Source organism: Octopus sinensis, linkage group LG8 (assembly GCF_006345805.1).
Source record: "Octopus sinensis linkage group LG8, ASM634580v1, whole genome shotgun sequence".
Lineage (NCBI taxonomy): Eukaryota > Metazoa > Mollusca > Cephalopoda > Octopoda > Octopodidae > Octopus > Octopus sinensis.
The window spans coordinates 25,464,808-25,568,005 of NC_043004.1; the positions used below are offsets into that span (position 1 = coordinate 25,464,808).

The 103,198-nt window shown below is 36.9% G+C and overlaps 5 protein-coding genes and 1 long non-coding RNA gene across 8 annotated transcripts in view; 3 read left to right on the top strand and 3 right to left on the bottom strand.

Annotated features, from left to right (window-relative positions):
• Window positions 1–8,040: 8,040 nt before the first annotated feature.
• LOC118764510 lies at window positions 8,041–13,209 on the bottom strand. Its single transcript, XR_005000320.1, has 2 exons — window positions 12,987–13,209; window positions 8,041–8,359 (listed from the first exon to the last, which is right to left on the bottom strand). It is a non-coding gene; the product is annotated as an uncharacterized LOC118764510 (long non-coding RNA).
• Window positions 13,210–19,951: 6,742 nt separating this feature from the next.
• Window positions 19,952–24,009, top strand: LOC115215237 (zinc finger protein 2-like). Its single transcript, XM_029784475.2, has one exon. It carries the CDS (start codon window positions 20,118–20,120, stop codon window positions 22,125–22,127), a length of 2,010 nt encoding a protein of 669 aa, XP_029640335.1. The 5' UTR covers window positions 19,952–20,117; the 3' UTR covers window positions 22,128–24,009.
• A 17,234-nt stretch (window positions 24,010–41,243) lies between these two features.
• LOC115214772 (zinc finger protein 62 homolog) lies at window positions 41,244–55,215 on the bottom strand. 3 transcript variants are annotated; one of them, XM_036505287.1, is made up of 4 exons: window positions 54,645–55,215; window positions 52,181–52,386; window positions 43,207–43,966; window positions 41,244–42,870 (listed from the first exon to the last, which is right to left on the bottom strand). In XM_036505287.1, exons 3-4 carry the CDS (start codon window positions 43,623–43,625, stop codon window positions 41,532–41,534), a joined length of 1,758 nt encoding a protein of 585 aa, XP_036361180.1. In that variant the 5' UTR covers window positions 43,626–43,966; window positions 52,181–52,386; window positions 54,645–55,215; the 3' UTR covers window positions 41,244–41,531. The 3 variants fall into 3 exon arrangements, with proteins under 3 accessions (XP_036361180.1, XP_036361179.1, XP_029639662.1); XM_036505286.1 differs by having other exon boundaries at window positions 41,244–43,966; XM_029783802.2 differs by lacking the exon at window positions 52,181–52,386 and having other exon boundaries at window positions 41,244–43,966.
• An 11,777-nt stretch (window positions 55,216–66,992) lies between these two features.
• LOC115215036 (N-terminal Xaa-Pro-Lys N-methyltransferase 1-B) lies at window positions 66,993–73,458 on the bottom strand. Its single transcript, XM_029784169.2, has 2 exons — window positions 73,236–73,458; window positions 66,993–67,560 (listed from the first exon to the last, which is right to left on the bottom strand). Exons 1-2 carry the CDS (start codon window positions 73,386–73,388, stop codon window positions 67,051–67,053), a joined length of 663 nt encoding a protein of 220 aa, XP_029640029.1. The 5' UTR covers window positions 73,389–73,458; the 3' UTR covers window positions 66,993–67,050.
• Window positions 73,459–78,247: 4,789 nt separating this feature from the next.
• On the top strand, window positions 78,248–78,982 carry LOC115214773 (general transcription factor II-I repeat domain-containing protein 2-like). The gene has a single exon (XM_029783803.1). It carries the CDS (start codon window positions 78,248–78,250, stop codon window positions 78,980–78,982), a length of 735 nt encoding a protein of 244 aa, XP_029639663.1.
• A 20,104-nt stretch (window positions 78,983–99,086) lies between these two features.
• The window catches only part of LOC118764511, a 66,040-nt gene continuing 61,928 nt past the window's right edge, over window positions 99,087–103,198 (top strand). The window contains exon 1 of the transcript XR_005000322.1: window positions 99,087–99,205. The gene's annotated coding sequence lies outside the window, so the exon portion shown is untranslated. The remainder of the gene's footprint in view (window positions 99,206–103,198) is intronic.

Here is a 103,198-nt window from a genome sequence, read left to right on the forward strand (position 1 = left end):
TTAGCTCCAAGAGGCTATCGCCTCTAGCTAGCTATGTGACACGCAGACCTGTGTCCATTATAACCTTCAAAAAGGGGAGGTCAGCAGCTTCCACTTGCTGGTTTGGCATCTACAGACTAGTTTCGGGGTAGTTGCCCCTTATCAATGTAGAGTAGCCAAACCCAGCAGGCATCGCTGCTGACTGTCTGTTCGAGGGATTATTTACCTAAATTCAGTGGAATACATCCACTAGTACTGGATATTGATAGTTATCACCAAGCTAACATGGCAGTCCACTCTCACGACTCCTTTCCACACCAATTTATTGCTCTGTTCCCTCAAACCTTCTACCTATACTTGCCCCTTATAGTGTTGGTTGCTCAACCGACCCTATTACCTTTCAATACTATCCCCTCCTTTTTTTCAACAACCCCTGCCAATAATTCCTTTCCTGTTTCCTGACCTATTCCTCCATCTCTTACCATGCCTTCACCTAGACATTAGAGCTCAACAGTCTTCTGGTTCATTGTATCTTGTCAAACAGTTCAACCTATGCTAGCATGAAAGCCATATGCTAAATGATGATGATAATAGTCAATTTTTAGACAAGACTGAGGGTCCTGACTTCCTGGGACCCTTCTTCAAAAGTGCTTCAGGAACATCTAAAATTCACCATGCTTCAGTCTTCTGTTACCAAAAGACTGGTTCGATGAAATAACCAAGAAATCCAAATCTTGTTAATTAAGAGACCATCCCACCGGATCCACTTTTAAGAAAGCAGTCTTCTGCCTTATGTACAGCAGAGGTTTTGAAAGATTTAGAAAATGTTGTGGACTAACTTTATTGGTTACTACAGAAGATTTTTATTGGTTACTACAGAAGGTAGTGTATAACTCTTGGCACAAAATTCAGAGCCCCTTGTGCAATGCAGATGAACAGATGATAAAGTGCTCACTTTAACCCTTTAGTATACAGATTAACCTGTCAAATGTAATGCTTATTTGTTCACATTATTTGGAATTATTCAGGTTCAAGAGGGGTGTCAACAATATTTACTTGTAATTTTGTTAATTTTTTATATACAGATTTGAATTTTTGCCAGTGAATTTTAGCTGAGCTTGCTGATTGAATTTGACATTTATGGGCAGGTAAATTCAATTAACAGGTGTAAAAGCAATAACATTATGGATAAACACTAAAATTGAAATTCTAAATGCACCTTACCTGTTTGATTTGTTACTAAAATTATTCCAGATAGCAAATGACAAAAATTTTGCCACTTTTTAAGATGAGGTACATTCATTTGAATTAATTAAAATACAGGTATAATCAGTACAAGATTTTATTCTTTCTCTATATTTCATTCAAATATTTTCATTGAAAATAAAGTACAAAACTCTTTTACTGGTCAATATACCACTGGCTGTGTACTCTTTCAATTTAATGAATACATTTACATAACAGATTGCATCTAATAAAAAAAAAGCATATTAACAGGTGAGGCAAAGGTAAATACAGATGTGTAATATACTGAAAATTAATACGTATTTCTTACTTTCACATATTATTTGTAATAAAATGAAAGGAATAGTATTACTATCAAACAACAAAATATAGTTATGCCATATTTCTATCGTGAAACTGTTCAAAGCATCCTTTACACAAAGGTACTTTGCAAAATCAACACATATATGATGTTTCGACCTGATATCCTCTCGCAGTTTTTCTGCAGTGAACACAGTCTGCAATCTTTTTTTCCTTCCAATTATTTTTTACACCTTATGGAAGTCAATATTTTCTGTTGACATCCACCTCAGTTAATTTTACTTTTCTCCCAGTTCTGTGCTTTCTGGAAGAACAGCCCTCATGTAACTGAGACGTAATGTCAACCTAAAATTTCAAATGGTCGCAGAGGTACCTTGTGGCTTTTTACATAAATAATATATGAATTAACTATAGTTAGACATAATGCTGGAGATATATGGATCAACATAACTTATATATCAGGACTCCAGCAGTTCCACAGTTGAAGAAACTGCTTGATACCAAACAATGTTTATAGTAAAAAAAGCTCACTATGGCAGTACCAGTTGGCTGCCATAGTGGATTGGGTTGTCCACAAATTGAAATTATGAATTGAGCATATTTGTTTCCTCCGTGATAGTTTCAAAAAAAAAAAACTTTGCAGTAAAAATAAAAATAAATAGTCCAATGGTTGAGTATTGGGAGGTAGACTGTATTGTGGACTAGTCTTTTCTGTGAAATTGAAAATTATGGTTGATGTCGTAATCTTCAACCATGTTGTAATGTTTGCAATATCATTTTATAATCAAAATCTTCCTCGGCAACACAGATTCATAAATGTCAATATGATTCGTAAAACCTTCAAAGTTGGAATACTACTAGTGGATGCCATATCGTTAAAAACTAAGATATACACTTCTCTTCAAATGCTGAAAAGACCAGCAAGTCTCAAAAATTTCCCTATTTTTATTTGAATAAAGGCAGGAAGAGCCTTATCTTGCATTATCTCAAAGCTATGAGAATTCAATAATGTGATATGATTATTTTTTTAGCGATTTCATAAAGGAATCAGATATGGCCGGATTTAGCCAGTTCAAACAAATAAAGGGAGAATAATTTTTGGCCAGTTTTGGGGTCTAAACTTGTGGTTAGAACATTTTCAGTCTCCTGATGGCCTCACTATATCTGATTCCACTTATGCCCAGTTTTTCTTTCAACATATTTGTACTTTGTCATATAAGCACAATGATGTTGCAAATCCAGCAGAGCATACTTGGTTTGTTTCTGCATTTAAGGCCTACATCTCACTACCATGTAGTATTGTTGTTCATATATAAGTAACATAGTTCGATTTTTTTTATTACCAGAGGTAAAAGCTTTCTGAACTTTCTCCTGCCTGTTCTTACCAAAGCAACTATACTTTCAGAACATCTTGTATCACTGCAGATTAAGTCACCTATCATTTAGTTCTAGAGATCTTCCCAGGCATGAGTGAATCTGTTTCCACTATACTCTTGCACATCTGCTATCTACAAAATCTTTCTCTACATGAATTGAATATTTCTGTCTTCCTCTTCATTATGAAAGGATTGTCAAGAATTGGGATTTGTTTTGTCTTGGTTAAGGCATTATTTATTAAGTCTTTCTTTTACGTCCCGAGTTCAAATTCTGCCAAGGTTGACTTTGCCTTTCATCTTTCAGGATCGATAAATAAAGTACCAGTTGCGTACTGGGGATCGATCCAATCAACTGGGACCCCTCCCCCAAAATTTCAGGCCTTGTACCTATAATAGAAAGAATTATTTATTAAGTCTTTCTGATATTTTTGTCTCAAGAGGAATATTTTAAAATCTTCCAGATGTCATTACCTAGTTCAACCTATAACTACTGCACATATAAAATTGTGTATTCTATATATAAAATGGTAAGAGAATAACTTAAGAGTAAACCAACTTTATTCAATTTTCTCCATTATAAAGAATATTTTTAAAGAGTTAATAGATCTGAACAAAGGATTCTGAGTGTCACCTCCATAAAGATGACAAGAGATTGAAAAAATGTAATGATATCATGCAAGCCATGCATGTCCAACCTTTACCAGCTTGCGGAATGGGCACTAAAACATTGATGATGATTTACAAGGTTTTTCTATAACCCATTTTGCTTATGTCCTAAGTTGAAGATTACACTACACTGATAAATTAATATTCAGTTTAGCCCTCAAGTCATGAAGGAATCATATTATAAAGAAACGATAAAATTATATAAAACTACAACAACCAACCTATTCATTTGAAGGGAGATATATATATATATAACAAAACAATTGAAACAAAAATATATGTAACATGAAAGAATATAGGGAAACTGAGGTAGAAAAAAAAAACATCTTTAGACAGAAGCTAATTTTGTTAATAAACTAAGGAAAGTAATGAACTGGCAGAATCACTAGACCATAGAAAAAATGCTTTGTTCTTCATTTCTGTTCAAATTCCACAAAAGTCAACTTTGCTCTTTATCCTTTCAATAAAATACCAGTCCAAGAAGTGGGATTGATGATGTCAACTAATTTCCTCCTCTTGAGTATAAACCAGAAATGATTAACATACATGGGTTAAAAAATAAGTTGGCTATGAAATAGATATTACTTTATAGAAATGGCAGTTGCTGGCTACCCCATCCCTAATTCACTCTGTCTCACTCCCAGTACATAGTAAATCATCTCATTGGGAACAATGACTTAAAGCTGAATGATTCAAACAAATCCCAGGATAAAACATCACATTTTATTAAAATATTGTTGAATCATTGACTACATTACAAATAAATAAACAAACCATAAAATCTCAGATAAAAAGAAACAATAAAAGAGTTGTTTTAGTTTCCTAGTTTGAACAAATGTAATGTATTGACAGGATTATTTTTAATAGAAAGACTTGAATGCTTATATTTATTTCTTTATTGCCCACAGGGGGCTAAACACAGAGGGAACAAACAAGGACAGACAAACAGATTAAGTCGAGTATATTGACCCCAGTGCGTAACTGGTACTTAATTTATCGACTCCGAAAGGATGAAAGGCAAAGTCGACCTCAGCAGATTTTGAACTCAGAACGTAATGGCAGACGAAATACCGCTAAGCATTTCATCAGGCGTGCTAACGATTCTGCCAGCTCGCCGCCTTGAATGCTTATATTATGAAACAAAACTATTTAGTGATGTCAATAGAAAATTCAAAGTGGCATGTCACTTATCTGTTTTCGAATGGGATTTGCTAAGATGCTATCTATGTACTCAAACAGAATTTCTGTAATGTCCTCAGCATAAGGAAACACAAAACAGTAAAAACTAGTGGGTTCCCCCCCCCCACCTTTAAAAGAAATGTATTGTGGTTGTGCATCTTGTGGGATTTTAATGACTTGGTTGAAGTAGTGGCAAATGGTTTTCTCTGTAGGAATTAGACAAAAGCAGTATCTCCCTGTATTACATTATATATTTCTTTAGATGAAATTTTATCATAATTATTAGTAGCAGCCTGTAAATCAATAACATTCAAGTATGAATTGTCATCACAGAACACAGAAGAGTCAGCACCGTTATCAGATGAAATTTCTTTAACAAACAAGATCATCTTTTGCAATGTTGGACTGAGATTCTTCTCTTCAGTTTCCTCATACATTTTTATTGGTTTCAAAATGAGTGTGGTACTCGTTTTTTTTTTCTTTCTCTGTTGCCTTTTGCTTTCCTTCGAGTTGCTTTAAGAAAGAGATTGATCTGTTCTGACAAGATAATGATGGTAGACCTACCACAAAACCAATGTAAAATGACTGGGCACAGCAATCATCATCATCATCATCATCATCGTTTAACGTCCGTTCTCCATGCTAGCATGGGTTGGACGGTTCGACCGGGGATCTGGGAAGCCAGAAGGCTGCACCAGGCTCCAGTCTTATCTGGCAGTGTTTCTACAGCTGGATGCCCTTCCTAACGCCAACCATTCCGTGAGTGTAGTGGGTGCTTTTTACGTGCCACCTGCACAGGTGCGAGGCGAGGCTGGCAACGGCCACGGTCGGATTGGTGTATTTTATGTGCCACCGGCACGGAAGACAGACGAGGCGGAGCTGGCATCGGCCACGAGTCGGATAGTGCTTTTTACACCACGAGTCGGATAGTGCTTTTTACGTACCACCAGACCAGGGATCCTGGCTGGTTCAATTCGATTTTGATTTCGCTTGCCCCAACATGTCTTCGCAATCAAGGGGGTTGGCATGGGTGTATTTTACGTGCCACCGGCACGGAAGCCAGTGGAGGCGGCGCTGGCATCGGCCACGAGTCGGATAGTGCTTTTTACGTACCAATATATGAATAATTCTGTAGATTTTGTTGATGCTTGTAGCTTGACAAACTTGTAGCCTCAGGAGTCCTTAACGAAGTCACTTCTCACTTCATGAACAATAAAAACCTACCAACTGGTTAATGTTCCATGATGCTGGGTATTTTCTGTCATTTCTATAGGCAAACTCTTAGAAAAGCTTTCTTCCTTTCATTTAAAGATGTACATATCTATGTATTTATACTCCTTCATGAGTCCAATATTAATATAAACTCATTCAGAGTATTTTATTAATACACCTGATTCCATTATCAACAATAGAGTTTCTAATTTTCTTTTCCAACATACAGTGTCAAAAACCACTTTTTGTCAAAAACTAAAATTTTTTTTAAAATGTATTTTCCAACATGAAGATTAAAATTTGAAACCAATTTACAACTGAGAAAATTATAATGCTCCAAAAATAAGTTACAGTAGCTTCTTATTCTATATTCTAATTCTATAATTAAACAGTACAACTAAACCTCTGACTTTTAACTTTAAACCCATATTAGAGGGAGAATTCTAAAGCCTGATACCAGAAATCACCACTTTTCTCTTCCTCTGTATATTACCATTGAGAATGAGAATCTTATGTCCCTCTAACGAGCAAACACAGTGATTGCTGTTTGAACAAGAAATAATTCCATAACAATCTTAATTTCACCTTATACAGCACTTCATTTTTTTTTTAATTCTGAAAAGTTGTAACTCTGTAATAATGAAAGGAAGAGTACCTCTAAATAATATTTTTCACTTCAATTTGTGTCCTTCAGCTTGCACAATATACATCAATGCTCAACTAAGCAGAGCTTTCACAAAATAAGTTGGCAGATGTGTCAATAGGAATGGCAGTCAACCTGTTTCCTTTGTAAAATAATTTTTCTTTGTAAGGTCCAGAATATATAAGATATTGTACATATTTATATACATATATTCTATTATGGCATGATGAAATATTTTCTTTCATAGTTTGTGTATACATTTGTAACACAATAACTGTAATATTAATGCTGTCCCTCAATATTACAGTACATTTCTCAGTTATTTACCCACAATGTCAAATAAATAAACACTAGCTTTTAGTTCTTTATGAAAATATGTCAAACAGGACATACATGAGAATTCTGAGAGTACAGTGTTATCAAAAATGGTAAGTTATCTCATTAATGTAGACCTAGCTGTAATCATAAAAAATAGTGTTGGCAGGCTGTTATCACATTATTGCATCTTTGTGTGAAAACATCTATAACTTCTTTAATTAAAACAGATTTTCTTATGACATTGAAATAGCTACTTTTTTGTCCATACACAAGCATGTTTAGTTAAGTGACTATTTTGAGAGAATGATCTACCACAAATATTACAGTGATATGGTTTTTCTCCTGTATGAATACGTTTGTGTTTAGTTACATCACTGTTTTGAAGAAATGATTTACCACAGACATCACATTGATATGGTTTCTCTCCTGTATGAATACGTTTGTGAGTCATTAAAGTACTATTTACAGCAAATGATTTGCCACAGATATCACAGTGATATGGTCTCTCACCTGTATGAACACGTATGTGAGTAGTTAACTCATCATTTCGATAAAATGATTTACCACAGACATTACAATGATATGGCTTCTCACCTGTATGAATGCGTTTGTGAACAGTTAACTCATTTCGAGAGAATGACTTACAACAGATATAACACTGATATGGTTTTTCTCCAGTATGAATGCGTTTGTGAGTAGTAAGATTACCTTTCTGAGAGAATGACTTTTTACAGATATCACAGTGATATGGTGCCTCTCCTGTATGAATACGTTTGTGTGTAGTTACATCACTACTTCCAGAGAAGGATTTACCACAGACATCACACTGATATGGTTTTTCTCCTGTATGAATACGTTTGTGAGTAGTCAGGTTACATTTTAGAGAGAATGATTTACCACAGATATCACAGTGATGTGGTTTATCTCCTGAATGAATACGTTTGTGGGTAGTTAGGTTACCTCTTTGAGAGAATGATTTATCACAAATATCACAGTGATATGATGATTTTCCCAACTCATTCGGCATCTCTTCAGGAAACAAAATCAATTTCTAAGTTACACAGAGTATTCACTTGTCCATAATTTTTTTTGTCTCATTACAATAAATAATTAATTTTCTTGTTTTTTTAACGGTTGTATTTACTTTTCTATAGTTACATCATATGTGACCTGTGTCAATACCTGAAGATGCTGCAAACTTCTTTGTAAATTTATCCAAGTTAAATTGCAATCAAAATCATCTTGTACTCATTCCAAGCAGTAGAGAATTGATGACAATAATTGCAGTTCAAACAAAATATTTCACAGTAATTCTACCATAGATTTATATAACTTGGGTTATATTTGTTATACACAGCATCTTCCTTCAGTTTGTAAAAGATGATAAATATGGACGATAATGTATCCCATGTAAAATGTTGTAATAATGCCATCTGATATTCTGAAATAAATGAGAAATAGTGTAAGATATAGAAGATACTTAAAATGTAGAGATTCGACGAAATATTTTACTATATTCATATATAAACATTAACTGAATTCAATATATCCCACTCTTCTCATGATGAACAAGAAAGATTGAAAAGTAAGGAGACAAATATATAAATAATATATAAAATATATAAAAATATATAAAAGTAAAACATAGTGGAAAGTGTAGAATTATTAAAGTAAACAATAACAATGAGTAGAATGAAAATAAACAGACCAAATGAAAAGAAATAGAATGCTTCTACTGCAGTTGCCTTACTACAAAGATAGCATCACTAGTGCTTCTCCCTGGCACAAAACCAAATTGCATCTCATCTAGGTTAACTCTCTTCCATAGTTGAACAATGACCCTTTCTCTAACTTTCATCACCTGGTCCAGCAATACACCTCTGTAATTACTTCTGTCCAAGGCTCCCTTTACTTTCATAGCAGTTGACAACAATACTGCTACAACAGTTGTTGGATATGACCTTCTCCTGGATAACCTGATTAATTATGTGGGCAACTAAACGACATCCCACTCCACAAGATACTTTAAGCATCTCAGCAGTAATTTCTGATAGGTAAGGGACCTTCTTCTGGCCCATCAGTAATTATTGCTTACAAGAGAAGGAAAGGGTGAGAGTATGTTGAGATGATATATATATATATATATATCCCAACATACACAAACATCCATACAGACATATACATATATACAGACAAATGTACATACAAATATATATACATACACACACTATATATAGATAGATAGATATGAAAATTACATATAGAAATATTCCATTGACATTCAATAATTTATTTATATTACAATTTTACATTAAATGCTATGAATATAATATAAATAATTATAAAAACCATAAAAGGCCAACAAATTGTTTCGACATATATATTTTTTCTAATCACAGTTCAAATTATATATAAGTCACTTTTACAATCCGGCCATCCTTCCCAGACCGTGTTTGGTTTCTTTCTTTCCCTGATGAGATGATTGCATTGTTTTACATCATTTTATACTTTCTGGAATAATACCAATGTTTTCTTCGAAACATATGTCGGAAGTAAAAAAATCTGAATAGCACCTGCGTTTAACTCCATTCATTTATTTATTTATTTATTTCTCTCTCTTTCTCTCTATCTCTCTCTATCTCTGTATATATATATATAATTTGTTTGTTGGGTTTTTTTCCATTTCTGATTTATATTTATGTGTGTGTGTGTGGTGTGTGTGTGTGTGTGTGTGTATATATTTCTTTACTACCACAAGAGGCTAAAGACAGAGGACAAACAAAGGGATTAAGTCAATTACATCAACCCCATTGTGTAACTGGTACTTATTTAATCGACCCCGAAAGGATGAAAGGCAAAGTCGACCTCGGCGGAATTTGAACTCAGAATGCAGCAGCAGACGAAATACCGCTTAGCATTTCGCCTGGTGTGCTAACGTTTCTGCCAGCTCGCCGCCTTAATATATATATGTATTAATATATATGTATATATATGTATGTGTGTGTGTATATATATATATATGTGTGTGTGTATATATATATATATATGTGTGTGTGTGTGTGTGTGTGTGTGTGTGTGTGTATAATGGCTTCTGTAGAACCACTGAGCAGATAGAAAGAAAAATGAATTCTCCCAATACTATGCCCTTATTAGATCACACATTGATACTCTTAATGTCATCATGGAAAACTACTGTGGCAAGGCTGATAAGGATAGGGAAAGCAAAGTAAAAATCAAAAGTCTCTTTGATCCAGTGGTTCCTCAAAAGAATGGATCCCCCACCCCTGTGAACAACCAGGATAGGGAAGCAAAGGAAGCAACAACCAGAAGGCCTTCTGTGCCAGTGGTCCTACAAAGGAATGGAGTCCTCACCCCATTGGACAACCAGAGGAATGCAAGTGCTACCACCAGAAAAGAAGGAAAGAACATGAGCACAAACAGGGGAGAAAAAAGAAAAGGAAAAAAATGAAATAACTAAAACTGAAACCCCAAACCACAAAACAAAAAACAGAAAACTCAAATAGGGAGGCTCTGATGGAATCCAAAACCCTAGAGCAGAGAAGAAATTTGGAGTGAACTCAAGGACCTGCAAAGCAAATCTTGGCATGGGAAGATGGTACAAACTGCCAGTTTGTTCACCCAAGATACTGCCAAAACTAGAAGGGCCTTAAGGAGAAATACTTCCATGAGGAAAGGCACCAATTTCCTCCACAGAAAATACATACAAATGCAGTGTGCTCTTCAGATGTTATGTGCAAGGCAACAGCTGAGCAAGAGTCTTTTTTGTGCATGGTGCAAAAGTTTGTGCAGCAGTTGACCTGGCTACATCAAGTGCAAACAAGGAACCTTGCCCGCCACAATCAACAGACACGAGATGGCTTCCCCTAATGTCTGCACAGTTGTCATGCCAATATTTTTACTAAATATTGGGGGCCTGTTGCATCACAATAAAAGCAAAATTTTTTTCCTGAGAGACCTTGCTGCATGCAATCAAGCCCTATGCATAGCACTTGTGGAAACTCATCTGATATAGAGGATGCTGAAGTACACATACCAAAATATACCATACTGCAAACAGACAGAAGAGAAAGGAGCCATGGTGGAGTTGCTGTATACATCCGTGAAGACCTCACACCCCAGGTCATATAGTCATACTGAAATTCAATATGTGACACTCTAATTGTATACATAAGACAAAACAATATAATCATATGCAATGCATATCACCCACCAGATGCTCCAAACCACATAAGCAAGTTTGAAGTTGCAATGTTTTCTCTCTCTCTCTCTCACTGCAATGTTTACAGATGGGCTGAATTGTAATCTCTAAGTTGCTTTGAGGGGAAGGTAAAAACTTCACAAATTTGGCCTCCCTCTGCTGTTGGACTACCGTGATGTTTGTTTAAAAGAGAGAAATTATGACATAAAATAAAGAAAGCAATATTTACTAAGCAAATGAGCACTATTATACAAAGATAAGATATAAAATTCATTAGAATTGGAAATCAAATGTGAAAATATCAAGGGGCTAGTGTTATTAACGAACTTTTCCTGATAGATGGTGTAAATAACCATTCCCCCACCTTTTTTTTTTTTTTTTTTTGCATTGTTTGATAATTGTGATTTGCTCTCACGAAAACGAATTGCTAGAACATTTAATTCAAAATACCAGTATTTTAAAGAAAGCTACCAGGGAAAAGATTCGATAGTTGAGGGGTAAGGGGCACATAGTTCTGTAGTTTTGCCGACTTGGATCTTTTTGGTTTGAACGGCAGTTTTCTAGCGGTGTCATATGAAATTGTCACCCATAATTATGACCCTAGTATCGATCTATTGCATTTCAATCTCTTTTAGGGTTAGGGTATCTTTTTTTCTTCACAAATGTAAATAAACCCAATCTGTTTCTTAAATGAGGGACATATTCATACGGCACAGAATGTTTTTTTTACCTCAATAGACGTCAGTAATTGGTTGAAATTGCAGAATTTTCTCAATAAAGCCAAGAGAAAAAGATGTTTTATAAACACATTCTACCAGTATACGAAGTTTAACATTTTTTAGTTACCTAGAAATTATGTTAAAAACTGCCGTTCAAACCGAAAAGATCCGCCGACTTTTGCCCAGATTTCAACGAGCGATATCTTAAATAAATCCAAAATAAAACAACGCTGGAAATATGTAGGAAATGATTCTCAGAAAGACACAGCAGACATTTATTACAGCAACATTGAAAGAAACTTGTCTTGGAAGCTTCTAAAACAAAATAATAAAAAATGTGCAAAAGAGTAAGGCCAGTATTAGAAAATATATCTTTTGTGCCAAATAGCCAACTGCCAATAAAGGTTTTCTATCGATTTGGAGTGAGGGTAAGGACACAAATCATTGAAAACTGGTTCTAATTTAATCTGTTAAAATTATTTAGTGGTATTCTTTCGAAGTTAGAATTTAAGTTAATGTAATGAAGTTGTGATAATATTTTGCAAACGTCCCAGTCAGCCCTGGGACTGACCTCAAATCTAAATACGGCCAAAAACTGTCATTTCTGAAAATATTTATAATTTAAGCATCAGAAATTAAGATTCTTCAAAAATATTTCACAAATTAATTGGCGGATTTTATTTACAAAAATAATTTTTCAAGAGATTTCGACGAATTTTTCGATGAAACATACAACTTAATGGGCTTTGACGTAACATGTTTGGATAATTGTAATCTATAATGTTTTAAAAAATTTATATGTGAAAAATAATTCGAAAATGTCAAAAGACGAAAAATTACAGAAAATGTCAAAAGGCGAAAAATTACAGAAAGGAGGCGAAAACAAAAAAAGAATGATTTCAATTTTTTTTTTTTTTTCCGAATCATAAACTTAAATGTTTCAAACAGTTTTGTCGAATTAATTTCCGACTTTATTTTACAAGAATCTCTTCCGAGTCAGTGGAAACACAAACACAAAAAAAAAAAAAGAAAAGAAAAGAAAGAAAGAAATTATTTTCCTTTCGTGATTTTCAGTCTGGGATGTTAGGGAAAGCACAAAATTAGTAAATTCTGTTTTAAGTTATACTGACCATTTCTTATGTCCAATGTTTTTAATGGTTAGGCCATTAAATTAAAATGACGAGGTGAGGAATAATTATCGCTGCAAATTTTCATGCGTTGTTCGTATAAAATAAACATTCTCAATAATATTTCGACATTGTAGACAAACACGTTATCAGAGTTCTCTAATAAGAAAATTATTTGGCAACCAAAGATCATTACCAATTTCAATACTTTTGTAAATTTTATTCGTAAAAATATGAATTACTACCGGTAAGGGGAGGTAACTCGAGCTACGATATTTTTCCATTTCCGGGTCATTTTTGGCATTTTGTTTTTCCTCACATACATGTCTGTAATTAAGTTCTCCTATAAGTAATTTGGGCGATCCTTCGGTATAGGTACACACGTGACTTTGTTTACATTTCTGAAGATAACAGGAACCCGGCAATCTTTCGTCTCTAGTAGACCTTTCCGTCGATTTCCGTAAAAATTTTTTTTTTTTACATATGGGCTTGCGGGAACATTTGAAGTAATGAGAGCGAAAGAGACTAAGAGAAAGCGATTGTATGACGAGGGAAGTTCTTTTGAAGTTACCGTCCAGGGGAAGCATTGATGTACATGTGTGTACGTGTGCGTGTGTGTTTGATGGGGTGTGGGAGACAGTATGTTGTGTAAGTGAAGTGCTTCTGTTAGTGTGTGTGAAAGAAAGAGATAACTGAAATTTTTTACTCGGTGTATGTGTATATGTATGTATATTACTTCAAAAGTTCCCGCAAGCCCATATGTAAAAAAAAAAAAAAATTACGGAAATCGACGGAAAGGTCTACTAGAGACGAAAGATTGCCAGGAACCCTTGGTTAATATAGGGCGTTACGATTATCAGAAAATAAAAAAAAAAATGTGTGTAATAGGTGTAAAACAACTTCCTATGAACGAATATGAAAAAAAAAATTCGCGCACGCGAAAGGGGGGTGGGGGAGAGGCCTCGGAAAATTCACATCGGGAAGTTCCGAAAGCGTCTGAGGGACTGTGTACAAAAATACGGAGTTTATGATTCATGTGTGAGTGTGTGTTCTTGATACTCGTTTAGAACAAGTAGTTTTACACCAATTACACTATTTTTTCTTAGTTTAAAGGCCGTGGACTGAAGATGTGAAATTTCCGAAGCCTCTCCCCCACCCCCCTTTCGCGAGCGCGCATTTTTTTCATGATAGTCGTTTAGAGCAATTTTTTTTACACCTATTACGCTGTTTTTGTTTTCGTTTTTGTGCCCGGTTCAGACGCTTTCGGAAGTTCCCGATATAAATTTTCCGAGGCCTCTCCCCCACCCCTCTTTCGCGAGAGCGCATTTTTTTTGTCATATTCGTTTAGAGCAAGTTGTTTTACACATATTACACTATTTTTTTTTTGTTTTGGTGCCCGGGTCAGCTCCTCAGACGCTTTCGGAACTTTCCGATGTGAATTTTCCGAGGCATTTCCCCCACCCCCCTTTCGCGTGCGCGAATTTTTTTTTTCATATTCGTTCATAGGAAGTTGTTTTACACCTATTACACACATTTTTTTTTTGATTTTCTGATAATCGTAACGCCCTATATTAACCGAACCCTTTTCTCCCACCCCTAACCTCCCATATATAAAAAAAAAATACTTTCTTGAAATGTATCCGGTACTTATACCGAAGTTACGCCGTAATTTGTAGTCTACAGCAATAGAGGCACCAATCCCTAAATTCTTCCTTACGAGACATAATAGTTGTCAATTCTTTCACCCACAGCACTATGAGTAAACAACGATACACTGGAGTTGCTATGACAACAATGCCTCTAACTTTGTTAATTTTCCAAAAAAATTGGCAGTCCTTTGTTTTAACTCGGTGGCGTGCGCGCGCTACATTACGGCGTTCGGTAAATTCCGTAAAAAAACTTTTATTTATTTATTTTGTGGGAGGATATGTTCATTTCGTTGGATGTCAGCAAAAAGTGAAAGAGAGAAAATGGAAAGAGACATGCGTATGTGTTACTGGGGGTGCGAGACAGAAAGTGTGTTGTGTGTATATGAGAGAGAAAGAGAGAGAGAGACAGCGTACATTGTTTTTACTTATTTTGGATCTTTTCGGTTTGAACGGCAATTTTTTTTTATAATTTCCACGTAACTAAACACTTTTAAACTTCGTATACTGGTAGAATGTGTTTATAAAACCTTTTTCTTTTGGCTTTATTGAGAAAATTCTATGGTTTGTAAGATATTTGTTGTTTTTTTCTGCAATTTGAACCAATCAATGACGTCTATTGAAGGTGAAAACATTCTGTGCCGTATTAATATGTGGCGATGCTTCGGTATATGTACACACGTGACTTTGTTTACATTTCTGAAGATAACAGAAACCCTTTTCTCCCGCCCCTAACCCTAACGCCCCATATATTAAAAAAAAACCACTTTTTTTAAATGTATCCGGTACTTACACCGGTACATATACCGAAGGTTCGCCGAATATGTCCCTCGTTTAAGAAACAGATTGGGTTTATTTACATTTCTGAAGAAAAAAGATACCCTTCACCCCACCCCTAACTAATCCTAACCCTAAAACAGATTGAAATGCAATAGATCGATACTAGGGTTATAATTACGGGTGACAATTTCATATGACACCGCTAGAAAAAACTGCCGTTCAAACCGAAGAGTTTCGAGTGATGTGGTTTGAGGGAGAGAGTGATAGCGTAAATTTTATTTACTTTTTCTAGCATCTTTTTTTAGTAAGCGTGTTTGACTGAGAGAGAGAAAGAGAGAGGTGTATTGTCAGAAAGAGAGGTATGTCTTGCTCTGTGTGTATGTGTGTGTGTGTGTGTGTGTGTGTGTGAGAGTGAGAAAGGAGGGGAGAGTGATAACGTAAATTTTTTTTTATTTAGTTAGTTTTTCTCGCATCTTTTACGTTTCACTCTCTCCCTCTCCCTCCCTCTCACTCACACACACGCGGAGCAAGACACACCACTCTCTCAGTCAAACAAAAGATCTAAAAACACTAAAAAAAGATGCGAGAAAAAGTAAATAAATAAAATTTACGCTATCACTCTCACTCTCAGTCAATCACTCACTCAAAAAAGATCCGAGAAATATACTCTGTTACTTGTTTCAGTCATTTGACTGCGGCCATGCTGGAGCACCGCCTTTACTCGAGCAAATCGACCCCGGGACTTATTCTTGGTAAGCCCAGTACTTATTCTATCGGTCTCTTTTGCCGAACCGCTAAGTTACGGGGACGTAAACACACCAGCATCGGTTGTCAAGCAATGCTAGGGGGACAAACACACACACACACACATATATATATATATACATATATACGACAGTTTCCGTCTACCAAATCCACTCACAAGGCATTGGTCGGCCCGGGGCTATAGCAGAAGACACTTGCCCAAGATGCCACGCAGTGGGACTGAACCCATAACCATGTGGTTGGTTAGCAAGCTACTTACCACACAGCCACTCCTGGTACGTTGACACTCTCTTCCTCCCTCACACACACCTCCCCGCTCTCTCTCTCTCACACACACTAACACAGACAACACACTTTCTGTCTCGCACCCCCCACCAACACAAACACACGTCCCTGTCCATTTTCTCTCTCTTTCACTTTATGCTGACATCAAAGGAAATGTACACATCCTGTCACGAAAATAAATAAATTTTACGGAATTTACATCATCATCATCATCATTGTTCGACCGTGGTCGAGACAATGGAATTTACCATGCTACGCCAGACTTCACGGTCCATCATGGCATTACGGAGGTCCTGTTGCTGGATGCCTGTATCCCTGGAGATTACATCAGGGTAGGAGAGTGTGCGCCCTCTGGTATTGCGAGTAGATGGCTTCCAGAGGAGAAGAGTAGAAATTACCTCTCTGTACCTTAGCTGATGGATCAGCTATTCCAGTTTGGCATTTCTGCGAGTCATATCGAAGGATAGCCAAAAAATTCGTTACCAGTATTCGAAACTCCATCAAAATACATGATTTGAAAATTTTCAGATTAAAATTTGTGGTTAGAAGAAAACAAAAATGGTTTTGAATAAAATACAATTTCAGAAGAAATGATATAATTCAAGGTTCTCTATAAACTTTCGGATCTTCAGTCCAGGACATGAGCTCCTCCCTCCGGTCCTCTAGCTTCTTTAAGAAGCTCTGTATTGCCCCACCCTTATGGTAGAAGATAACAAAATCATCTCTCCTCGCTCTGGGAGGGGTCACAGTTTCCTCTATCGGCAGCACACCTCCCACCGACGAGGTTTCAGGGCATGCCGCAGTGTACCATCAACCGTCGGCAATGTCCCGTTCTTTATATTTTTATTTTTTATTTTTCTCCCCTTTGCTACGTGGGGTGTAGTACCTCTGCTTTATCCGGAGGATGTTCCTTCCCCCCCCCCGCAGCTTTAGGGTCATTCGGTGGGCAACCATTGTTGCCTACCTTTCTTTTTTCTCCTTTTTTCGAGGAGGTCTCCACCTCCTCGACTGCCTCCATCTCTCCCTCCAATGGGGGGGGGGGCTGCTACTTTTATTAACTGCTCCAGGACTTTACCTTGGTCCTGGGGACAGTTCTTTTTAATGTGACCTGGTTTCAGGCACAGGCGACACTTGGTGGCGGGGGCGCCCCTCAAGAATCAACGGATACATAGAACCGGCCATTCTAAAAAAATCTGGGAAAACCAGCTTATTGGCTGATTGGGTCCACAGGGTCAAAATCGCTTTTGACCCCACCCAATCAGCTGCAGGCTGAATTTTAACATTTAGGAGCCTGGCTCCGCTGCCACCCAGACCCCGGCAGATAGTGTCTTCGATCCACTCGGGTTCTATCCTGGGTGGTAGCCCACAGACCCAAGCTCTTGTTAATTTCTTCCCACAATATGTGGGAAGAAACAGAATATTTTGCCCTTCTAAGGGCTACTCGCGATATTGCGAGCCTCCTCAGAGGTGTCAAATAGCAACCACACCGTTGCATACTTGACACTCCTGGCAATAAACTTAATAGTTGGCAAAATATCTGCCAACTCTTTTTCAAGCTACTTACCACACATCCATTCCTGCGCCTATATTTATTGATGTTTTTCAGTATTTTTCTTTCCATAAACACATTTATGCTATAAAAGAAAAATTTGAAAATATATGATTTTTTTTCAACCCCACTCCCCACCGTCGATTGTTTCTGCCCCCCCCCCACCTCATAACTTTTAGGAAAATGGATATCTTTTATTGAAATTTATATAAATCCGTTTCAAGCAGCATAGATTACGATTATAAAGAAATTTGTGGGGAAAATGTTTTCCAAAGGGGTGAGGAATTTTTTTCTCTCATAACTTATAGGAAAATGGATATCTTTTACTGAAATTTTATATAAATACCTTTCAAACAGCATAGAATACGATTATAAAGAAATTTGAGTTAATGTTTACTTTAACTCTCGGTCACAAAAAAAAAAAAAGAACAGGTGCAATAGGTGTAAAAAGAAATGTGTATTAAAGGAATATGAAAGAAAAAATTTGCACTGAGGAGTAGGGAGAGGACTTTCGGAAAAGAAAGACTTCCTCCCCTCAGAAAAAAGTGGGGTGGGAGGTACAAAAGGAAGTCTTGCCAAATACCTTTCAAATGGCATAGATTACGACTATAAAGAAATTTGTGAGGAAATTGGATCTTTACCTTTTGACCTACAGATTTTAAAAATAATTTTTTGCAACTAAACACTTTCAAACTTCGGACAGTGGTAGAATGTGTCATATATAACATCTTTTACTCTTAGTATTTTTGAGAAAAACTTATATTTACGAAGTTATTTCGCGTTAACGTTGTCCTATTTCGGTAATTTCAACCAATCAATGACGTGTATTCAGCTGAATAAAATTATTGCTGTTGTTTGTCAACAAGAACTTCCGGCGGTGCATATTTCGTTTGTGACTGTTATTTATGACAACTCTAACCCTAAAGCCTTAAATCTAAAACCAGTACAAACGCACAAGCGATGTCATAAATAACAGTGACAAGCGAAAAATACACCGCCGATAGTTGTTGTTGACAAACAACGGCAGTAATTTTATTCAGCTGAGGACTACTTTGACGTGAAATAACTTTGTAAATATAAGTTTTTCTCAAAAATGCTAAGAGTAAAAGATGTTTTATATGACACATTCTACTAATGTCCAAAGTTTGAAAGTGTTTAGTAACAAAAAATTATTTTTTAAATCTGTAGGTCAAAAGGTAAAGATCCAACAAATATATAAACAAAAAATTGTGCAAACGAACGGAGGGTGGGTGGGGAGAGAAGTTTCTGAAAATTCCCACGATCCAATTTTTTTCCCCTCATAACTTCCAGGAAAACATTTTCCCCACAAATTTCTTTATAATTACAATCTATGCCGTTTGAAAGGTGTTTCTGTAAAATTTCATCAAAAGCTAGTCACTTTCCTTAAAGTTATGAAGGAAAAAATCGGATCGTGTGAATTTTCCGAAATCCTCTCCCCCACCCTTTCGGGAAACATTTTTCCCAGAAATTTCTTTATAATCGTAATCTGTGCCATTTGAACGGTATTTCTATAAAATTTCATCAATATATATTCATTTTCCTTAAAAGTTATGAGGAAAAATCGGATCTTGGGAATTTTCCGACAGTCCTCTCCCCACCCACACCCCGTTCGTTTGCGCAACTTTTTTTTATATTCGTTTTCTACACATTTTTTACACCTAAGTATGCTGGCTTTTTTTTTGTCGTGATCGGATCTTAAACTGTATATTGACCGCTGTTTCCTCAATCGAAGGATCACGCTGACGTTTCCTCAGTAACATAACAGTTTATTTTGTCGGATGATGTTTTTGTTTGACCAACGTTTGATTAAATTGTAAATTGATATTACGGACAGCATTTCTGAATGTGTTAAATTGTTAGGAACTCTTCTGTATGTCACCGGTGTGATTCAAAAGAAGTTAAAAATTATCAGTAACACCGTTTACTTCGTGTGTTTGTTGCCAAAATTTGAAACTAGTATTATTATAATTATTTATAGTCATTTATTTTAATCATATCATGTAAACGGAGGTCCATAATATCCAAGCCAAAATCTGAATCATAAAACATAGTAACAGACATTTCTCAGTTTTTAAGAATTCTTCAAGAATGGAAGGCATTAATGAGTTGGACACTTCTAACACAACTGTTTTTAACAATGTAGACGCAATTACACAGACAGTCAGTGGTGAGAAACTTTTACCTAGTGAAACATTTACTAAACAAACATCAGTAAACAGAAACGTTGCTAAATATCGCTGTGAGGTTTGTAAGAAAACATTCCCTTCAGAACATGAAATGTTCGCTCACAAAAAAATACATAATAAGGAAAAACCATTCCACTGTGAAATATGCGGGAAATATTTTGTATCTAACAGAAATTTAACCAAACACACCAGAATACACACTGGAGAAAAACTGTTTCACTGTGAAATCTGTGGGAAACCTTTCGTTAATAATTCGAATCTTGTTATCCACATACGTAGTCACACTGGAGAAAAACCGTATAGTTGCGATATATGCGGGAAATCTTTTGTCAATAATAGTAATTTAAAAGGACACAAAAAAATACACACTGGCGAAAAACTTTTTCAGTGCGATTTGTGTGCGAAATCTTTCATTGATAATTGGAAACTTATTATCCACAAACGTAGTCACACAGGAGAAAAACCGTTTCACTGTGAAATCTGTGGGAAATCTTTCTCTCAGAATTCTCACCTTGTTATCCACATACGTAGCCACACTGGAGAAAAACCCTTCCATTGTGATATTTGTGGTAAATCAACGGTCTCTAACAGTAGTTTGGCAAGTCACAAAAGGATACACGCTGGAATAAAGCCATATCGTTGTGAAATATGCGGGAAATCTTTCACCGATAATTTAAATCTTGTTATACACAAACGTAGACATACAGGAGAAAAACCGTTTCACTGTGAAATATGTAAGAAATCATTCTCTCAAAATTCTCATCTTGTCATTCATATTCGTTGTCATACAGGAGAAAAACCTTATCAGTGTGATGTGTGTGGGAAATCTTTGGTGTCTAACAGTAGTTTAATAAATCACAAAAGGACACACAGTGGAGAGAAACCATTTCGTTGTGAAATGTGTGGCAAGTGTTTCAGTGATAATTTGAATCTTGTTATACACAAACGTAGACATACTGGGGAAAAACCATTTAGTTGTGAAATGTGCGGGAAATCTTTCATTGAAAGTTCCAAGCTTACAATCCATAAACGAAGACACACAGGAGAAAAACCATATAGTTGTGAAATATGTGGAAAATCTTTCGTGAATAAAAGTGATTTAAAAAGTCATGAACGAATCCACAGTGGAGAAAAGCCCTATCACTGTGAAATATGCGAAAAATCATTTTCTGTTAATTCTAGTCTAGCAGTTCACAGAAGAATCCACAGTGGGGAAAAACCTTATCAGTGTGAAATATGTAGTAAATGCTTTGTCTATAAAAGTAACTTGACAAGACACAAACGAATCCACAGTGGAGAAAATCCATTCCATTGTGATATTTGTGGGAAATCTTTTATTGAAAAATTTAAGCTTACAGTCCACAAACGTAGGCACACTGGAAAACAACCATACTGCTGTGAAATATGTGATGAATCATTTGTGAATAATAGTGATTTAAAAAGCCACGCACGAATCCACACTGGCGAACAACTCTTCCGCTGTGAAATATGTGGGGAATCATTTCATTTGAATTCTTTACTTGTATTCCACAAACAAAAGAACTGTAAAGAGAAACCTTACCTCAGTGAAAATTACAGGCAATCTTTTCTTAAAAATGAGGATTTAAAATATCATGAGCAAATACACCCAGAAGAAAAGTGTTATCTTTGTGAAATGTGTGGCAAATCCTTCTCTCGGAATTCTGATCTATTAAGCCACAAACGTAGGCACACAGGAGAAAAACCTTGTCATTGTGAAATGTGTGAGAAATCTTTTGTTAATAATAGTGATTTAAACAGGCACAAACGAATCCACAGCGGAGAGAAACCATACAACTGCAAAATCTGTGGTAAATCCTTTATCACTTACACTCTCTTAAAAAGGCACCAACAAATACACACAAGAGGGAAATCTTTTAAGTATGAAACATGAGAAATCGTTCCTTTGTAAATCTAAATTTATAGTCCATCAATATACCCACATTGGCAAACATTGGTCACAGTGAATTATGTCAGAAATCATTGTCTTCAAATTATAATGTTTTTGTGTACACATGTATGCTCTGAAAAACACCCTTTGACTTAAATATTTATGAATTGTGATCTTCAAAAAGTTGCTAAATGAATAAACACTCGGCATAGAACTATATTAGTTTAGAATATGTGAGGAGTCCTTTAGGAATAAGTAAGTCTACATTTTTAATCCAGAGTTGAATACAGACTGGAGACAAAAATTATCATTGTGAAATATTTTTAGTCTTGTAATCGACTAATATATCCACAAATACACCCTGAAAGAAGATCTATTCACTGTTATTTATCATTAAAGTTTCATATTAATCATGACTGGGAAAATAAAGGAGGAAAACTTTACAGATGTAAAATTTGTGGAAAATGATTCTCATTCAAAGAACATGTTGTTAAACATAAATACATATAGAGATGGAAAATATTGAGAAGAATTTGTTGGCAACATTCTCTTGAATAGTAAAACCAACTAATTACTGAGAGATTTGTGTAAAATCTTGTCACTGAAATTTGTGACAAAAGATTTGTTTTCTTATGGAAATTAAAATCTCATAACTATTTATGAGATTTATCCATTTGTTGAATGGAGTATTCTGGAAAAGGGGAATATTTTTTTAACATTAATTACCAGTGAAAACACTAATAAAATCATTATCATCATTCAACGTCCATTTTCCATATTGGCATAGATTGGATGATTTAACTGTAGCTGGTAAAGCCCGGAGCTGCTCCAGGCTCCATTGCCTGTTCTGGCATGGATGCTTTTCCTGATGCCAACCACTCCATAGAGTTTACCTTGTGCTTTTAATGTGGCACCATCACTGGTATCAATTCTACTGTGAAAGACAGGTCTTAGGTACAGCATTGTGTCAATTATCTCAGTTGTTAGTCATCTCCTTTGTAAAGCTTAGTACTTGAGATCGGCCTTCAAAATATTGCTTCATAATATTGTCTCCATTCATAACTACAAACTTAAGGGAAGTGGCTCTTATATCTTGAAACACTGGATGTCAGAACATTTTAGTAGCTTGGTTTTAGTGATAATGGCCATATTGATTCAGGAGAATTCTGCAGATAGATGGATGTTTTGATATTTTCAGTATTTGCTGATTTATAATAACCTTCATTTGTGGATGCTGGTTGCATAGCAACACAATATTTGTTTATTTGCTACAGCTATTAAGTTCAACTCTACCAGCACCAATGCCAATTATTGTAAGTAAATATTGCTAAGACTGCAATATGACAGGTAAATACTAGGTTTGAGAGAGACTGTCAACTTTAAACCTTTGTAGATGAGAGGTTTCGTTTCTGTTGTAGTTTTGTGAGAAGCTACAAGTAGCTGCTGTACCCATTATAATATCACAGAGTATTTAAAATAAGGTTAATCTCAGTTGTAGTTTGGTAAGGAGCTGCTGTAACTGTTTTATTATCATACACAGTATCTCAAGTACAACCAATTTAGTCACTACACTGTATGATATGAGACTTGTTCTGCGTCAATGAAACTGATTGTAAGCAACACCAAGTACTTCTGATACTTCATTATGATGTACCATGAAATGGTTATAAAAAACACCCATGTATTTATGTTTTCCAATATTTTTCTCCTTATGAACACATTTACTGGAATGATGATGTGGTGGTCTATTGCTGGGATATAAGCAACAGCCACAAAAAAAATTATTTAAAACCTTAGCCTCACCCTGCATCAAGTGAGTCTATGTGTATGTGTGTAAGAAAAAACTTACAGAAAAGTATACTATTAAAATAAATTATCTTTTACATATGTTTGTATTTTTTTAACTCACTCTGTCACCTTACTGAAATTCTTTACACACATGCATACATACATTGACAAACACACACAGTGTGAGTGATATAATTTTGAAGAGTGGGAGAGTGAAAGAAATAGACAAATGTGAGAGAGAGAGAATGAGATCTTTACTGTCTTTGTCACAGATTTCAAAATTTTAAAATTAAGTGTAAGTTTTGAAATTTGGTATATTAATATACTTTTTCAGGATGGATGCGTGTTTTTAATTCATTTATTCCAGAAAAAATTTTTTTTTTTAATGTTACAGAGGTTAAAGTTTGATCATTTTTACCCAATCAGAAAATAGGATTTTTGTATGTGATAGCTGTGATAAAATGGAAGTAAACATTAGAAGATGTTTTAAAGAAAATGAAAGTTATGCTTGAGAGTTAATACATACACAAAGAGAGTGAGTGTCAAAGAGTGTACTAAATATAAAGAGATGGCTTGATGGTGATAGAGAGTGGGGATCTTTTCGGTTTGAGCAGCAGTTTTTTCTAGCGGTGTCATATGAAATTGTCACCCATAATTATGCCCCTAGTATCGATCTATTGCATTTCTATCTCTTTTAGGGTTAAGGGTGGGGGAAGGGTATCTTTTTTTCTTCACAAATGTAAATAAACCCAATCTGTTTCTTAAACGAGGGACATATTCATACAGCACAATGTTTTTTACCCCAATGGATGTCATTGCAGAAATTGAAGAAAAAAACATCAAATATCTTACAAACTATAGAATTTTCTCAATAAAGCCAAGAGAAAAAGATGTTTTATAAACACATTCTACCAGTATACGAAGTTTAAAATTTTTTAGTTACCTAGAAATTATGTTAAAAACTGCCGTTCAAACCGAAAAGATCCGAGAGTGGGAGAGTTGTGGTTCCAAAGTTGAGTTATTTCTCATAGAAAATTGTTTTTTTTTTATTATTATTTACGAACAACATTGTGGGAGAGTTAATACATACACAGAGTGTCAAAGAGTATAGTAAATATAGAGAGATAGTTTGATGGTGATAGAGAGTGGGAGAGTTGGGGTTCTAGAGTTATTTCTCATAGAAAATTTTTTTGTTATTTATGAACAACATTGTCTGTGGGATGCAGAATTCAAAAATCAAATTTGTTTTTCTCAAGGATTCACTGTTTCAGAGCCTTTTTACGTTAAACACTCATACATAACCACATACATTCACATTTATATATATATGTGAGTATATATCATCATCATCATCATTTAATGTCCATTGTCCATGCTAGCATGGGTTGGACTGTTTGAGCAGGGTTGGTAAGCTGAGGGGCTGCACTAAACTCCAGTCTGATTTGGCATGGTTTCTACAGCTTGATACCCTTTCTAATGTCAACCACTCTGAGAATGTAATGGGTGCTTTTGCATGACACCAGTATCTTCCATGACTATGATTTCACTTGTTGAAGGGTCTTCTTCTCAAGCAAAGCATATTGCCAAAAGTCTCAGTCATTTGCAATTGTCTCCATGAGGCCCAATGCTCGAAAGGTGCTTTTTATGTGCTACCAGCAGGGGTGCTAGCTATGTGACACTGGCATCGGCCACATTGCCTCTGTGAGACCCAACACTCAAAAGGTGCTTTTTACATGCCTCCGGCACAGGTATCAGTTACATGACACCAACAACAGCCACAACTATGATTTCATTTGGTTTGATGGGTCTTCTCAAGCATGACATATTGCCAAATATCACAGTCACTAGTCATTGCATCCATGAGGCCCAATGTTCGAAGATCATGCTTCACCACTTCATCTCATGTCTTCCTGGGTCTCCCTCTTCCACAGCTTCTCTCCACTGTTAGAGATCGGCACTTCTTCACACAGCTGTCCATATCTATGTTTATATATTGTATGTGAGTATATATATTTATATGTGTGTGTGTGTCTTTATATATAAGGTACTTTCAATTTCAACTGGATCAATCTCTTTGCACACAGACAGCCACTGTGATAAGCTATGCAGATGATACAAAAGTCTCACAGGTAATACAGCCCTGGAGATGTCTCACACTTACAACGAGATTTGGATGCAATATACAAATGGGCTGAAAGTAATAACATGAAACCTAATGCTGAAAAGTTCCAAGCATTGCGTTATCAACAGACAAAGCTAAATGCAACACAGACAAAATACACTGGACCAAAATCATATTCAGTGTGTGATCTGAACATTGACATGAGTAGTGATGTATCTTTTCATGCACATATTACTAGGTTGGCAATGAAATGTGGACAGCTGGCTGGCTGGATTTCTAGAACTTTCAGAACAGAAGTGCAGGAAACCATGATGGTTATCTGGAAGATGTTTGTCCTAAACTGTTTGGATTATTACTCCTAACTATGGTCACCACAGAATGTAATATTAATGGCAAAACTCAATGCTAGACAAAGAAGATTGTCTCAATGCAACAGATTAGCTACTAGGAAAGACTCAAAGGGTTAAGACTATTTTCTTATCTTGGAAGTGATATCACATCCGAAAAAAAGATATACCAAATCCACATAGCAAAAGCATGGATGAAAAGGGAATTATTCAGAATAATCATAGAATCAGTTCATCAGTATGGACTCCTACAAAAAAGCAAGTTTGATAGGAGCTACACATGTATAATGTGTGCTTTTGTCAACAAATTACGGAAACAACATCCAACAAAAGAAGAGCTTTATGAAAATATCACCAACATCAGTCATTTGAGACTGGAGGACAAGAAGTGCTGGTCACTGCTACTGAAGCAAAGATGAATTTGTGGATCTCAAGTCATGGACATTCTTATGTTGGAAGACCCAGAATGATGTAAATTAATCAACTCTCATGAGAGATGCTGAGTTACAAATAGAACACTAAAAAATATGGAAGCAGGAATGCTTGCAGGAAAAGAGTGGCTTTTGTCTGGGCGACCCAAAATGATAATGTATTATCATGTTTGTTCTAGACATCATATATACACTACCCTCTATACATTGCTGATATGTCACCAAGTTGTTTATTCCATTTATATATATGTGGAGGCGCAATGGCCCAGTGGTTAGGGCAGCGGACTCACGGTCGTAGGATCGTGGTTTCGATTCCCAGACCGGGTGTTGTGAGTGTTTATTGAGCAAAAGCACCTAAAGCTCCATGAGGCTCCGGTAGGGGGTGGTGGCGATCCCTGCTGTACTCTTTTGCCACAACTTTCTCTCATTCTTTCTTCTGTTGGCCTGCTCGCTTAGCCAGCGGGGTGGCGTCATTTGAAGGCTAAAACAATGCAAAGCGCATTGTGACCAGCGTTGTGTAGCAACATCAGATAGCCTGGTCAGTCACGGTGATATGTATATATGATAATGATGCTTTATGAAGACTACCCATTAATAAAAATAGTTACACTGACACTTGCAAATTCACCTGAACTATTACACTGTGAGGGGATTATGCTAAACAACAAAATTATTTCCTCTAATGATTTTGTATGGCATAGCATCTAAAAAGAATATATGAAAGATCTAGTTTATAAGAATTTGTACCAAATTTTTGCAGAGATTTGAAATTTTTTAACATTTTTTTGCAATTGTCTGATAATACAGACATAGACTTGCCAAAATGCATCAGTAAATTAAAATTGATATTTTTTTCACCATTGTTACAGTCATCTGAAATGGAACTGTCTTTGCTATTCGTCTTTAAAAAAGGACATAAAGCAACTGAAACTGCTCACAATATCAATGAAACGTTTGGTAAGGAAATGGCCAGTGAGTGGTCTGCTTGAAAATGGTTTAAACAATTTTGTAGTGCAGACCTGAGCCTTGAAGATTGTAAGCATAGTGGATGCTTATCTGTCATCGATGATGGTCAATTAAAGACCATTGAGAAGTGCCCCTAAGCTGGGGCTACCTGATGGAATGAAAGACTTTTGACAGAATAGAAAGGGGTATAGCATCACATGATGTGGAAGACAACTGGAGGATTCTACAGGACAACCTGCTGAGAGCTACTGACCAGATCTGTGGAAGACAACTGGAGGCTTCTATGGGAAAACCTGCTGAGGGCCACTGATCAGATCTGTGGATGGTGCCAAGTCCCCTCTTGACCCAAGGTAACGTGGTGGTGGAACAATGTTGTTGACAGGGCTATTAGAGGAAAGAAACAGGCTTGGAAGGACGGTGGTAGCAGGGAATTGTATCAGACTGCCAGAAGGGAAGCTAGGAGACAGGTTTATTTAGCCAGAGGGGAAGCAGATAAGAAAAAATTTGCCAATGTTCTGCACCATGGGAACCAAAGACTTGAGGTATTTCGTGTTGCAAGACAGTATGTGAGAGAGAATTGTGATGTCGTGGGAGAGGAATATGTCTGCATGGATTATGGTTCACTTGCACTAAATGAGGCTGCAAAGAGACAGGTTTGGAGATGCCACTATGAAAGGTTGCTCAACAAAGAGAATGACTGGGAGAAAGAGAGTCTGCCAAATGTTGACCCAACAGAGGGACCAATTATCTGAATTGACAGTACCTTGGTAGATAAAGCAATTAAGGGTATGAAGACAGGGAAAGCCCCCAGCCCATCAGGAATCACCGCAGAGATGCTCAAAATATCTGGTGGTGTCAGCTATAGCCTAGTTACCCGTATAGTTAACCAGGTGATACTTGAAGGAGTCATACCCAATGATTGGTGTAGCAGCATAATAGTCAACTGTTACAAAGATAAAGATGACACTTTAGAGACAAATAATTACAAAGGTATCAAGTTGTTGGATCAGGTAAGGAAGGTCACGGAGAGGGTCATAGCCCAGCTAATTAGGGAGAGAGTCAATTTAGATGAGATGCAGTTTGGATTTGTGCCAGGGAAAAGCATCACTCATGCTATGTTTCTGGTAAGACAGCTGCAGGAGAAATACCTAGCCAAAGATAAACCTCTGTACCTGGCTTTCATTGACATGGAGAAAGCCTTTGACAGGGTCCCCCAATCCCTTATCTGGTGGTCAATGAAGAAACTAGGGATTGATGAATGGTTAGCGAGAGCTGTGCAAACCATGTACAGGGATGCTGTCAGTATGGTGAGGGTTGGCAGCAAGTACACTAAAGAATTCAGGTTAGAGGTAGGGGTACACCAATGTTTAGTCCTCACCCCACTCCTATTTATCATAGTCCTCCAGGTAATAACAGAGGAATTCAAGACAGGATGCCCCTCAGAGCTCCTCTATGCTGATGACCTTGCTCTAATTGCTGAGTCACTATCAGAACTAGATAAGTTTTACATGTGGAAGCAAGGATTAGAATCAAAGGGCCTTAGAGTCAACCTAACTAAAATCAAATTTCTAATAAGTAGGCAGACAAACCACAAATCCCTTCAGGTAGATGGCCCTGCTTGATCTGTAGAAAAGGTGTAGATAGGAACTCCATAAGTTGTACCCAGTCTAAGCTATGGACACATAAGAAGTGCAGCAATATCAAAGGAAGGCTAACTGGGAAGATAGTTTTGGTATGTGGCAGATGCTCAGGAGCAATAAACACTGAAAATGTACAGAGAACAACTTCTGCCACATTCCAGGGAGAAAAACCAGAAGTAGTTGATAGCTTCCATTACCTAGGTGACCAAGTCAGTAGCGGGAGTGGGTGCTCTGAAAGTGTAGCTGCTAGAATAAGAATAACTTGGGCAAAGTTCAGAGAGCTCTTACCTCTACTGGTGACAAAGGGCCTCTCACTCAGAGTAAAAGGTAGAATTTATGACACATGTGTACAAAAAGCCATGCTACATGGCAGTGAAACATGGGCCATGACTGCTGAGGACATGTGTAAGCTTGCAAGGAATGAGGCCAGTATGCTCTGCTGGATGTGTAATGTCAGTGTGCATACTCATCAGAGTGTTAGTACCTTGAGAGAAAAGTTGGACCTAAGAAGCATCAGATGTGGTGTGCAAGAGAGACGACTGCACTGGTATGGTAATGTGGTGAGAATGGATGAGGATAGCTGTGTGAAAAAGTGTCACATCCTAGCAGTTGAGGAAGCACAACCTTAGAACATTAGGCCTCACCGAGGCAATGACTAGTGACTGAGACCTTTGGAAATATGCAGTGCTTGAGAAGGCCCAGCAAGCCAAGTGAGACCATAACCTGTGGCATATGCCAGTGGTGTAACCAGCCCACTTATGCGTACCTTTCCATCATTGGACACTAAACTCTGCTTGCAAAGACCTGTTGAGGCAAGTGAAATTGAAATCAAATTCGATGACAGCTTGACTGGCATCCATGCTAGTGGAATGCTAAGAGTACCATCCAAGCATGATCATTGCCAGGGCTACTGACTGGCTCCTGTGCCGGTAGCACATAAAAAGCACCATTTGAGCATGAGCATTACCAGTGTCACCTTACTGGCACGTGAAAGACAACATGTGAGCGAGGTTGTTGCCAGTGCCACTGGACTGGCTCTTGTGCAGGTGGCACATAAAAAACACCTTTTGAGCATGGCTGTTGCCAGTACCGCCTGACTGGCCCTCGTGCTGGTGGCATGTAAAAGCACCCACTACACTCTTGGAGTGGTTGGTGTTAGGAAGGGCATCCAGCTGTAGAAACCCTGCTAGATCAGATTAGAACCTGGTGCAGCCATCTGGCTCACCAGCCCTCAGTCAAACCATCCAACCCATGGAAAGCGGATGTTAAATGATGATGATGATGATAAGGATCCACATAAAACTACTTGAGAACTAGCAAAAGAACTTCAAGTTAGCCAGAAAAATGCCATCAACCATTTGCATGTGATCAGAAAATCAAAAAGTCTTGACAAATGGGTACCACATGATTTGAATGAAAATCAGAAAATGCACAGATATGAAATTTGTTTGTTGATTCTTCTCCATAACCAAACTAATCTATTTCTCAACCGTATGGTAATATGTGATGAAATGTGGATTCTGTACAATAAGAGAAAATGTTCTTTGCAGTAGTTGGACCAAAATGAAGCATCAAAAACCTTCCCTAAACCTGAACTCTCCAAAAAGAAGGTTATGGTGACTGGTGGTGTACTGCTGGACTCATCCATTATAACTTCTTAAAACCTGGAAAAACCATTACTGCAGAAACATATTGCCAAAATGAACAAAAATCTGCTAATCCTCCATCCCAGACTGGTCAACAGAAGATGGTCTATGATTCTTCATGACAATGCTCAATCACACATTTCACTAATGACGCTTCAGAAGTTGAGAGAACTTGGCTACAAAGTTCTTCCCCACCCAGCTTATTCACCAGACCTTTCTCCAGCTGACTACCATTTTTTCAAGCACCTTGATGGTTTCCTACTGGAAGTCTGTTCAAAGAATTCATCAGCTCCAGAACTCCAGGATTTTATGTTACCAGAATAAACAAACTTGTAACTTGTTGGCAAAAATCTGTTGATTGTAATGGTACTTACTTTGATGAATAAAATTTCTGCATTGTTGAAATATATTTTGATGAATTTCATGTTTCAAAACTAAATACTATTTAGGCTGGAATGACTGTCTTTGTCTTGAAGCAATTTGAAACAATTTCAAAGTGTTATCACAAATTGATCCCTGATGTCTAAGTTGTTGGAGAGTTTTTTGGGGTTTTTTTTTTACATGGAAGTCCCAGGCAAAGTGTGAAGCCACTTAGTGTAAGGGACTAAGAAGAAAGAGAAATTAAAACGAAAGGAATTAATTTACTTTAGATTTGAAAAAGTTCAGGTCACAACTAGGAGGAAAACAATGACATAGGGAGTTCCAAATCTGGTAGTCCAAGGGAAAAAAAACTACAACTGTAGAAATGCTTCCTTATTCATGAAAGCACAACAATATCTGAATAAAGACATTGAATTTTGAGACAGGCAAGATGACACAAAGTGATCTGGAACTAAAAAAGCTCATCAGAGCACTTCCTGTGGCAATAAAAATAGAAAATAATAAGACTGGAGATGTCATGTTGATGTGATAAGAGTTGCAGAGTTGAAACAAGAAGGACCAATCAAATTAGTTTCATTGCTGAACTCATTTGCAGAAATCCAAGAGACAAGATGGCACATCTCCCCAAATATAGCAACAAATATTCCATACAAGGACAAATTATGGATATGTAAAAATACAAAATGACCTTGGTTGTGAGGGAATCCTTTGACTTAAACAATGACCTTCCTTGTGGGAAGTAGATCTACCAATTGGCTGTAAGAGCCCCAAGAAAGATCAGGTGAGAAAATAAGACAAGCAATTCCAAAGAAGACCTTTTCCTTAAATGGTCTGCCCATCTCAAGTGATACCTCAGAACTATAATTCATGTAAATGAGAGGAAGATAGGGATTCTGCTTCCTACTGAAAGACATGAGTTTGCTCTTACCAAGGTTGAAAGTTACTCACCATTTCTCGCTCCCACTTCTTAGCCTGTTGATCCACCTCAAGATTAGCAACAAATTCCAGTTGTTTCAAGAGAGAGGGATTGCCAATAAAACCAGAATAAAGAGTAGTATCTTCAGCATAAACATTGATGTAAAGAAAGAACAGAGCCTTGAGGAATACTAGCATTGCTAGAATGTTCAGAGTGACAAGTACACAACAAGGGAATGACCTGATAAAGTCAAAGATCTTTCAACATGAGAGAACTTTTGGAGTTAACCAGCATGTCAAACCCTATCAATCAAAGGTTTTTGATATATCAAGAACTACAGCATAAATCCATAAATCAGTAGATGCAGTTTGTAATAACAGTCAGAAAAACAGTAGTAGAACAAGAGCCATGAAAGCCATACTGAACATCAACAAGGAGCCCCAAGCTTTCAAGAAACTCAACCAACCTGTTGGTTGTTCTCAGTTATATGGAGGTTTCTTCAAGTACTTTTTTCTATGTGCATGCATATGCAGTTGGAATCAACTCAATATGATATGATGATCTGAAGATATGCCCTTGAAAGAGTTGAATGCTTCAAAGTGTAAAGACCATCCTCGGTCATGAATGACCATGGGCTTGCACCTAGAAAGTTCCTCTCCAAGGCACAAGTCTAGGCATTGATAATGATGTAGATGATTTGAGCCTTAGGAAAGAAATATTTATATTCGCTGACTCCTAATTATGCATTCATATTGCCACCAAAACTCTGGGCATTGTGTTTTGTTATAGCATGAACTAGAGGTAATAGTTTATCATATCTTATTCATCTATGTTCATTAGGCTGTAGCATGAAATCATGGTGGTTTGCAGGTGCCCCTTGAAGGTAGCAATCATGATCTGGTGGGGAGATCTTTTTACAATATTGATCACTGCTGAAAGTGCATGGGGACTGAGTAGCATTCCTACACTTCCTATCATATGGTTTACTGAGTTCTTTCAAGAAGATGCAGTAACCAATGCCAATCCTATTTCCACTGCATGATACTTCAGGTCTAATTCTTCATGAAAGTGGAGATGACCTCAGCTTGATGAGTTCCAGTAATTGATATATTATGCCTAGTTAATGCTATGAGTTCCAGTAATTGATATATTATGCCCAGAGTATGAATATTGAAGGTTGACTTGTAGCATTTCAAGAGTAGATGCTTTGGATTTGTAGCATGTTTTTCAAGATCCAGAGGCAGACCCATCACTCTGGAGAGCACTCATTGTTTACCAGCATGATGAATGCAGTTTAAACATTGCGGTAGATTTAGTCATATTATTGAGAGCTGGGAATGTACATCTGCATTTGTCATCACTGCAGATGTGAGCAGTAGTTCTCTTACTGAACCAGTTGACTATATCTGGTTCCTTTACTCAACATTGAGTGATAAAAAAATCCCTTGCTTGGGTAATGGTGAAACAATGGCATGCAGCATGGTGGATGTGGTAACACAAGTCAAATAACAACACATAAGCTGTATACATAAGGCAGTGTATACAAGTTATATAGAACAAACAACATGAAAACACATCAGCTGGATATATAAGGTAGTATTTAATGACACAATGTGCTGACCAATCCAGAATTGAGCCCACAACTTTAAGGTGATGCATATATGATATCTAGAACAAACAACTTCTGTAATGCAGTACAGAAACTGCATTGCAATTTTCATAAAACTTTTATAAGACATTGCAACTTGTATAAAACTACAAAAAATGAATTGTTGCCTTCTAGTCTGCTATTTTAAAGATTGCTGTTATTGTACAAAAGGTAATTTTCAAAACATTCTTCATCCACTGACAAACATTGAAGACATTGCACATTTTAACATATACAGCTGTAAACAAAGAATGTGGAATTATTTAACCATATGAATATTTTAGAATTGCAGTGGGATTTCAGGAATTGCTTTTCAACTATAACTGCAGGTTAGACATTTCATTAAAGTGCCTTGTTTGGAAGAGGAGTTGGTGGAGACAATGTTAAACTAACTTTGATATTCTACTTTATGAAGTATGGAAAATCCCTTTTCTGAGTTGAACTCGTGCTATGTTAACTTTATCTTTCTGTGTGAAATCTATAGTAAAAATAAAAGTACTGGTGATATACTGCGGTGAGTTCAGTCTAACATACCATGTATAAGAGTGTCAATGTGACTAAACCAACAAATTTCATTATTTAAAGTCAGTTCTGTCATTTAAAAATTAGGTATATGAGTTATATTTTCAGTAAAAGAGACAGCAAATAGTTTATGAATTGTGTATTAACCACAGTATATTACTGATACTTTAACCCCAGTACAATGAAAAGCTCAGTTGGCCCTGGTAGGAAAATATTCAATATAATTCTCACTATTCCATACTAGATATGGTTTTATGATTATACCTGAAAATGGTCTGTCATGCACCAGTGGATGTTAGAAAGCCTCTCGTTCATTCATAGAATATAACATCTCATTATTATGAGGAATACAGCAATAACTAGGAAGCTGTCAAGATAAAAATGATTCAGATGCTTCCCAAAGAATAGACAACACATCCTAATTTTGTTTGTACCAAATGTCTGCAATTCCACTGGCACCAATGTGGGTGATTTAGTTCTCTCTTAATAAGAAATGCCAACAGTTTTCTTTTATCAAGAACATAGATTGTCTTTTTGAAATTCTTAGTCATTATCAGGTACCCAAAATCCTTGGTACAATATTTTAAAGAGAAAAATCCCATGTTAAATCTGTTTGAATTCAAAAAATATTCCTATCAGGAATGCACATAACCATTGTCCATTCTGAAAAGGAGTCAGTTCATCTCAATAACTGAATATCATTAACATGTATCCTGTAGTTCTAGCTTTTGGGATTTTGTAAATAAATTTTCTTTTCTGAGATTTTAAAAAAAGATTCTGCACACTTAGGTCAACTAAGGATGTAGTCCTCTACATCACATCGAATGTCCAGATCACTATGGTTCAACTTTTATATGATTATATGCTGCTGTTATGATTACATAACTACATGTCTATGACTATCTTATACTATAATTTAAAAAAAACTGCTTATTAATTAAAAGCAATTCTTGAAGCCTACACTGTCTAGAAAATACTTTAAAATTCTAATTTTAACATATTGTTATCAAAATGTGGCTTTCAAGGTTCTTTCATTATTGAAGATTTCAACTACAAACTTATCTGAATTTACTATGAGACAGTTAATGTTTCCTCTTTGTCTTTTTTTTTCTCATATACTTCATGTTGCTACTTTCCACAAATGTATCAGTAAAAACATCTGTGTCAGCCAAATTATGTTGATTCCAATATCCTTTCATATTTGTTGGATGTTTTTGAAGAATGAGAAAGCTGAAGAAGTACTTCAATTATACCAAATATAAACTTGTCCCATTTTCTTTCAACTAAACAATTTTATTGTCATGCACAGTGTTTTAAAAAAGAAAACCATTATAGCTTCCACAAAGCCATTTAAATTACACACAAAGAAATATTGCTAGTTTAACCAGGAGCAACCTTTAATTAGATAATGTACAAACATCAAAAATTTTCAAACAAAAATGAAGAAACACTCTCCTTTAAAACATATTAAAAATTTAATATCTTGTTAAATTAAGCAAATACTTTCCTGAGCTAATGGTTATACCAGTGTGGTGATTATTCTCCAGGGTAGAATTCGGAATCCACGTCGGTTGGTCACCAATTTATATGGTGGGAATATACATTCAGTACCAGGTGTTGATATGGTTGCGTGTGTATTATTACAAGAGTTCTTACAGAGAAGAAGAATAAATTTAAGAACTATATGTTTACTACATAAAAATATATTTTATTTATTGGCTGATGATGAAGCATAATCAAAATGTAGAATCTAGTTGAATGAAGTAATCTATGCAAGAAAGTTCAGGGATAGGAAATATAGAAATAACAGCTAAGTGGTGGTTTTCAATCATGAGGCGTAGAGAAATAGACGGACAAAGCAATAACATGGATGGTTCTAAGTCTAATCAACAAAGAAATGAAGAGCAGGGTTAGCAAGCTGGTTTTAATAACGGAATGCTAGACATTCTAGAAACTTCCAAGAGAAATGCTAGGCTTGTTGAATAATTAAGAAGCACGTCTCATGACACAGATGTTTCAAAAAACTTAGTAAAGGGAGGTTACTCTGCAATCTTTCTTGCAAGAGAGACCATTCAACTATTTAGCTACCGCCACACTAACTTCCTTCAAGTCATCAAAGACAAACTTAGAGTTTAAGTTCAGATCATCATGAGTTGCTACACCTGTACATATGTATATATATATATCATTCTGACAAATATTGTAGATTTTCTCCACTTATGGATTTTATATTGTGTATTGTCAAAAATCATGTGCCATATCGAATGGCACACCAACTACACATTTGGCTCATGTTATATCCTTGGATATTGTGATGTCTTACAGCTTAGAACAATGACATCTGCCAGTTCCTTGATCAGTGGATGTCTTGCTACATGCTTGACTAATGACATGTCTGTCATTTCTTAACCAGTGGATTCCTTACTATATAATTGGCCAAGGAATGTTACATCCGTATCCAGTAGCATGCCTGCTACATACTTGACCAATGGCTTGTCCATTACATCCTTGATGAATGACCTGTTTTCCACATCCTTGACCAATAGCAAGTCTGGTGCATCTTTTATCAACAGGATATCTGTTAAATCCTGGACCAATGACATGTCTGCTTCATCCCTGATCAATATGTATCTTAGATATTTTTGAATCTCATGTTTGCTACAAACTTGTGGAAACAAGTACCATTCCAATGAATACCTCTTGAATTTGCTACATTGGCACTAACTTGCTTTAAAAAAAGTATACTTCTTTTTTCAAAACGGTTTTCCTTATGTTTTGACACAGACTTAAACCTGCTCTGAAAAAAAACCAACAGGTTTTTTCAGAAATATATTTAGAAATTTTAGTATTATCATGTCTATGTATTCCACACATTATAGCTTATATGGTACAATAATTCATATCTACACTTGTATGTAATAACAGGATAGTCATTTTAATTGTTTCTTTGGTGAATCTAACCCTTTTAAGATACCTTAAGGTTTGTATTTACTCACAGTTAAGGTTGTTCATCATTTCTTTCCATCTCTGTAGAGATAGCTAAACTTAACTGTTTATATATCTACTATATAGGTTAAATATATCATGCTTTGATACTGTGTGGACTGAGATTCCCATTGGCAGGCCCCTGATATTAAATAAAGGTGTTAACACTTATAGTATGCAAATTAGCACCTCTAGTTTTCTGTGGCCATTGTAATTGTTGAGTATATAAATACTGGCTGCTTGTTCCTCTGGGATTGACCAAACTGATGTAGACACTTCTGATGAAAACCCAATATTTAAAAATTGATTAAAGTTGTTCATTTTTTAAATCTCTGGAGAAATTAGTTAAAATTAGCCCTGTTTATATATCTACTATATAGGTTATATATATATGTTTTGAAAATATTAAAACTTGACACATTTTATTACACAAATATAGTTGTTCTTACACTTGCCAAGCATGAAGAAACGGTAAAATACAGCAAATATATTTGAAATGATACATGTAACAGTAAATAGCACAGTGCTGTATTGAGGGATGATGTACCGCCCCCACCAATAAATTCTGCTTGTTTCCAACATTGGAAAATTTTAGAATAAACATAAAAGCAAGTTTGGTTCAGCAAGTGGTACTGTTTAAGGATGCAGTTTTCTCTTCCTTCATTCTACAAAATGATCGTTTCTGTTTTGTTCTCTTATAAAGCACCAAAATTAGTCTGCTGTCCTATTTCTATTTCACTGCTATCTTGGAGCAAACACTCTTCTTACTCTTCACCAACAGCCTCTAAATTGGCAAAGAACTAGTGGAGGAAATACACTTTAATATTTACATTATATCCACACTTCTAAAAGTGAAAAGTAATTTTTTTTCAGATATTCATAGTTTTTAGACTTCTCATTGTCCAATACAAAAAGTTTCTCTCAACTTCTGGTAATGCTACCCATGTATTTTTCTCAACAGGTTAAACTTATAATTAACACATTCTTCTTTAATGTTCTTAGGACCCCTCAAATATACTTGCCTTCAATTTCTTTTGATTTACAGCATAATATTTTCTGCCAAGATATTCTGTACTTTGAAATCTAGTCTCATATGAAGAGCTGTGAAAATGGTTTTTTTCTGGTTTTGCTAGGTGGTGGAGCTGTTCATGTTGTTTTCCAACACTAATATCTCTTCTTTCTGACTATTATTTTATCATTCAACTTGACTGTCCCATTAAAAAAACAACAACAAAAACTCTGATTGGGTAAGCTATATGGTAAGCCCCTTTCTAATATCTGCAAATCATCCAAATGTGAAGTAGTTGAAGTTTTCAGCTCCACTTTTGTTGTTACATCAATTTCTTTTAGATGTACCTTACAAAATCACTGTTTCATTACTCACCAAAACCAACATTCCTTTAGCATTTAAACTGGCCAAACTGAGCACAAATATTCTACATGTTCTATGTTAAAACATGCCAGATTTGACCTCTCACACCTACCCTACAAGGTCATTCTTAAAGTAAGCGATCACATTAATCAAAATCTCAAAACTACAAGATAATGCAAGATTACTTCTAAACAATGTGAATAAATAAGCACGACATTTGACAGAGTAACCTGTATGCTAAAGGAGTAAACTCTCCTTCGGAGTTTTCAGTGATAAGTCACCATTTGTCTGATTTATATCGACATTCCATTACATTTAACAAACCATTAACCTCATGACAGTAATGTCATCTATACTAAACAGATTTGCTCTTCCCAGGGCTGCAGTTTATTTTGATTAAGTCCAAGACATAATAAATATGCTGAGCATTTTGAAGATCTAAATTTGCCCTCAACCACTTTAATTCAAACTGGTTATGGTGCCCCTGTACTAGTTTCATACTCAATAACTGCCTTAGATGTGTAGCACTCAGTGTTACTGATGTAATTAAACCCATAAAATTTCAAGTACTTTATCAGAGTCAGGTTTTATGGCTGACAGTAAGTCTGAGTAAACTAGCTTTGATTAGGTCCTTCAGCTATGCCTAGAAATATCAACTCTGCAAAAATAGCAACCTTCAAAATGGCTTTGTTGGATCTCTCCTGGCCATTGATACCTTAAAGTTCATTCTCTTTCTTTTAGTCTATTGTCTTAGATTTATGTGCAAGCCTCGAAGACAGAGTGAGAAGGCCATGATTTTGCCTTGATTACATAATTTCACACCAAAATATAATATATGTTCTTCTAACAAAATCTCTAGCAAGTTGCCACTGCCATACTATTGCAGATGATTCACAAATGTAATAGAAGACATCCAGGCTGTGCATATGCTTCCTGTACCCAATAATATGAGCCATATTACAAGTTTAACTTAGTAATGACAGAATACAAAGATATGCAGTATCAACCATATTTTAAATGCAGTTTAGTAGCTGATGGTGCAATCATCTAATGCTAAAATAATGAATAATATGCTTGCAGTCATCAAAAATAATTTTGTACACAAAGCTACCTGAGAAACAGGCTCTGACACAGTCACATTTCATACTATGAGCTAAGTTGTTTATGGTTATCAAAAATATTTATAAGCAAGAGATAATGTGTATGATAATAAAATGACTACATCAGCTGGTTATTGGTCCTCACTAAATTACAACAAAGATGGACCCTTCTTCAGATACGGTGTACAATATAATGGCTACAGCAGCTGCTTGTAGCATCTCATAAACTACAACAGAAATTAACCTTTCTTCTCTCATCTACCATTGTAATTCACTTACTCTTGTAACTATGGATAATCAGGGATTGCTATTTTTATATGGTTTAAAGATAAGTCTCTCTCTCAAACCTAGTATTTACCTGTCATATTGCAGTCTTAGCAATATTTACTTACAATAATTGGCATTGGTGCTGGTAGAGTTGAACTTATTAGCTGCAGCAAATAAACAAAAATTATGTTGCTATGCAACCAGCATCCACAAATGGAGGTTATTATAAATTAGCAAATACTGAAAATATCAAAACATCCATCTATCTGCAGAATTCTACTGAATCAATATGACCACTATCACTAAAACCAAGCTACTAAAATGTTCTGACATCAAGTGTTTCAAGATATAGGAGCCACTTCCCTTAAGTTTGTAGTTATGAATGGAGACAATATTATGAAACAATATTTTATTTTAGTGTTTTCACTGGTGATTAATTTTTAAAAATTGATTCCTCACAGGTAAATAACATAAAATAACATCCAACAAACACTTTCTAGTTATAGAACTTTCATTTTTTGTTACTGTATTTCTGCTGAAATACACTAACTTAGTTTCAATTAACTTTGAAAATAATGAAGAATTTAGCAAAACGACTGACATTATTAAGCTGGTGTTTGGAACATAAATTAACATGAAATTTTAATAGAAGGTTTTAATATAGATCTCTTTAAATCAGGAAGTTTGGGATCTTTTCGGTTTGAACAGCAGTTTTTAACATAATTTCTAGTTAACTAAAAAATTTTGAACTTCATATACTGGTAGAATGTGTTTATAAGACATCTTTTTCTCTTGGCTTTATTGAGAAAATTCTATAGTTTGTAAGATATTTGTTGTTTTCTTTTTCTTCAATTTCTGCAATTTCAACCAATCAATTACGTCCATTGAGGTAAAAAACATTCTGTGCCGTATGAATATGTCCCTTGTTTAAGAAACAGATTGGGTTTATTTACATTTGTGAAGAAAAAAATATACCCTTCCCCCCACTCCTAACCCTAACTAACCCTAAAACAGATAGAAATGCAATAGATCGATACACGGGTCATAATTATGGGTGACAATTTCATATGACACCACTAGAAAAAACTGCCGTTCAAACCGAAAAGATCCGAAGTTTGTATTAGAGAACTGGGGAGAGTGTATGAAAAGGGGTTAGTGTTTTCTTGTGGATAACAAAACTCAAACACCAAAATAAAGAAATTCTGATATTTTTCAAGATAGATGTTGCCTTATACAACATAGTAAAACAAGTTTAGGGTTGCAAGAAAATGATTTCTTAAGTTTCACAGTTAATAAGATTCCTTCCAATGTGTTTTTGTTTGTGTCTTTTTAAATAATCGTTAGAGATAAATGATTTCTCACATAGTTCACAGCGAAATGGCTTTTCTCCAGTGTGACAACGTATATGGATAACAAGATTCGAATTATTCACAAAGGATTTCCCACAGATTTCACACTGGAATGGTTTCTCTCCAGTGTGGATTCTTCTGTGTGCTGCTAAATGACCGTTAGTGATAAAAGATTTTCCACACACATCACAGTGGAATGGTTTCTCTCCACTGTGGATCATTCTATGTGTTTTTAAGAGTCCATTAGTAATGAATGATTTCCCGCACATTTCACAGTTGAACGGTTTCTCTCCGCTGTGTGTTCTTTTGTGACTTGTCAAATAACTATTAGACACAAAAGATTTCGCACACACTTCACACTTGAACGGTTTCTCTCCACTGTGGATCCGTTTGTGACTTGTTAAGTAACTATTATCAACAAAAGATTTCCCGCATATTTCACACTGATAAGGTTTCTCTCCAGTGTGACTACGTTTGTGGATAACAAGATGAGAATTATTAATGAAAGATTTCCCACAGATTTCACAGTGGAATGGTTTTTCTCCACTGTGAATTCTTCTATGTCTGTTTAAATCACTATTATTCACAAAAGATTTCGCACATATTTCACAGCAGTATGGTTGTTCCCCAGTGTGTATACGTTGGTGAACTGTAAGCTTAGAATTAGAGACAAAGGATTCCTCACAAATTTCACAGTGGAAAGGTTTTTCTCCAGTATGTCTACGTATATGGATTGTAAGCTTAGAATTCTCAATGAAAGATTTGCCACAGATTTCACAGTGATAGGGTTTTTCTCCAGTGTGAATTCTCTTGTGAACAATAAGACCAGAATTAACACAGAAGGATTTCCCACAGATTTCACAATGGAATGGTTTTTCTCCAGAGTGTATTCTTTTGTGACTTGTTAAATAATTATTATCAACAAAAGATTTCCCACATATTCCACAGTGAAATGGGTTTTTTCCACTGTGTATTTGTTTATGTGTTTTTAAGAGACCATTAGTGATAAATGATTTCCGACATATTTCACAATGGAAGGGTTTTTCTCCCGTGTGCCTACGCTTGTGGATGACAAGATTCGAATTTTGAGTGAAAAATTTCCCACATATTTCACAGTGAAACAATTTTTCTCCAGTGTGTACTCTGATGTGTGCCGTTAACTTACTGTTTGTGATAAAAGACTTTCCACAGATTTCACAACGACACGGTTTCTCTCCACTGTGGATTCGTTTGTGCCTGTTTAAATCACTTTTATTCACAAAAGATTTCCCACATATTCCACAGTGAAATGGGTTTTTTCCACTGTGTATTTGTTTATGTGTTTTTAAGAGACCATTAGTGATAAATGATTTCCGACATATTTCACAATGGAAGGGTTTTTCTCCCGTGTGCCTACGCTTGTGGATGACAAGATTCGAATTTTGAGTGAAAAATTTCCCACATATTTCACAGTGAAACAATTTTTCTCCAGTGTGTACTCTGATGTGTGCCGTTAACTTACTGTTTGTGATAAAAGACTTTCCACAGATTTCACAACGACACGGTTTCTCTCCACTGTGGATTCGTTTGTGCCTGTTTAAATCACTTTTATTCACAAAAGATTTCCCACACACTTCACACTTGAACGGTTTCTCTCCACTGTGGATCCGTTTGTGACTTGTTAAATTACTCTTAGATACAAAATATTTCCCACACACATCACACTGATAAGGTTTTTCTCCAGTATGCATTCTTCTGTGACTTATTAAATTGCTGTTATATGCAAAAGACTTGCCACAAGCTTCACAATGATACGGCTTTTCCTTATTGTGTATTTCTTTATGACTGAACACTTCATGTTCCGAAGAGAATGTTTTCTTACAAATCTCACAGCAATATTCAGAAATATTTCTATTTACTGATGTCTTTTCGTTAAATGTTTCACTTGCTAAAGGTTTCTCACCACTGATTGTCTGTGTAATTGAGTCTACATTGTTAAAAACAGTTATGTTAGAAGTGTCCAACTCACTAATTTCCTCCATATTAATTCTTGAAGAATTCTTAGAAACTGAGAAATGTCTGCAACTATAATATATTGTGGTTCAGTTTCTCGCTTTGGATACCATGGTCCTATGTTTATGCGTGAGGGAAATATATAATGTACTGTTTACTTACCACTAAAATATTTGTTACTAACTGGATCCTCTCCCAGTGGCACACATACTGTAGGCAAAAACACTTCTATTTCTATGTTAATAAATGCAGATATGGTTAATGTATGTTATACAGGCTAAAACATAGAGAATCCATAAATAACTGGTAACCAACTTTCTGGTGGAAACAGTCTTCTATAACAAGTTGTAATGGTTCACTGCTAGCACAGCTGTAAAGTAAGAAAAGATAGAATGGCATAAGACTGAGGTTGGGTTAAGAAAATGTGAAGCATGTGTGTGTGTACATATGTATGTGCAAGTGTAATCATAATATATCGGGTTTGTTTACTGTCTATAGTAGAATGTGTAACAAAGCTGATAACCAAAAGGTTAATATTTAGTTTAACTCCAGGTCACCAAAACAAAAAACATCCAGTCTAATAGGGGTAAGAAAAAATGTGTAGAAAATGAATACGAAAATAAAAATTTGCACAAATGAAAGGGTGGATGGGGAGATGGCTTTCGGAAAATTCACACAATCTGATTTTTCCCTCATAACTTTCAGGAAAATGGATATCTGTTAATGAAATTCTATAAAAAAAATACCATTCAAATGGCATAGATGATGATTATAAAGAAATCTGTAGGGAAAATCTTTTCCGAAGGGGTGGGGAGAAGACTGTCAGAAAATTCACATGATCCAATATTTTCCCTAACTCGTAGGATCTAGTTTAGCACCCCAGTCACTAAATAAAAAAAGTCTAATAGGTGTAAAAAAATGTGTAGAAAACAAATATGAAAACAAAAAATTGCAGGTATACATATATATATATATATATATATATATATATACACAGGGTGGGGAAGCAAAATTTACAATGTTTTGAGGCAGGGATTGAAAGACAGTGTATGACCAATTAGTTTATTGAAAGTCATGAGAATTTATTTGCCACAAGAAAATTTACATAATAGAAAATGTTTTTATTCTATGTGTCCCCCTTCTTTCTCAATAACTGCCTTCACACGCTTCCTGAAACTTGCACGAGTGTTCCTCAAATATTTGGGAGACAACTTCTCCCATTCTTCTTTAAAAGTATCTTTAAGAGAGTCGACATTGCTGTGTGATGTTCTATTGGTAGCATGTTCTAAAACGCCCCAAATAGCAAAATCCAGAGGGCTAGAAGGCAGCCATAAACATGATTCCAAAAAATTGCTAAAGTTGGATTTGCAGAAATCTTGTATTTTTCAAGCTATGTGGGCTGAAGCACCATCCTGTGTCCATACATAATTGCCATCTGGGTAGTTTGCTTTAAGCCATGGCAATACCTGGTATCTCAGAGTCTTGTAGTAAATATTAACATTGATCTTTTCATCAGCTTTGTAGAATTTTATAAGCATTTTCTTTCCATCGGAAGCCACAACACCAAAAGCCATAACTTGAGCAGGATGTTTTGTTTTGAATGTCCCCTTAACTTCAGCTGTCGATTTTGCGATAAACCTGTCATTTCTGCGGTTCAGAACAGCATCGACAGTGAAGATCTTTTCAGATGAAAAGATCGTTACAATGGAGGACTTTTTCTTGAAACATGTAATAATTTTCTTGCACCTTTCCAATCTCTTTTCCTTCATAGCTGTTGTCAACAAGCGTTTTGGTGTTCTTGTGTAAGATTATAACCTCAAATCATATTTTATTGCATTTCTAATTGTCTTGTTGTCTACCTCAAGTTCAATTGCCATTTTTCTCATGGATTTGGTTGAATCCTTTAGGATTTGGGATTTGAGAGCTTTAATAAAAGCTTTGATACATTTTTTGTTGATTCTTCCACTTCCAGACTTCCTCATAATAGTTTTGCTCATAGTCATTCTATTCTTTACATTATAAACAGTCTTTATGGACACTCCAACTATTCTTGAAATCTCATTTGATGTGATGAGTGCATTCAGAAAATCACACAATCTTTGACTTTTGCTTTTTTGATTACTCATATGGGCAAAAGTTTCTGAAAAGGTAATGATAATAGTGTTAGGTATGATTATGACACCCATATATGTTAGGTTTCAAAACAATTGACTTAGTGCCTGCTGAGAAAAAACAACTTAACGTCCATTGTAAATTTTGCTTCCCCACCCTGCATATAATATAAATAATATATAAATATATGCATATATACATACATGTGTATACTGGCCCCAGACATCTCACTCTGGCTTGTCTCTGGATAATGTCAATAGGGTGGGGAGGGTCTATGAGGTGTCATGAAAGTCTTATTGGACCTAAAACTCTGCACAGGCATTGCTGACCTCTGCTTGATATGTGCTGCTTTTTTCTTCCTTATATATATATTTATCTTATTCTCAGTATATATCTTTATTTTTAGTATATATTTATTTCATTTTTATTTGGAAGTCCTGCGGTAATGGGATGATGGCAAAGCATGCAGACAAGAAGGCTTGGAAGCATGTAGTCAGCGACCTGGATGTAGCTGGTCCGTGCTGGATATAACGTCGTCTCCTTGTCACCCAAGACAGCAGTAAGATTCAGTTGCTACATGGGTGTCTGAACAGCTCCATTTGGAGAGGGCACTGCTCACCCAAAGGCCGGGGAGGTTCTAGAAAAGGTGAACCAAAAATTGCCTGTCTTTCTTTATCTGGTCAGTTTAGCGTGAGTAATGTTCCAGATGATGATTAGAGTGAAAGAGAGAAGTGGGTCAGTTGGCATTCCTTGGTGTCTGAATGTCCACAAGATATATGATGCTATGTTGAGGAAAGCACTTCAGACTTGTTTGTCCAGCATTGAAAATACTACAGTATGGAAAGATTTTTGAGACCAGGTTCTTCAATGTGCTACTGAAACACTGGGATATATTACTGCCAGATACAGAGACTGATCTGATGAAAATGATGGCAACTATTGGTTGTAAAGTGCCAAGCCCACAATGTATTGCTGCACAGAGGACTTTCAGCTGCGCAGAGAAATCTAACACTTGCCCACTATAGCAGTGTAAAATCACTCCTGCAGCAACACTTGGTGGGAGGACCTTGCTCATGATATTCAGGCTGTTGCTGATGCAAATGACAGCAAGAAGCTTTACCATCTTATGAAGCAAGTTTATGGGTCTAAGAGCTCTGCATCAGTTCCTTTGCTTTCAAAGGAGTCTTCTACTCTATTTGCTAAATCAAAAGAAATCACAGGTTGCTGGATTGAACACTCCTCTGAACTCTTAAACCATGAGTCAGTTGTGGATGAAACAGTGATTAATACTATGCAACTTATCATTGGCTCCTTAAATTCCATGCCTTTAATAGATGAGGTAATGAGAGCAAATGTAAACTGAATCTTGGTAGAGCACCTGGAAGGGATGGAATTTATGCTGAGGTCTTGCGATTTGGCAGTGATTACAGTCCCTTCATGAACATAGTGTAGACTGGAGGGATGGTGCAATGCCCAAGGACTGGAAGGATGCAATTATTCTTCCTCTCTATAGAGGAAAAGGAGCCAGAATAATGTGTGGTAACTAGAGGTATTGCTCTACTATCAACTGTTGACAAGGTCCTGGCAAATATTCTTCTTACCCGCCTGAATGGGTGTCTTGTAAATGATGTCCTATTTGAATCTCAATGTGGTTTCCAATCTGGTAGAGGGACAATGGATATGATTTTCACAACAAAACAGATGCCGGAGAAGTGCTATGAGCAGAATATGGATCTTGTCCAAGTATTCATTGATTTAATCTTTGATACTGTAAATAGGACCTTGCTATAGAAAATATTTGGCAAACTTGGATGTCTGGGTCACTTTGTATCTATAATTCATGATGGGAATGAGGCTTGGGTCAATGTTGGTGGTGGCATGGCAGGACCCATTCCTGTAGAGAATGGTATCAAGCAGGGTGACATCCTTGCCCCAACACTTTTTTCTTTGTACTTTGCTGCTGCTTTTACTCATGCTTTTGCTAAGGTTAGCTCTTTGGGAATATATGTCCGGTATTGATCTTCTAGCTGCCTCTTTAATCTGCACCGATTTGCTGCCAATTCAAAAGTTTTCCAGTCTCTTATTTGTGACCTCCTTTATGCAGATGTCTGTGACTTATAGTTCCTAATACAGTGGATGACATGCAAATACTTATGAATCATATTTCTGCTTCTTGCAAATCATTTGGACTCAGAATTAACCTGGAAAAGACTGTTGTAATATTCCAGCCTGCACCAGAAAATCCATAAGTGGAACCAGCTATCTTGGTTGAAGGAACAATACTGAAAGTGGTAGACAAGTTTGTCTACCTGGGCAGCACACTCAGTCGTTCTTGATCCCTGGATGATGAAATATCTTTCAGGCTGCAGAGAGCAACTGATTCCTACTGGTCTCTTCAGTCTCGCATCTGGTCCCAGCATGGTATCACAAGGCAAACAAAAATTGCTGTGTACTGTGCATGTGTACTGACATCACCCCTTTACTCATGGGAGACATGAACTCTTTACAAATGTCATATAAAGGTCCTTGAACGCTTTCATCAGAGATGTCTGAGACACATTCTGAATGTTGGCTGGACCTTAAAAACTCCAGACATACAAGTCCTAAGAAAAGCTGATATCTTGAGTATTGAGGCAATGGTGCACAAGCACCAGTTACGTTGGACTGGACACCTTATTAGAATGAAGGATAGCAGGATCCCTAAACAGATGCTATATGGGGAATTTGTTAGTGGAAAGAGACCCTGGTAGAAACCAAGGCTGTGATTTAAGGACTGTGTCAAGTCCTCATTAGAGGCTTGTGATATGCTGAAGACTGACTGGGAGAACAATGCCTGTTATTGCCACAGATGGAGGAAGCAGGTTAAGGAGGGGGTTGACACCTTTGAAATAGCATGTATTCTTCATGAAGAATTTAAGCATGCTGCTCAAAAGTGTACTGCTAGAGTAGTGAATAGGGAAAGCTTGGTTTGCAATGCTTGCAGTCTTGCATGCCTGTCAAGAGCAGGGCTCATTAACCACCAATAGAGCCACAAATGCAAAATATAAGTTAGTCCTAGAGCATACAATGTTCCTAAAGGTCAGCAAAGGTCTTCCTTGGTCACAAGTGGACGGCCATCATATGTATATATTTTCCCCCACACAAATTTCCTTATAATCGTGATCTATGCCATTTGAAAGATGTTTCAGTAAAATTTCATCAGAACACATCCATTTTTTCCCTCATATTAAGGGAAAAAATCGGATCGTATGAATTTTCTGAAATCCTCTTCTCACCCCTTTGGAAAACATTTTCCCCCAGAAATTTCAGTAATTTTTTTTACCATTTTATAATCAAAATCTATGCTGTTTGAACGGTATATATATCCATTTTCCTGAAAGTTATGAGGGAAAAATCGGATTGTGTGAATTTCCCAAAAGTCCTCTCCCCACCTCCACGTAAATTTTTGTTTTCATATTCATTTTCTACACATTATTTTAAACTTATTAGACAGTTTTTTTTTTGGTGCCCAGAGTTAAACTATATATTAACCAATCAAAATAATAAAAGCCAAATGAAAAGTCAAGAATGACGAGAGAAGTTCTTGGCTTATTTACCTGTCTGCTTAGTGACAAAATATTTTATCAGGACGTTGATAGAACACCAAGTTGCTCTACATAAATATGTACCTTAAACATGTACATTACAATATGTTATTCCCATATATTAATGCTCACCTGAGATAATTACTATAAATGATTACAAATTAGCCAAACTCAGAGTTGGCAGTATTGTTGATAATTTTTCCCTTACTTTAACTCGGTCTTTTTTTTAGGACTAGAAGGATAATCCATCATACTTCTGCAACACCTGTATTTTTCTGAGATATCTTTAGTTAATCATCAAGACTGGTGTGTCTTTCAAACATTACACCTACTGTCTGATGTACAGTGTGAAAATTTTGAGGGAAAGGATACACTCAGTTTCATCTGTTATTCAATCAAAAATTTTTCGGTAAGTAGTACTTATGTCCAACCCATATTTATATATAGTATAAATAATTGTCCTAACTGTTCTATAAAGTCAAGAAAATCTTTGAAAGTAATTTTGCTCAAATATAGCATGCTCTAAAAGTTTGGTCCTAATATAAGGACCATGGTCACTAGACCTCCATTTTTTCCATTTTCTATGGATGTTGCATAAAAGAGAAAATGGTTTGCAGGGGCAAACTTTTTTATGCTGAGAACATTTTCTATGTATAGACAGCTGTGAAAAATGTATATTTTTCATTTGTTATTCTTATTTTCAGATACTCTCCCATGGCTTTCTACCATTCAGTCAAGTCATTCTATTCAGTTCAAGATGCAATAAATTATGCAGAAGAAAACGAGCCTCCTAGTGATATTGTTGAAATTCCTCCACCAGTAAATGAACTGATGAAAAAGACTTTGATATTGAGATTTTATATGATGAGAACAGAGCTCCGACTTTTATCTTGCAGGATGTGCCAGGAAGGGTTGAACTTCATTGGTATGATAATGAAGAACACAACCAAAAGGAAGAAAAAAAAAAAAACTTCAGATTTCTCTTAGAAGAAGACTGTGCCTAAATTTTCAAAATTTGCATCACCAACAACTGATGGAGCAGATGAAAGAATGAACTCAATGAAAGATAAAGTACTTGGTGAGAGACCAGTTGAGATTTTTGAACTTTTCCGTGATAAAGATTTACTAAATGAAATTTGCAGAGAATCTGGCACTTAACCCACACAGAAAAATGTACATGATTTTAGTCTGTCAACAAGCTGTCAGAGAAATTTCATTGGAATCCTACTTTTTCCAGGATACCACAGACTACCAAGTGAACAGCATTATTGGAGTGTGTCTGAAAACCTTGAAACTCTGATTATTCAAAAAAATAATGCCAAAAAACAAATTTCTAAGCATCAAAAGGTTTCTTCATTTCGTTCACAATGAAAATGCAGAAAACAACAAAGATGATAAAGGATTCAAAATTAGACTGCTAGCTGATTGCTCTGAATCAGAAGTTCAAGCAGTTTGGAATATTCTCTAAGAGACTGTCTGTAGATGAACAGATAGTAGGATACTATGGAAGAAGCTCCCTAAAACAATTTATAAGAGGTAAGCCATTAATATTTGCTTCCAAGCAATGGATACTTTGTTGTGCCACTGCTGTTTTCGAATGTTGTAGCTATTGTTTTTGAATGGATTTATATCAAGGAAAGCAAAAAAATCTTACTTCCAATACCAAGAACGATGACAGTCTAGGTTCAAGAGTGGTTAACCCCAATGATCATGAAATTTATGTTGATAACTTTTTCTCAAGTTCTAACCTTATTTGTACAAATGAAGTCCTTAGGAATCAGAATCACGAGTACAGTGCATTCAAATAGAACATCCAGATGTACCCTGAAGGATGACAGGTCTATGAAAAAGGAAAATTGTGGCTCATATGACTACAAATTTGAAGAAAAGTAAGAACTCTTTTTTTTTTAAATGACATGACAACAGTGTTTTCACAATTGCAAGCAATCATCAGTCTGCCACCCCTATTGGGAAAGCTAAGAGATGGTCAACCAGTCATAGAAAGGAAATATTTGTTCCTCAGCCATTTCTCATATCCGAATATAACAAATATATGACTTATCCGAATGTATCGCATCACTGTTACATCTAAGAAGTGGTACTTTAGTCTATTCACAAATTTCCTTGATACTATAATGGTTAATTCCTGGATTGCATATTGTTTTGTGAATGGAAATACTTTGATATTACTAGATTTCAAGAGGTCAGTTACACAAGCTTATTTGGAGTTAGCCTCAGATTCTGATCCCAAAAATTCAGGATGACCAAAGATATTTTCTTCAAAAGTAATACCAGAAATTAGATTTTCTACTACTGGACATATTCTTGATAGAGGGAAGGAAACAAAGAAAACGTGCCTTTTGCAAAAAAAAAAGAGTTTCAAAACAATGTGTAAAACGTGATGTTAGTCTTCATATAGGTGAATATTTCAACAAATGGCATTTGAAGTAATCTGTATTTAGATTGTTCAGAAAAAAATTACTTTTTATTCTTTTTTTTTCAAGTAATATGCATTTCATTTGAATTAATAGATAAATAAAAGTACTTTTTTATTTATATTTTCCTTTTTGAAATCAAGTATTCTATTTTAAAAATCCTGTTTTTTGAACAAAAGTACCCCATATTCCCATGGTCCTAAAAAAAAGGACCAAACTAAAAATGTATTTTCTTCTTAGAATATTGTGATAATATTTTTTATGTATATTTAGAATCAAAGTTGTATGAAAAAAGGATTTTTGGTAATAAATTAAAGAAAAAAAAATTTGGGCACTAATGGGTTATAAACACCAGTAATATGGGTGAAAGGTCCCTTGCAAAATTTAAAACATCTACGCATCCAACCCATGCTAAATCCAAATACATCACCCAGCAAAATAAAAATCACATACCTCTATAGTAAGCAATCCCTCCCCACCAAAAATCCATCATCATAAAAAAGGAAGGATACATGTGTTAACATAGTTCTGGATATAAATATATAGGATAGTCACAACTAAAAGAGCTTTAATCAATCACAGGTGTATTCAGTCATGTTACACTACGACTAAACACTTCTTTGGCTTATATTTCATTCAAAATGAATCTTCATTGGTCACTAGAAAAAACAATAAAAATTTAGCATTAATTCGGTAGCTGGAAAAAGACTCTCAAAGCAAAGTCACATTTTATTTCATTACTATAAGCAATTGAAATAATAAAACAAAAAATATATATTAAATCAGTTATTAACTGATAATACATGACTGATACACAATTTTTATATATACAGGAAAAAGTTTTTTATTCAATTTCTTAAGTAAATTGAGATCATGAAAAAATGGTGACTTTTTTCCTGGACTCCATATAATTATGTGAGGATGCACATTCATGCATGCAGACAGATAGACATTACACATATATCTACAAAAAGTAAGTTGAATTGTGAAAAAATTGCGATGTGTATCAGTATGTATGTGTGCACACCCAACAATTTTTTTCCTTTTCTTTTTACATTAAAATCTGATACAACTGTTTTAGTGAGGAAGCCAACATGTAGGTTTTCCTTTGGGTGTGTTCTGTCTAGTGGTTGCCGCTATAAAGTTCTTAGCTGTAAATGAGTGGTCCTTTGTTACTAGCAGAGGTAGGAGCTCTCTGAACTTTGCCCAGGTTATTCTTATTAAAGCAGCTACACTCTCAACCCTGCTACAGACTTGGTTACCTAGGTAATGGAACTATCAACTACTACTATTTTTTTCCCCTGGCAAGTTATAGAATCTATTTTCTGTACATCTTTGGTGTTTATTGCCCCTGTGCATCTTCCACACACAAAAACTATCTTCCCAAATAATCTTCCTTTGATATTGCAGCACCTCTTATGCGTCCATAGCTTACACTGGGTACATCTTATGGAGTTTCTACCTATGCCTTTTCTATAGATTGAGCAGGGCCATCTACCTGAAGGGATTTGTGGTTTGTCTGCCTTTCTACTTACTAAGACTTTGGTTTTTGTTAGATTGACTCTAAGGCCCTTCGATTCTAGACCTTGCTTTTACACCTGAAACTTCTCTAGTTCTTGTAGTCACTCAGCTATTAGAGTAAAGTCATCAGCAAAGAAGAGCTCCCAGGGGCATCCTGTCTTAAATTCCTCTGTTATTGCCTGGAAGATTATGATGAAGAAGAGGGAGCTGAGGACTGATCCTTGGTGAACCCCTGATTCTTCACTGTACTTGTTGCCAACCCTCACCTTACTGATAGTATCCCTATACTGGGCTTGTACAGCTCTCAACAACCACTCATCTATCCCGTTTCCACATTGACCACCAGATAAGTGATGGAGGACTCTGTCAAAGACTTTCTCCATATCTACGAAAGCCAAGCACTAAGGTTTATTTACATTGTTCCACCACCATGTTACCTTAGGTCAAGATGGGACTTTGTACCAGCCACAGTTCTGGTCAGTAGCCCCCAACAGGTTGTCCTGTAGGAACCTCCAGTTGTCTTCCACAAAAGCTTCAAGTAGCATAGCCAGCAGGGTGGCGTCATTTGAAGGTTAAAACAATGCGAAGCGCATTGTGACCAGCGATGTGTAGCAACATCTGATAGCCTGGTCGGTCACATGATCACGTGATATATGTATATATATATGTACCGGTGTAAGTACCGGATACATTTCAAAAAAGTGTTGTTTTTTTTTTATACATACAGATGTGTGCGTGACTCTGTATGTCTGCACCACCCCGTTTGACAACCGGTGTGTTTACGTCCCCGTAATCTAGCTGTTCGGCAAATTAATAGAATAGAATAAGTTACCAGGCTTAAAAAAAAAACTGGGTTCGATTCATTAGACAAATTCTTCCAGAAACCAAAAGAAAAAGGAATATCTAAACACAAATATATTTGTGCGTGTGAGTTATGTACTCCTGTGTATAGACGTTAAATGATAATGGTATCGTCGACAACCACAGACGTGTGTAAATATGTAAAATTGTATGGAAATAAATAATAAATTTCTAAGTCTATTGGCAAGAAATGTATTAACAACGAGGAAGAAACCTATGTCCAAAACAGAGCAAAAAGCTCATTCACCTCTTTGTATTTCTAAGACTGGAATGCCCTCAATTATCAATACTATTAGTTCAATGAACATTGTGTTGTCGCACCTGCAAATGATCAACAAGTTCGACACTGAATTATAATTTCCTGATATATATATATATATATATATATAGATATAGAAAGGTATATATATATATAATGATTGCAGCCTTATCACTTAAAGATCATTAAATATTGTAATAATTCAAATATAAAAACGATTTTAAACACTGAAAATGTCATTGATGCGTTTGTGTTAGATATATTAAGAATACTTACTTGATATGATTCCATAAGGTGTGAATAAACTGAATTTAGATGGGGCAGTTTCTGAAATTCATTTATATTTAATGACGTTTATACAGAAATATCTAACGTCAGCAAAAATAATTTGTCCAATGAAATATAGTTGGCAAAGAAGTAATTAAATGACTTGTTCCACACACAGCATTAGGGGTTAGCTAGTGGCTCACAGTTTCGTATTCATTTGCACGGCAATATAAATATTTAAAAAACAATCAGAAGGAAAATAATAGAGGAGAGTGAAAAAGAAAAAGTGACTCGAAGAGATAAACTAGTGACAAGGTTAGGGACCAGGTGGTAATGTGGTTCCACGGAAGGAGCAAAGAAGGGAGGAGGAGTGGCATGTGCATATATAGATGTATACGGATGGACAAGAGAATATATCGATGTACACAGATGTATAGAAGTGTGTGTATGTGGTATTTTTGTGGGTTTATATATTTTGAGGTGTGCAAGTGAGGGTAGTGGGTAAGTGTAATCGTATTGAGAGTGGTGAAAGCATGGAAGTAAAGGGGTGGTGGCGGGAGTGTGTGGCTAAAGAGAACGCAAGAGGAACATGGAGAGTGTGGTAGAAGGTGTGGGGGATGTTTTCGCTTTGATTGGCAGATTTTTAAAATAATTTCTTTGTAACTAAACACTTTTAAACTTCGTATACTGGTAGAATGTGTTTATAAAACATCTTTTACTCTTGACTTTCTTGAGAAAATTCTGTAGATTGTAAGCTATTTGTTGTTTAATTTCTTGCATTTCGGCAATTTCAACCAATCAATGACGTCTATTGAGGTGAATACAATTTCTCCGGATCTTTGTCAACAACAATTATAGCAGGAGAGCCTTGCGATACTCCATAAACCATGTACCCAACTTCGATCTTTGATAGAACCAGGATCCGTCCACTGAAACTAGGGAACTTGGGAAACATCCGTTTCCCCAGCGGAGACCACACCCGTTCACCTTCAAGGTAGAGCCACAGATACCTCAACCTCAGCGCATATCTGCACATCAACAACCAAGGCATCCCTAGCTCACCCTTTAACGGTTGTTGGCAGCAAGTAGAGCATTTCACAAGCGGTTTCGAGCCCTACCACAAAAAGAGGAAGAGCTGTCTTTCCAGCTTGTTCAACCACGAATCAGGGCAAGGAATGACAGTTAGGCGGTAGGTGATGACCGATGCAATGAACACATTGGCTACCTCCGCCTTCCCTTTCAGGGTTAGCCACCACCAAGACCAGGCTTTGACTATGTGGGTCACCCTGCTTGATACCTCAGCCCAGTTCTTCTCTATTTGGAGGTCTGGTCCAAATCAAACTCCTAGCAACTTAATCGGACCCTCCGTCCAACATCCCACGACGCTGTCAGGAGGCATCGACTTGCCTCTCCAGGTGCCGACTGACTTTTCACGATTAACTTTTGCTCCTGCCACCATCTCGTAAACCTTAATGGCCTTGCCTACCCTCTGTAGGTAATCCATTTTGGTTACGATGATGGTGATGTCATCCGCATAAGCTGAAACCGACTTTCCACAACCTGGCTGTCTCGGGATGCCGCTCAGTTTTCACAGTAATGGCTCAAGAGCCATTACATACAATACCGGGGAGAGCAGACACCCTTGACGAACCAAGCATTAGATGTTGAACAGCCTTGATAAGAAGCCGTTCACCTGAACTACCGAGTCACTGTTGTCATAAATCTGAATGATCCACCTGAGGAAGCCAAGACCCAGGCCGAACTGTGCCAGAACGGACACCAGGTAGTGATGGTCAACCCTATCAAATGCCTTTGATTGGTCTAAATGGACCAGTGCCCCACCCTTGCCAGAATCACTATTAAACCCCTTTAAAGTGTACTGCATAAGATGGAGATTATCCTGGATGGTTCTGCCGGGAACGGCACATGTCTGTGCCTCCCCGATCAGACCATCCGCGACACAAGTCAATCTTTTCGATAACACTTTGGCCAAAATCTTCAACTCTGCATTTAGCAGAGTGATGGGCTGAAAATTACGGAATCCCCCTTGTCCGGCTCCTTTCTGACAAGCATTACCACTCCCCGGTGCACAGATCTGGGAATAAACCCGTTCTGCTGCCAGTTCACATAGACATTCACCAGCAGGTGCTTGAACAAGTCTGGCATACTCTTATACTACTCATAGGGTAGACCATCCAGTCACGGCGCCCTACCCGCACCGCAGACTGCCATAATCTCAATTACTTCCTTGGGCCTGATCGGCCCTTCACAGCACTCCACATCCAGCCCCGATAGGCGTGGCAGCCCAGCGAGGAAGTCCGTTAGGTCCCCCCTGCTATCCGGTCTGCTGCCCCCACCGAAAAGCTGGGCAAAGTGCTCCTGAAAAGCTTCACACATCTCCTTGGGCTCGTCTATCAACTTACCTTGCTGGTTCATCAAAGATAGGATTGTGGCATCATTACCACATTGGGCTTCCACCACTTGGGCCCATCCTGTGCCTTGATTCCCTCACAACCCACTGCCCTGACAATGCAACCCATGTTTTTGGTTTCACGGTGCTGGTTTAATGCCAGTCTCTTCACCTGAGCCGCAGAATCAGTTTTCATTGCTTCCTCTAAATCCTTAACTAAAGCTGATTCCCTCCTAGCCTCTCTAGCCACTAAATCTATGCTATATCTAATAGACTCAAATTTTATGGCTCGCTTGAGGGCATACCACCATTTATTATTAATAATGGAACCAGTTAATGCCCTCTGAATCAACATCTTAATCTGGTCTCTGTACTCCTTAATTGCCAAAAGGGACGTATTAAGTTTCCAGTAGCCAGAGCCTCTATTATATATCTTATCTATGTCAAGCTTACAGGTGACCATTTTATGATCACTGTAGCTGACCGGGTGAAACTGTGGACACCTAGCTATCTTTCTATCTGCTTTTCTAATTAACACTCTAGGTATAACCTGGAAGATCCATCGCTATTTGACCATGTCAACAATGGAGCGTTCAGAAATTCCAACCTATAAGGATCTGCTAGCTCAAACCTGCTTAGCAGTTCCAGGAAGCCATGACTACCTTTTCTGTCTGTACACGAGCCAACATAATCTACGCGTGCTTCGCAACTAAGGAATGTGATGTACCAAGAAACTTCTCCAGATTCCGAAAATACTTGCTTTGCCCAGTTGGCGTGGGTGTATAAATTGCAACCAGTCTGATAACTTTACCACGACTGAACGTCAAGTCCATGATGACCAACCTACCTTCAGGATCTGAAAAAATTAACTTTTTCTCAGAAACCCAGTTTCTTTTTAACAGGACCAACACCCCATTCCCGCTGGAAGGACTGCTTGGAGAGAAAAAACTCTCATAGCCATCCAACAGCGGGAGCAGATCTCTTGGCCTCCTTGACCGGGTTTCTGTAGCAACAATAACATCCAAATTACGCGACCTGATGTCATTAAGGAAGCAACCTTGCTTCCAGCTTGACTTCAGGTCACGCACATTTATACAACCTACATGAATGCTTAACATTGTTTACCTCTACATCAGTGGTTCGAAGTTCCTTCGTTCTCGCTTTCTTTCTCCTTTTCCCGGGCTCGTGGCATATTTGGACGTAGGCCCTCGTAAATATATGGAGAAAAATCCATTCTGAACGAAAGAAAAATAATACAGAGAGAAAAAAAAACTATCTTTTATCTCTTATTCCTTCAGTCATTATGCTGCAGCCATGCTTGGAGTACCGCTTTGAAGAAATTTTAGTTGAACACATCTTCCTTAGTTCTTTTTAAAGCCAAGTACATACTCTTTTGCCGAACCGCCAGACACACCAACAGTATTTGTCAAGCGGTGATGGGGGGCAAACGCGTGGAGGTGGGTGGTGCTAAATTGGTAAATGGGGCAAAATGAGTAATTTCTGATTTTTCATTATTTGAAATAATTATATTGCAAGTATTGCATCATCCTTGGGAGTAAAAATTGGTCAGCAAAATTGTTCGTTGAATTTAAGAGTTTGAGATATGGTTTCCACCGTTTGAAGAATATTTCTAAAAAATTTCATTGAGTAGGGGACAAACATGTGTAGGAATACCTTCAGAATATTAGCATACAGAAGACAAATTTTTCCTCAACTTTGACCCAATTGTATTTGAGGTTGTTAATAAAATATCTGAATAATTTTTGGGGCATTTAACAATCAAAATTCTTTTCTCTGTTGAATTCCAAGTTAATCTGGTAATTTTCAAATTCCAAAAAATTATATCTAAACTGGAGCAAAATAAGTAATGATTAATTTCAATTTCTTCTCTTAAGGATTTGGTACCACATACTTCAGGCAAAAGGAGCCGTCAGTAGTAGCATTTTGCTTGGCTTGGGTGGTCACTGTAAACTCTTACAAGAGCATCATCCTCACGTTTCCTCTTGTACCATTTATTGTTTCTCCATGTCTAATACTTGGGTAATTGATCCATTAATTTCATATCATGCGCCATTTTCCCATTATCCTCTTTCAATTTGACCTGGATATTAAAATTTTTTGCTGTACTTCTGATCTTTTTGATGTCAAAGGATGGATATTGATGTGTATGATTAATGACTTATAGGCATGTAATATTTTGTTATGCAACCATAATTTCCTATATAAAATACACCTGTGTGTGTGTGTTCGCTTTTCATGCATAAACGGCTGCATGAATTGCTTTCATACTTGGGGTGCATAAATAATTTAACCTTGGATACATAATAGGCTCTTCAGTTTATTTTTTTTTATTAAAAATAAAGGATCTTTACCTTTTGACTGACAGACTTAAAAAATAATTTTTTGTAACTAAACACTTTCAAATTTCGGACACTGATAGAATGTATCATATAAAACATCCTTTACTTTTAGCAGTTTTGAGAAAAACTTATATTTACGAAGTTATTTCACGTTAAAGTTGTCCTATTTCAGTAATTTCAACCAATCAATGACGTGTATTCAGCTGAATAAAATTACTGCTGTTGTTTGTCAACAAGAACTTCTGGCGGTGTATATTTCATTTGTCACAGCATTTTCTTGAACTTGCTGAAGAGCAAAAATCATATCAACAGTATCTCTCCTAGCCTGAAATCTACATTGGATTTCAGGATATATACTGTTTATTACATGCTTATTGATGTGGTTAAGGATCACCCTTGCAAGAATTTTTCCAGCAATGCACAACAAACTTATTTCCTGTGATCATCACATACACTCTTCTAGTTGCATCTTTGAATTGTCAGGGAACAGATTCAGTTTCTCAGATCAAACAGATCAATTTGTGCAGCTTCCTTACAAATCATCTACCATCATGCTTGTACACTTCTATGGGAATACCATCTTGTCCAGGAGCTTTATCATTGAGAAGTTTTTAATAGCAGTACTTATTTCTTCCAAGGAAGGATCTTCCAGAAGTTCCTCAATTATTATAGGCCTCAGAAGGATTTCATTGATTACTTCAGGATCAGTAGTGGATTCATGATTTAATACAGATTTAAAGTGTTCAGCCCTTCTTTTCAGAATTTCATCTTTGCTACCTAAATGTTTTGACCTGTTGTATGAAAGAATAGGTTCCATATCACCCTTTTTTTAACCAAATACACCTTTCATATTGTCATACAATGCTCTCAACTTGTGAGTTAGCAGTCTGTTCCAATTCTTGGGCTTTTCTTGCCCACCAAGAATTTTTCATCTCACAATTTTTTCTGGGTAGTTTTCTTAGTGGAGATGTATAGGGATCTGGGTGATGACGAGTGTTTGCTTGAGATCCATGCTTTGTATCTTTTATGCATAGTTTCTAGGATTTGAAAATCATTCTCATCGAACCAATCTTGATGCTTACGTTTCGTGACTCTTAGAACTTCTTCAGCAGATGATTTGATGCTGTCATGAATATTGTGCGACAAAACTTGCTTTCCTCTATGTTCCCATGTTTGGAATTTAGATGCATTTCAAAATTTGTTATCATTTCTGAATTTTTTAAAGAATATATATCTATTTTCAGAGGTATACTGGATTTCTTTGTATATGGTTTAACAAATACCTTACTGTGAACTATTCTGTGATCTGAGCCAATACATTTGTAATTAGCGCTGTTTTTCATTCTAGACTGTCTTTGCTGTCTTGTAAAGTTCCTATATTCCAATAAACTAAGATTACATGTTTCCTTTATTCTTCTTATTTTATCTCAACTGCAATCAACTGGATGGCTACACGTCTGCAGTTAACACCAAGCTTATTGAAGGCGACACTTTTCTCATCCTGCCTCTGATATCAAAGAAGCAGTGTTACACTTAGATAGGATTGCTTGCCACACAAAGGAGAACATGAATCTTGTAGGTGCCTTTAGATTCTACAAAGAGACAGTCATCATCTTCTGTGCCACCTATGTGTGGGACTGGCTAGGAATTTCCTGCAATACCTATTGCCTTTCCTGTTACCATATCATGTCACCATAGGACTTTCAGCTCGCCTTCAAACTACTCCCACAATGAATTTGTTTTTAAGTGGTTGGGCTTATGTCACTCGTCACACTCTCTCTTTTCCAAATAACCTAGATTTTAGTACATATTAATTCCACAGAAAGGGCTGTCTGGATGCAAGGCTGGTTGTTTAGGAGCACTGAAGATGGTATTTGCTCAGGCTTTAATAACAGATGAAACCCCAACATCTAATACAAGATAAGTGCTCTTTCCAAATCCTTTCCTCCAACTGACAGTGGTACCATCCATTCTTGCCATTTTTGTAATTTTCACCCACCTTTTGATAAATTCACTCAAGGACAGCACCTCCCTTTCCACCCTCTCTTTCCTTTTCAGGTGAAATTTGAAAAGGATGAAGAGGGCTTTACCAAAGAGGAGTGTCTGTCCTCATTCCTTTCCACCAGACAACCTCTTATGTCACTGCTACCAGGCAAAGGAAAACTGCCTTGCCTGGCTGGTTAAAAGAGAGCAGTGGGGCAATCATCATTATAGACATGGAAGACAACTGGATCCATCCCATATGCAACAGCAGCTATTCAACATAAGTACACAAGTTAGCAATGCTCAGACACTGAATGAGTGCATGCAGAATGGTTTTGTTGCTCTGTGAGCACCTTGGACAAGCCTGTCTCACAGCACATCCATGCCTGTAAAGTTTATCTCGAACCGGTAGTGCCCCCCAATAACACTGCCAAGCCAAAGACATCTGGAAATTATCCATAATAGTTCCCAACCAAAAAGTCCTCCAGAACAAACTAGCTAGTTTGTTTTCATCGAGTCTCTCCTAGGATGCTGTCACACTTCCCTACCACTAATCCTCTATATATAGCTAAAGTGGAACATCCATTGATCCTATTGCCCGACTGGTAGAGGACAGTGAGTGCCTGACAACATTCTAGGTGTCAGGCGCTGTCTTGGTCTATCCTTCACCCGGGACTACAGCTCTGGCAGCAATGTCTTTTCTGTTGTATGTTGAAGAAGTGATTAGCAAGTATGACATTCGTGTCCATCTCAGTAATTATGGTGATCTCTTTGAAAATACCATCACATCTCTAAGGCATTGAATATTATAAAAATAATCAATTCCAGCAAATGAGCATGAAGTATATTTGGGGTTAGATATGAAGTTGATCAGTTCCTACATTATAATCACCATAGATACAAAAATCACTGATTTACATGTGCCCCTTGTTCTAACTATATTCTAGTATTTTGTTTTCTGTAATATCACACCTATCTGTAGACAAATATAAATGGGAAGTTTACCAGACTGCAAGTATGACTGATATATGGTTTTTCTTTTAATTTAACACTAAATTTATGTATTATTAACATCAGATAAATCATAGGGGATTCGTCTAGTGCTGTTTCCAACCAGACTATTACTTTAACATACTTCATTATCACTATAACTTGTAGTCATTTGTCTGTTTCTAAAATATCTTCAAAGTAGCCCAATATTTTGTAGGTTCGCTGTGGTATAGTGCCTGCGGGACCAGCTACTTCATTGTGCTTGGTGTTAAAACATGTGAAAGTCATAGACAGGCATTTGTTTTAACACTGATGTATCTGTGTAAAAAGTCTGGCTGCATACACGTTAGCATATGTCAGGTGTATACAATTGACAACACAGTTAATTAAGATTTATTCAGTGAGTTCTATTCAACACATGGAATTAGCAGAATCATTATTAACTTTAGTTTTGGATGATAAAGTTGAACTGAAAAACCCTACAATGAGGTATGAATTGCACGAAGCCATCTTGGGAAGAGCTATCTGAGCGGAAAATTCGTGGATGTATTCAACATCAAACTCATGTTCAGTGTCAAATAGTTGACTGTCGTGGTGGTAACAGATTCGTGTAATAAATTTTGTGTTTATTTTTGTTTCATAATATATATTTTTTCGGATGCAGCCAGACTTTTCACACAGAGGTATGCGTTTTGTTTGTAGACAGGCAAGAGGTGTGGGTACTGAGAGGGGTTGGGTGCTAGTGTGTGGTATGAGTACTGAGTTGAACAGTATATATAATGGTGTGTGTGATGAGGGTACTGAGTTAGGTAGTGTACAGGTGTAGGGGTGGGAGGTGTATGATTTTAGATGAAGAGAGGTGGTAAATTAAGGCCACAAGAAGTAAAGGAATGAAGGGAGAAGACCAATTTTTTGCAGCACTTTGAAAAGCCAGCTTTGGTGACACTTTGGCGTCACTGTTCCTTACTATGAAGGGTACAATTATTATAGGGGTTAAGTATGCAAATTAGGTGTCTGCTATAATTAAATTTAATATGTAAATTTAAGACCAACTTAATTAGAGGGAGTGTCTCCAAATTTGCTCTTTTTTAGTGATCCAATAGTCTAAGTGTTTAGTATCTCTATTAGTTCAATTACCTAGTAATAATTTTTAATAGGTATCACTATAGAATGGAGACAAGCAGTTTGAATATACAAAAACACGTTTTGCTTCATTTTCATATCAAAATATTTTCTGAGGAAAATTATATAGCGGTTCAACAAAAGAGACCAACAGAATAAGTACTAGGCTTACAAAGAATAAGTCCTGGGGTCGATTTTCTCGACTAAAGGCGGTGCTCCAGCATGGCCGCAGTCAAATGACTGAAACAAATAAAAGAGAAAGAGAGAAATCATTTGAAAGTTCTGGATGTGAACTTTATTCTCATATTGTTTTAATTAAAATCTGAGTTACATATCATGTCAGGGTCCTTCAAACACCCTAATATTTCCAAGCATTTATAAAGTTTGTACCATGTTTTATTTTGTTTTAACTGTTGACTGGCTGCCCTCAATCTGGTTCAATGTGCTCAAGTGCCATAACTTGAGTTGTGCTAAAAACCATACTACCAGGAAGAGGAAGGCTCTATTTTGATATAAAAATCAATGGGGATAGGTCAGATAATTGCTATGAAATATAATAGTTAAAATTTCATTGTTAATTTTCACCTAGAAAAGGACATATCATAAGAAAAAAATTTTCTCATGAATTCAATGTGGTCATTGATAATTCTGGCTCTGATATGATAAAAAAAGTGCAAAGTTAGTAAAGAGGGTGGTATACTGATCCTATTTGCCATACTGACATATTCACACATGGCAAGCGGTCAAGCAGAACCAGAATTTCAAGAAATGGATGAATGATTTATTAAGTAAACATATACTTCTACAAACAAATGCACTAAATTGAGTTTAATAAGTCTTCTAGAGCTCAAACTTAGCATGAAATCATTGTATTGAGAATGCTTATTTCCTCTCACTGTTTTGACATGTGGAGAGGCACTAGGCAAACCTAGTAGATATTCTTGCACATGTAAATTTCATTTTTCTTCAAGAAGTATTGGTCAAATTCTGTCAATAAAAGTTATATTGTGCAATGAATATAATTTTGTAGACCATTAAAGTCAGACATGATGTTTTTTCTTCCAATTTTGAATAGTCGGAATAATTTGTCAGTGTTTACATATTCGTTTTGGGTTTTTTTCTCTCTCTCCTACTAACAAGCTTGCAGTAAGTTACAGATGTTGTTAATGCTTAAAGCAAGGAATTAGGTTATACATTTTGTTTGTTTTTTAATGTAGGTCAACATGCAATTTTGAGAAAGTTATCAGGTAGCTGTGGAATGTGCTAGAAACAACAGCTAAATCTCTCTTAAATCACACATCCTTTTGTTTGAAAATATTTTCATTTTTTTTTTTTAATGAAAAGGCTTGTCCCATCACTTTTAAGTGCATAGTGCAAACAAAATTGGCCAAAATTGATCCAGGGGATTGGGGATGGGAAAAAAATCAATCTTTCAAAAAAAAGCTTACCCCCATCATTTCCAAGACCAAGATGCAAAAAAAGAAAATGGAAAAATCCCCGTCAAAATGGAGAAAATCCAACTCACATGGGTGTCCTGATCTGAAACATTGCAATTTTATTGAAATGTTATGTTCCAAAATCTCAGGATTTATTTAGTTCTATACCAATTACAAATGTGCCAAGTCCTTGTGACTTGTACTTTTGGATTTAACTAGATCTGAAAGCACTACAAAATTGACTGTAGTAACATGTAATAAAATGGGCTTTACATAAATATTTTAAAAATTGCAAAAAAAAAAAAAAAAAGTAGGAAGCTGTTATACCATGGTCACTATTAATTTGTGTTATTTGAAGGTGATTACCACCTCAGTTTCCAAGATAAGACTAATTAAGCAAGATTTTGACCATCCTGCTAATCATTCAAATTGTCATATTTCCTAAAATATTCACCCAAAATTCAAAGTGATACCTACTTTTAACACATTTTATATCATTATATAAATAACATTTACCCTAGTAAAAACAACTTTGAGCCACAAGTCTTCCATTATACCCCCATCCTGTTTCTTGACAAATGATCTTCAAACTTGTTTACCCTTGTTCTCTGAATGCCCATTCTTCCATTAATTCCCCAAACTTCGCATTCAATCACTACCTAGAGTGATATGGCTTTTGTAGCAAGTGATATGGCTTTTGTGGCAACACTTTTAAAACCTCTGATCTCTCCTGCTTAGGATTTTCGTTTGGCTTAAATTAACAGGACTACATTCCAAACATTGTAGTAACGAAGACAAGAAAACTCCAGTGGAAAATAAACACAGGATAACTTAAATAACAAGGTTGAATTTGAGTTGAGACACTAAAAGGTATCAAGCATAAAGAAAAATATTTAATTTGTTTTATTCTATACAGTAAATATTCATTTAAAAATAAAACCATTCCAAAGCATGGAAAAATAAAAACAGAAGAATAAAATAGTAAAAAAGGAAGTTTAATTTTAATTTCTTCAAATTTTGAGGTCAGAGATAATTTTTGAGTATGAAAATATAATCTTATTACAAAACATATTTTTCCCAACTATCTGAATTTTTCTTTATCATTTTGAGTGAAATGAAAAAACATTTTCACTAATTTTTTTCTTTACTTGGGGAGACATATAAATAAAATATTTTGCAATATTTTACAGCAATATCTTCACTCAAATAAGATAAAACAACCAGAGTTTGTACTGTCTAGCACTTAGCGGAATGTACACATCTGCTTCTGGTGAAAGTGGTAAATGTTTAAATACAAGTTTATGAAAACTATATAAGATACCTAACACCAGTGTTTTTGGAATTAACATTTCAAAAAAAAAAAAGACATTTCAATTTTAATCATTAATATACTTTAAAATATATGACTTCTGTAATATGACTACTTACAAAGGCAACAATATTAATGATAATAATGATTTCAAATTTTGGCAAAAGGCCAGAAATTTTTAGGGGAGGAAGGAAGTTGATTGCATTGATCCCAAGGCTCAACTGGAACTTATTTTATTGACCCTGGAAGAACAAAAGGTAAAACTGACCTCAGCAAAATAATAATAATGGATTCAAATTTTGCCACAAGGGCAGCAATTTTGGAGGAGAGGATGAGTCGATTACACTGACCCTAGTGTTCAAATGTTACTTATTTTATCAACTCCAAAAGGATGAAAGGCTAAGTTGACCTTGGTGGAATTTGAACTTAGAACGTAAAGATGGACGAAATAGCATTTTGCCTGGCATGCTAATGATTCTGTCAGCTTGTTGCCTGAATAGTAATAATAATAATACTTTCTACTATATTCTACTATGGGCACAAAACCCGAAATTTTTGGGGAGGGGACTAGTTGACTATATCAACCCCAGTACTTGACTAGTATTCATTTCTTTGATCTCGAAAGGATGGAAGCAAAATCGACCAAAGTGGAATTTGAACCCAGAACAAAAATTAGATGAAATGTCGCTAAGTGTTTTGTCAGCCAGTTTGCCACCTTAATAATAATAATACTAAAAAAGCCAAATAAAGGTTTATCAATTTTTTTTTTTACAAAGCTTTCAGCAGAGCTCTTTAGTTTGGCAGATTACTGCATGGCAAACAAATAAACAGCAAATAACTCAGCAGGTAATCCGTCCTGTTTCTCTATTTTAACAACTTTCATTCCTGATTTTTTGATGATGTTAATGAACTCAGATTTTGGCCGGGTAAAACAGCTGTCAGTTTCATCAAACACTCGGTCTTCTGTGGTTACATTTTCTTTAATGGCAATCAAGCCCCCACTCACTAAGGCGGCTTTGCAGCGTTTCAAGAAGGACACAAAATCAGAATTACTAAGGTAACCAAGGACCCACTGGCACCAAATTACATTGTATCTGCCAGGTTCAGGAACAAAATCTTGCAGGGAGTTGCAAATGTAACGGTCCACTTTTGACTTTTTGTCTCCCAGGTAGGTTTCTGCACGGCTTAAAAATTTTTGGTTCAGGTCTAACATGTCAACATGATTGAAGAGTGGTGTCAGTAGATGTTTTGTTACTCTGCCAATACCAGCACCACAATCTAGAGCTCTATTGTTGTCAATGCTACCACCATGAGTCTGAAATTAAGAAGAAAAAAATGTTAGGGTATGAAGAGGAATGAATTAAATATGATGCTTTGAACAGACAAAATTAGTTTATAAAAGACTCTGGATATGGAAATCAATTGAAGACAGCTGAGATACTGTGTGTAAGGGACATGGGAAATTGAATGGAAATGATGGGACATTGAGGGTGCACTCAAAGAACAAGTCAAAATGGGATCTTTGTGGTTATTGTCACTATCTACAATTTTGTTCCAACTGTTTTCAAATTTGGTACATGGATTAAATTTTGTATACTAATTATGAAAATGAAATTCATTTTTCCTATAAATTCATAATTAAAAAGTTATTATCCTTTAAAATTTGGGTATTTTAGCCAATCATAAGTGAATATTTTACACATCACTGTGAAGTTCTGTTAGCATTGTAAGCAAAGAAGTACCACATGTTCCATAGCACATTGCAAAGAACTCTGTCTCCATAGTAACCAAAGATGCTGCATATGTGCACAAGGAGTGCAACCACCAAACTGAGTGTAATCAACAAATTGAGAGTACCTGGGCATCTTTAAAGCATAGAAATAAATGCTGATGTGAGACACACCATTCCATGGTTGACACTTTGTCAATTTATATGGAGAAGGAGATATGAGAAAGAATTTATTTTATAAAATCCTAAAGTGTATTGCAAACTTACATTCTTGAATTTTTTAAAACTAATAAATGTCTGTTTAAGCAATGTTTTGACTTATTTCTAGCAACTCTTGTTGATTTGCTCATAGCTTTTAAATATTTAATTTGCTATGAATGTTTTAATGTTTTTCAATGTTTACTGTAGCTAGTTTAATGGTTTGACATGCCTGTGCCCCACCCCTCTTACTACTGAGACAGATGATAGAAGAGGCAGCGAACGCAATGTTTTCTGATTGGCTGCACATTCTGAGAATTATCTCAGCTTGAACACCTGTAACATTTTCGCAAAATTTTTCTGGAGTAAATGAATAACAAATTTGGATTCAGTATCAAAAATTGCATCTATATGATACATAAAAATTTTTTTTAAAGATTTCAACATGCAGCGATGATAAGCACAAAGATCTTCAAAATGACAAGCGATGAAGGGACATCAGAAGACTATGTATATTGTTCATATGAGTTGGACTGGTATCCTATCCTGATTGCTGCTTTCACTATGTTTCAGCTGTTGTACACTCCAGCCTTCTTCAGGTATCTTGTGTTGAACATGATTGTTGTATCAGAATTTCAAGCCTAACCCTTTATTTGATTTACAAGAGTACACTGTTCTCATTCCTCTCTGTTTTGTGACTTTTTTTTTCATTTGCTTCAGTTGATTTCTTGTGAATTACCTTCATGTCTTGTCTGGGATTGAACTCAGAACCCCTGGGTGCATGCACTGCATTCACCAACATCTTTATCTACTCCGCTAAGTCCATAGGCAGTGACAAAGCGAATTTTTTTAAAGATTTACAAACTTCATGTCTATGTAATCCATTGTGTCAGTCTGCCTTCTTTTTAAATTATTGGTTTCCACAACTGTATTCATCTCTGCATTTGGCCTGCTAAGGAGGTTGTTATGTCCTAGCATATGCGCTGCTTCCTGAAGCTTTCTAATTTTCTAGTGGTGCTCTCTATTTATTATTGACCAAATCCCACAGTCATTTTTCCATGTCATTGGCTATACCAGACTTTTCAGTGTTAGGAAGGGCATCCAGCCGTAGAAACATTGCCAGGTCAGACTAGGCCTGGTGCAGTCTTCTGGCTTCCCAGACCCCAGTTGAACCGTCCAACCCATGCCAGCATGGAAAGCGGACGCTAAACGATGATGATGATGTAATGGATTCCAACGTTCATCTACTCTTACTTTAGTGGGGGAAGCAATGTTTCTCTTTTGTATACTTTACTGCAGCTGCATGGGGAGGCTTCACCTGGAAGAGATGTCTGCAAAGTGTTGAATTACTTTAGTATACTCTCCTGATATCATACGGACCACATATCTTTTGAGGCCTCTGACATAAGAGTGGGTAGTATGCTTGCCAGGTAGTTGCTACATAGTGGAGTGTTTCTTAACCTGATCATTCCTATTCTAGCACACCCTGCTACCATGTAACAGCTATCTGCAAGAAATAGCAGCCAAATCTTTCCTTTTTGGGGGAAAGGAGCTATTTACACATGATTTCGATGCCACATTCGTTGAAAGCATGTGAAATAACCTGATGGGGGGGGGGGGCACGAGACAAAACTCTGTTGCTGGAAAACTCAGAGTTTCCCGGTGATCCAACGGGTCATGGGTAGTCTAGTATCTTATATCTCTGTATGTGTCTGCATGCACATATGGCTACATAAGCATGTTTAGGGGATGAATGTGTGTATATGTATCATCATCATCTAACATTGCAAGGGGCGAGATCTGGGGAATACGGTGGTTGTTGGGCCTAGGGAATGCTGTACCTAGCCAAAAACTGCTGCACAAGTTGTGCTAAATGGGCAGGTGTGTTGTCATGGTGCAATTGCCACTCACCGGACGCATGCAATTGTGGCCTTTTCTGATGAATAGCATCCCACAAATGCCGCAAAACATCATGGTGTACTCCTAGCTGCTCTGACAACGATCACACTTGGATGGTGCTCTTAACGCTCCACTAGCACGGATGCCAGTCATCGAATTTGATTTTGATTTCACTTGCCTCAACAGGTCTTTGCAAACAGAGTTTAGTGTCAAATGAAGGAAAGGTATGCATAAGTGGGCTGGTTACACCCCTAGCATAGGCCGCGAGGTTATGGTCTCACTTGGCTTGCCGGGTCTTCTCAAGCACAGCATATTTCCAAAGGTCTCAGTCACTAGTCCTTGCCTCGGTGAGGCCTAGTGTTTGAAGGTCGTGCTTCACCACCTCGTCCCAGGTCTTCCTGGGTCTGCCTCTTCCACAGGTTCCCTCAACCCCTAGGGCGTGGCACTTTTTCACACAGCCTATCCTCATCCATTCTCGCCACATGACCATACCAGCGCAGTCGTCTCCCTTGCACACCACATCTGATGCTAACCAAGTCAGTAGAAGGGGAGGATACGCTCAAAGTGTGGCTGCGAGAATAAGAATAGCCTGGGCAAATTTCAGAGAGCTCTTACCTCAGCTGGTGACAAAGGGCCTCTCACTCAGAGTAAAAGGTAGACTGTATGACACATGGGTACGAACAGCCATGTATGTATATATGTGCACGAGGGAACATGTGTGCGTATATATATCTATATAAGTACATACATGTGTGTCTGAGTGTATGGGCACATACATGCGTGCCTGTGCAGGTGTAGGCATGTGCATGTATAGGCATGTGTGCGTATATATATATATATAATTAAATTTACATACACTTGTACACCTGTGCACATAAATGTTAATTATTTAGATACACACATTCAGACACCAAAAGTTTACAAAACCATTAAAACAAATATGCTTTCCTTGAAATGCTAAAGAGTAAACAAAATAATTTAAAATTTCATTAATCAATCAGAATTAATTGACCAACATGGATTTATATTAACTTCTTCTCAGAAGTGTACATGTGGATGCATTCTTTTATTTGTTTCAGTCATTTGACTGTGGCCATGCTGGAGCACTGCCTTTAGTTGAACAAATCAACCTCAGGACTTATTCTTTGTAAGCCTAGTACTTATTCTATCAATCTCTTTTTGCCAAACTGCTAGGTTATGGGGACGCAAACACACCAACATTGGCTGTCAAGCAATGGTGGTGGGACAAACACACACACACATATATATATATACATACAACGGACTTCTTTCAGTTTCCGTCTACCAAATCCACTCACAAGGTTTTGGTCAACCTGAGGCTATAGCAGAAGACACATGCTGAAGGTGCTACGCAGTAGCACTGAACCCGGAACCATGTGGTTGGGAAGCAAGTTATTTACCACATAGCTTAAATGGACATTTTACACAAATCGGGTTTGTTTCCTCATAACTTAGAACCCCCCCCCCCACCAAAAAAAAAAAGTTATTTTCTAATGAAATTTTCTACAAATATCGTTCAAAGTGTGCAGTTTACAATTATTTCGGAATTTAATATGAAAAAAAAAAGGTGAGCGCACACTCGACAATTTTTTTTCGAAATTTCAGGTTTCATTTTGTAGATATATGACGTGTCAGTATGTATTTGTGAGTCCACCAATTTTCTAAAAATACACTTTATAGCGTACTCATAGAGATTTTCATTAATATCCATTTTTTCCCCAGGAAGTTATAAGGACTTAAAGTCTGAGGTACTAGTCGTGGAGACTGGACCCGGTGCGTGCACACGCGCAAGCCGGTCGTAGGTAGTCGATCCTACAGCGACTTGCGTATGCAAATGAGCTGATTGGCGCAACACTGCAAAAGCTAAGTTAATAGCGAGCCCCTACTGAAGCTTAGGAAATATTTTTCAACGATATACGGTGTATATTATTTTAAAGACAATTGTGTTTTTTTTTTTCGTTACAAAACAATTAACCTGTCGTGTGTGTGTCTTTGTTTATCTCCCACCACCGCTTGACAACCGGTGTTGGTTTGTTTATGTCCCCGCGGAGTTTTTTTTTTTTTAAAAGTACTGGAGTCGATTCGTTCGACTAAGCCCTTCAAGGTAGTGGCCCAGCATGGCCGCAGTCCAATTGCTGAACAAGTAAAAGAAGATACGATACCCATGCCCACAAAGAACGTTGTAGTTAGCTCGAAGCATTGTAGTACAAAAGAAAAATGAATGAAATGAGAAATAAGGAAAACTTGTAACAATGCAGAAAGTTGAAAACACCTTTATATCTCGGGTGCAAAGCCTATCTTCAGAAGAATACAGTCGAAGAAATGTGTAATTACATAGATCCAGCCATTTTGGAAAGTCTTGTGCTTTTTGCTAGTAGCAGCAGCACTCTCAATGCATTTGGAGAGCTACTGCTACTAATAAAGGATCTCTGTAAATACATTACTTTGTATTCTTCTGAAGATAGGCTTTGCGCTCGAAATTTAAAGGTTTTTAAAACTTTCTTTATCGTTGGATTACGTTCTTTCTCATTTCATTCATTTTACATACACTCACACACAAAAATGTAAACTCCTTGTGAACTGTCCAGCCATGTGACTTGTGTGGATATTTTCGTAATATCAAATATTTAATTTTTTTAAAAAAGGAATTAATAAAAATATTGGCAATCTTTCGTCTCAACAAACTAATTGTAGCGATAAAAGGATATTTTAGCTGAATTCAACAAAATATAAACAGAGTAGCTGACGTAGTTGTTAATGAAGCTAGAAAAATCAAATCACTGAAACCACACTATCCTGGTTTTAAAACATGAAGCACAGATAATGTAGCTGAGAATAGACAAAGTGACAGTATGGTAACGGTTAGATACACTACTGATCAAAAGACAGCATGGTGAGATCTGTCCCAAGACAATATACCGCCACCAAACTAGGAAAGGAGCGTACACAGGGTGGAAGGTGAAATAACAGCCAGAGCACAAGATATATAGTGTAATCCTTGATACATTAGGCCGAGAGAGAAAATGAGCGAAGGACGTGATTTGATGGTGCTATGCTTGCTTTCGCAATATACCCTCTTCCACCGCCAACAAGGTGCCCCAGTTTGAATGACATCTGCGTGTTTTAAGAAAATTTTTACTCACCTTCAGAAAAGATCGAAGGAAAATTGATGACGTTTTAATATCTATGGGCGACACTTGTGGAAAACCTCCAAGCATGCCATCAATTGTAGCTGGAACTTTCTCCCAATAACATCTAGAATTTTCATAATATTCTTCTCCTTCTCTTGATGCCATTCTACAAAACAATACGACTTCAGCAGCTTAGCGGCAACTTACACCCAATTACCTACCTTGAGAGTAGCTCTTTAAAAACAAAAAATCCCCATGTACTTTTAGGGGTTTTATTATATATATTTTGGGGGTTATTCTTGGTTATCTCCCTTCAGCCAGCCTTCGCGCTCATCTGAGTTTTGAAACGGCAAATTCATTTAAGCATCGGAATAAATCCTTGCTATATTTGTTCCGGTTTAGATCCCGCTGAAATCAACTTTACTTTTCATTCTTCCGAGTTCCATAAAATAAAGTACCAGTCAACTTAGGTCGTTGGTATCCCTCAAGATACTTTCCTTGTGCCTAAATCAGAAACCATTTTTTACTATTCTGTTGTGTCTGGGGAGAGTCATTCTCTTTTAGTGCCTTATTATTTAACACACTCACCGGTAAAATATATATATAGGGCACTAAAAGAGAATGACTCTCCCCAGACACAACAGAATATGCTTCAACACACGAACTCATATAAAGAATCTTGCAAACCAAATCCAAAAACGAAATATTTTTATTATTTCATTGTCTATGAAATCGACGAAAGCATTCCACCGCAGTATTTCATTTTATCGGCCAGACAGACCCGACACATTATACTTTAAATACTTTGACTAACTCTCTAACGATTCTTCCAATCAATGTTTATCTAGTAATAGAAGATACCATTTATTTATAAATAAACACGGACCCGAAAAAGAAAAAAAGAAAAAGGAAAACGGCGAACCTTCGGTGTTTTGGTTAAACTAAAGCGTTAAACTCGGTCAAAAAAACAAAAAAAAATTTGTGTAATAGGCGTAAAACAACTTCCTCTAAACGAATATGAAAAAAAATGCGCGCACGCGAAAGGGGAATGGGGAGAGGCCTCGGAAAATTTACATCGGGAATTTCCGAAAGCGTCTGAGGGGATGACCCGGGCACTAAAACAAAAACAAAAATAGTGTAATAGGTGTAAAACAACTTGCTCTAAACGGGGGGTGGGGGAGAGGTCTCGGAAATTTCACATCTTCAGTCCCGGGCTTTAAACTAAGAAAAAAATAGTGTAATTGGTGTAAAACTACTTGTTCTAGGCGATTATCAAGAACACACACTCACACATGAATCATAAACTCCGAGGCTTCTTTTTTTTTGTTATATATGGGGAGGGGGTTAGGGCTAGGGGGGGGAGAAATGGGTTTCTGTTATCTTCAGAAATGTAAACAAAGTCACGTGCGTACCCATACCCAAGCATCGCCAGGGAAACTAACGTTTGTAGTGGCAGAAAGTTATTAACTTTCTTTCGATGTGAGCATATAAAATGGCCACCGTAAAACTGGAACTGGGGACATCTCTTTTTTCGCGAATTTCATGATCATGTATTCGTTCTAATTACTAAGGAAAGTGAGATCTTACGCAATAAAAAAGATAACGGCGAGTTTATGTAGTAACAACTTGCTTCTTAACCACATTGTTCGGGTACTGTCCCACAGTGTGACACCTTGGGCAAGTGTCTTTTATTACAGCCTCTGGTCGACCAGACCTTTGTATGTGGATTTGGAAGACGGAAACTGAAAGAAGCCCTATATATATATATATATATATATATATATATATATATATATTATATATATATATTTATACAGGGCTTCTTTCATATATATATATATATATATTTATACAGGGCTTCTTTCATATATATATATATATAATAATAAGAGTAAATAATTTCTTCGATGGTTTTTCAGACAACCAACAATTATTTACCAGTAGATTTCGGTATATAAATATGACCATTTGCGGCGGGAACTTCTGTGAAGTTCAGTATATATTGTATATAAGTAGAAGGACAGGCAACAAGTTGCTTTGCCACATACCGAAAGAATTAGAAATAGCAGTCAGAGACTGTTTATTTCTATTTTCTACAAGTGGGGCTCCACATACGACATAACCCTGCAATTCACATATGCAAAATAGGAGGAATAAATAACGAAAACAATGCCTTACCGTTAATGGTGAACATGTTTCTAGATCGGAAGTAAGAAAATTATTTTCTTACTTCCGATCTAGAAACATGTCGTATGCGGAGCCCCACTTGTAGAAAATAGGAATAAACAGTCTCTGACTGCTATTTCTAATTCTCTCGGTATGCGGCAAAGCAACCTGTTGCCTGCCCTTCTACTTATGTACTATGTATATATATATATATATATATATATATATACGAGGACGTAAACACACCAACAACGGTTGTAGGACACACGATATATATATATATATATATATATATATATATATATATATATATATATATATATATATATCGTGTGTCCTACAACCGTTGTTGGTGTTTACGTCCTCGTAACTTAGTGGTTTGGCAAAAGAAACTGATAGAATAAGTACCGGGCTTAAAATGAAAGTCACTTCATTCCTTTAAAATTCAAGGTGGTGTGCTTCAGCATAACTGAAACAAAAAAAAAAAACAAAAAAAATACTTCTGTCTGTGTTGTTCATATACCTGGCACTGGCAAATCTGAATTAATTCTCTCGGCACTAATTTTTGTTTAATGTGTGCAAATTAACTAGGCCCTCAACGTATTCTACCATTTTTGTATATATCTAAGCCCCTTGGCTGATGGAGATAAGGTTAGATAGACAACAGTCATGCTGATGGTGCCTACTGAGGCAGAAACATGTTATAAAAGTCCTCTTATCTCCAGACAATGTTTTTTTCTAACTTGATGTCAACTTTGAAGAATTTTTGATTCTCAAGGTGATCTCCCCTTCTCATCTGGGGTATATCTTAATTGCCATATGGTAATTGCTAATGGTATTTGTCTTTGTTATTTATATACACGCCACTGGCCACTCTGAGTTATTTTTCTCAGCCCATTTTTGCTTAATAATGTATGTATGTATGTAGGTATTACTATCTCCTTATCCTGATATCATGTGATAGTTGTGGATGATCTGAAGATTCATGCTAAGAATATAAGCAGTGCCAAAATACAGCTGGAGTAAATAACAACATTTTCAATTGACACACAAATAGAATTTGTTTAAAACAAATGTTTATATTTGATTGTTGAGTGTGGAAAAACATGATTGCTGCTCAGTGCTTTGTGAACACTATAAAGCAGACATGTCAAACTCCTGGCCTGCAGGCCTCTTCCGGCCCATGCAGCAATTTCATCCAGCCTGCAAGACCATTTTGATATCAGTATGAAATTGGTCCAAATGGTGGCATCAGCAAATAGAGTACTTTGCTGCCCCCAGCAACACCCATGCCTTCTTGTTACAACTACACATACATAGTGTGTGGCAAAAGCAGGCCATTACATTATATATAGGACTGACTGCACTACTTTTCTTACTAAGGGTGTCACCAAAAGTAGCAATAATTTAATACATGACTAGAAACAACACTGTAACTATTACACCCTGTCTGTACAAAAAAGCACATTAAAGAGGTATGATAACGCAATCACAAGTCTCAATTGTAACTGTAACAAAGCATGCTGGGAAATGCCTCCTTTGATTCTCTAATTGCGTTGTGAAGCATTGATAACGCAAAATCTACTTATCCTATAATGCACTGCAACAGCCACCTTACTGCTCTTTCGGGCGATCATTTTTACGTGATGTCATTCAGTAATAGTAGCTATCTATATTAATGGTCAAGAGAAAATTCGATGCTGAAAGCAGAGCCTTTCAAATCTGGTGGGAAACCGAGTACATGTTTACTGACATTGATGGTAAACCCGTGTGTCTTAATTGTGGTGCTAATGTTGTTGTACTTAAAGAGTATAATCTCAAACACCACTACGAGACAAAATATCAGGACTAGTATAAATAGCTTGCTGTTGAGCAGAAGCAACGAAAGGTGCATGAGTTGAAGAGGGATCTCACATTACAACAGGCTTTTTTAACCAAAGCAAAATTACAAAGTGAAGCTGCTGGTAAAGCAAGTTTTGTTGTGGCAGAGGAGATCACAAAATCAGCCTGGCCATTTACCAAAGGAGAGTTTGAGAAGAGTTGCGTGAAGAAAATGTGTAACGTTTTGTGTCCAGACAGGAAGCAACTGTTTGCTAATGTGAGTATTAGCAGAAATACAGTTGCTGATTGGGTGTGTGAGATGGCCACTGATTTGAAAATACAGTTGATTGAAAAAGGAAAAAAATTTGTTGCATACTCTGTTGCTGTGAATGAGACTATTGACACGACTGATACAGCACAGCTAGCTATTTTTATATGTGGATTGGACTCCGATTTGTTCTCTGTGGAGGAAATTTTGGATATTAAATCAATGCATGGGACAACAACAGGAAAGGACCTTTTCGAAAAATATGTCAGAGTGTAACTGACATAAAATTGCCTTGGGACAAACTTGTTGGATTTACAACAGTTGGAGCACCAGCGATGTGTGGAGAAAAAAGTGGACTAGTGGGTAGGATACGTTTAAAGATGCATGAAGAGAACTGCGCTGGCAAGTTGACAACATATCACTGCATCATACACCAGGAAATGCTGAGTGATAAAGTCTTAAAAATGGAACATGTAACAAACACTGTAATGCAAACAGTAAACTTTGTTCGAGAAAAAAGGGTTAAATCATTGCCTATTCCAGTCTTGCCTGTGGGAAATGCATTCAGAGTTCGGTGACGTGCCTTATAATATGGAGGTGCGGTGGCTCAGTTGAGGAAAGGTCCTTGACATAGTTTTTGAGCTGGTTGAGGAGATATGTCAGTTCTGACCTCCATAATGCTATGATGGACCGTGAAGTCTGGCGTAGCATGGTTAATTCCATTGTCTCGACCACGGTCGAGCAATGATGATGATGATGATGTCAGTTCATGGACAGTAAAGGAAATGAATCTGAAGTTCTGCTGGATGAAAAGTGGAAATGCGAGTTGGTGTTTCTGGTTGACATAACTGCGTATCTCAATGTTTTAGATATCCATCTCCAGGGGCGGGATCACATGATCTGTGATATGTATGATGCAGTAAAGGCATTTCAAGTGAACCTGCGTTTATGGAAGACACCAATACACCAATTGAACTTGTTTCACTTTCCCTGTTTCCAAGTAATACCGAGCGAAGTCAGTGCCATGGTGTTCCTAAAGCAACACTTCGCTGATCAATTGAGTGTGCCCCATACTGAATTTGCACAGTGCTTTAGTGACTTTGAAGCGCAGAAAAATAATTTTGAGCTGCTTCGCAACCTATTTGCCATCAGTGTGAAAACTGTACAGATTCAAATGGAACTGATAGAACTTAAGTGTAATGGGACATTAAAAGCAAAGTACAACTCTGTAGGGCCTGCACAATTCACTTGTTTCACACCTGAAGCATTGCCCCAGCTCCATTTCCATGCAGCTCAAACACTGTCTTTGTTTGGAAGCACATATCTGTGCAAGCAGCTGTTCTCTGTGACGAAGATGAAAAAAACGTCACATAGGAGTCGTCCCACAGATGAACATCTGCAATCTATCTTGAGAGTCTCAACAACACAGAACTTTGTCCCAAACTGCAATGAACTCATTGCCAAGAAAAGATGCCAAGTATATAACTCAGACAAAATTGCATAAAGAAAATTGAAAGTTTTCTTTATTATTTTAATTTTCACTAAAAAGCACATTTTAAAAATTTATATTGTCTTTTTTTTTGCAACATGTTTTTATTTTAAATTTTTATAATTTTGACAGGTGATATTTTTATGCAGAGCAAAATATTTTAAGTAATTTAAGTTAGAGTTAATATATTTTTGGAATAAAATTATATACTAGCTGTTTCAATACATGTTCATGTTCAAAAAGTTTTAGACTGTTCAATAAATGTTTATCCTCTTCGGCCCATGACCTAAAGTGTGCTTTCAGATTTGGCTCCCTGTGCGATTGAGTTTGACACCCCTGCTATAAAGGCTACAAGACATGACATAGACAGTTACAATGGAAACTATGAAGCTGTGACCGACAGGAAGAAACACAGCTGATGTTCTGATTGTGTCTGCACATTGGAATCCATCCAACAGCTGATAAATAAGGCCTTGGCTATGTGAAACTACTGGAAGGAAAAGAAAACACAATATCCCATCCAGCAGTAACTCTCACCAGCCAGAGTTTGACCAGCCTTCATCCGGTATCTTGGGGAAATTTTGAACCTGGGTTCTCATTTCTAAGGTATTTTTCGATGTTGTTGTTGTTATCATCATCATTATTATTATTACTTGGTGCATGTTATTAATACGTCCAATTGGATTCAGGACATCCGTATACATGAAGCTGACCTTCACTGGACGATACCTCAACTTCAATTCCCACCATCCATACAGGGTAAAGAGAGGGATTGCTCAGTGCCTAAAACATTGAGCAAAGAATATAAGTAGCGATCGTGGTTCCGGGTTCAGTCTCATTTATACTGTCTAATATAATCAAACAGGCATGGCTGTGTAGTAAGAATTTTGCTTCCTATCCACATTGTTTTGGGTTCAGTCCCACTTAGGCAGGTGTCTTTTGCTATAGCCTTGGGCTGACCAAAGCTTTGTAAGTGGATTTGGTACATGGAAACTGAAGGAAGCCAGTCACTTATGATCATCATCATCATCATCATTTAATGAGCGTTGTCCATGCTGGCATGGGTATTCCCAACCACTGATTGATAACCAGTGTCGGTGTATTTATGTCCCCATAACTTAACAGTTTGGCAAAAGAGACCAATAGAATAAGTACCAGGGCTGCAGTCTAATAACTGAAACAAATAAAAGATAAAAGATCAAATTAGTTTTTAAAATACAATTTACTCCATATGAAAGAAAAATTTTTCACATCAAAAACATATTTTTCATGTAAAATGCATATTTTTTGCATAATATAATACACCACTTTTGTCGCTCAAGGTATAAAGCCATTTTGTATTATTCAGGGTTGTCTACAAAATTTACAAACCACTTAACAATTGTTAATTTAAAAGCAAATAGTTATTATATTAAAATTCAACTTTTTCATCATTCAAATGCATAAAACTATTTCTTACATTTTATCACATTTTTCCAGTCCCAAACCATTCTTGTATGACTATATTTTCTCCCTGTTTAGGTATTGAAATCGAATTTTGGGATTTAGCCCCCACCACTCACTGAAATTAGTAATTTTTATTAAAACATGTCCTTTTAACTATTTAAGAGTTCTTTCTTTAGTTTTTCATGATTTACTTGACAAACCCATTACCACCACCATTGCCATGTTCTTTCAAACAACAATTTTGGCTAACACCTTTGACCATATTTTGTAGCTCAATAGTTCTACCACTCTTTGACATGCTTATATAATCAAAAAAGCACTGCAGCACTCATGACTTTGGATACATTCTACATGCTCAGAATTGTTGAAGTATTGTATAAATTAACTGCCAACATAAATTACTTATGGTATTTGTTATATCCTTCAAAAATACCATGCTTTCCAAAATTCTCTAACACTGTAACTGACTTGCCTATGAACCCTTTCCTCTTTATGGCTCTTTTATTGTTCACTTTCTATTTTGTATTTTATTCTGTTATTGTACATCTACTTATAGCTTTCATTGCTGTCTTTCTTTACTTGATTTATGACTGCTTTCTGTCTTCTCTTTTGCCTTTTGTGACATGTTGTAGGGCTCCTGAGCACTGTATACTATAAATTCATTATCATATAATTAATTGACTGGTTCTTGCCAAAACTCACCACAATTAATTAATTTGGAGCTTGGCTTTAACAAGTCAGACTTCAAACTAATTAAATGTGGTGTGCATTGGCAAGATTCAGTTCATAAAATTGGCAAATCTAGACAGGTTTGTTGGATGTGGTGGGATGTGAGAGGCAATGTCCTGGACAGAGTCCTTCATTGGGGAAAGATATCTTTGAGGCTTTTACTGGTTTAAGTCCTTCAGTGTGGCCATACAGTAGCACTACAAGTGTTTTATTCTCTTATAAATTTCATTTATTGGACTACAGCCATACTGGGACACAACATTTGATGTAGTGCCCCAACATGGCTATATTTATTTTATCAGTCTCTGTTTATCCTGTCACTAAATTACAGGACATAAAGGAACATAACATAAACAAGACCTGCATTTAGACAAGTAAAAGCATAAGCACACATACAAACATATAAGTAAACAAATACACACTACACAAGCACAATAAATACACATTAAACATGCAACACACATTCACAAACCACACACACACCACACATACACACACTACACACACATACACACCAGACACCCACTACACACACACACCACATATAGATATACATACTACACACACATACTCCCCAGACAAACATGTACACACACACACACGCTCACACACACACTCAATCTATAAAAATATTTAATATAGAGATGTTAGGTATACTTCTCTTCATTTAGAATTGAGAATTTACACAGCTGCTACTCTGAAATTTTGTTTGTAGCCAAAATCTACATAGCTTCTACTCAGAGCTTTCTGATGTAGCCAATATTCACATATGCGGTGGTATCAAAGAATTCCTGGACTAGTTATGTTTAATAAAAAAGAACTTATTTACCTAAGTTTTAACATCATCTCCTTCAAAATAGTCACTTTGCACAGTAATACGGCAGTCCCAGCTTTCCTGCCATTTTTGGAATCTGGCTTGGAAGTCATTTTCCATAAACAAGTCAAGTACTTTCTGTGATTTACTCTTGACCTTAACAACAATTTTAAAACAGCAACCTTTGAGCTGCATTTTCATCTTGGGGAAGAGAAGAAGACTGCTGGTGCTAAATCTAGTGAATAGGGCGGGTGTGGAAGCAACACCATGTTGTTTTTGGTGAGAAACTCATGAATGAAGAGAGCTTGATGACAGGGTACATTTTTATCATGAACAATCCAATTCTTTACGCTCCACAGATTTGGTTGCTTTCAATGCATGTCCTCCCTCAAATGTTTCAAAATGTCAGTGATTATCCTCTGACGATCCTCATGTGCAAGCAGATGAATTTTCTTCACATTTCCAGGCTGATGCTCATAGCAAGTTTTCCAGATCTTTTATCATATTCCAGGGATGTCCTGCTTTTGAAGCAGCTGTACCACTCAAAACATTGCATACAGCCCATTGCCTTGTTGCTGTAAGCTTGCTGAAGCATGCTCAATGTCTCTGTAGCAGACTTTCCAAATTTAATGCAAAAGTTCACATTGGCTCTTTGTTCCAACTTCCTGTCCGTGACAAAAAATGGCAGACTACAGCATATGCATGATCACAAAAACTCAAATTTCACAACTTGCAATGTAAGCACAGTGATGTCGCTCAGCACCCTGCCTCGTAAAGGTCAATGCTAGCTCTCACTGCACATGCAACCGTGTGCTGCCATCTGTTGGTGCTACATAACTAGTGTGGGAACTTTTTGATACCATCTTGTAGCTACTACAGGCAAGTTTCATACCAGTGACACCATTGATTTTACTTATTTATCTAACTGAAACTAACACTAAGAACTTCTCTTTCATCTAATCTTGGAGTGCACCTGTCTACACCTGAATCATCATGAACTTTCACCTTCTGGATCTTTCTAGGTTTCCTGCTGTATTTCTATATATAGTTATATATTTATCTTCAATACAAAATAAGTTATGAAATGATATAATACCATGAGACTGCCTGTTCATAAATTGTTTGATTATACCTACATCAGCTCAACCAATACATTACCTATACCCAGCTCTTATTCATGTGGATCTTGCATCACTATACTTAACATCAGAATTTAGGCAATTTGTTCAATAAAATCGTCATTGGCTTCAACCATGGCCTCCTGATGACTTTAGAATCTCCTGCAACTCTTCTGGATAGTCTCTTTGTTTAAGTTGGTGAATGCTGCCATAATCCTTGCCTTCAGTTCATCTTTGGTATTGCATGGAGTTTTGTTGGTCTCTCACTCAACTGCTCCCTTAGAGATTACCCTGAAATTGGAAAAACAAAATGAACATTATCAATTTCACATGCTTTTATATTTTAAAAATGCAAGAAAGTGGCAGAATCCTGCAGGAAGATATTCCCTGTGAATGGAAAGGATACTATTACAGAACATGTGTCAAGTGGTTTTCAAGATTTCAATAAGGAAATTTTTTGGTTCAATATGCATTTTGCTCTGGCTGGCCAACTGAGATTAACAGTGACACTAACATCTGTTACATGACCAGGATGATCTAGATATTCTCCAAATATCCAAATTAAGTGTTGAAAAACCATCTGCATCAACTCAGATACATTAGCAAGCTCAATGTGAGGGTCCTACATCAATTGAATGTGGATAACCTTGCCCAACAAATTTCCATCTGTGATTCAATGTAGAAACATAAAGAAAATTACCCTCTTCTGAAGAGAATGGTGACAGGGGATGGTGAACTGGTAAGAGAATGGTGAAGTGCAAGCAGTCATGGGAGAAGTGCAGTAAATCACTGCAAACAACCTCAAGAGCAGGACTTCACTTGAAAAAGGTTATGCCTTCAATTTGGTGGATTGGAAGGGTTTTGTCTTTTATGAGCTTCTTTCCACAGACAGATCTGTCAACTTGGATATTTACAACCAGCTGGACAAAAATTAAATGCAGCAATCCACCAGAAGTGTCCAGTGCTTGCTAATCATAAAGGCATTGTCTTTTATCCTGACAATGCCAGACTGCACAGTTCTTTACAGATGCAGCAGAAGATACTGGGATTTGGCTGGGAAGTTTTGCTGCACTCTCCATATTTGCATAACGTTGTGCTTTCAGACTTGCACCTGTTTCAGTCTCTTAAAAATTTATTGAATGGACAAACCTTCCATTAAAGACAGGTAACACTTTGAGCAAGGAATAATGGATCTACCCACAAGATGACAGTAGATACTTGAATGAAACAGTAATTATAAATTGCTTTTTGTTTAAAACGTGTCTTATTTTCACTTAATAAAAAAAAAACTGAATGGACTTTTTAGCCAACTCAATATATATCCCTGCTCCTGTTTATTGTACACACACACACACACACACACATAAAAACAAAGCTGTTTAACTATACGTGTCTCTCCTACCAGCAGTTAGTCATCATTTGTACGATGTACAAAGACATAGGTTGAAGCTGCTGTAATTGTTTAGTGACCAATATCACAGCTTGTTGAGTCATAGCTGCTCTTGTCAACTTGCTATTGATTTTAGTTCAAATATAATCAGTTTATTAACATATGAGTGTGTGCGTGTGTGTGTGTGCGCACGTGTGCATGTGCTTGTATATATATTAATACATATTGCCTCATTCATTCAAACTCAGCTATTCTTTAAAATAATACTTTCTTGTTTGTTCTGCCCTTGAAACGACTAACCTTGATTCTTGGCTGCATGTACATAACATATTTCATACTTTTCTCTGAAATAATTCTTTCTTGTTTGCTCTACCCCTTAAAATGGCCGATTAATTCATCAAATAACTTCCAAATAGCAATCTTTCTCTCTAAAATAACAATCCCTTCCCTTGTTTCTTGACTGCATATATATATATATATATATATATATATGTATTTCGAACTGTTCACTAAAATACTTTCGTCCCTATCTGTATCTCTCTTATTTCTTGCTTCAGTGGCTACTCCCTGCTATTTCTCTTCTAGCTTAGGGCAAAGTCTGCCATCTTTGCCATTTCTAGCTGTACCCTCCACACCTGTCCCTCCCCCCTCTAACTCAGACTTTTGTTAGCTTATTCCATGTGTTTGGCTGATTGATGACTCTTGAAAATATGCAGAGCTAAGCTAAGAATTTCTCTTGTTTTTTAATCGCCTTATTCATTGAAACTCATCTATTCTCTAAAATAATTCTTTCTTGTCTGTTGTGCACCTAAAATGACTAACTTTGTTTCTTGGCTACATGTATACTCTTTTTCTTTTTACTCTTTTACTTGTTTCAGTCATTTGACTGCGGCCATGCTGGAGCACCGCCTTTAGTCGAGCAAATCGACCCCGGGACTTATTCTTTGTAAGCCCAGTACTTATTCTATCAGTCTCTTTTGCCGAACCGCTAAGTTACGGGGACGTAAACACACCAGCATCAGTTGTCAAGCAATGCTAGGGGAACAAACACAGACACACAAACATATTCACACACCCTTATATATATATACATATATACGATGGGCTTCTTTCAGTTTCCGTCTACCAAATCCACTCACAAGGCATTGGTCGGCCCGGGGCTATAGCAGAAGACACGTGCCCAAGATGCCACGCAGTGGGACTGAACCCGGAACCATGTGGTTGGTTAGCAAGCTACTTACCAAACAGCCACTCCTGCACCTGTATATAACATATTTCATACTTTTCTCAAAAATAATTCTTTTTCGTGTCCATGGTTGCATCCACCCTTTCCCACCCCTGCCACCAATACCAGAAATCTCTCTTACCTGACATCCATCATCATTATCATCATCATCATCATCATCATCATCATCCAGTTACCTGACATCCAGTTACCGTTCCCCTCTCTCATCTGATATTGGTAATCTTGCCACCCTTTCCTTTGTCTCCCACCCACCATCCCTGGACTAACTAAACCAGATAGCAGCCCACTTACTCTCTCTCTCTCTCTCTCTTTACTTTTATATCTGCAGCATCAGTAATGCTTACACCCACAATGCTCATAACACTTATATTTACAACACCCCATGATAGATCGTTAGCCACTACACACATTTTTTCTCTCCTTGTTTTTTCTGTGTACCTTTCAATAGAAGAGCGTAGGCTCGAAACGTAAAAGACTTTTTCTATTCCTGAGCATTATACTAATACATCTGTTTGTTTTGTACACCACCTCTCTTCGTCTTTTGTTTTTTTTGTAAACTTTCCCTATATATATATATATATACACACATACACACTGCATATATATATATATATATATATATATATACGCCCTGCTACACACCAGTATCATTCGTGATCTACTTTTTGCAGGTGATGCTGCACTTGTAGTGACATCTTCAGAGGAAGCTGAGGAACTTCTAGATCAGTTTTCTACTCCATGTAAAGCCTTTGGTTTGGCCATCAGTATAAAGAAGACAGAAGTAATCCACTAATCTTGCTCTACTCCTAAACAGATTCATGGTGTCAAGCAGAAGCTACCGGTTCACAATTTTCCTGATACTCCTATACAGGTTGATGGGAAAAACCTAAATTATGTGAAGTCATTTACACATCTTAGTAGTAAAGTGAATTTGAGCACTTCCCTTGATGATGAAATTGTCAACCCTCTTGCAAAGGCAGTCAACACATTTGGCAAAATTCTGTCATCACCTATGGAATGAAAGGGGCATCAAACTTGATGCCAAAGTACAGGTCTATAAAGCAGCCATTCTTACTACTCTTGTGTATGGTTCAGAATCGTGGATACCCCATAGATGACGCATTAACCAACTAGACATCTTCTACAAAGACTGTCTGAGGATAATCTGCAGTTATTCACTAAAAGACAAAGATTCTAATGCCAACTTGTATAGCAAGCATAAGATTGGTGGAATTGAGAGTTTCCTTATACAATCATAATTGCCAGGTCATCAGAATGAGTGATGAAAGAATACCCAAAGTCCTCATGTATGGCCAGCTTGAGAGTGGACACAGGAATGTTGGTCGACCATGCCCCAGATATAAGCACAAGCTGAAGAGTAATCTCTTAGTGATGATGATAGCTCACAACACCTTTGAGTGAACAAAGGTACGACCAAAATGGAAATTGCTGTGTCAAAATGGTAATTAAAAACTTTGTTGCAACCAGCATTAACAGGCTTTAGGATGCAAGGCAAAGGAGAAAAGTGGCTGCAAATATATCATCAACACTGACCTGTAATCCCCATAATTGCAACGTTTGTGGCCTTGTTTGCAAATTGGTGGCGGGACTTAAATGTCACATTCAACATAAGCATTATGACTGACAAAGAAAGAGTATGTTGGAGCTTCATACATCGGAATTGATGAGAGAGTCCCTTATATATATATATATATGAGTTGAGTGAGAAAAACCTTTTGGATCGCATTTCCATCTGTGATTCGCTTTATAAACGGAATGAAAACGCACCTTTTTTAACGCAAATTGTGACAGGTGATGAGAAATGGATTATCTACCGAAATGTTCAGAGAAAGTGATCCTGGAGTAAGCGACATAAGCCACCCTTAGCCACCCCAAAAGTGGGTCTTCACCCTAAAAAAGTCTTGCTTTGTGTCTGGTGGGATTGGAAAGGAATTCTGTACTATGAACTTCTCCCAAGTAACCAGACAATTAATTCTGAGAAATACTGCACACAACTGGACGAGTTAAAAGCAGCAATTCAAGAGAAACGTCCAGAATTGGCCAACAGGAAGGGTGTTGTTTTCCATCATGATAATGCAAGACAGCGCGTTTCTTTGGGAACCAGACAAAAATTGCTGCAGCTCGGCTGGGATGTGTTACCCCAGCCACCAACCATATTCACCAGATATTGCTCCTTTGGATACATGCATATATATATATATATATATATATATATATATATATATAATATATATATATATATATATGCATATATATACATACAAAAATACCATGTTGTTGATGTTGAAATTCCAATGAAGGAGCCTTGGATCTAGGTTACAAAACCAGCCCTTTCTCTATTGGCAAAAAATCTTGAAGTAAAACTGAACAATGACATACATATGCACACATAATAGGCTTCTTTAAGCTTCTGTATATCAAATCCACACGTAAGGCTTTGCTCAACCCACTGCTATAACAGAAGACACTTGCCTAAGATACCACAAAGTGGGACGAACCTAAAACCATGTTGCTGGGAAGCAAACTGCTTACCACACAACAAAATAATTATGAAATAATATCAAAGCCAATTTAGTTTCCATTTCTGTTCATGAAATTGTGAGACAGAACTAGGGCAAAATCTACTTAAACTGATAGTATAATCATTGATAGGGGTTAATCTAGGGATCAACAACTTAATCTACAAGAGGAGGGAACAAGAATTGGCATGAGAGGTCTGGCTTAATGCTATTTCTTTATTGTAGCTGATTAAGCTGGAATAAGATAAAATTGTATTATCTTTAATTCGCCAGCAGCTTTATGGGTTTTGGAAGATAATGCACCACTACAGTGAGAGCTGAACAATGACAACAACCACAGCATCATCATCACCATAACAACAACAACAACAGCAACAGTAGCAGCCATCTAAGAAGAGATTGTTATCAGACAGACAGACATATTTGTGTGTTTAGTGTTAATAACTTCTTAAATGAAAGGTAGAGTTTAACATTTCACATGACACAGAACAGTATATGGCAGAAATAGTAAAGCACCACACAAAATGCAGAATCTAAAAATGTGTAACACCAAAAATACTTTGTGGTATTACACATCTTTAGATTCTACACTCAAATCTCACTGGCACTAATTTTATTTTCCATCCCTTTAAGATCTATAAAATAAGAATCAATCAAGTCTTGAGCTAGGGGACAAGTTAATCAGTGATACCCTTCTCTGTCTTTGTAGTTAAAACTATGAACTCAGCGTATGAAACTGAAACAGCATTAAATTAAAGTAGCCATCTGTGTATGATCCGTAACATATACACACTGTTTTCCTTCAATGACATGCTATGTTAAAAATACAATATATATTTGAGTGAAGGAAACCAAAATGCATCTGACATGCCCAGGACTTGTCACAAGGGCAAAGTTTGTCTTAATCTATGTATTGAGTTGTTACTACAGCATGTCTAGGAAGAGGCAAAAAGCACAGTACTATATATATGTCAGTAGTACATATATTGGGTTGTCCGGAAAGTTTGTGCCGATTTTGAAAGGAAAGAAAAAGGTCAATAAATACTTGCCATTACATTTGTAATCAACCAAATATAAACCATTTTGTTGCACAATGCGTCTCCATCTTTCCTTTAACTTGAAAATACCCTCTTTCCAGAATTGAGGTGGTTTCATGGCAAAGAATTCATCAAGGTATCTTTTTATGAACTCAGCGTATGAAACTGAAACAGCATTAAATTAAAGTAGCCATCTGTGTACGATACTTAACATATATACACTGTTTTCCTTCAATGACATGCTATGTTAAAAATACAATATATATTTGAGTGAAGGAAACCAAAATGCATCTGACATGCCCAGGACTTGTCACAAGGGCAATGATATAATTGCATTTATTAACACAGATGATGTAATTAAACTAAGTGAAAATTAGTGGTGTCATTGATAACTTTTTCCTTACCTCAATGATGCCGGTGACATATATCAAAAGTCCCCTTATAGAACTATATTCATAAAAAAGTGTAAAACTATATTATCACTCTCAAATTTGAGAAACACTCATAACTTTTTTCTTTTAAAACTTCATTGTATGAGATTGATACCATGAAATTCCTCGAATTGAGCTCTATCATTTAAGCTTAATTAAAAAAGAGAAGGGTATCACTGATTAACTTGGGATTGAAATTTTTACCATTAAGACGATTCTGCAGAGACCTGAATAAGTGGAAATCCAAAGAAGCAATATCTGGTGAATATGGTGGCTGGGATAACACATCCCAGCCAAGCTGCAGCAATTTTTGTCTGGTTCCCAAAGAAACGTGCGGTCTTGCATTATCATGATGGAAAACAACACCCTTCCTGTTGGCCAATTCTGGACATTTCTCTTGAATTGCTGCTTTTAACTCGTCCAGTTGTGTGCAGTATTTCTCAGAATTAATTGTCTGGTTACTTGGGAGAAGTTCATAGTACAGAATTCCTTTCCAATCCCACCAGACACAAAGCAAGACTTTTTAGAGTGAAGACCCACTTTTGGGGTGGCTAAGGGTGGTTTATGTCGCTTACATGCGGTCTTGCATTATCATGATGGAAAATATTATCAATTGGCTAGTAGAAAACCGCCTGGAAGGTGGTCTTTCTGCTAGTAGATATAATAGAGTTCTTTCAGTTTCCGTCTACCAAATCCACTCTTTTATTTATACAATTTTTTCATTTCATGTTTATTTCATTCATTGTTTGCAATGTTCTCTCTCTTTCTCTCTCTCTCTCTCTCACAGATAAAATAATAACAGATAAAATAATGAAAGCAACATTTACTAAGCAAATGAGCCCTATTATACAAAGAAATAATTAGACGTAAAATATCATAAAAATTATTAGAATATGTGAAAATATTATCAATTGGCTAGTAGAAAACCGCCTGGCGGGTGGTCTTTCTGCTAGTAGATATAATAGAGTTCTTTCAGTTTCGGTCTACCAAATCCACTCACAAGGCTTTGATTGGTCCAAGGATATAGTAGAAGACACTTGCCCAAGATGCCATGCAATGGAAGTGAACCCAGAACCATGTGGTTGGGAAGCAAACCTCTTACCACACAGCCATGCCTGCTGACTGGAATATAATAAGAGAGATTTATGCATGTATGTGTGTTTATATGCTTGTGTGTTGTATGTATGTGTGCATAGGGGATGCTATGTAATAAGTGAGGGATTCTCTTACTGTTGGACAATAAATATAAACTCCATGAACCATCAACTTTCTTAAGGTATTTTCCCTTTCTTCTTTCTTTCTTTCTTTATACAGATAAGGAAATAATTTATTGTCAAACGCAGGATAATGCTAATAATATAGCATGAACAGGATAAACTACCCATATATTGCAGAAAAATTTATCAAAAGCCAACTACATAGTTCTGCATTTGAGAATAAATTATTTCTTTATCTGTATCTGTATCTTTCATTACATCTCAACGCTTCTAAAGCCAACTTTGTTTGTTTACTTTCATCCAAAGTTGAATTTATTTAATCCGTTCGTGTCCGTTGCCAGCCTCGGCTGGCCCCCGTGCCGGTGACACGTAAAAGCACCATCCGTTTGTGTCCGTTGCCAGCATCGCCTGGCCCCATGCCGGTGACACGTAAAAGCACCATCCGTTCGTGGCCGTTTGCCAGCCTCGCCTGGCCCCGTGCCGGTGACACGTAAAAGCACCATCCGTTCGTGGCCGTTTGCCAGCTCTGTCTGGCACCTGTGCAGGTGGCACGTAAAAAGCACCCACTACACTCGCGGAGTGGTTGGCGTTAGGAAGGGCATCCAGCCATAGAAACACTGCCAGATCTGACTGGGCCTGACGAAGCCTTCCAGCTTCACAGACCCCAGTTGAGCCGTCCAACCCATGCTAGCATGGAAAGCGGACGCTAAATGATGATGATGATGATGATGATGTTTGTCCACAGTTTTGCAGTAAAACATGAAATCTACTGATTTACTTCACCTGATACTTAAATATAAATATTTTCTTTATATTTATTTTCCACGTAATGTCTTCAATGAACTGCTTTGTTAATTGATAATCAGCCATTATTGGTTTCCTTAGAAACAACATTCACAAATGCTGGAAATAAAGAATCTAGATAAATACTTCTCACACATTCACTATTTTGTGGGACTGAAAGATTAGTCAGTATAATGAGCTTATTAATGATTCCTTTTACTATCCTTCCTCATGTGTGTGTGTGTGCATGTAAGCTATAAACACACAAGCGGTGTAGTGCGAAAATAGGAAGATTATCAGAGAAGGTAGTATTTGTTTGTGAAAGAAGCACAAAAGCCATAAGAACTGCAGACACTCGGGAAATACTGGAGAAAATTCAGAGAACTTTTACTTTGGTTGGCAACCAAAAGCTTCTCTCTCCAAGTGAAAGGAAGATTATATGATGCATATATACAAACAGCAATTCTACATGAGAGTGAGACATGGGCCCTGAATACAGAGAACATACGAAGACTAGAGAGGAATGAAGCTAGTATGCTCTGCTGGATGTGTAATGTAAGTGTACATGTTCAATAGAGTGCTAGTGTAATGAGAGAGAGGTTAGGTATAAGAGGAATTGCATGCAATGTGCAAGTGAGAAGACCGTGCTTGTTTGGTCATATGATGCAGATGAATGCCAACAGCTTCATAAAGAGCCAATCTCTCAAATTAGATGGAACACGTGAGAGTGGGAGACCCAGGAAGATATGGGACAAAATACTGAAGGAAGACCTTAGGATGCTGAACTTTTCAGGTGAGATGACAAAGGACTGAGATACCTGGAACTTTGCTGTACTCAAGAAGACCTGTCCTGCACAGCAGAAGTGTTAAGGTGGCTCACCCTGGTGAAGAGAATTGGCCTGCAAGAGCACTGTACTGGTTCTATGTAAAAGCACTCTTGTGGTGCCACATTGAAAGTACCCAGCTCACATTGTAAAGTGTTTAGCATTTGGAAGAGCATCCAGCTGTAGAAACATGCCACATCAGACTGGAGACTGGTGCAGCTCTGGTCAAACCATCTGATCCATCTGAGCATGGAAAATGGACATTAAATGATGATGATGATGATGATATATATATTGATATTGATATATAAGGGTAAGATCCAGGGATCCAAGTGTAAAAAGTTTGTAAGCTTCAAGTAGTCTGTGATGGGTATATAAAAAAATGTGGACAATGTACAATCAGAAGCAATGACGATTTATTGGCATTGGAGTTTACACACTTTGTCCCATGTCAAAGTTATGAGGAAATTTGATAATTTGAAAGTTTCTGTATAGCTCACAGTTAGCAACTAAAGTTGCTATGAATCATCATCATCATCATCATCATCATCGTTTAACGTCCGCTTTCCATGCTAGCATGGGTTGGACAGTTCAACTGGGGTCTGGGGAGCCCGAAGGCTGCACCAGGCCAGTCAGATCTGGCAGTGTTTCTACAGCTGGATGCCCTTCCTAATGCCAACCACTCCGAGAGTGTAGTGGGTGATTTTATGTGCCACCGACACAGGTGCCAGACGAGGCTGGCGAACGGCCACGATCGTATGGTGTTTGTCACGTGCCCACAGCACGGAGGCCAGTCGATGCGGTACTGGCTATGGCCACGTTCGGATGGTTTTCTTGATGTTCATCTATTTTGATTTGGTTTGAGGTAGTGGAACAGGTAAAATCCAGGCTACATATATTTCTTAGCTAGCTGATCCTTTAATGAGGGCTACTCAACTTAGCTAATAATCATCAGACCGAGAAGGTTATATTCCAAGTTAACCCACTGCAGATGTGAGCTGAAGCTAATAGCAAAGCTGGAAAAACAGAATAAAAAAAGCAAATGCTTGAAGAAATAGAACAGTCAAGAAGTAAGAAAGGAAAAGATGAAGTCAAATATATGGGAGTAGGAATCATATAAGGTTGATAAGACTGAAAAAAATGGAGAGGAGGAAGACAGGGTGGGGAGATAGGAGCAGATAGTTGTTGTTGTTAAGGGAAAGGAATGGTTGCCTTAACTGGAATGGATAAAGATAGAGACTAGTTGAGCCCAAGGTACTGAATTCATAACAGAAAGGCTGGTACCGCTGGTCATCATCTACATCACAGTATACATCAAAATCAAAATCAAACCAAATCAAATCAGATATCAGAAAGCAGAACCAGAATCGAAGTCGATCAACATCAATGGAAATTGCAGCTGCGATACCAGTGCCAGTGACAAGTAAGCAAACCATCCGATCATGGCTGTTGCCAGTGCCGCCCCGACTGGTCTCCGTGCTGGTGGCACATAAAAAAGCACCATCTGTTCGTGGCTTTTGCCAGCCTCGCCTGGCCCCCGTGCCAGTGGCACATAAAAAGCACCATCTGTCCGTGGCCGTTTGCCAGCTCCGTCTGGCACCTGTGCCGGTGGCACGTAAAAAGCACCCCCTACACTCTCGGAGTGGTTGGCATTAGGAAGGGCATCCAGCCGTAGAAACACTGCCAGATCAGACTGGGCCTGATGCAGCCTTCTGGCTTCACAGACCCCAGTTGAACCGTCCAACCCATGCTAGCATAGAAAGCGGACGCTAAATGATGATGATGATGATGATGATGACTACTTACAAAATAGTGTGTGTATATAATTATATGTGTGTGAGTGTGTGTATTGTGTGGATGTGTGTGTGTATATACATATACCTGTGCATGACTGTGTGTGTATTATGTGGATGAATGTGTGAATACATATATCTGTGCATGAGTGTGTGTGTGTGTGTGTGTATGTGTGTGTACATGATAGAAAGTGCACGTGTGTGTATGTGTATGTGCATGAGTGTAAGTTTGTATGTATTTGTATTTGACTTTTAATATTGGAGGAGGGGGTGTCATGTTTGTATTTTCCTGCTAATTTTTTTTTCATTTCCTAGATCTTCACTGCCTGTATAATACAGAGTGAGGTTGGAGTAATTGTAGAATTGTAGCACCTGCTGAGTAAGCAAAGTTTTCACCTATGTTTGTATGTGTGCGTGCGTGCATGCATACATACATGTGTGCGCACATGTATGTGCATGTATGTGTATGTATGTGTATGTGTGTGAATGTGTGTGCCTTTATAGTTGAATGTATGTATGTATATATGTATGTGTATGTGTCTGTGTGTGTATATGTGTGTATGTGATTGTGTACATGTGTGTGTATAAATATGTATATGTGCATATATACATGTGTATGTGTGCACACTTTTACTAGCATGACACTCAGCCAAAACTCATTAGCCTATATCTGTCATTAAAATACACATCCAACAGGTTTAATCTGTGTTAATCCATATTAATAAAGATTATCTACCGAAACGGAAATTATTAATCCATTTGTATACACAAGAGGAAGTTGAAGCACTTTTGATAAAGTTTAACACGGTACTTTGTTACAGGTGTTTACATTAACAATGTTTAGAAAATTAATTTTCTGGATGCAGATTACATGGAAATGGGGAGGGCTGACTGAAAGGTCATGTCATGACCTTTCTTAAAGGCCAATGAGATTGGACCAGGTGCCATACAGTCAGAAATATCTTCTTAGTCACGTATTTCAACAACCATAATTGGTCAGCTATGACCTACTTTATTTTGTTGTAAAATTAATAATGTAAATTTAATTGTTTTTTAACTTTGAAATTATCATGGTGGATTGATAACCCATTAATGGATAGCTCTAATCATTAAATATGAATCAGCTGAAAATAATTATGGCACTAATTAATACAATTAATTAAAACTGATTTTATACATTTGTGCAAAGGAACATGTGTTCAGTTTCAAAATGGTAGCAGCAATAGCAGCAGTAGTTGTAGTTGATGGTCTCAACCTTAATAAATGACTGGTGCATAGTTTATGGCTCCAAAAGTAATAAAAGAGGTTTTAAAGTGAGTTTTAAACTATAGTGCATGGCACTATGTCAAAGGTTTTCTCCAAGTCAACAACTGCTACATGAAGTAGCTTGGGTCTTACTTAAAACTTCCTCTGTTGATGTCTCATTAAGAGTAGGTATTAGTGCTACCCTATCTTAACACAAACTTGAACTGCTTCTTATCTCAACTAATTTTTTTCCTAATTAGGCTTAGTTGTGCTCTATGTTTTACTGTTGATTTCATCACCTGTTCCATCTATCTAATGTTTCTTCAGCAAATCCTTTCTACAAAATCTCCTTTGCTCTTGTAGTAGTTAATGAATATATTGATACATCAGTCATTGAGAATAACCCCTCTGGTACTACCTTACAGATTATTTGACTGACATGCACTTGTTACACTTCATTAGATATTTTCAATATCTCAATGACTATCCCTTACAGTCCAGCTGATTTTGTTAAAGGATTCTTTGACTAGGTAACTGTATAGTTTAATAGCCGCTTCCTCTGTTGGGTCTACTTGATCACCCCTCTCTTACTTGATCTGTCGGTCTTTTTCTCTCCCTCTCTCTCATTTTCACTCACCTTCCTCTCTCTTACTCCCTCTTTGTGTATAGGTGTGGGTATGGTTGTGTGGTTAAGAAGCTCACTTTGCAACCGCATGGCTTTAGGTCCAGTCTCACTGTATGATACCTTGGAAATGTGACTTCTACCATAGCCCTGAGGTGATCAGTGTCTTGTGAGAAAATTTGGTAGATGGAAACTGCATGAAATTCCACTGTGTGTGTGTGTGTGTGTGTGTGTGTGTGTGTGTGTGCATGTGTATGTGTGTGTGCATGCGCGTGTGTGCATGCGTGCATGTGTGTGTGTTAGTGTTTGTGTATGTCTACAACCCTCACCACCATTTGACAAGTGGTGTTGGTTTGTTTGGTGAGCTGGCAGAACCGTTAGCACTCCGGATGAAATGCGTAGCTGTATTTCGTCTGCCGTTATGTTCTGAGTTCAAATTCCGCCAAGGTCGACTTTGCCTTTCATCCTTTCGGGGTCAATAAATTAAGTACCAGTTACGCACTGGGGTCGATGTAATCGACTTAATCCATTTGTCTGTCCTTGTTTGTCCCCTCTGTGTTTAGCCTCTTGTGGGTAGTAAAAGAAATAGGTTTGTTTAAGTCTCCATAACTTAGCAGTTTCAGCAAGGAGACCAACAGAATAATTTCTGGGATTGATCTATTTCACTAAGTCATTCGAGGCAGTGCCCCAACATGACTGCAGTCAAATGACTGAAACAAGCAAAAGATAAAAGGTAAAAGAAATATCTATTTCTTTTTCTTTCTGTCTGTCTGTCTGTCTGTCTCTTTCTGTTAATTTCCTCATTCACTAACCTCTCATGGTAGCATTTCAATGCCTCTTTCTTTTTGAGGTCAGTGAGGGCAAATACCTATTTCTTTACTACCCACAAGGGGCTAAACACAGAGGGGACAAACAAGGACAGACAAACGGATTAAGTCGATTATATCGACCCCAGTGCGTAACTGGTACTTAATTTATCGACCCCAAAAGGATGAAAGGCAAAGTCGACCTCAGCCGAATTTGAACTCGGAATGTAACAGCAGACGAAATACAGATACGTATTTCGCCCGGCGTGCTAACGTTTCAACCAGCTCGCCGCCTTAAAGAGTGAGGGCAAATACCTCACTATCATTACATACACACTGATATCCTGGCTCCTTCTTACCCACTGCTTTATTACAGTGGATTACATCCTTTATCTTCACATCACTTAACATTCACAAACCTCTTACTTTGGGCTTCCCTCCATACTACATCCAACTACCTGATAATGTTTGTTCTTCCCCTCTTTCTTTCATTCCATTCCAGTCTGGTCTTTAGCTTTATGACACTTAACTGTACCACTACACTACTTTTCATCTGGAGGATACTCTGCTGTGGAGCTCCAGATCTAGCTTGAGGCTCACAGCTAAGGGCTCTTGTAAAAATTCTCCTCTATGTTATGGGTTCTTGTCTTATTTCTTGTCAATGATAATTCTCCTTTCTTGTTATAAGTCCCTATCTCTCACTCTTTTGTAAGTGCCCCACCTGACTCTCCCTCCTTGATATGTGCCCTTCGATCTCCCACTTCTTGTTATAGCCCCTATACCTCTCCTTCTTTGTTATAGGTCCCTATCTCTTCCTCCATATTATAACCTCTATCATTCCTTCCTTGTCATAGGTCCCTACTTCTCACTCCTAGGTATATGTCCAGTTCTCTCTCTTTCTCCCCCCTCTCTCTCTGTTATAGCTCTCTATTTCTTACAGTCCCTTATCTCTTACTACTTGTTATACATATAATCTATGGCTTTTTTGATCCAACATTTGGCTAAATGATTTTTAACATCCATACTTGCCTTCTGCAAATTGTCTTGTCATCAATCCCATCTCGGATCTTTTTGGTTTGAGTGGCAGTTTTTTCTAGCGGTGTCATATGAAATTGTCACCCATAATTATGACCCTAGTATCAATCTATTGCATTTCAATCTCTTTTAGGGTTAGGGTTAGTTAGGGTTAGGTGGGGTATCTTTTTTTCTTCACAAATGTAAATAAACCCAATCTGTTTCTTAAACGAGGGACATATTCCTACGGCACAGAATGTTTTTTTTACCTCAATAGACGTCAGTGATTGGTTGAAATTGCAGAAATTGAAGGAAAAAAAAACAACAAATATCTTACAAACAATAGAATTTTCTCAATAAAGCCAAGCGAAAAAGATGTTTTATAAACACATTCTACCAGTATAAGAAGTTAAAAATTTTTTAGTTACCTAGAAATTATGTTAAAACCTGCCATTCAAACCGAAAAGATCCTCCATCCCTATTAACTCTGGTGTACCCTAGGGCTTAATTTTGTCCATCCCCTCTCTTCCTTGACCCCACATCCAACAACATGCACACTTATGCAATTGATAAATACCTTTTATTCTACCTCTGACTTTTTTAACCCTGCATCATTCACACACAACTTTAAGTACCACACATAAAATCAACATTGTCTCTAGAGACAGAGGTATCAAGAACATCCACCAGCGGAACCAATGTTGTCTCTTTGAAAAATAACAACAACAAATCAATCTGGCTTTCTATTGTGTAGTAAACTCTCTGACAGACGTTCTTGCTGACTGACTGTCTAGTATATTCTCTGAATCTCTTCCACTATTTTCGTCACTTATACACACACTTATGCACCCGCATTCACAAAAAATCACATGCACACACACTCCTCAATACATTTTCTCTCAGTAGCCTATCTTCTCTCATCCCCCACTGTCTCTCTCTACACCCTCTCCATCCCTCCCTTCCATCCATCTGTTCTTTCTCCTTCTTTCCTCTACACCTTAACCCTCTTTCCCTCCCTCCCTCTTTTTCTCTCTCTGTTTCTCTCTGACTCATTTGCTTCAGATGCCATGGTTGTCCATAGCAACAAGTTTATTCCTCATTGATTCCTGATTGATTGTATTTCTCCATAGCGTGGAGTACTGGGCTGGAGTGACTATCTTTTTCGTTTTATTTAATTGCAGAAGTAAGTTGGAAATTTTTTATTTTTATAATTATTTAAACATTTTTTGATGGATGTGGATGGTGGTGGTGGTGGTGGTGATGGTGGTATTGTCCACTTACCTCAGGGGCAAAAGTACTGTTATGAGTTCATAAACTGTACAAGTCATGGTGGAAGAGGAGATACAGGATGTGGGACCACTTGCGTATATGATGTTTTCCTTTCATGGCTGATAACATTGAAGGGTCAGTAATAAGGACCTGTTGATATTTACTCTTACTCTTACTCTTTTACTTGTTTCAGTCATCTGACTGCGGCCATGGCGGAGCACTGCCTTTAGTCGAGCAAATCGACCCTGGGACTTATTCTTTGTAAGCCCAGTACTTATTCTATCGGTCTCTTTTGCCGAACCGCTAAGTGACGGGGACGTAAACACACCAGCATCGGTTGTCAAGCATTGCTAGGGGGACAAACACGGACACACAAACACATACACACATACATATATATATACATATATACGACAGGCTTCTTTCAGTTTCCGTCTACCAAATCCACTCACAAGGCATTGGTCGGCCCGGGGCAATAGCAGAAGACACTTGCCCAAGATGCCACGCAGTAGGAATGAACCTGGAACCATGTGGTTGGTTAGCAAGCTACTTACCACACAGCCACTCCTGCGCCTATATATATATGTTTCAGGTAAAATATCATTATCACCATCGTCATCACAATTATCATAACCACTACCATTACTGTCATTACCATCATTATCACCACCATTACCCTCATGATCATTCACATCAGCATCACCACCATCATCACCATCAACCTCACCATTATTATTGTCGATTAACGGAAACACAAGGGTGTCACACTTGTAGTTTCTCAGTGCAAATCCCAATGAAATAAGCTTTGTCTTTGATATCTATGAGCTCAATGGAAGAAGTGAAGTACCAGTAATTCACTGGTATCACTAAACTTAATAGACTATAATCTTATTTCCAGTATCATAGATTGTTATCAAATCAGCATCTGTTAGTTAAATTGAATGCCAACATCCGAAGCATGAACTGATAAAAAAAGATACTGGTAATCTTTTGGTTGATTGTGAGTTAAATAGTCATTTACAACATATACAGATAAAACAGTCTTTATCTTGTTTAAATTTATTTTGTCATTACAATAATCAGGCACCCATTTTAATGGAGATTACTTTTATTACAAATTTAGTCTGTAGGAAAAATCCATGCTCGTGGTTTTTACAGGGTTTCCAAGACCAATGACCTCTGTAGGAAGGAGCTCTCTCCATTATTATCTTTAGTCTTCCAATACCAATGACATTTGTCAGAAGGCGCTGTCTCCATAACATTCACATGTCCTCCAAGGCCAATAAGTTCTGTTGGATGAGCCCGTTTCCATGATCTTACAGGTCATAATGACCTACACAGTTGCTCCAAATCAGTGAGATCTATAAGAAGGGCTTGCTCCTATGCCCTTCACAGATCTTCCAAAATCCATAATGTCTGTAAGAATGGGAAGTTCCCATGACCTTTACTGATTGTCCAAGACCAGAGAAGTCTTTAGAAAGGGTCTCTCCTCCTGACCCAACAGTTACTCCAACACCAGTGAAGCTTATGCAGCGGTTTTAGGGGTTCCTGAGAGAACAGGACCCTTGGTTGCTTCTTGACCTCAGGTTGTCTGTGATGAACACAGAATTTCTTACCTCTCACCACATGAATATGTAGCTAAACAATTCTTAGCCCCAAACAACATACATATATGACTCTTCACTGGTAATGAGTGATGCAGCCTCAGGTATGTAACTTTTGTGAGCAATGTAATGTTTAGGTATGAATGCAATGTACATGTATAAATAAATGGTCTAATAAAAAAATCAAAAATGGACTTGGTTTTATATGAGAAGCAACACACAGCTAAATTCAGCCAAACAAAATAATCTTCCATTTTGTAACCAAGCTACAATGTTATAATCTTCCATTTTGTAACCAAGTTACAATGTTATTGAACTCTTGGTTTGTCTTGTAAGTATAAGACAAGCTCTTACATCTGACATACAAACATCAACATGATAGTCAAATAAGTCATTGAAAAGTTTTGCATCTCATGTATATTAGAACTTGTAGTTTTGTACTTTGGACAGACAGGTTAAGTTCTATCCTTTGGTGATTGGCCTATGTCTGGTATGACAATACCACTGTAGTGCATACATTACTACAAACACTTATTGTATACCTTCATTGACTGATCCATCCAGTCCTTCAACACAGAATAAACCCCAAAACATAAAATATGACCAGATAGTGATGCCCTATAAGTGCAAAAACATTCCATTCAAGACAATGGATCCATAATTATAGCACTCTGTTGGTTATGATGATGAGGGTTCCAGTCGATCCAATCAACGGAACAGTCTGCTTGTGAAATTAACGGGCAAGTGGCTGAGCACTCCACAGACACAAGTGCCCTTAACGTAGTTCTCAAGGAGATTCAGTGTGACACAGAGTGTGACAAGGCTGGCCCTTTGAAATACAGATACAATAGAAACAGGAAGAAAGAGTGAGAGAAAGTTGTGGTGAAAGAATACTACAGGGTTCATCACCATCTCCTGCAGGAGCCTCATGGAGCTTTAGGTGTTTTCACTCAATAAACACTCACAACGCCTGGTCCAGGAACCGAAACTGCGATCCTATGATCGTAGGTCTGCTGCCCTAACCATTGGGCCATTGCGTCTCCATGGATCCATAATAACCACTTAAAAGAATAGCCTATATGCCCAAACCTTTGTTTCTTTACCAACTACCGTCAATAGCTTTAACAAGGGAACATAATTAAATCTATATCACCCACCAATTAATATTTGTTGGGAGAAGGCAGTGAGATGGCAGAATCATTAGCACGCAAGGCAAAATGCTTAGCAGCATTCCATCTGTCTTTACGTTCTGAGTTCAAAATCCACCAAGGTCAACTTTGCCTTTCATCCTTTCAGGGTCAATAAAATAAGTATCAGTCAAGTATTGGGGTTGATGTAATCAACTTATCCCAACTCCCGAACTTACTGGTCTTGGGCCAAAATTTGAAACTAATATTTGTAAGGGGGAAAATAATTGTTTTTAAAAATGTTTTTTCTTTTTAACACCAATTAGACATAGTTATTTCTACAAATGAATTTTTTAACCAAATGGTAGATTAAAATATATGGCATTTTATATGATTGTCATAGTAGCAAATTTGCAGTGAGATCCACTTGTGCATGTATACAGTGACAGTTACGTATATGTGTGTATGTGTGTGTGTGTATGTGTGTGTGTGTGTGTGTGTGTGTGTGTGTGTGTGCATGCACGATATAGAAATAGGGAGAAGAAAGAATTTCATTAACAGATTGTTATATGGATAAATGGATGATGGCTGGGATAAAATGTAAGGACTAGAAAAAAGAATGAGTCAGAGGTATATTGGATAGGGATTGAGAGAGAGAGAGAGAGAGAGAGAGAGAGAGAGAGAGAAAGGACACAGATGGAGAGAGAGTGGAGAGAGGAAGGAAAGGAGAAGGTAGGAAGGAGGTAGAGAATAGGAAGGAGAGAAAAAGAGAGTGAAGAAGGGAGAGAGAGAGGGACTGGACAAGGGAAAGAGAGTGGGTAAGTGAGAGAGAGAGATGGAGGAGACATTAGTATGGGATAATACAAGCAATTTTAACAAGCAGCAAAAATAACATCAAACAACAATAATAACAATAACAGCAACAATATTAACAGCATCAGCAGAAATAACAACAACCACAATTACAGCATTAACAACAACCACAACAATACCAACAATAACAACAAAAACAACAATATCAATAAGACCTCATTATAATAATAATGATTTCAAATTTTGGCACAAGGCCAGTAATTTCAGGGAGGGATAAATCAATTACATTGACCCCAGTGTTCAGCTGGTACTTACTTTATTGATCCTGAAAGGATGAAAAGCAAAATCAACTTCGGCAGGATT

Coding starts and splice junctions, on each gene's coding strand:
- LOC115215237 (XM_029784475.2), top strand. CDS start 20,118: ATGGAAGGCATTAATGAGTTGGACACTTCTAACACAACTGTTTTTAAC.
- LOC115214772 (XM_029783802.2), bottom strand. CDS start 43,625: ATGGAGGAAATTAGTGAGTTGGACACTTCTAACATAACTGTTTTTAAC.
- LOC115215036 (XM_029784169.2), bottom strand. CDS start 73,388: ATGGCATCAAGAGAAGGAGAAGAATATTATGAAAATTCTAGATGTTAT. Junction 67,561..73,235: donor TCCTTCGATCTTTTCTGAAG/GTGAGTAAAAAT, acceptor TCTTAATTTCAG/ACTCATGGTGGTAGCATTGA.
- LOC115214773 (XM_029783803.1), top strand. CDS start 78,248: ATGGACAGTAAAGGAAATGAATCTGAAGTTCTGCTGGATGAAAAGTGG.